The sequence below is a fragment of the Sebastes umbrosus genome, chromosome 13 (assembly GCF_015220745.1).
Source record: "Sebastes umbrosus isolate fSebUmb1 chromosome 13, fSebUmb1.pri, whole genome shotgun sequence".
NCBI classification, from domain to species: domain Eukaryota; kingdom Metazoa; phylum Chordata; class Actinopteri; order Perciformes; family Sebastidae; genus Sebastes; species Sebastes umbrosus.
In genome coordinates, this window is record NC_051281.1 from 4,315,197 (window position 1) to 4,459,375 (window position 144,179).

Below are 144,179 nucleotides of genomic sequence, written 5' to 3' on the forward strand. Positions count from 1 at the left end.
AGCTGGGGATGTTTGTTCAGCAGGTCTGCTGTAACGCTAGCTGCCCCAGATTTTAACCAAACCCTAAATCACTCTCACTGTACTCAGATCCCAGAGGAAACTCACTGGTTGAATGTTCCAAGTAGAACTTGACCTGGAAACGTAAATCAGAACTGGTTTTGGCTTCAGACCCAGTTATCTCTTTACAAGTCAGCTGACACTGAACAACTTGTTTACACAGTCTCAACTCAAATATGGACTGATATCATTTACCACAAATAACTTTCTAACTCCAAGATTAGAACCATTCAAATGTTGCAGGTTTCTGTTTTGTTGTGGGACATTTGTCCTGTAGTTTTAGTCATGGTGATGTCGTGGCTCGGCCTGTCCACCACCTTGTCCAAGATGGAAATATCTCCACAACTGTTGCATGGAATGCCATGAAATGTTGTACAGACTAGCGGGGCCAGCAGGAGAAACACTACTGTGCATATTCAGTGGGCCGCATAACCCGGAAGTAAACCCAGAAGCTAGAAACTTTTTGGGGGCGTATGCGCCATGGATGTATTAAGAGAACTGGATACAGCGTTGGAGGCGGGGCCCCGTTCATTCCTATGAGAGTTGCTCGGTGGCGCATGAAGCCTAAATGGCTCGACTTCCGCCTGGAAAAAGTACCCGGATCTTGGGGACATGGAAGTTGCGCAGTATAGTGTCCACTCGGTCACATGACTCGGTTACGGGGTCCCAACGTCATGCCGATGCCACGGCTTGCGCTACAGCCTCGTCTGGGTCTCATTCACATGAACGGAGGAAGAGAAATAACTCTGGATTCAGCTATTAGTGCATTTTACAAATTTAAAAACATATTTTTTTAAATAAGGGCGATTTAGGTGTTCATACTGGGAAGCTGATTCACCTAAAAAAAAATGATCCGCTGAGTTACAGACGTCTCTTTCCCAATGTAAGTCTATGGGAAAAAGTGTTTTTGGGCCAAATGGCATCACGTGACGGACACAGAAGTTGCAGTACCGCCGTTTGGCCACTACAAAAGTTGGGATCAACGACCAGCGCACTTCCTGGGCCTTGGTATGCGCCAGGCAAGCAATTCTCATTGGACTGAATGGGCGCCGTCTTGGGGTCCGGTATTCAATTCTCATTCCATGCAGTGGACTCTCAGTCTTGTTAATTAGAAGGCAAAAGTTAGAAATATTATGACATCATTCAAATTTAAATATGTCTTCTTTGGCCCTATTATATATTTAAAGAAGAAGAAAAAACATCCAAAGCTTATAGGTGTCTCATTGTTGCTCTAGACAGGCCTGTACTGTCAGATAATATTGTACATAGCTCGTGTAGATGATGATGGTTTTGGGTTCTACAAAGATGATTGGAACAGTTTTTCTTAAGACCCTGTTGAATGAAAATCTTGTATCTACAGTTTTGGGGATTTTCGTGCTTTCAAATAAATTGAAGGATTACATGCTTATGTGTTTTTTAAACCCCATAGGATCTTAAAATCCTCTAAAACCTGCTTGGATAAAGTCAGTCGTCAATGTTTTCACGTGGCAAATGCTCCACCAGGACAATAATCACACTTAGAAAACAAAAAGTAAAGTAAGGCCTCTTGTCTTTGAAGGAATGTCTCTATTTTAATGCCTCGTATATTGTATTACCATCTGCCTCCTCCATCACTTCAGGTTATATTTAGCTCATACAGAATTTGCCCATTTGGGTCACTGCTGTCTCTGACGCTGGAGTACTTTCCTGAAGGCTTTTTACTCTCAGGCTGCAGGTATCACACGAAGGTTAGTGGGTCTTCAAACTGCTCTTCCATTTACCTGATGGCTGCTGGCCAGAGCGTGACAGGAACACACTTTTTTTTATTAAGTGCATTATCCTGTCAAAGCTGGGAGCAGTAGTGAAAATGGCTCTGGAACCATTTCTGGTTTAACATTCGATTGGTATAGATGTTAAAAATGCAGCATATTTCACCAGTTTGAATAAATGTAGCCCAGGCCCAAAGTTTCAACCTGAGTTTCTTTCTTTTATCAGTTTAGTTTGGGTCTGTTTTATCAGGCAAAATCCAAATAAAAGTGTGTGTGGGTGATTTTATAAATGGGTCCTTTAACCGCAGGGCTACAGTGATTGCAAATAAACAAAGTAGCAGGTGTTTCAAGGCCACATTGACGTCATATCTTACTGGCCACTGATACTGTAATCACAGAAACTTTACTTCCCATTGCAAATATTTGGGTTAGTTTGCTTCACAATGTCACAGAGACGTTTTAATCCTTTTTGTAAAGACTCACACAAACAACTGAGCCACTAAATGCAGCTATCTGATATCCTGTTCGAGTGGAAGGAAACCCTCAAATAACTTATTATCTGACACGTCAGTTTCACTCTAATCATCTGTAGATAGTTTACCAGCAAGGTTCCCTCTTCTGACCGCATTGCCTGTATAATTACAGTCATATTGGATCATTCTGCAAGATACAGTTTTCACCCGTTGCCAAAGTGTAGTGCCAAAACAGGAAGTGGTGTAGTGTTGAGGAAATCAAGTAATAAAGTGTATGGAACATGATCTCATAGGAAGGCATATAAATAGCACAACATTTCCATATGTCATGATAACGCACTTTAGGCTTTTCACGTCATTTAATGCCATGGCTTTACCGGGAAACGTTAGCGGTTCTGTTTTGGCTACAAAACCACTTAGTTTTAGGTTTAGGAAAAGCATCATGTTTGAGCTTAAAGTAAGTATGTCAACTAAGTAAAATATGTATGTAAACACGTCACAAACGTAACTTCAAAAGAACTCAATAATACTTTGGGACACAAACAACAGTCTCCTGGTTGAAAGTCCTGTGTTTGTTGGACCCATCCACCTCCCCTCACACCCACCATAAGCAGTCTCTCTCACTTTTTATTCATACGTCACTAGCTCTGAGCGTAGCATATTTACGCAGATGTGTTTGCATTGCAGTCAGTACAGACTACATGACGTAAAAAGCACAATAAAGGCGTTGTTATTGCATGCCAAATGACTTACAAATTACTGTCATTCATACAGCATTTGGTGAGACCGTGTGAGATATTTTTTTTAAAAGTGTTTCAGTTGCTTCATCATAATTTTTTTTTCTTGAAAATGGAAAAAGGCAACCTTACATGTGAAGGCGGACGCATGTGTTTGCCCATGTAAATGATATTGCTTTATCTCTGCACCCCCACCGCCCCTCCCCCTTTTTTTGTTTTCTATTAACTTATTTGTTTATTTAATTTATTATAATTATTATTACTTTTTCTCTTTGTATTATTATTATTATTATTATTTTTTTATTCTATTCTTTTTTTATTTATTTATCTATTTTTAATTATATTTCAATTTTGAATGCTGATGGTTTCTCTAGTGTACTTATTGTGTTCGTCTCTAAGCTCAACTACTTAAAAATGTTATTAAAAAGTTTATAAACTATTGTAATTACGAACTGTAAATTGCATATACGGAAACAACCTCGAAAAAAAGGGGAAAAAATAAAAGTATTAAAAAAAAAAAAAAAATGGAAAAAGGCAACACCAATTTTTACCTAACACAAATAGAGACCTAGCAACTGCATTACGACTCATGACTTAAAATGTGAACTGAAATTTCATGTATTGAATTTCATACAATTTTATTCTATTTGTGTGAACAGCATCTCGAGCCTATGGGTTGGCGTTTCCCATGGCAACGATTGACTCACATTTGAGAGAAGGCGTTTCTGAGAGACCACCATCCCCACACAGTGTTAGCTATCAACGTTACCAATTAAAGTCGTAAAGTTCTGGCTAATGTTAGCGTACGTTTCTTCGCGTTTAGAGACAGCTGAGATCCCAGATGAAAAGTTGTAAAGGTGACCTTATAGGAGTGCGTCAGTCGTGGTCGGTATCATAGGTAAGAGAGAAACAGTAATTACGTAATTGGCATACTGCTGCATTTTTTTAATGTTAAATTAATTTTGAGTTACAGAAGCTAGTGGATCACTATAATCTCACCCCACTGACAGACTGGATTAACTAATAACTAATAAAACTAATAGGATTAAATAATTGACGCAATGATTTGATAAGAGAGACTTTTGTCTGCACAGACAAAACATTTCATCTAACTATCATCCCAAGTGTGTCAATGAAAATGAAAAACACTGCGTACTCGCTGAATAGTAAGCACATGTTGTTCTGTATAAATTGTAATCTGTGAGAGTGTTGAGTAGAAAAGATCAGTTTCAATAATCAGATCAGGGACGGATTAAAGCAGCAAAAGGCAGAAACGGGAACTCAAGGATTTGAGATTTCACCTCATTTAATCAGCGAGGGGCTTCCAAACAGTCTCCGTTTTAATCTTTTACGCACTCCCTGCATTTTAATACGAGCTCACAGTTGGGAGAGTAATGGGGCTTTTGACAGAATACATTCATGGCTTGGAGGGGATTCTTGTGAAATTTTCTCAATGATTCATGGAGAGCAGCTCATTCTATAATTTAGGGGTTTGAGGTTGTGAATGTGAACCGCCTGCTGTGAAACAAGAGGAGACTCATTTCTAACCATTCCTGACAGTACAGCAAGAGCAGTGTTAGTGTCTCTCAAAATCAACCACAAAAAAATATGTTGTTCAGCTGTTAAAGATATTTGAAAATGGTCATTAGCAAAAAAAGAAAGAATGTGAACCTCAAACCTAACTAAAGAAATAAAATGTTGACATGAATACTGTGGATTTTACGTTGCTAACCCTCACGATAAAACAGTATACTTCAAGTTTATTTTATGAAGTAAAGTTCAAGTATAAATTTCCCAAGTATGTGGTAAGTATACTAATATCAATGTACTAGTAGTATACTGCTTTAGTGTACTGCTTTAATACTTCTTGGGACTAAATTGGCCCACTTTTTAGTTTGAAAGTATAATTTTAAGTAAGTGTAAGAATAGTAAACTTTGAGTACACAACTAGTTTACATTTTAGTCTTATTTCGTACTGCAACTGTAGTATACAGATAGTATTGTACTGATAGTTTATTAGTTTTATACTGGTAGCCCACTTTTAAGTATACGCTCAGTAAACTACTAATTTTATAGTTTGTATACTGCAAGTATACTTGTATATACTTGAAGCCCACTTTATAGTTTATGAAAGTGCACTTTAAAGTATATTCGGAAAAATAGATTTCATAGTAGAAGTATACTAACTTGTACTTTTCTTAAAAAGATTAAGTACAAGTATAGGCCAAGTATACTTAGACTTTTCTGTATACTTAAGTATACTTTTATTAAGTATATCCCTCATAAATATATAAAAAGTAAACTTAAAATAAGAGAGTATACTTTCAGTTTAAAAGAAGTATACTAATAGCTTGGATACTTGAATAACTTGGATCACATCATACTTTTTTCCAGGCTCTTCTTGAGGGCATTCTCCATATTTTGACCCCTTGGCAGTTAGTTCCGCTATTTCCCATCCCTTTGACTGTCCAGCCCGTGAGGCTTTGGCAGCACGTCAATGACAAAGAGTCATGAGACGTGTTGCTGTCACGTCAACTCAGGGTGAAAAAGTTTTGCTGTTTTATTTCTGCTCTTTCACAGAGTCACTGTGACTACGTTTACATGCACACTAATATTCCACTATTATTTTGAATATGACAATATTCCTAATATGACATTTTAGATTATTATTCTGACATTTTACACACTAAACAATAAATCAGAAGTGAAATTAATAAAAGATTATTACAACCATTAAGGAACATAATTGTGTTATAATAAAGTAGATAAATAATAAATTGCCCCCGTCTTACTGTACATGTATTTAGTCGTCATCAATAATGCACTGACTGAATGAGATCACACCTCTCTGCGTCTCTCTCTGGAGGATGTGGAGGGTTTTATATTTCCTCCCCTCTGCTGACCAGATGATGTCACCAGCTCAAGGTCGGTTATTAGAATCAAAAACTGGACTGCAGTGGGTTTGTTTAGTTTTCTAATGCGGTTAGTAAGTGTGTAAATCTACTGATTTCATCAGAGATTTATAGACAAAACTGTCATATAAGTCCATTTTTGTAAAGAGAACCACACATAATGTATGTAAACCCATAAACACGTTTACAAAAAAAAGATCACAATCTTTAGTTGAACATGTGATTTCACAATTTGCTTTTTGTTAGGGAACATTTACAGCAAGCATCAACAGAATTAACACCTGGTAACAACAGTAGTATTTATTTTATGTTAACACAGCAATTTAAAAATGAGGGTCATGTAGTTTGAAAGCTGTAAAGCTACTTGTCCGTCTAACAACGCAAAGCAGCGGCAGAAGAATCTGTTTGAGTAATTTAATCGTCCTCTGAGAATTGGATTACCGGCGGTGTAAAAGTGAGCAGACACTTCACACTGAACGCAACAGCTGACATTCTCATTTCTCCATCCAATACGCTTTTAACAGGCACGTCAAATCACCATTTAAACTAATCCATATGTTCTCCTGCCAAAGGTCTGGGACTGTTTTACTGCCCGCAATATAATGCAGCTTGCTGCTGTTAGTGCTGCTCTCTGCACATAAAAACACCAGAGAGCAGATTCAAGTTCAGATAAAACGTCTTTCTGTTTTCAGAAATGAGTCGCAGCCGCAACTTGCGATATGAGTCAGTGTTTGAAAGGAATCATGCAACCGCTTCCTAAGTGACTTGAACAAACAAACAAACCTGAAGGCATTTTTGTGCAGTGACTTTTTCACAAATAATAGCCCTCAATAAATGAGTCAGATCATTAAATGCGCATTGCAAAACGTTGCTAACACATTGCAAATTGTTCAATTTAGGATCGTTTTAGGTAGAACATTCCACAGTGGTTCCTAATCCTTCAAGTAGGCTACCCCTTCATTGACACCGCTATTATTTCAGCTGTTTGCTTACTTTTAGCTAACAAGTTTAACCAGCGCCTCTATGTGCAATGGTCTCTCTTTTCATCCAGCCAACATGTAAAAAAATTGATTAGAAAACCTGTTTATGTCGTGCGTACAAAAAAAAAAAAAAAAAAAATCATCTCTCCTGGAGAAATCTACAGTAGCCGGGAAATTAGGTTTCCCTGATGCCCTACTACCCAGATATCTCATTTACAACACGCAGCACGAAAAGGCGTATGAATGCCACGATAATGCACAAGGCGTTTAGCGCGCAATAACTACGCCCGCTCTTGATTTCCGCATGTCATTTGTATGCCATGTATCCTGTATTGACTGCAATGTAAACACATCCACGGATAAATGCTACGGTAAGAGTTAGTGACGTAGTGTTTTAACCAGGAGGCAGGTGTTCGAGACCGGTGTTTTGTTTCGTAAATGACGTTAGTGACGTAATTGACAATTGATGATTGTCACGTTTTTTTGTGACATTTGTGGCGTGTTTTCTGTAGTTATGTTAAGTTGTTTCCGTACGTATTTTAAGTACTTATTTCAAGCCCAACCACAACGTTTTACCCAAACCTAAATAAGTGGTTTTGTTACCTAAACAAAACAACTGCGGACGTTACCGTAGTTTAGTTGCGTGGTGTACAAATGACATGTGAAAAACGGCGTACAAATGTTCTACGGAAAGGCTAAAACACGTACTCATGACACGTGAAATGTCTGTGTAATGTTGTATCATTACACGTCTTCCCATGAGACCGTCAGATTTGCGTCACATTTCTCCTATTTTGATTTCCAGCTTGTAGTTTCTGAGATAGTGGGATGGCTAATGTTGTCTTTTTTTGTGCAACTTTTTACTTTTCATTGAGGCCTTTGTAAGACCAAAACTAAGCCTGGCCTAAATCTTCAGACCACTTTAACTTTAACCAGTGCCTGAAGGACTCTATTCATACAGCTACACAATATAAGCCTGAGAAAGCAAAGAGCCATTTTACCTCTAAGGGGAAGCGGCATCGCTGCTGTTTGAAACAGCCGGATGACCATGAAACATGGACTCACTCAGCTGGACGAAACCAAAGGTTATAAAAACACAACTTTACATGGCGGCAGACTCTGGATGGAGCCGACCTCTTCATGACCTCTTTCATACATCATGTGCTTAAAGGGCCGAGGAGTTTTCCATCCACAGATTCACTTCTTTAACCTTGCTTTTATTCTCTTTTTAAATCTCTTCTCATTAATTAGCCAGGAAGGCTTAGCGTGTGATATCAGAGTCAGCGGGTTCAGAGACAGATCAGCTGCTCATGTTATTCAATTCCTAATGAGAGTCACTAAAGAGAGTCTGATATTAGACAAGGACACTTCCTCTAATGGCCTGAACAACATTAAAGTCCAATACATCAAAGAATCACACAGACATCAGCTGACCCACTTAAACGCCGTCATGTCCGTGTACTCTAGGTTTTACATAATCCTTCCACATTTATGTTAGCATTCTTTTCTTTACTTATTTATATCATATTTTGTTTTTGTATCTTACTATGTTTTGTGTACTTTATGTTTAGGTCTGTGTTTTACTTGGCTGCAAAACACTTTTGCCTTTGGAAACCCTCAGAGAGAGATAAATGATTGCTTTTTGAAAAAACATTTTTCCTTTTACAGACAAAATAATGAACTGAGGTACTAACAACATTATTATTTAGCTATTCTTAAATCTTTACCAGCAATGGAGTTTGTCCTGAATGTAGCGTGAGAGGAAAGCGAGTGAAATCATCAAAATCAAAAGAGTTCATCCTCTGGGGAGCAGGACATTTTACGGAAATACGTAAATGGGTGGATGGGTCCAACAAACACAGGACTTTTAACCAGGAGACCGGTGTTTGAGACCGTTGATTTTGTTCCGTAAGTTACGTTAGTGACGTTTGACGACATGATGATTGTCACATGTTTTTTAGCGACGTTTTTTGACGTGTTTTCCGTAGTTGTTACGTTGTCTCCATATGCACTTTACTTAGTTGCTGCACCCGCTACTGTAGTTCAGTTGCATGGCAAACAAATGACACGCAAAAAGGTTAAAATGCAAACTCATGACATGCAGAACGTTGTGTAAAAATGTGTAATGTCATGGTATTTATACACCTTCCCGTTAGACTGGGTTGTCCTGCCTCTTTGAGTTTTATATTTATTGTGTGAAATAGGAACTTTTGTCCTGAGATAGGTCAAAATAAAACCATGTTATAAGGATTTATCCTCTGGGGGACCGCGGAGATCGACAAATAATTCAAACGTTATGGATATGCAGCAGTATTTAATTGTTGACAAAGGGTGAATTTAGCAAAACGTCTTCCAAATTAAATGACGAAATACATTGTTTGTCGGGACATGGTGCCTTCCAAACATTTACAAAAGTGATTTAAATGATGTTTTTCTTATTTGCCACCTCATTTGGTCAAGGTCTGGTTACGTTTTGGCACCAAAAACTACTCATTTACGGTTAGATGATGGTTGGTAAGAAGCAAGAAGTCACATGCTTTCTCAACCCAACCTCCTCCCTACAAGACTCATTATTCTGTGGTTGTTAGAGGACCGTCAGGGTGTCGTAAACATTTGCTATAAGCATTTTGATTCATGAAAAATGCTGTTAATTTTCAGGTGAAATCTGTCTTAATTTTTTACCTGATGGCAGTGCTACACAAAAGGTCACGAGATGACCCCAAACAAATCACAAATATCCTCTGGGGACCATGAATACCACACCAGATTTCATGTTGGTCGGATGATAACTTACATCCAAAGGATGAGAGATTCTGAGTGATATGTTAAGACGACGGGAAACAAACAGCGCAGGTTTCCATTAAACAAACATGTTTTAGCATCATTCTGACAGAATCTGGCAACAAACACAAAACACGCCTCCAGTATAGACTCCAAACAGTTTGCCCTCTTGCCGTCCGTCTTTGTCTGGCGTGTGAATGCGGATGGGGGGGATGGCTGGCTGCCAAACAAGTGCTGTCCCTATAGGATTGGGGAGGGCAGTCGTGACATTCCCGTATATCCCTGAAACAGCCCGACAGCCACAGGCAGCTGGACGGGAACCAGCTGACCGGTTGCTATGTGAACGCCTTTCTTTGCTTTCATCCCAAAACAATTGATGGTGACCGACTCGGTGGCCCTTTAATCCACCTCTCCTCTCACAACGTGACCTCGGATCTTTGTTCAGGCTGTTTGAGCCGTAGCTGTCTGCTGCAGCTTGTGTTTCATTAGAGTCCTGTTAGCTGCTCTTTACTGCCACCAGACACTATGTCTTACTTATTATACCGTATATATATAGTGGGGCTTTCTGAAACTCTGGATAGTATGTTTGGTACATTAGATCAAGAAGCAACATATCGAAATAAATCAGCTCATATACACTAAAAACAACAACCTGTTCTCAAAGAACACGACATTTCACGGGCTTAACGTTGTGAAACAGCTTTCCGTGTGTCATTTAACGCTACATTGCTATCATGAAATGGTCGCGGTTTTGGTAGGTTAGGTTTAAGCAACAAAACAACTTAGTCAGGGTTATAAAAAACATCATGGTTAGGCTTGAAATAAGTATGTAAACATGTCACAAACGCCACTAACTTAACTTCAAAATAACTCAACAACACTTTGGGACACAAACACCGGTCTCCTGGTTGAGAGTCCTGTGTTTTGGGAGTCCTTCTCTGGCACAGCAGCTGACTCTTCTGCACACATGGCATGAAAATAATTTACTGATATGGTCCTTCAAGACTTTTTGATTTTTTTGTTGGACGTAATGGTTCAAATTGTGATAATACAAAGAGTAATTTCTGCTCTTGGGAAGAAGTGCATCACGTCACCTTGACTGTAGCCACTACACTAGAATCACTGCACGGCCTGTTGCTCAACCTGAGGCCTGTACTACAAAGCGAGTTCAACATACCCAGGGTATCTTCTTGTTATCTGGCTTAACTAACCCTAACAAACGAGATCCTGCTAATCACAGACATGGACAAGTCTGCTGACTTGCAGACAGACAGGCAGAGCGGCACATTTTACAAAGGAAGAGTAAACTATATTAGACAAATAGGAAGCACAGTTGAAGCTGCCAAATGTAGGAAGGACAGCTGGTAAAAGAAAAAATCCCGATGTGTGAATGCGTAAATTAACAGACTTATTAATTTAACGAAACACCCAAAAGTCAGATATAGTCGTCTAGATATAAATAGCTTTTAGTAATGAGATGAATGAATGGCTTACGCTTCATTATGCCCTTAAATATATACAGGACGTGTATGACTATTTCAACCTTCTCTCAGCTGCGCCTCCCCCCTCTCCGGTGTTGTGAAACAGACTCAAGAGCAAGTAAAACAATAAATCTAAAAACATAATTCAAAGCGGTAAACACCCACAGCATAAATCCAGCTGTCCTTCCTGCATTTGTCAGTTTAAACTGTGTTGTTTTTAGCCTGGATTATGACTGAAAGGTAAACAGTAGAATTAGCACAATGCTACAAGCTTAGTGTATGTACTTAATGTTATATTTATAGAGATGTAGCTCAAAGTGGTTTACAAAAGAAATAAAAATGCAACATACTCAAACAAGGGCAGATAGATGATAAATATAAAAGTGAAATTAAAAACAGAGTACTTAAAGAATAATTAAAAAAAGTGAGAATTAGTAATTACTAATGATTTGAATGACATGTTTAGAAATACTGATATCTGATTGGACGGTGTTTTGCAGGATGATGATGCAGCAAAAAGTTGATCCAGGGTCAATTTTTTTGCTGAAATACCTTTTTTTAACTTCTTTTTTCTCCTGTTATGTTTTATTTGTTTTCCCTGAAAGGGAAAGATGCCATAGAGGGGGCAGGGTGCAGGAAGCAGTGACGTTCATGGGTAATTTATATGGAAAAACATGTGAACCAGCAACACCAATTGTGTGTGAGAGAGAGAGATAGACCCTTCCTACATTGTTACGCATCCAAAAGCCGAAGACGCTGCCACCCCCTCACACTTTGAGGACTGAAAGCTGCTGTGTCCTCTTCCTCGTGCTAACACTCAGTTTAAGATAATGGCCATAAGCCAAGTGACCACACAGAAACCCGTCATGGAAATGCAGCGAGGAATAACCCCGTCCTCTCTCCGTGGACGCCCCTCCTCCTCTCACCAAGAGGTGATAATGACTTCTTGATATCATTCCCGAGGTGTGAAGCTCGGAATCACACGTTTCAACGGTTTAATGTGCTTTTCCCCTCTTTCACACGCCAGCTTCCTCTTTCCACATGCCGAACGTTACCATGGCAACGGCCTAAACTGTCAGCATAAAGACAAAGACTTGAATGAGATTAGGCAACCCACATCGGGATGGAAGCAGAAGACGCCAGCCCAGCGAGCACATGAAGATAAAATATGGATGTTTAGCTTCACATTTCCAAATGTAAAGTAACCGCTCTGCCTTGAATGACAATTTCCTGATCATCCTCGTCTGAGTCAAAACTCATGTAAACACTTGTGATGAGTGTCTTTGCCTCCATTTGCACCTCAGCAGGGTGGAAATATGTCTATTGTGAGCATCAGCTGCCTGGTATTACATCTTTAATGACTAGAAATCTTTTCCTATTTCATAATACTGTAGACGTTCTGTGATGCCTAAAAATATGGAAAACCTTGGTCATTTCTATCGGGCTCCCATAGAGAGCATCCTTACTGGTGGGGTGGTTTGGCAACCTGACTGAACAAGACCACAAACAACAGCTTCAAAAATCAGAGGAACATCTCTGCCACAGATTCAGGACTTTTACACCTCCCGCTACAGCAGGAAGGCCCTAAGTATTATGGAGCACACCAGACACCCAACACAGGAACTGTTCTCATTCTCTTCCCTGAGGAAAACACCTACAGAGCGTCAGAGCTCGGACCGGTCACCACAAAGACAGTTTTTACCCCCAGGCAGTTAGACTACAGAACAACAAGCACTTTAAATAACACACGAGCACTTTACCCACAATGATTCTATCTGTTTCTTCTTGTAGAATTTCTATTGTTGTTGCCTCTCATTTAATCTTATTTTTAAAGGTCCAATATTGTAAAAAGTGAGATTTTCATGTCTCTCATATTATAAAGCAGGTTTAAGTGATATATAAATACTGTGAAAGTATCAAAACACTCAATCCATGGAGAAATACACACAGCCCGTATTCAGAAACTGTGCGTTTGAAACAAGCCGTTGGGATTCCTGTCCAATTGTGATGTCACAAATATACAATATTTAGACCATTTCACAGTTTTAAACGTAAACATACTAAATGTGTCCCAGTATATTTCCTGTTGCAGTGTATGTAAATGACATCAGCTGACAGGAAGCAAACATGGACCCAAGCTGTTTCCTAGCAACACAAGTCCGTTGAAATGCGCTAAAACTTAGCTTTTCAGACAGAGCATGAATACAGGTATATTCAGACAGAAGGTATGCGAAAAATAATGTGTTTTTTGAACATTAAAGGATGTAAACGTGTTCTAATAGACACCCAATATACAAACATGAACCTGAAAATGAGCATGATATGTACCCTTTAAGTGATGAGAGGGCCAGGGCAGATGCATTTCATTGCATTTGAATGTACAACTGTACTTTTTATATGACAATAACTTGCTCAGAGGGATGAAGTAAATATGACGTGGTGAACTTTGGTACGTGGATTAGCACTGTTGACCAAGAGCAGACCTTTGAGGGAACAGGGACATACTTGCCAACCCTCCCGATTTTCCCGGGAGACTCCCATTTTTCATTGCCCTCTCCCGGTTTCCTCCCAGGGTCACGATTCTCCCGTATTTTTCCCAAATTATGAAAAATGTTCACACTTTTTTTTATTTTCACTATCACAAACTGTTTCTTCATGCATGGGAAGGCAGACTTCCTAAGAATAATAATAACTGACAAAAACAAGAGGGACTGCTAGCCGGCTCCTAATATAGTTTCTGTTTAGATCTGCTTTCCTACTCAGTACCTCTCTCTTCCTCTTCTTCCCACTCCTTTTTTTCAACTAGGTAGTGAGGCTGATTTTTGCGTGTTTGGAGGTACACTGCACATAAAGCACAAGATATTGTTCCTGAACTAAAACATACATAATCACTGAACAGGCATGTAAACCTGCAAACAGACTGCATCTTGTTGTTTACGGCTCTTCCAGTATAAAGTGAGGAGGACAATAATTGCTCAAAAAACGGGTTACGGTTTCTGACCAATCATTGTTAAACGAGCGTTCAGTCTAACCTTATAACCAAGTAGTTTCCATTTCCTAAAACGAACCAGACCTGAGTCATGTTTTGGAAGAGTCATTGTTGCTATAACCACGCTGTGTTTAAATAGCAGCTGAGTCAAGAATTTCCTCCAACGGGCCTTTATCAAAAAAAAACACAAGATTTTCCATCCACAGACAAAGTGACAAGACAACTCACAATCAGTGTGAGACCAAACAAAGCTGGAGTTGTCTCCACGTCTCAGCAGCTGATCAATGAGTCTCTGGCTGATATCATATAAACACAGCTCTTATGAAAGCTTTCGCCTCCGCTCGCGAGCTGCCCGGTCGTCTGCTGACAGACTCTCACTGAAATCACAGTTCGTCACACTGCTATCCACTTGTATAACTGCTTTTTGAAGTTCTTGAGTCCTGAAGGGAAAAATACATAAAGGCTTTCTAACACGGTTAGAAAGGTCATAAGGTCAGACAAGCATTTTATAAGTAGGATTCTGTAGAAAAAATACATAATTAATCGATATTTTATCGTTAACAAATCCCAGGAAAAGACCAAAACCAACATCTCTCCATATTAAATACAAAGTTATTAGGATACATCGCCATGAAAGTCTGCTCTGAATCTCATGGTGTTAACATTTCAGTCTGGATCAAAGTGGTAAACTGACCAAAACTCCCATCCATAGAGCAAAAAGAGAGAGCAGTCCTGTACAAAGAGCTCAGTCACTCATATATTTTGAATGACTTGTATGACCTTTTTCTTTTTCCAGTTTAGAAACATGCTACAAGGCCTGTCCTCCAGTTTCTAGTTATTGCCGTCATCACTATTATTATTCATAACAGAATAATGTAAAAATAGTCGCGTTTCCATTCAAATGTCAAGCAAATTTCAAGCGAAACTTGTGAAAAGTCAAATGCAAATTAGTTCAGTCAACTGAGCGAATAAACTCGGCTGTGTTGTTTCATCAGAAGTTGGCGCTACAGGCTACTCTTCACGCATGGCTGTGATCCACCTGTAAACAGAGTAAAAGAGGAAGTAGAGGTTGCAAACTGGAAATAAAGATGCCAGGTATTCGGTATTTACACAGCTAACAGTCGTATTTAGCATTATGAAAATTTGTTAGTTCGGGTGTTCGCGAATGTTAGTTGCCACAGTTCACAAGAGTGTTCCGCTGAGACAGACAAAGGTCTTGAATAAAGTTTATTTTCTCCTGATTTGTTTCTCTGAAAAATTACATTTTAACGTCTAATGTTTGCAAGATATGTGGCTTTTAAAAAATGGGTCTAATATTTACTTTGGTGACTATGGTGCGAAGGAATCGGTCATAATCTATGTTCAAGTTCACTTCTCTCATTGGAGGTAATAGACTCAGGACTTGCCTCTAGTCTCCTGAAGAGGCGGGGCAGTGGCGAAACCAACGTGACACAGATACAGGAAACTGACTCTCAGTGCGCCGTGTCCTTTCTGAACTGTCTCTGACGGAAATGAAACGCTTTGGCCGATTACAAGAGAAAAATGGAGAGAGGTCTTTGGGAATTTGTTTAAATTATCCTTTCATGTCAGCTAGTACTGACCATGTTTCATGCTGTCCGGAGACGAAGACCATATAAATATATATCCTGGAAGACACCGATAGTAGAAAAAGCTGGTCAGTCATGTAAGTTAAATGTTCGCTAAGTCAGAATTAATGTGGCAAAGGCGTTTCCATATTTAGCGCATCAACTCTTTTTCGACAAAGATAAAAAAACACCTCAAGCGAGCGTAAAAACTCTTTTCTGCAATTGAGGAAGTTTTATTGAAGATTGCCGTTTCCATACAGATTTTTCGATGTGATACTTCAAAATGTGCATAAAAATATGTGGATGGAAACACTAGTAGTAGCACTAGTGATGTGTTATATCCTCTAATATTATAAATGATGATTGCCTGCCGACAATCTCATTTACACAGACGAGAGTAAGACGTGTGAAACTATAATCATTTCCACAGCTGCGCCTGTTTTCAGTTTTCATTTTCTCAACTCCTTATTTCTTTCCTCGTGCAGACAACAAAATATGAAGCAAGTCTTCTTTCACCGTGAAAGAAGAGCAGAGTCAGTCTTTTCTAACAAAAGTGCCATCCCGCGTTGATTAAACATGTTTAATTTGTCTGCTTCAACTCTTTGTAACCCGGCATGAATTAAATGTGGTTTCATCACCAGATGAGATGTCGCTGCTCCGTTTGTTAACAAGCCTTTCTTCTGGTTTGCGGCCTTCATGTCGTTTAATGAAATTAAACTCAAAGCAGCCCCCGTTCGTTTGACTGTTAATAAATTCCAGCTCTGCTCGTCGCGTAAGAACACGAGAGGGGTTGTGATTAGACGAAACCGTAACCCAACCAGCTCTTCATGCTGCGTTTCATTAAGTCAATTACAAGTTGCTGACATTTCAGGGATTTCACGAGAGAGCATATCTTTTTGAGAAACACACGGAAAACCGTTCTGGAGCTTATTAGTGCAAATCATCAATTAGTCCAAAACACTTTGTAGTTAATGTTCAAACGCCCCGCAAGGAACACAGGAGTGCTTGTTTACTCTTCAGTCCTTAACGCTGAACTCACAATCTGCTGAAACATTTAACGGTTAATGTTCAACGACTCCTCCGGAGACTGAAACAGAAACACAAGTGGCTGCCGGTTAGCAGTAAAAGTCGGTTTGTGTTTACTCTGCCAGACTGAGCCCCAGTGGGCTTTGACCTTTGACCTCACCCCCCCCCACCATCCCCCATCAGCCAACAGGCTGCAGTCTTCCAGAGAACTCCTCAGTACAACAGTGAACTCCTGCTGGGTTTTTCTTCCACACAGTGACGCTTCTTTTTTTAACAGGCTGGTCGTCAGAGAGCTCGGATGGTTGTTAACAAATATTTTGTACAAGGAAAATGTTTTGAATGATTAAATTAAATTGATTATCAGCTGTTAGAGAAAATAGAGACGACGCTCCAAGGCACTTCTTAAAATGTAGTTAGCTGTGTTGATTTGTAAGCAGAGAAATGTCTTTGAAAGAACCCAAGATTTTATCCAATTTATACTGGGAATATTCTCTGTATATGTAAAATGTTATGCTCGTCTGTAGACACATTTCCTGCTGTGACCTCAAAAGACTCTCAGGGTTACCACTATTAATTGAAAGTAGTTGGCACTACACCGTCTCCATTTGCTATATAAATTAGTACCAAATTACATCATCTTTTCCAGGAACCTCTCTGTGAATTTACAGTAACATATCAGTTCCTTTCTAGGAAATTATAGAGAACTATGGGACCCATAAAATAACGTTAATAAAAAATTATTCATGGAAACGGAGAAGAGTTCCTGACGCAGTGAATCTAAATGTGACTTCTGCCTGGTGAAGGAGTTTTATTATCTGTGTGCGTGTCTCTGTCTGTCCGCAACTAATCTCGCAAAGTATATGACAGTTTTTTTCTGTTCCTTCTATTTGTGTAAAGGGAAATAAAATAGTGCTAGTAGTGAGAGGAAGTACTTCGATGTAACTCTACAAGCTGTATTGTGAATGCTGATTCTGATTCTGAGCTACCCATTCTCTTTGAGATGGTAACATTGAATTGAGAAGATTAGTATCGTAGGTCAGTTTGTCATGTTTTTCTGTATTTCATATAGATAATTTAGAAATAATTATGACAAATCATTTAAAATAACATGCTTTTGTAAGTCTGGGGGGGATCATGTGTTCAGTCGTGCGTCTGTCCGTCTGTCCATGTCTAATCTCGCATACTACTGTACCCATCAGCCTAATATTTTGGGTGCTCATTCATGACTGCATGCTCAAGGACCTCTCATGGCTGCGATGATTCACAATTTTGAAAAAATTGATTTCATTGACTGTTTTATTTCGTGACTGACTGCTGACTCCGCACTCCTCTTAACCGGCTGGTAGCGGCCGCAGGTGATCAACAACTGCTTCAGTAGCAAAAAGCATTTCGGGCAATCGGCCTGGCTAAAAACAAGCCTTACCTAGTCTGTTATAGGCCTCATTTTGACCTTTGTCATGACTCAAAAACTGACATCCATAGAAAAGTTTGGTCTCATTTTGAACCATTAAGCGAGATATGAAATGAATAAATCCCTGTTTGTGTTATCTTTGCCGCCATCTTGACTGTGAGGGAGCCGGGAGGGACAACTGAGTGAGATTCAAGTCTTTGTTTGTTTGGGAGGGGAGCGGGAGACACACCTAGTGGAGCTCTGCCCTCTTTTGAGTGAACTTTTCAGTATGTTTCACTATATTCGGACGCACAAGAAGATACAGAGGCAGATAATTCTTGCTTCCCCGTCTTGGCAAAAAGAGACCTCTAGAAGAAGCCTGTTGGTTGTCAATGATTATCGCAGGTTTACAAGTGTTTAATTTGTGGATGTGAACGCTGAGTCTGTGAGAGGATTGTGACAAGAACGTCTTTGTTAAGTGATTTTCCACATGTCAGGCGGTTACAGAATTTAAAACGTCACTGTCAGGTCCTCTAACCATCACATGTCACTGCAGGAAACAGAAGAGCCTCTGACACAGGAATACTTCACGTTTTAGTGTATATTTTAAGTAACAGATGAAGAAATAGCGGAGAGGAAATACAGAAAAAAGGCTTACAGCTACATTCTGATGTGAAATTACACAAGTTTACTCCAGCTGTGAACCATTGTGACAAGTCATTAGAGTTCAAGCAAACCAGAGATCTAAACAGGAAACCAACACAAAGACACTTAAACAAGAGCTTTAAAAAGCAGGTGAAAACATGATTTTGGATAGCAGCGCTCTAAAAGTCGCATTTCACTGCCAAAAAGGTTGTTGGTGTAAGATTTCAGAATAGATCGGGGTCACTGAAGTTCGTAGGTTTTGTCCAGGAGGGGAGAGCCATTACCTCCTGTTGTAAAGCCCACACCTGCAAAGGTAACGGATCAAAGTGTTTTAATAGCCGGGGCACAGGGCCAGGTGGGCCAAAAACAGGCCATAAACCCATTAGACTGAGAGAGGCCAATAATCACACTGGGTGGTTGTGTGTGTTTTCATGCACTTGAAGTGACCGGGTTACTGTCGGCTGTCTCTAGTATCCTTCTTCCTAAAACCTTTTCATCTTTAAGACGTCAGGTTTCAGGTTAGTAGGTTTTCTTGGTTGTAGGTGTAGTTGTTGTTTGGCTCGTTTGACATAAACTGGAAACCCAGTCTCCTAAAAAATGCCGTTCCAGTACAACTAAACTGCATTCTCAATCAAGATTCAAGAGAAAACGTCTTTTCTCCTGGATTACGGTCACGGTTTTAAACACTTGGTTAACGTTTTAAATTGAAACGAAACAAAAGAATAATGCAACAAAACTACTTTTTTAGGTTAAGGCAAAAAAACTACTAACTACTCATCATTGCATTTTGTATGAAAAGGTTGGGTGGGCATCTTTAACAGTAAGACGCATTGTTTTTTATTTATTTATAAAGCCCTTAATGGCAACTTGCCGTCATACATCACGTCCTTATTATATTGTCCCGATAGTCATTATACGACTCGTTCAAGTGATTGGCTGAAGCTTGAAGTCCCGCGTGCAAACACTAAACATGGATAATGTTCGTCTATTGATCAACCCGGTCTCACGGGAAGATGTATAAATATCACAACATTACAGAGACATTCCTTGTGTCATTAGTAGGCATTTTCGCCTTTTGTTTGCCTCGCAAACATCTGCAGTTAGGTTTAGACAAAAAAAACATTAACTTAAGTTCAGGCAATAAAACTACTTAAGTTAAGGGAAAACGTCATGGTTGGGCTTAAAACAATACGTCAAAACTACAGAATTAATGTCACAAACGTCAGGAAAAGACATGTGACAATCATCACGTGATAAAAGTCACTAACTTAACTTAAAAAACAAAACACCGGTCTTTCTCGCTTTTTATACTACATCTACTAACTCTTACCGTAACATTAGGCTCGTTCGAGATGAGCCAGGCATGCGCAGAAATCGATCACCAGCGATCGGCGTTAATCTCGAACAAGCCTATTTATACATGGATGCGTTTACATTGCAGTCAGTACAGGATACATGGCGTACAAATGACATGCGGAAATCAATAAAGGCGTACTTATTTCACGCTAAACGCTTGCGCATTTTCGTGGCATTTATACACCTCTTTGTGCGAACGGCTGCTACTGATAGACCCTGCATGACTGGAGCCCATCTGAATTCTTGATAAATAAATTCCTCAACAAACCTCCCTGTGTTCGGCTCTGAAGATGCACATAGCAGATCCCTTTCTTGACATTCCTGTAGGTAGACATGTGCAGGAACTAAGAAAAAAATCGAATCTGTGAAGCAGCAACTAGTTCTGTATTCTTTTCGTAAATCAGAGCAGTAGTGAGTTAGTGGCAGGCTTCAGAAAAACAGAACAAACACTCAGATAACAACAGATAATGTAGCTGTAGGATGACAGAAATAAGAAGAGAGGAGAGAGAAACACTGAGACGGTGAGTGGGAGGAGGCTCAGAGAGCAAACAAAAACTGGAGCAACAGAAAAGTCTGCTGCATTTCCATCTGAAAGACGTTTCTCCTCTGCCTGTCTGCTGGGCGCTGGCTGGGCAGGGAAGCTGGGAGATCCCTCCCTGCTGCTCCACTTTACCAAACCTTCATCTGCCCACTTTGACTCCCAGATAACCCCGACCCTCCTCTGCACGCTTCAACATCAAAGTCACCACATAAAAGCCGAGGTAACTTATTCATAATCCAACACAAAACTAATCTCCCATTCATCTTCTCCCGTCTCTGGAGGAGCAGTGAAAAGGATTAATAATGACTACCGAGTGGGAGCCACAGATCTGCGCATCAACAAACATCTGTTACATATGATGAATTATTTTGGACCAGAGTAAATCCTCAAAAAGAGATTTTTCCCCAAATTCAAACCCAACATGATTCACCAGCGTGTAGCACTGTATTCCATCACAGACGGACATGAGGGCTCTATCGGAAACTGTTTAGCATCATAATCCAAAGTGGGATCTGCGCTTCCTCTCCTGCAGTCTCCAGGTCAATTACAAAGAACCTGTTGAGGAACTCTGGAACATTTCCTGTATTTCAACCTCAGAAACCTGGTTCCTGTTTCAGTCTCTGGGCACCAAAAAGTCCCCTGTCCCAAGGATGGACTTTTTCCAATTGCCCAGGAACTGACTGGGTGCTGCTGACTGTAAGGAACTCCCATATCCCATATATGGGGCGGCTGTGGCTCAGAGGGTAGAAGGGGTCGTCCACCAATCGGAAGGTCGGCGGTTCGATCATGTCGATGTGTCCTTGAGCAAGACACTTAACCCCAAATTGCTCCCGAAGGCATAGCCATCGGTGTGTGAATGAGTATTTAGATTAGATCCTGATGGGCAAAGTTGGTACCTTGCATGGCAGCCTCTGCTATCAGTGTATGAATGTGTGTGTGAATGGGTGAATGAACATGTAGTGTAAAGCACTTTGAGTGGTCGGAAGACTAGAAAAGCTCTATATAAATGCAAGTCCATTTACCATATCAAGTCAAACAAAACATTGACTATGTTTACATGCAAAAATTATTATTCCCAATATGCAACACAGTCTCACGGCAGTTTGTGAAATAGTCACGAAATTTAATTTATTTAATTTGTGTACAAACACGCTCAGCATGACTTTCAACAACGTATTTTTTGTGTGTTTTCCTACAAATGTCCAGCAACATGTGACGCACGTGTCAATTTCTGCTCTAGTCTTTTCGAAATAAAACTACTTAGTTAGGTTTAGGAATAGATCGACTTGGTTAGGCTTAGGCAACAAAACTACTTAGTTGGGTTCAAGAAAACATGGCGGTTTGGGTTCAAATAACACCGGAAGTGGCGTAACTTAAGTATGGAAGTTACAGGACAAATAAATCAAAGTTGACTTCTGGTTTCACACGGGACATGAACACCAGTCTCCAGTGTGAAAGTCTGGTGGTTTTTGAGGATGGACTTTCCCAATGTGTGTTTTTTACTACGAATGTCCAGTAACATATGACGCACGTGTCAATTTCCGCTCCAGTCTTTTCTAAATAAAACTACTTAGTTGGGTTTAGGAATAGATCGACTTGGTTAGGCTTAAGCAACAAAACTAGGTTAGGAAAACTAGGTTTAGGAAAGGATCGTGGTTTGGGTTAAAATATCTCCAGAAGTGCTGTAACTTAAGTGCGTAAGTTACGTGTTAGTTACGTGTTTTTTCACCCTCCCATCCACCTCCTCGCTACGAGGCGTTCGCTGTTCTTTGTACTACCTGGTTCACAATCACATGGATTAAATATGAATTAATTAATGCTGACCATCACGAAAACATTTTTAAATTCATGTCTGTACACAAATCAATACATTAAATTTTGTGACTATTTCACGAACTGCTGTGCAACTGGGCTGGTTATTTAGGAGTCAGGGCTGGTGTAAAAGGGCTACTGGTCTTAAGTACTTTGACAAGTCGGATACAAATGTGAGCAGCTCTTCTGTACTGATTTTTACTCTACTACTAGATTTCTGAAGCTGCATTCGTCCAGTATCTGAATTCCCATTGAGCTGAAATGTATGATTGCAGTATGTAACACAGATTTAATCTTCTGTATCATTGTAGACATGTGAGTTAATACAGTGTGGTCTTTTAGACATTGTTCTGTGTTGGTTTATTCCCTCTGTGCTATGTTGTGTTCAGCAGCAGACTGAAGAATGTGTCGCCCTGCTGCTGCAGTTTAGTCTGAGAGCAGAAAACATGCCTCTATAAGGAGACGAGGCCTTCAGGGACACACAGGCTCCTCCAGCTACCGGCGCTACAAGTCCAGACCATTCATCTTGGCACCGGGACTCGTCTTCCCCCAGTACCACACACACACACATACACACACACTGAGGAAATGACATCCTTTCTTCTTGCTTCCTGCTTAGTAAAATGTGGATGAATTATGCATTTTAGTGGATGACAAAAGAGGCCTGTCAGACTGTGCATAATCAAACAGCAGCTCAGTGAGGCTGCCAGCGGTCATCCATCATCTGCAGCAAGAAAGAGCACATGCATGGTCACGTTTACTGACCACACTGCACTTGTTTTTAAGGGCTTTATTTTTATTTTTTTAAACACACAATGTATTCATGCTATTTATTTCCATATCTATATTTGTACACAATGAAGGGTCTTTAATATGTTTGAAAATGAATGATTGCATATTGACCAATGGACCTGGTTTGTTCTTAATCAGATTTTTCTCTCAACTAAAAACTCAAAAACTCAAAATTGACAAAGTCTCTTTGACTTTGTCAATGTTGCATTTGCATTTGTCTGGTTACCTGATTGACAAAGTCTATTTGACTTTGTCAATCAGGCAACCAGACAAGAATGCACCAACACCCAGACAACTCATGCCACAGGTAAGAGTCAAACAGAGCACAGCTGAAAGCTGAGGTTTAAATACACTGGGAAGAGCTAACAAGGTGCAGCTGGGCAGCCAGGTGAAGACAATCAGGTGATCAACTGAAGCAGAAACAGACGCTACAGGGACTAAAGGCCTAAATCAGGGAATAAAAGTCCCTTTAGCATGTTTTCAAAGTTCACCACAAAATATGTGCAGATTTACTTCAACCCCATGATTATTGAAACATTTTAAATGCTGGCGTGACTGAACTTTTAACTTGACTCTAAAATATATTTCGCAATTATCAAACTTTTTATTAAAGTTTTAAACCTAAAAATTACATTCCCTTAAAATAAAACTGCTTTGTAAATTACATTTCAAGGGAAACATTTTTTGTTGCAGATTACGTTCGTTTTTATCACAAATTTGTATTGAGAGTCTGCGGAAGTCCGTGTAGGGAGGAGTTTGGGGCGGTGTCAAACAAACATAACATTTATTTATTTGCAGTTATGTCCCTATCTTAACAACGTAAGTTGTTAGATGTTTTGTTGCCTAAACCTAATTAAGTAGTTTGGATGCAGTTTAAATTGAATTTACAACGTTAACCACGTGTTTAAAACTGTTTAAAATTGCGACCATAATCTGGAAGAAAATATGTTTCCTTTGAAATGTAATGGAGAATGCAGTTTAGTTGTACGAGAACATAACTTTGTAGGAGACAGGGTTGTTTAACACTTAGCAAAACTAGCCTGGTGTAAATGCAACCAAAAAGCATTCGAGATGGATGTTGTTAGATGTTAAAAGTGTCACCACATCAGTAAGCATAGTTTCTAGTCACCTAGAAATTCATTTTCTGTATCAGTCACAGTAGGTTTTGAACAGGAAACGAAATCGCTGACTGGATTATGTTCACTGTTGTTTTTGTGTGGTTAGGTTTAGGCCACATCAACACTTTAGATGAGGTAAGGGAAATATTGTGGTTTTGTTTCATTGTCAAAAAAATAAACACATCCTGTTTTGCGCTTAAAGTCACTGCTGACGTTTTTAATATTTAACGAAGATCACGATCTTTCCCGAACCTTGACCAAAGCTGTGAAAAATTATAGAAATGTTTAGTTGTGCTTTTGTTGCTCTGGGCAGTGAACATTTTGTTCAGTGTCAACATTTTGCAACTTGGCAGATACATTATCTAACAATGGTTCCTCATTATGTTGATAAAAAACGTAGTCAGGTGGCACTGTGTTCCTTTTGAAACGTATGCTGTTGCAGTTTAAAAATGTAATTTTCAGTACACAGGGTTGGTATGGGTGGGAGCAGCATCAGCGTGAGTACCCATGATGGCAAGCAAAACTTTTGTTTCTGCTTTTTTCTCCTACGTGAGCAGGCGGCATCCTCCGGGTCTGAAAAATGAAGCTAAACGCTGAAGTGCCTTAAACTTGCATTTTCTCTAACAGCCAGCAGGGGGCGACTCCTCTGGTTGCAAAAAGAAGTCTGATTGTATAGAAGTCTATGAGAAAATGAGCCTACTTCTCTCTTGATTTATTACCTCAGTAAACATTGTAAACATGAGTTTATGGTCTCAATCGCTAGTTTCAAGTCTTCTTCAATACAGCATGATGTTCATTTAGTAAATGATGGTCCCATTTAAAGTCAAATAGACCATAAAGCAGGGGATGCTTTAGGGCGGGGCTACCTTGTGATTGACAGGTCGTTACCACGGCGTTGTCCGGTCTGGCAGTAGTCCGTGTTTTCGTCTTACAACTTTAACCCTTTCACAGTGTGTTTTCACTTCATGAAAGTCAATTATAACATTTTGGTCGCCTAAAAATGTCTTATTCAGCGTTCGGTTGTACTTAGCTCCACCCTCTCGTGTCACTTCTGGTTCCGAAAAACCAAGACGGCCAAAATTAAGGCTTCAAAACGGTAGTCCACAAACCAATGGGTGACGTCACGGTGACTACGTCCACTTATTATACACAGTCGTATGTACGTGAGTCCTCCATGTGTTTGTGTTAATCGTGGATAGTTGTTAGTTCTTCTTCTGGCAGTTTGAGGTGATTACCACCACCCTCTGGGTTGAAGTCCGGCCAACGTTTGTTTATGTTTTCTGTGGAAGAGATAAATATAATGGCTGCCAAAATGAAACAGCAAGATGTACAGGCTGTGACCATAAAGACCATCTATTGAAGATGAATACGTTAGTGCAGATAAGGCTCTCTGGCTACCGTCTTGCATTCAGGCTGTTGCAGATAGCAGAGGGGATGAAGGGGATCTGGCACCGCTGCTGTTGTATATTGTGGAGAAAACAGTGACACATACCCACACATAGCAGTACATACAATGGGGAGGAGGCAGAACAACAAGAGCATGACCTATATATGCCAGGGACACCCGAACAATGCTCGGCTTATCAACCCTCTGAACACAAAATAACAGCTGCAGGAGCAAGAAAGAGCTGATCCACCAGGGACAGCAGCTCTCTGAGATAAACGTCCTACACAGTCACAGTCTCAGCACGTTAGTTAGAAACCAGAGATGTGAAGTAGCCGAGTCCTTGTACTCCGTTCAAAATCACTTTAGAGGCTTTGGTTTGTTTCTCATATATTCACATTTAGGAGACTTTTTACTACATCACAGAAGAATATTTGTATTTTTTTACTCCACTACATTTATCTGACAGCTGGTTACTTAGTATATCCATATTTTACAATCATCTTCTAGAGGTGGGCGATAGCACAAAATCTGTTTCTGATCTGATTAGTCAGGAGAAGACATCGATAGGCTAGTTCTGCATTAACTCTGAGTTAACTTTTCTGTTAATGCGTCAGTAGGCAGTATATTTTTGGCATCATTAGGCAACAATTCCATAATAACCTTTCAGCATATTGTAATTCAAATGTTCTGAGAGAAAACTAGACTTCTGCTCCTCCTCATGGCTCTGTTTACAGGCTTTAGAAAATCTAGCCCGTGACGGGAGACAATCACAGGTCATTTCAGAGAGAGAGCGTTCCTATTGGCTGTGCTCCGGGTCATGTGATCGGAACTTGGCGTTCCTTCAACAGATTTCACAATGGCGGCGTCACAAACTTTTCATTTTACAGCTAAACCGTGCACTACAAGATGATTCTAAAAACATTTCAGAAGAGAAATAGGCATTAACGTAACAGAATATTGATTCATATTTGATCAGCGCTGCCTAGTTTGACTGTTTGGTCGGAGTTCACGAGTGATTGACAGCCGGCTCTCATAGACGGCAGCTGGATAGCAGACCTCAGATCAGCTCTGACTGCTTGTTTTCCTCCGGTCTGTGAAATCTTGCAGATGCCGTTAGGAGCATCGGAGGACACCGGAGAACACAGAGGCACACAATTTTTTTTAGGTTACCTGTTTCATGTACTACTGTCATGATATAGCGACTGTTTTATAAAAATAACTTTTTTTAATCATATTTGCTCCAATCTTGCCTACTTCAGCTTTAATGACTTTATACATTACCAAAAGTTGAGTATTTCAAACATGTATGTTATAGACAAGATTTTATTGTTGTCTGTACTAACAAGGCACAGCAGCCCAGTCGCACTAAATGGCGTATGCATGCAGTAACAACGCCGTTCTTGCTTTAGGCTCAACCATGACGTTTTTCCTAAACCTAACTGCAGCTGTGTCAGTAGTTTTGTTGCGTGGCGTACAAATGACAGGCGAAAAGGGCGAAAATGCGTTCTCATGACACACGGAATGTCCTTGTGATGTCTCTGTGTTATTTATACGCCTTCCCATGAGATTGGGTTGTGCACAGAGAAGCAGAGATCATACTGACGCTGGCACTGATATCTAAAACAGGAAGTGGCACTTTTGGCATGGATCCGCCCACCCCAATCATCCTGAGATAAGATTATCAAATATGGCTAATGTCATCATTACTTTTTCCCATGTTTACAAACTTCCTTTCCATCTTTTCTTTTGGTTTTTTTCTCCATTTGTTACTAAGTTCAGTCTAAAAGCATGAAAGGTTTTCACCCAAGAGCAAAACTAAACTCTACTCTTCCTCACTCAGACACTTGAGTACTCTTTACTTCTGACACTTCACATTTACTTTTCTTATGATATTATTATCAGTGATTAAATTAATTTTGCCATAAAGCAGTCTGCATCAAAGTGATGAATGAACTGGATGTTACAAACTGAGGAAGTACAAGGTGCTATTTAATTCATAAACATCCTCGTCTAAGTGTTGTATCAAAAAAGATTTTCACGGTTTAATTTCCAGAAAATTCACAAAATCACAAAATGTCACTAATGAGATATTAAGTTACCTGTACCGAGATATATCTCACTGGTTCCAGCATGGGTTAACCTGGGCTAAAGTGGCTCAGACTAAGTAAAGTACACACATGTAGGTTTACAGACATTTATGTTTCCACAAACACTGGAGCCCCCAGGAGACAATAAAAAAAAAGTCTCAGAAAAAGAGCTGGCTGTTGGGGTTGAAAGCATTTACAGTGTCAGCTTATTATCTTTTAATTTCTGCCGTGATTGTAGAAGCACAAAGACGCACTGCTCTGTAATCAGCAGTTTGTTTTGCTCCAGCAGAGACGGCTCTGTTCCTGCTTTAAGTAGATAATTGGAGAGCTGAGGGAGACACCAACAAAGACCGCAGGAGGAGGAGGTGAAGAGGGAGGAGGAGGTGGTGGGAGTTCAGAAATGCAGTCTGCAACTTCTGCTGACTTGAAATCTTGAACGCTACAAGAACATTATGTTTGGTTTGCCCTTTGACTTGTCTTCTATCATGGTATGCACTCACTCAGGCTGTTCTCATACATTTCTCTTTGCTATACCTATGAAAAGGAATGCACTCTATTCGTATATAACCCACATAATCAATTTGTAATCGTGAGCCAGGACAGATAACATAGTATAACTACTGTTTGTGTCCCATGTGAAACCAGAAGTCAACTTTGACTCACTTTTTACGTATATTCCGTACTTAAGTTACGCCACTTCCGTAGTTATTTTAACCCAAACCATGATCCTTTCCTAAACCTAACCAAGTAGTTTTGTTGCCTAAACACTGCAGGGGCTTGCACAGGCGCACTGATCGCTCATGATCGCACATTTTTAAGATGACATACAAACCGTTGAATGACGTTGATTCAGTGGCTATTATCAATAGCTGCTGTAAGGAATCACCTGACCTAAACACATACTTCAACTAATATTCAAACTACTCAACCTACTCAATATAGTCCCACATGTGTAGAAAGTCATGAAATCATCACAAACATAATCCAAAGTGAGTCTTTTTGAGACTGTTAGAGTCCCAGCAGGTGATTTGTTAATTGTTAACAGGGAGAATGAACCCGGTTCATGCACTCTCTCACGAGGGGGAGGTGGCAGGTTAAGAAGGGGGATGCATTTTGATTATTTTGCTAACAAGGGGGATAGCATCCCCCCCTCAAGTCGCCTACTGCTGTTACCAGAAAAACAGCAGTTTTAGTCGTTTATTCAAATGTCTAAAATGACAGCCCGTTCTCATTCCCAGGACGTCAAATACCGACGCTTTGTCATTGCTGTCGCCGTTTGATAGCGCCGCACAAGGCATTCTTTAGCACCAGTGTGAGACGCACCGGGTTTTCCATTAACTACATTGTAAACTCATCCACGGCAACAGTAAACGCTCGGAGAAAGTGCTGTGGTGACTTAGTGTAAAGAGCAAAACAGACACACTCTGAGGTGGACGGGTCCAACAAAAACACAAGGCTTTCATCCAAGAGACCGCTGTTCATGTCCCGTACGTTAAGTTCATTTGTGTCCCATGTTCACAACGTTCTGTTTCATTTTCACTTTAAAAACGTTTTTTTCCTAAACCTAACTAAGTGGTTTTGTTGCCTAAACCTAAAGTGACGCCGAGGGCATGTCAAGTATGTGACGAGTTGGGATGAGAACGTGTTGGATGTTTACCTCATGTGGTCGTGCAAATAATGATTCTTGTCTGTCGGAAGCAAAGGCAGAGTAGCATTCTTAAACCGGGCACACACTGTTCGGATTAAGCCAGATTTGAACCCAAAATTGATCGCCCCTGGCTTAATTTAGATTTGGACTGAATTTCTGGTTGTCGTTGGACCTGCAGTTTGAGAGCTAGGGCCACGATGCTTCAGTAATCACCTGGACGATGAATAATCTGGTTCTCGGACGATCAGTTGGATTTCTGGCAGGTCAGAAGGTTTTTGTCTGCTGTCTTTCGGTCTGAGCGGTTCCACGGCCCGATTTCTCTCATTGCTGCTGTTATAAACTGTAGTGATCTTGAAGGGGGCATTGAAGACAACAACCAACACAGCCATCTTGGACGCCTCACAACACCCTGACAAAAAAACTAGTTAGTTTTTTGCTTACTTGACAAGTTGTGCAGCGTTGACCAATAGGAGCTCAGAGAGAGGAACGATGCCGTTGGTTATAAATTCACAGCTACTGTGATGAGTTGAGAAAAGTCAGGCCTGGTTTCTCTAGACGCTGGAACCATTCCTTCAACATAAACAAGGACAAGCTTCTCTGGAGGCAGAGTATATTTGGAGGCTGTAGGGTTTTATAGGCCAATCGTGTAGCTAACTGTAACTGCAGCACACACATATGGCCTTCCTACATTTTTCCTGCACGTTTCAAACTGACAAATGGGTCCAATGAAGAGATGCTCTGCTGCTACTATACCAGCATCACTTCATATTCAAATGCAAGAGAAGCATATTCATACAAGGTCACCGCATAGCTTTATAGTAACAATTATTGTTGAATTTTGCAGGACAAAATAATGAGTATTGTTTTGTTTTTTTGCTTAGAGAGATTTGTTAAATCCAGTATACAACCCATCAGATATGTGGTAGCCTTTACTTCACACAAAGCCTTCCAACAATTGAACCTCAGCTAAACCCTGCTGAGTAAACACAGACTGAGACTGAAGATAAATAATGATGACTAATGATTAACTAGAGCTGAAACCGAGCTGGAAATTAGGCACGTTTAAAAGGCAAAATGAGTAGGGTTTATCAAAAAATCAATATAGAGAGAGACTCAGAAATACAAAAATAATCCCTCTCAATCATCCCCATTATGTCCCACTAGAAGTGTGTGGTGGTACCCACAGACAGAATCACCCACACTATTTTATCCCAAATTGAACCACAGAATTTCCAAAGATGCCACATACGTGAGACTGAATTTGGGGGGAAATAATGCAGAAGATAGCTGTAATATTTGACGGCATGGTGCAGACATAGCCCTAGTAGATGATCCAGGATAGATGCTGTGAGAATGTAGAATGTGATAAACATGAGGGAGAAATCATGGGACTGAGACGTGAATGTTTGTGAGTCTCGTCAGGGTAAACACAGCTGTTAACACTGCAGACGACTGCAAGAGGGGGAAACCTGTTTCTTAAAATCATCGGGTTGGTTCTGCTATGCTGTTGCTATAGCAACGGGTAGTCCCGAGATGACAGGGCTCTCTCTTTTCTTCTTCTTTTTGTGGGGAAACCTCTCAGTTGTTTTGTTTTTTCTGAGCCTTTTGTCATTAAAGACACACGACGTTCCTCAATGTGAGCTTTTTTTTTATCTGAGGGTGTCCATGAAACAGTATAGCAATATCATTTTGTTTCTATGATTAATGGGAGGAGAGAGAAGAAAAACGAAGTTCTGTTACACAAACTTATAATCATTTTCTTGTGAAATATGGAATAATTTTACCTCTTTGGGCCTTAAAAAATGATTGAAATGAAAACATGTGAGAATTTCAGAGCAGAAATGTCTCAAATGATGACTCAAAGTGAGATGTGTAAGAGGTCACAAGCCAAAACATGTAGTGAATTACTCATTTAATAATTAACAATGTGTTAAACCTTAACCTCTTTTAGCGGACGAACCCGGTACCGTTTTTTTTGTTATCTCATTTACATTGTTATTGATCTTATTTGTTATTATCTAAGTTTTAAATTGATAATACAAATGTGTAATTCATGTGCAAACAAAACTTGACAAACAAATGACCCCTGAAGTCTGAGCAGAAACTCTTATTCAGCAGCTTTCTGACTGACCTCATGTTGTACGTCACACAGCAGCTGAACAAGCAAAGAGGGCATCTTGTCCAAAAATAATCTATACACATACTGGTGGAGAGTACTGGTCCCATTGGAGCACTGGGTTGCTGCTGTAAACACTGTTGTGAAGCAGAAAATTCAGCACCGCAATGCAGATCCATAAATTTCACAAACGAGCTCTGCTCGAAAATGTTCGCTTCCTGTGCAGAAATCTGTGATCGAGGCCTTTTTTTAACATCTTGAGCTTCAAACATCAGAGGGATTTTCTCTCATTTAACCTTCTGACCTCTGTGACCTTTGACCTTTTCTCTTTGACACACACCTGTGAGCATCTGGATAAAGGAATCAATTAACGGTTCACAGCTTTTTAATCATCACCAAGCTGTTTGTGTTATTCCATCCTCACTTCTTTGACCACATGTAAATGAAGAACAAGTCACCCCCAAAATCATGGATTTTTATATCTTTTAATATTCAAAAAATACTTCAATTTTGGCTTCTTTAGTACATAAACCACCTGGATCTGCTCCTCTTATTAATACAGTGTCTACTGTTTGTTAGGAAATGAAAAGTGCAAAGTAGTGGACACTCTGTCCTCAGTCCACCACGCAGAGGAAAGGCTACTTCAATGCTCCCAAAAGAAAACAGTCAGTGTGACATCCAGACTCAAACTACAGATGTCTGTTCTCAAATCATAATAATGATAAAAAAAAAAAAAGAGAGAGAGAGAGCCGGGGGCACAAGTGACCCGAGCCACGTGCAAAATCAAACACAGTAGACCTTCCTGTGGATGGAAATAATAAAAACCCAGAAGAGTCCTCAGTGAGCTACAGCAGAGGAGCTTCTTCTTCTTCTTCAGTCAAACTAAAAGTCCATGACAAAGCAGCAGATGAACGGGGCCAGCCCGTTGCTCTTCCTGCATGCTGAAGATCTGAAGAGTCATTTCAAGTTTATTTATTTGTCTTTTTTGGTTATTATGTATTTTATATATCCTGCAGCCTCCTGTGTGCAGAAGCAGCAGAGCTTCACAGCGTCGAACAGCTTTAATCCAAACTGAGGATTTAAAAAAAAAAAAAATTTGAAGGGACTGTTTGTAACTTTTTACACGTATAAATCTACCGGGTCGGTTTCCCATGCGCGCTCGCATATGCGCGCTCGCGTGTAGCCAGAGACTCTGCTCCTCTGCCTGCTTGCCTTCAGTCACACACAGTGCGCGTTCTCGCTGTCTCGCTATGCATGCGCGCACACTACACACTGCAGAAGAGTTAGTTTAGCTCTGAGAATATCTAGAGAATGTACAGTGGACGTTTGTGCAAAAATAACTGCTGCAGCTCCTCCAGACCAACAGAGGTTTTCCGTGTCTTGTGAAGTGACGGGGCTCCGCAGCGAGAAATGTTATCGTCTCCGACCGGGTCAGCTAACATTACTGCCAAGCAGGTGAGATATAGAGTTATATTGTGGTTTTAGCATGTCATGTGTCGCGTCACTGTTTTGAGCGATGCTCGTTCATGTCTATTTCATGCGAGCAAGCGCGAACCCGACGCTGACTTTCGTTGACTTAACGGCCACAGGTGTCGCTGTTAACAAGCATTTCTGGAAGTTACAAACAGTCCCTTTAAAAAAAAATCACTGCAAAGTAAAGGTGTTTAGGGCAACACTGGCAGAACCCGGATTCCTTACAGTTCATTAGACTAGAACACTGTCCAGCAGCTGTTACCGCTTCTTCTTCTGTTTTAGAGATTTCCTCCTCTTCAGGATCATCTCATACAGTTTGTCCATGCCCTCGTGGAGCCCCTCGCCTATTATAGCGCATGCAGGTTGGATGTGATAGGTGGTGGAGGGGGTGAGCTCGTGCAGAGCCAGCTGCTTCTCTATATCCGCCACTGGGAGAGACTTGGGCAGGTCCTGCTTGTTGGCGATGACCAGCAGCGGCGTGCCCTGGTTCTCTGCAAACTTGGTGACTTTGTGCAGCTCGGTCTTGGCCTCCTCCAGCCTGTCAACGTCCACAGAGTCCACAACATAGATGATCCCATCAGTGCACCGGCTGTAGGACTTCCACAGAGGCCTCAGCTTCTCCTGGCCTCCCACGTCCCAGAAATGACAGCTGATGCCCTTCGCGGTGCCATTGCTCAGCTTGATCTTCTCCGTGTTGAACCCAATCGTGGGCACAGTGTTGACAAACTCGTTGAATTTGAGTCTGTAAAGGACTGTAGTCTTTCCAGCAGAGTCCAAGCCCAGCATGACGATGTGGAGAGACTGGAAGGCAGAGATGTTGGAGAAGCTGTTGCCCATTTTGGCAAAAAATAATGTGTGTCTGCAGCTGCTGGAGGAGGGGGTTTATCCAGTTTTTGGAAATAAAACAGATCTAATGCTCAGATCCTGTTCTTATGAATCCCCTGTGGAGGGACCTTGGTGGTGCGCAGGCCCCGGTGCGCTCTGGATGACTGGTCGGCTCCGGTGCGCCTCGGCAGGACGCAGCGCGCCGTGCATTAGTATTCTCCTCACGCACTCGCATCCATTTGGCCACGAAGAAGCTCCGCAGTTAAAAACAGGCTCCTTCAGGACAGTGAGGACGGTGTCAGCTTCTGGGGAAGGACAACGATGATCAGATCCCCACCTTCTGTGTGTGTCCTCTGATTCTGTCCTCTCTGCAGGATCAAACAGTCCCTCTGGAAGATGCGCACAAACACATTCACCTCCTCAGGCGTGTGACTGCACCCTGCTCCTCCTGCTCCTGTTTCTGCTTCTGCTTCTGCTCCTGCGCCTCCTCCTGCTCCTACTGCTGCTCCTACTCCTGTCCAACCAGGAGAATATACCGTGCACCTCCTCTGCGTGCACCGGGTCGCTGCTGCTCTCCGGACGGTCTCTGCAGCTGCTCTGTCTCTCTCTGTTGTGAGGCTGGCTGACAAAACAAGACCGCAAAACAAGAGGAGGCGGCCCTGCTACGCTCCACCCCGCCGGGACATGTGCCAATGAGGCAGCACACAAGCTTGCTGTGGTGATCCGGTTCCTATACAGACACACAAACACTACTATATTTCAAACTTCACGTGCAACGTTTGGCTCATATAATACATATTGTGGACATGTTTGTCTTGAAAAAAAAAAAATAAAGGCCAAACTGCATCAGAAATAGTTGAAGCTTCAAAGTATATTCTCTGAGTTGGTTTGAATTTCTTTCTGTCACCAAATAATACAAAAAAAAGTATGAAAATGTAATAAAATATGAAGGAGTTAAAGCCTTATTTCTTATTCTAAAATACACTGTTGTTATTCTCTGCGTTCATGGTAACCTCCTGGGATCATTCATGGGCAACTGCGCCCTCTGTTGGTACAACTGGGCCACAACAGGAAGGATAATAACTGTTGACAAAGGCCACTTTAAAGATAAGTTTTAAAATTACAGTTTTTCTCGATTGTTTACACACATTTTCTGAAAGCATGCCTCATACTCTCAGAACTCTACACACAAATCAAAAAACACACACACAATGGGCCAAACCCCTCAATTCTCCTGCAAAATGAAAGTTTACATTCAAAACAATGTTATTTCTTCTCAAAATGGTATTTTGTTTTCAAATGACACACACAAACCATCATATGAATAGACATTTATAAGAACCAGTTGAACACTGATGTGCTCAATGTAAAACACTATGATGAATGGAAAACACTTCTTCTCCATTCATCATAATGACTTAGGCCTTTTTTTTGTTCAGTGTTACACTTACTACAGACAGTACATACATAAGTGTGTTGTAAAATATTTTAGAATATTGTTTTTATACTCAGAACACACAAATACACGGTAACAAATATATTTTATTTTCCCCACAAAAACAATGTACACAGTGTACATCCCAACCAACACAAAGTTGCACATACAGTGGTCTACATACAAAACAACAGAAGAATTTACTGTATACAGTTACAGTAAAAAAAATGAAAAAAAAAAACTATGCTGCATCCTCTCTTCTGTTTCGGTCTGGCCACAGCACCTCATCCACATCACAAGCAATGTTTTCCCTGGCCAAGCAGCGGGGGAAATATCGCTTAGCATGTCGAATCCAGCCATGAAAAGCATCAACTGATTGCTAATTGTAACACTGTGTGACAGGTGTTTGCCCATGTGATGAGTCAGTGTGCATAGTAGGGCAATTGACTTTAGAATTTTGAATGACAGTGTGTTCCTTTTGAAAACGAGATTTTCTTCATGAAAATTGTGCCAAATGCAAAGAATTGTGTGTAGTGTTTTGAAAAAAGTGTGTTTTAGAACTGCAATTTGAGTGTAAAGCAGGAATTGTGCTTGTAGTTTAGCAGAATTGGTTCAGGGGGTTGGTGCATGAGTTACATGTTGTGGTCATTGTGTGTCAAGTACCAGTATTTGTGTGTAAACAATTGAGAAAAACTGTAATACAAGGTGTTTTTGCTTGTAGTAAGTAAAAAAAAAAAATCTGCTAATAGGATTAGTGAAATTTGCTTGGTAAGATTTCTTGAAATAATAATATTTAGCCTGTCAAGATAAAAAAAAAAACATCTTGAAATTAGCTGGGAAAACTCATTTTGAGCTATATTTTACTATTGGGACGTATGTCATAATAAGCCTGTAATGCTACAAAAGTAGTTTTCACTAAAAAAAAAAAATCCTATATCTCACTGAAATGTTACTTGTTAGGCGATTGTGTCTTATATTAAATGTTATGAGATATTTTAACTAGTAATTAGACAAATATACCTGGGAAGATTTTGTGTTTTTGCAGTGAATCACAGTTTCTCTAGGTCGCTTTGGTACATTTCTCGAATCATCCTTAACATTTGCAAAACAGTGAGTGATGATTGACAATGCATAAGGCTATACTTTTCTGTAGGCCTATAGCATATACCAATTTCAACAGTACAAAGTTCCACATTACTGCATGTGGGAGATTGATTACTAGACATTGGACAGGATTCACATACATAAAATATGCGTGACAGATTATGACATCTGGTTCAACCATATTGCATGCAATGAACTAATGCCTAGATGTTTTGGTATACATTTTGATCAACATGACATATTGATATTTTAAAATGTGTAACTTATCCCCGCCTGCTGCTGCTGTTTTTGCACAATTGTACGTCTGTTGTTGTATGTTTTGTAACAGTGCAGAGTGTTTTGCTGACTGTATGTTTTAATGTTTTATGGTCCTGGGGATATTGTATGCTGTGTCATGTTTGTATTTGTCTTGTATATAGTGAAGCCAAAGACAAATTCCCATTAAGGTGGACAATAAAGTAAAAGTAAAAGTAAAGTATAGTAATTGATAATGTAGGAAACAGTAGACAATTGTACATAATCATTTCCATGAATGTGTCAAAGCATGATGTGCACAAGTGACGGTGTGGAGGTTTGAACAAGTAGTTGTGAGAATTCTGATCTGAGAAATGAACCAAAGCCACTGAAAAGAGAAAAATAAAACTGTAAAAGAAAAGTTGATGGAGGTTGACATTTAAAATGTGTGTTGAGATGCATGCTGGAAACAATGTTTAAAAGAAAAAAGTTAAGAATAATATAAATACACACCCCTTTATGTCTGTGGTCATATTTCTCACAACAAAAGAAATGAAAAAAAAAACATTAAAATATTTTTATTAGGCTATATCTAATTCAACCAAAGGACCAAGGTGAATAAAGAAGTTTTTGGTGATTTAAAATTAAACTCAGAGCAGTGATTGACGCTGTAAATGTCTTTATGGGATTTTCCAAACTACTTTAAAGCAGCACATGAACAGTGTGTCGTCACCAACACTGTATTCATGAACAGAAAACTTTAGCACCACCTGGTGAGCAACATGAGATCACATTAAGTTGTATATACAGTAGTATTTTAGAGGAGATCTACATATATTGAACGGCCCTGCACACAAACACAGCTGATGACTTTTCCTCTAGCGCCATCATGAGGTTGACATTTGTGGATTGGAGTGAACTATTGGATGAAATGTGTTCAGACGTTCATGTTCACCTCAGGATGAAGTTTAATAACTTTAGTATTTTGTGCTAAGTACATAGAAAACATTACAGCAGACAGAACTAAGACATCACTTTGGGATGTGAGAACTCAGGATAGACAAAGACATTTTAGACCAAAAGATTTAATCAATGTATTGCACAAAAAAAAAATAATCACAGTGTAAAAACACTCCATTAAATACTTACAGTATCAAAAGTGAATGTTCTCATTATGCAAAAGTCTGTTACTGTATACCTATAATACATACTTGAAATATTATCACAGATGCACCAACGTATTTAATGTTGTTACTTTTATGTAATGAAATTTAGCTCCACATTTACCAGCTGCAACATTAAAGTGATGAACACTTTAATACATCAATAAATATAATCCAGTAACATAATATATGTTATGTGATATTGTTCTGAAATGGGCCATTCTGCAAAATGAGTACTTTTACTTCTTGTACGTTAAGTATATTTTGATGCTAATACTTTTGTATTTTTAGTATTTTCACACTGTAGTATTGCTACTTTAACTTAAAAAGATCTGAGTACTTCTTCCACCAGTGTCAGCTGTTTCAATATAGCTTTATGGCTGCTGATGATGCAGAAGTAGAGGCTCTATATTGTATTTAAGGTATTCATTTCTGGCATGCTGTGTGCAAACATTTGTAAAATAAGAAAAGAAAAGTCCATAATTTTGGTATTGTATGTAAAGCGTGTTAAGTAACTGCATATTCTGTGAAAACAACATGAATTGTGTGAACAGTTTGGTCCACAACAGACAAATGTTGTGCTAAATGTGTTTAGAGTTTTGAAAATGTGACTTCAGATTGGACAAAAGGATGTTAGCGATTGTAAAAAAAAAAACTGTAAAATGATACAGTTTATGGCACCGGTCTGCTGTACTGCTTTCATCCACCAGATGGCAAACTGTGTTTTTTCTGCCACATTTCAGCTGTCAGATGTTTTTATTTAGTCCCAACAGTGAGCACTGAGCTGTGATGTGACAGGAATATGAGATAACGTGATATTTAATCTGGAGTTTCTGCACATTTCCTCCTAAACAAAAAGGGAAGTCAGTACAGACAGACAGCAGCAGGGAGATAGAACAGCTGTGTGATGAAGTGATAAAATGTAAATAAAGGAGGAGAGGAGAGGAGAGAGGTCTGGGCATGTTCATAATACACAAACATACACAGTTCAGGGAAGTAGCTGTTTCAACAAACAGTCGGTGTGCATGTGCACACACGTCCTCAATTTCTCCTTCATCACTATTCCAGAGAGGATACCTGCAGGAGCGCCACTCCACCCACCTCTTCTTCTCTCCAAATAAATGCACACACACACACACACACAAATAAATCTCTCCCTTCTCCACACACACATCCATTTTACTGTAGCCCTCCCCTGACTGCGTCCATTCCCTGGAGCCTGGTTCCTTTCCAGGGATGTCATTACCAGGGGTGTACTGGAGGATAAACATAAATAAACTCCATTTACCGTCATCCCAAAAGCTGAAATAGCTTTCAAGCTCGCTCTTTTTTGTATATTGTTGAATGTTGCTGTCTTCACAAGAGCACAGAGGAGCCATTAACCCCACCCACACACAGGAGGTGGAGGTAAAAACAAATAACCATCCTGTGCACTGAGGTTAGCAAAAACACTGACCATCTATATTACATAATAGTCTTATCTAGGTGAAGCTGAGGCTAAATTTGTGTCTGGTATTTTTCCTCCCATGAGCCCTTTTTCCATGATACTGGTTTGGCTGGGAACCACCACATTTTTTAAATATTTACTTTCTTTGTTTATTTTTTTAACCAGTACAACCCAGAGTCACTGACCAAAGACTTCACTTGGAAACATTTAGGATATTTCATGGCGTATCATTATATTTCTGCTAAAATAACAATGCGATCATTGACACAACAACATCGACACTCATTTCATTTACAATACGGGCAGAAAACTCCAGGAAAAGTGTAAAAAGAAACTTGTTTTGACATGGCAACACATTCTCATCCTAACTCGTCACATACTGATCCTTGACTCCGTGACTCCACCATGCCTTGATGGAGTCACGCCCCTTGGTTTTGTCACCGGCCCTTGGTGGCGTCACCGGCCCTTGGTGGCGTCACCGGCCCTTGGGGGCGTCAACGGCCCTTGGTGGCGTCACGGCCCTTGGTGGCGTCACGGCCCTTGGTGGCGTCACCGCCCCTTGGTGGAGTCACGGCCCTTGGTGGCGTCTTCGGCCCTTGTTGGCGTCACCGCCCCTTTGGTGGCGTAACCGCCCCTTACGTGGAGTCAGGCCCCTTGGTGGAGTCACGGCCCTTGGTGGCGTCTTCGGCCCTTGTTGGCGTCACCGCCCCTTTGGTGGCGTAACCGCCCCTTACGTGGAGTCAGGCCCCTTGGTGGAGTCACGGCCCTAGGTTATGTCACCGCCCCTTGGTGGAGACACAAAAACATTCTCACTGTAAGCTTGTTAACATGGTAATGGTTAGTGTAGATCATCAAACATGTTATCATGCTAATATTAGTGAGTTAATCATATGTATGTTAGCATGTTAATGTTTAACATAAAAAGGACAGTGGTTAGTAAAATTTGCAAGCTGCTAATTTGACCATTTTTGGTGGAAATTTTGGAGCAGAAATAACAGTAACTTCCCTAAAGGAGGTTGCTTATCTACAAAAAAATACTGGTTCAATTGGCTCCACTCACTGAGGTTTAATTCAACCAATGAGATTGTTTCTATCGTCACCGTGGCTCCACGGCTGAGGAACATTAGTAAATCTAAAACTGCCTGCAACCAAAGGGCCCACATGTAAACCAAATATTCAAATCATGATTTATTCACGTTATCAGGCATGTTTTCCAGAAGCATCTTCATGTGGGAGTTTTTCTCTAATCTGTTGATGGAGGTGGTTTGAATCTGTGTGGGCATGTTTATCTGGTGTGTCCTCGGCTTCAAAGTGGGTCACATCGGTACAAACATGCCATGAGTGGATGACTGTTTTCAAATGAATGATGTTCAGCTGCCTCATGGACCGGGGAACGCATCTGAACAAAGGGGGCGGGGGGCATCATTTCACGGCATGCGGAGGGGGTGGGGGGGCAAGTGCATTGAAACACATATAGACCTGTATTACTGATGATGAGTATTGAGTCACGTTACAGAACACTTTTTTAGTCTGACACCCAGGCGCCAGGATGAAGTGACTGAGGAGCTGTTAACATTGTGAGGGGGCAACTTGTTTCATAAAATAAAATGAATAGATAGTTGATTAAAAATAGCCTGAGAAAGGCTAAATAACAACAACAACAACAACATAAGGCTACTGTTTCAAAAGAATAGGCTACATGTATTAATCAGAGCACTCTCAAGAACGTAGCGCTAGCATCTTGCAAAATATTTTTTATTAACTTATGAAAGATTCTTTGTCAAAAAACACGTCTCTTTTTCATAGACTGTATAGAAGAAGTTGACGTAGTCACTGTGACGTCACCCATTGGTTTGTGGACTGCTGTTTTGAAGACTTCAGTTCGGCATTTCAGCCGTCGCAATCTTGTTTTTTTGCAACCAGAAGTGACACGAGAGGGTGGAGCTAAGCACAACCGAACGTTGAATGAGACATTTTTAGGCGACCAATTAACTTTCATGAAGTGAAAACACACAGTGAAAGGGTTAAAGTTGTTAGACGAAAACACGGACAACTCCCAGACCGGACAACGCCGTGGTAGCGACCTTTCAATCACAAGGTAGCCACGCCCTAAAGGATCCTCTGCTTTATGGTCTATTTGACTCTAAATGGGACCATAATTTACTAAATGAACATCATGCTGTATTGAAGAAGACTTGAAACTAGAGATTGAGACCATAAACTCATGTTTACAATGTTTACTGAGGTAATAAATCAAGAGAGAAGTAGGCTCATTTTCTCATAGACTTCTATACAATCAGACTTCTTTTTAGCAACCAGAGGAGTCGCCCCCTGCTGGCTGTTAGAGAGAATGTTTTATGTTTAAGATACTTCTGCATTGGCTTCTCTTTTCAGAGTTACTGCCTGCTTTTTTTGAAACCATGAAAAGCAAGCAGGCTAATAAGTGATGTGTTATGTCTGTCTATCGATTTCCTCCTCTTCGTTTCAGTACTACAGACAGCGCTGCACCTACACACTACAAACAGACTCCAAAAGTTACCCAGACCGCCGCCGCCCCCCTGGCTTCCACAGTCTATATCTATAATTGACACTGTGAAATTTAATTTTGTAAGTAAAAGTATAGCCAGGACGCTGATTGTTTAATGTTACATAACTTATGAATGAATAATGGTGGAAGATAAAATGAATATTGGTCTTACTCTCAAGGACGAAGAGAAAAAAATGAGTGTTCAGAGCAGTCTGGTCTCTCTGAGCTGTTTGCTAATGAAGACTGTGAAGTCTGATCTGCAGGATATCGCAATGCTGATATCACATCCAGACATTCCTAATGACTCTTAAGTGTTTTCTGAAGTTGGAAGCTTTTGACTCAAGTTTGACAGAAAGGCCACAGGAAATTGGACTGAAGCAGCCATGAAAGGTGACTGATGCAACAGAGGTCTTTGCCTGTGAAATCATGTCAAATGACTCGAGGGGCCTGTGGCTTTCAGGGCTGATCGCACACTTCAATCAGGAAGTCAGATTTCACTCAAAACTCCGCCGATGACAAATACCAGGAAATGTTGTCGTCCCTAACCTCCATGAACAGTAAATAGACTGCATTTATAGAGCGCCTTTCTAGTCTTCCGACAACTCAAAGCGCTTTACACAACAGGTCAACATTCACACACACATTCATACAAGGGGCCAAACAAATTTTGCTTCATATTTGTGAGTCCAGACATTTGGAATCAGCCAATGTTTGAATTTTGACCCAACAAGTTACAGAGACAACATTTAAACTCCCCACAGAAAGGACCAAAGGACCCCCAGAGGTTTTGGTTAAAGATTTTGCTTAAAAAATAATCATATTGTAGCTTTAACATGAAATATGGCTGCAGAGAAAATCCAAATTTTCCAATTTCTATCATATATTGCTGGTGATGAACACCTCAAAACCAGGACAGAACAAAAATGATTCTGCTTTGACGTATTGTGCAGTTTATTATTGCAGTTGTGAAGGCTCAAAGAAACAGGAGGATGTTTCTGCCTGGTGGTGAAGCCCTACATATTGTTTTCCGTTCTCAGCTGAATGGAAACGTCTCTGAACAGCCTGCAGGAGGTCGCTGATGGGAGCAGGTTGATTGCTGCTGCTGCAGCTGCTGGAGGTATACACCCCACATCTTTGTGTTATCCGACCTGATAGACCACTGAGCTCCGTCTTAATGGCTCCTTCAGCTGCACGCTTTTGGGAAGATAAAAGCATCGCTCTCAGCATCGTGTGTGCGCCTCCGACGGGCTGTGTTGAGGTATAATGGAAGCTGACAGGACTGGTTCACCTCCCTAAAGAAAGCATCTGGACTAGAAGCCCTTCAGATAAAAAGAGAGTGGTGTGGCAGAATCAAAGAGAGAAAAAGATGGCCTGAATTATACCTCCATGCCTCACGTCTCAACTCAAGTGCTTTTGATGAAAGTGGAGTGTTTCTGTATGTTTCTATGTGTGCAAAACATAAACAGGCTACCAGGCATAGAATATATAATGTAGTATATCATACCATGCTGGAGCAGAGATATACTGAGACTAAATCAAAGTCAGCAATTCCTATGACGTCATTTTTACTTTATTTATTTTTTTCTACATCTTTATTTGCACACACATAAAACTTCATAAAATCCAGATAATGAAAAAATAAGAAATGTGGCAGGAGAGGTCAAGATAACAAACAATAACAATAAGGGAGGAAACTAAGCTAACATAATTTAGAAAAACACAACAAAAAATAGAATAAGCAGACAGAACTAACGACCAAACCAATAAAAACAAATAAATACATGAAAAACAAACTGAACAGAAAAATATTTATATATATTTATTCTTTCTTTCGAGATTGATTGATTGAATCAAGTATTTTTTTATCCCTGAAGAGGCAGAATTATCACACAAATTAATATTAAGAACCACAAATGTCAACCTCAACCTCAAGTCAGTCTATTGACCAAAGTCAAAAGGATTCAACCTCTGGAAACCACAAATGTCTGTACAAAATTGTGAGCCAATTCACTAGAATTAATCCTCTGAATGTCTGTATGTGATGTGTGCTTCATACGGACTCTGAGAAGTGTGTTGTAGTATCACAGATCTCAGCAATTTAAATGTTGTTTTTAAACAATAGAGAAGCTAAAATGCGGAGTTTACCTTTGATTTATCTTTAACTAAATTATTTTAATTGCCAAACTAAACTGCCAGATAACTGTTAATGTGGCAAACAGGCGACAATGTCTAATTGTTTGAAAACAATCTTCAGCTCACATTTCAGTTGTTAGATGGATCCTGTGAAGGTTAAAACAACAGCAGAAGGTGAAGTCTATGTGCTGCTGTTTGGACAGAACACCATCTGTGACTTCTTCTGAACCCGTCCTACACACATCTGCCCACAGCTGCATCGCAGAGCGGGAATTCATCACCTCGGTGAGGAAAAATGGTTTTGGTGACGCATGCAGCTGGTTTTCAAACACAACAACAGCACCAACATCACAGAGTCGTATCACTGCAGCCAGAACGAGACCTAGTTGTCTCATTGCACCCAGTGAGCGGTCTCTCGCACACAGCAGTGAGCTCCGTTCATTAACACCTCCTGTTGGATGCAAATGAGAAACACTGATTGAAAAAAGAAATAATAGCTGCAGGTCATAGCGGTGTCTCTGAGAGTCTGGAGGCAATTAGGAACATCATGGGAACTCAGTAAAACGGTGAATTCATATTTATACTTTAACAAAGAAAACACCTCAAAACAAGAGGAAATAGGGCACTTATTGGGGACTATTTTCAGCGGCGGATTAATCCACATTTAGTGCTCTTGTCACCTTAGAACGAGCCGTCTATATCTACATACGGAGCGTGTCCTCTTAACGAAGCCGGCCGCCATGTTTCTACAGTAACCCAGAACGGACAAACCAAACACTGGCTCTAGAGAGGGACATTCACGTTTTTGTGGCATCGACCATAGTTCTCCTGCACGCTTGGCACAAGGGAGAAGTATCACTTGGTTGTAATCTGCAACCTCACCAGTAGATGCTGCAAAGTCCTACAGACTGCACCTTTAATCCACATTTGGTGGTTGATAAAAATCTGTGACAGGAGGACGGTATGTGTGTGTGAAATTGAGTCAAAATAAACTACAGTGTGTGTGTTCATGAAGTGTTAATGGAGGAACATGTCACCCAGTATAACCGTGTTCCTCATTGGTGTGTTTTTAATAGTTTTTGGACAACAACGGTGCTCTGTGGCAGAGAGGGAGAAGATATATCAGGCTTTGGATACACACACAAAAAGCTTGTTTTTGAGCTGTCAAGTCAAGGCTAAAGAAAACCAGTTGAAGGGTTAGATTGCCTGTAGGTGTGAATGTGAGTGTGGATGGTTGTCTATCTCTATAATTCTCTATATTCAGACCTGGCATTAACATGCATCGTGATGATCCGAACATGAGTGGACAGCTTTAAGTACGTCTGTTCATACCTGGCATTAGAATGCGTCTCCACATGCGTCTCCAGTGCCCACTTGTGATTCGATCTCACTGCTCCGCTCTATATGCAAATAAACACGGAGTAAACACACGGCTAATACAGCAGACGTTGTGATGTAATATTACATGAATGTCAGTAGTAATATCCTACATATTCGTGAATTCGGATACATTTTATTAACATCAAGGAGGGGAGGAGAGAGAGTAAGCGGGTCTGTGTCAGCTCCATGCAAAGCAGCGGAACAAAAACACCGACACATCTCCGACAGTATGATAATAATGCACTTTGCGTGCCTAGTCTGATAGTCTGTACATATGTAGTCTAAAAACAAGACATATTTTAATAAAATACAGTTGTACTGACAGGATCCAGTAGAGCACAGAGGCCGTTTCCATGCTGACAAGCGCTGGCGTCTGCCTGTCTATTCATGAGGAGCGCCGTGAGATGCCACAGATCTAAGCGGGAGATCAGTAGAGTAGGCGGTCCTTAATGCGGTCCAGGACACATTCACGTACACACTGCTAAGGTAATGTGGTCATATGAGGCCCAGACCACCTCTGAATGTGGTCTGAAAGATCTGATCTCAATGCGTCTTGAGTGCGTTCACATCTGTCAGAGATTTCTGCCAAAAGGATCACCAAAGTTTGAAGGCTTCATCCTCTGGGGACCATGAATGTCTGTACAAAATGTCATGACAATTCATCTAATAGTTGTTGGACAAAAGTGATGGATCAACCAACTGACCAACAACATCTCCTTCTACAAACAGAGTCCCCGTCACTGATATTTCACAGACTTGTGACCAGTTTTCTTTGGAGACTTGTAATTTGGGTGAACTGATCCTTTAAAAAAACGTATCTAGTAAAACTGGAGCGGTTGATGCAAAACAAAGTGACCAGAGGCCTTTGAGAGAGGAAATTGTGTTGTTGTTTCCCTTTGTTGCCCCTTAGCTCTCACATTATTCATCTGGTGGACGCTGCCATCACAGAGATGAACTCTAAACACATTCTCTGTTTGTTGTTGTTCTGACATTTGTCTTGATGTCTTTCAATCATTAGCTCTCTTTTCTTTCTCCCCTTACTGTCTCCTCTCACACACACAAAAGGTTGCTATGGAGATTTGCATGCTGTGCTCCGGAGGTTGCCATGGCACCAGTTTTTTTACCCGGAGCAGCAGCAGCAGCAGCAGCAGAGTGTTTTCGTTGGCGCGGTGGTCGCTCTGCCTCCTCCGGCAGCTCAAATTAATAAAACACTTTTGTTTGCGCCTGTTGAACGCGACGCCGGTTGTTTACCGACTCCTGAAATGGATCATAATGACGGAGATGGAGGGAGAGGAGGATGTGGGCGAGACAGAAAGTGAGAAAGAGGGTGTGTTGCCTTCAGAGATGATCTATGATCATGATCATTGAGAAACAACCCTGAAGTGGCTGCGAGTGCCACGCATAATGTTCAGCCTCGCTTCAGCTGCACGTTATTATTATTCAGTCACGCTGTTTTTACCATAAACCTTTACTATCAGTCTCTATCTTAGAGCTGTCCATGCATTAAACATGTAAAAACCTCCCTCTGTGTTTGGGTGTACATTAAGAGAGAGTCAAGGAAGCCTGCAGAGGAGACACATCAACAGATTAATCGTCTGAATCCAGCGAAATTTAGCACCCAGTGAGACATTACTTCATATTTTTAGATAAAAGCACGAAGAGACTTTCTCTCTGCTCGATGAAACTCTTAGATTTTGTGATATTTTATTCTGTTTTATTACTTAGTTCAGCCTCGCTGCTGTTCATACCGAAGGGAAATCTGATACTAAAAATACACTCAAGAATAAAACCAATTCCTATAACAGAGCAAATATGATTTCTAAATTCTAATGTTACACTACGATTGTGGGGAAATAATAAGTTTGATATAAGAAATGCAAGAATCAAGACTGATGGTGAAATGTTCAGTTGCTCTCTGGTGATAAAAGGCATAGTTTTCTTAAGCTGCTCTCCAGTGTAATGCTGATGAAATGTCCTTATCTCTGGCAAACCTATCCTCCTTGAAACCAAGTAGGTTTCAAACCGATGAGGTTTCCTAGGAGACAAACGGCTAACATCACCCACAGTCAGAGAGAGAGGTGGGGAGAGAATAAGGCCATCATCAGTGAGCTGGTATCTGTTAGACCCTTTGTCGCCAGTAAAAGGTGATATATTCTGTCCATCATCCTGGCACTCTGAAAGCTGTAAAGAGCTGTTTGGCTTCTTTCCAGTTTTACCTTGACAGCCTGTTCTCAGGAGAGAATCCTAAAAAAATCCAACAAAAGTCCGAACCCCTGGCCTCAGTCTGGGGACTCAGACTGCTGAACATGAAGCTAATCGATGCTCTGCATTCCCTCGAGCTCTGTGAAGCACTCCTCTGTCCAGACTTAGTACAGGGTGACTTTAAGGAAACACTGCCAATGCCATTTAACATTCTGAACACACACATCCAGCTAGAAGGAATATGTTATAATGATATGCACATAAATCTTCATTAATTGTTTGTTTTTTTGTGTTTTTTTTAGGGAGCAGAAGCAGCCGTAATTATGACTCGCATCCATCAGGAGCAAAGGTGGAAGAAGTGTGATTATATATAACAGTCAACGCTGGTTTCTTTTAACCATAACTACGATCAGCGTGGCGAAAATGGATGGCAATGTCAGGCCGTTCATCCACCGCTTAGGTCCAACTTAAATATCTCAACTGATGAATCAACATGTGGTCCAGACAATCATGTTCCCCTGAGGATGAATTGTAATGACCTTTGTGATCTTTTAAAAAGGGACTGTTTGTAACTTCTTACACGTATAAATCATTACGGGTCAGTGTCCACTGCGCGCTCGCGTGTGGCTACGCTTTTCAGACTCAGACTCCAACACAAACTACACAGAAACCGCAAAGTTATATCTAGTGAAGCCCGTCTTGCAAAACCGTGTTAACTCTTCCTGCTTCAGCCTCGTGGTAGGATCACACAGGGGAGACCGTAGCTTTGGTCTCCAGGGCCAGAGTCGATGCTGTACTGTAATCTAATGTGCATGCGTACACACTACACATTGCAGAAGAGTAACGTTATCCTCTCCGACCTAAACTCCGGTGTCTCCCCTGTTCCTTCTGACCGCGGTCGGGAGGCTGAAGCAGGAAAAGCCAACACTAGGATCAGCAGTGATTCATGGAGAGACCTTCGTCTGGTCAGCTAACATTACTGCCAAGCAGGTGAAATATAGAGTGATATTGTGCTTTTAGCTGACGTGTGTCGCCTCACTGTTTTGAGCGATGCTCGTTCATGTCTACGTAGAGCAAGCACAAGCATGAGCAACAGGACGCTGACTTTCAGTGTCGCTGTTAACAATCAATTTCTGATTCTTACATAGAGTCCCTTTAAATTAGTCCAATACTTTATTCCAATTGTCCTATAATTTATGACCAAAAGTGACATTCCCATCAGCCACAGCTGTACATGTGTTCTGTGCTGATTAACAAACGTTAACATGCTAAATTAAGATGGTTCAGCCTGTTAGCATCGTCATTGTGAGCATATGAGCAGAGCTACTAGCTTGGCTGTAGACCCTTAAAGCCATTTCACACCAGTGCGATGCGAAAAAGTGGTGCGGAATATGGAAAATTTGCATGCAAATTTTTCTGACTGACAACTATGCACACTGGGTCCGGTGCGAATTATCCGCATTGCCGTGTTCCATACGGTGCCCTTGTCCACTCCACACAACGGTGACTTCGTCCACTTCTTATATACAGTCTATGGTCCGAAGGCATGTGGTGGACAAGTAGAGAATGGAAATGAACGGGTTTTGGCGGGTTTGGGAGAATGTGGCCGGAGGGACAGAGAGGCAGAATGTGACGTGTACGTATATACAAGTGTACATATTTGTATACGCATCAGTGTGTTTGGTCTTTTTGTCTAAACTAAATTCTTTAAACTGAACTTTAACATATTTGTCTATTCCCCAAATCTGAAATGATTTAATAAAAACATGGTGACAAAAAAAAATGCATTATGAGTTCAAAGATATCACTAATATTACCTGAACATGTTGTGTTTGTCCGGCCATCAGTTACACCTGTGTGTCATGTAAACACGTTGCCGTCTGTGGCCTCCTGCCTCCATCCATCAACGTCTTTCCTTCTGCTCCTGTTTGTTAGCGTTCCTTATCTCCCCACAGACCCTCATACCTGAGTGTGTTCAGTGACCACAGACACACAAATGGTTAAGTGAGTGGGCTGTCACACACCCACACACACACACACACACACACACACACAGTAGAAACACAGAGGAGGGTTTGATTTGGGGAGAGGGCTGAGTACACAGAGAGAGACGGCCTCCCTGCCAGGTTTCGATCTCCCTCACCTTTCTCATCCGAGAGCTGCTCCGAGAACAAACACACTTCTGTTCACAAACTCCTGCTGCAGGATGCTGGATCCTATTCACCTGCTTTTATTCATGTGTATATACCTCAAATCAACCCCAAAAAAGAAAGAAAGGACTGCAGGAAAAGGCAGTTTATGAAATTCATATATCAGGTTACATGCACATTTATAAATATATATAAAAATAGCATCAAATGGCAAAACATGCCCACATTTTTGAAAGGAGCAAATTTATTTAAACTGATTTTCAGCTGGATTTGATGTTTCCAAGACATCAGAGAGTTTCAGTTTATGGCTTCAACTAGAGAGTCTGTTTACTCCTCTGGTGGGGAAGGCAGATCAAAATCTTCTTTGACTCATAGAAAGTGAAAGAAACATCAGAGCTGCAGACTTTCTCCAATAAAAACTCAGTGAAATGTCTGGACTGGAAATGGTGTCTCTAAAAAATATCTGGTTTTTCACCCTGAGATTTGCAATAGTGATTGTTTCTCCATCTCACCATCTTCCACCACTTAGATCAACCAAAGTTTGTTTGAGTTTCAAATTCCCAGATTGTATTTTTGTTTGCAAGAGAAAACATCATGCGGCCATTAAGGTCGGAAAAGGTTCACCCTCTGAGGAGCAGCAATGAACTCAGTAATTATAAGTATTCATCCTCTGGGAAGTTCATGGGGATTGCATCAGTAGTTAAGATATTTTGAGGTTTTTGGCCAACTGATGGTAAAACACTATCTAACACTACTAATATCACAGTCCATCATGTGCAATATTACTTCCTTTTTTCTGTTTTTTAGCTTACTTTACTTTTTTTATTTTATTTATCTTATTTACTCATTTTACTAAATGTATCTTACTTTATTGTTATTATATTAGGCACCGGTGCTAGAAATAGTACTTTTTATTTTATACACTTGTATTTTATATACTTGAACTTGTCGTAATTTTGAGCATCTCTGGCACAAGAATTTCCTTCTGGATTAATAAAGTTCTATCTTATCTTAAAAATACTGGACAGTTGTTACAGCCGGTAACAAGAGAAGGACCAGACGCAGACAAAAGCTTTGCAGAACGGGATCAGTTCAGTCATTCAATGGGGAAGTTGCAAAAACGTACGAGTCACAAGGCCAGGAAGGCAGTCCAAAACAAGCAAACAAATCCACAAAGGGGCAGAGGTTCAGACCCAGCAGGTCACAAGTTTCAGATTGCAGGTTTTAAGGTAACAGGTGACAGACAGATTACAGACACTAGGAAAAGAAAAGGCATGAGGCACATGGCAACGATTTGGCAACAAGAAACGATGGATTGGGGCCGGTATGTGTAATGAGTGGCAGCCCTGTCTGCGAGAAATTACGTTACCATGTAATGAAGCCGCATTGTGAATTCAATTTTGAGGGAAATTTATCTTGTCGCAAGATTATATTTGTTTTTGACGCATCATAAATACGTTTGTAATGACAGTCTGCGGAAGCACTGGACTTTTATTCCTGTCCCGTGTGACACTAAAAGTCAGCGTTCAATTATTTAAATTTATGTCCTTAGCTTAATAACTTAGCGTAAAGACTCATTGAGATTAAAAATGTCTTTTCCAAGAGTGTCCTGGCCACGATAGGCAGCAGCACAGTTACAGACATAAAACAAACATAACAATCTACAATAAAGACAAAGAGCAAATTACAGAATCATAAGGTATCGTAAAAAAACATTCAGCAGCATTCAAAACATCTACAGCCAGATGTGTTTGCTTCCAAGTCTTTTAGAAGCACTTTAAATACATTCAGTGAGACCAGCTCTGCAAGATCCAGGTCATTTGTCATTCATGTAACTGTGGGAGGAAGAGGGAGCTGCATACTTGAATGCCCTTCTTCCCACTCAGTTGTGTCCCTTGTGAAACTAAATCAACATTCACTCATTTAAATTTACGTCCGTAGCTTAAATAACATACCAAATGTAGTCATTTTAAGCCAGATCATGATGGTTTTTTTACAAACCAAATCAAGTAGTTTTGTTGCATTTGTTTTGTTTCAGTTTACAACGTTAACCACATGCTTAAAACCATTTAAAACTGCAAACCTCGACACATAATTGAGAGTGCAGTTCAGCTGTAGGAGACAGGGTTGAGTGGCTGATGAGGGAATGAGGTGCAGCTGCGGAGAAGCTCAGGTGAGGGGAATGAGGTTGATTGCAGGGCAGATGGGACGTGGCAGGATCTGGACTGACAATTCTTTGTCACTACAAGCGAACCGTCTCACATTACACATCGTAATTGTATAAAAAATTGATATGTGCAGCTTTAACTGAACCAATTAATCTCTAGAAAACACTCCCGTCGTCATTAATAACTCATTTGAGGCAGATGGATGAACGTGCACAGATGAAGTGACAGGAGGAGTCTGTGTTACAGCCCAACATACAGAAATGTGTAATTAGCTATAAGGATAATGTTTTGATCCTTATAAAATGACAGACGGGCATCTTTTATATCATGTTTGTTAGTTTCAGATGACATGAGGATATTGCCCAAAAACCTATTAAACCTCCAAAAAAAAGAAAAGCGTCTCCGAGTGTCTCGAGCTGAGTGGTTCATCCAGACGTTGACCTTTTCTTGGAGCTGCTGATAGCTGCCACAGTGAAATGACAGCACAATGATAAAAAATGACTCAAATTACACTGAGCTCCTCTTCAGCTGGCAGAGCCGTCAAAGCTTTTGCCAGTCTCAGATGTAGTTAAACTGACATTTGGCCCGCTGCTGTCGACAGAAGGAGCCGTCGCTCTTCATGGAAAAAACTAAATGCCACAATCATCGTGTCAGAAAACGGCCGGGTTTCTTTCATTCATCACTCTGTTTACGTTCAACCGGGAAGAAAATCAGAGAAAAGTTCAGACGAAATGCAAATTGGTGTTTTTTACTGGTTTGGTCTCCTGAGTTGAAATGAAGGAACCCTTAATGCTGAATGGTGTGGAAGAGCTTGACTGGTCTGTACAGAACCCCGACCTCAACCTCATCCAACACCTTTGGGATGAACTGGAACTCTCACTGTGAGCTGGACCTGATCGCCCAACATCAGTGTTCGGAGCTCAAGTTGCTAATCAGACTGTAAACAATGTCCGGCGCACGGAAAAGGAAGTGTCAGTGTCAGTGTGCTGACTTGACTATGACTTGCCCCCAAACTGCATGTGATTATCAGAAAGTGGGAATGTCTGTAAAGGGGAGACTCGTGGGTACACATAGAACACGTTTACATTCACATATCTTGACGTCAGAGGTCAAGGGACCCCTTTGAAAATGGCAATGACAGTTTTTCCTCGCTAAAATTTAGCGTACGTTTGGAGCATTATTTAGCCTCCTTCTCGACAAGCTAGTATCACATGGTTGGTACCAATGGATTCCTTAGGTTTTCTAGTTTTCCTAGATTCATTTCACTCTAGCCTTAAAACTGAGTCCACTACAACCTAAACACTGCAAGTTGCATTAATGCGTTAAAGAAATTAGTGGCATTAAAATGAATTTGCGTTAACTTTGACAGCCCTAGTACTTATAAATCTTTCTTCATTGGTTGAAATCATGATTTCAGCAAATATCACATTTCGAACTGTTAAATCACAGTTCACCCTCTCTTTGAACTTGAGGAATATTGAATGGGTATCATTTGGACTCTTGAATCAACCTTGAAACTGCTTGGCCCAGGACTTTGAATACAGAATTCATGAACATTCCCCATGTTCCACTCCAGCATTTAGGTGCAAAAATCTCCTTTACCGCCTCCCATAATGTGACTGGTGAGGAGTAAAAAATGAAAAAGAAGATAAGAATCATGGGTTTCTGGTTTGAGGAAGATGAAAAGCTACTCGTGTGCTTCTGCATGGCCTCTCTGCCTTTCAGGGGAACTTTGATTTCCTGCTTCATGCTCGGCCACCACAAAGGGGGACAAATTTAGAAACAGCATTATGGAAATGGAAATCTATCATTCAGTGAGCGGGAGCCAGAAACATCAAGACTTTACCCTTTTATATAAAAAAAATAATGTGCAACCATTGTGATTTAGTACAAAGAAACTGGGAGATTATTGATTTCCAATTTTTCCACAGTGAGACCTGCAGGTATTTATGAAGCTTAAACAATAATCCACTCGTTTTTGATACAGCATCATTTCCAAGTAGCATATTTAAGATATATATTTTTAAACTAAAGCCTTAAGCCAAATGAGCGTAATGATAAATCTGAGGGAAGTAGCACCCTGGACATGTTGGACAAGACAATGAAAAGTCAACTTGTTGAATGAGCCGCCCCCGAGTCCCCTCTTTGTACAGATTAGCCCTGGATTTTGAAGCCGAGTACAGAGCCGTGTGCTGTTCTGTGAGCCCTGTCACCCTGGGGGAGCTCATTACCAGCACTCCAGGATGGGATTTGAAGCATGTCAGCCCATACTCTGCTGTATTTAATTCCACTCCTTTTGGCTCCTTTTTTTCTCCTCCATTAATCTGTGTATTTAATTAAAGTCTGCTTGCTTTAACGGCACACAGAGAGAGCGAGAGGCAGGAAAAGGACAGAGAGGAATGGGGAGAGTAAATGAGCCTCAAAGTTCAATTTTATGTAGAAAATCCTCCCAATTATCTGAGTGAAGGAGCAGGTCTTCCCCTTTGACTTAGACACTGTATCTGGTGTCAGAGTAGTCACAGGACCAAATATCTTCATCTTCTTCATCCTGTCAAGACACTAATAAGATGTTCAGCATTTTTTAGCCGAGCTCTAGGGATGGTGATGTAACCAATGTATGATAAAATCTCCAGACTTTCACCCAGAAACCAGAAGTCAACGTTGGTTTATTTGTCAAGTAACTTCCGTACTTCAGTAACACCACTTCTGCAGTTATTTTATCCCAAATGCCAATCTTTTCCTAAACCAAAACAAGACGTTTCCTGTGAAGACAGAAGCTTATTTAGACTGTATGCATGTAACGAGCAGAAACTGACACGTGTTGCTGGACATTCGTAGGAAAACCATAGACTGTATATAAGAAGTGGACGTAGTAACCATGACGTCATCCATTAGTTTGTGGACTGCCGCTTTGAAGCCTCCGGTTTGTCATTTTGGCGTTGCCATCTTGCTTTCTTTGCAACCAGAGGTGACACGAGAGGGTGGAGCTCAGTACAACAGAAAGCTGAATATGACATTTTTAGGCAACCAGACAAAAATGTGGACTCAACTCCCAGACCGGACAACGCCGTGGTAGCAACCTGTCAATCACAAGGTAGCCACCCTGCTTTATGGTCTATTTGATTCTAAATGGGACCATAATTTACCAAATGAACATCACGAACGTCACAGTGAACTTTGATCACCAAAATGGAATCAGTTCATCCTCGAGTCCAAGTGGATGTTTGTGCCAAATTTGAAGACATTCCCTCCAGGTGTTCCTGAGATATCGCGTTCACAAGAATGGTATGTACGGACAGACAGACGGAGCTGTCGCCGTGGCGGAGGCATAAGAATCTTTTTCATCCATTCAAGGTGTTACTTTCTGTGTGTAATGACCATGAGGATGCTGGTGTGCCTGTACACTTTTATTCTTCTAACAAGAGCATGATTATTTCTACCTCCAGGAGAGCTCTGCTGCTGGCAAATACAACCACCAGTCAAGCTCCAATTAAAACATTTTTGAGGCTGCAGCAGATCTCAGATCTCTTAAACATAAGATGACGAGGGCAGACTTCTCTTTTTCACTTATCTTCCTCCTTCAGTCTTCCTCGCCTCTCTGTTTCGACCTTGCTCTGTCTGCACTCGGAGAGTCGGCCGGCCCGTCTTCTTCCTTCCTGCACCATCCCGTTTACCTTCCATGCACATTTTCTCAGATAGTGTAGTTTGGGGTGTTTTCCACAAACAGAACGCTGATAAGACACAAAACACGGCAGCCTGTCGCTCCTGTCTCAGATAAGGAAACCTCCTGACAGTGATGTTCTGGTGGATGTGTGCTTTTACAGGGAAAACTATCACAACAAGACTGCAGCCAGAAAACAGGTACAATCTAACAAATGGTGTGTACAAATATTTACATTTTATTTAGTCTTTTTCCACAAAAGTATGCAGTCACAAAAAAAAGGTTTTCAAACTCACCACATTATACAGTATGCAGCACTGAGACAAAACCTAACCAGAAGCTTTGACAGACAGTGTCATCACAACAGTGGTCTCAACATTGGAGCTGGATTCGTTTTTGGCAAGCTTTGGTAAGAAGTACTTCCATGGGACGACAGAGATACAGGCAAGAGACAGCAAAGTGAAATGAGTGACTGTTATATGGAGGGTAAGGCTGAAAATCTTTAATCGATTAATCCAAAAAATAATCAATAGATCAATTGTTGACAAAACAAATCTCAACTCAAAGTCTACTTACTCACTTGTTCTGGAGCTTTCCATCTTTCCACATGGTCTTCATGAGCAGATTGAGCACCTCTAGGAGTTCTCATCCATGTTGATTTAAGGCCCCGACACACTAAGCCGACGGACAGTTTGGGGCCGTCGGCGAATGTGTGTCGGCCTAGTTTTTGCAGTGTGTCCTGCACCGTCGGCTCTAGTCTGCCCGTGTCGGAGGTTTTTCGGCCGATTCAGCGTGTTGAATCGGCGGCGGAGCTCGTCGGTGAGAGAAATCACTCTAATTGGTTGTTCAGCTTAAACGAATCAATGCACGAGAAGAGAAACGATCTTCATCTCATCTGATCGTTCCAAAACACGGATATTTTCACAACGACATGAACATCTGGAATGAAGCTAAGTAGTGAGTGAGGGTGGTGTGAAAATGGTCGGCAAACGCCGCTTTGTTTCATGTACGTATCATAGCAACGGCTTGTTCATCCGCCGTCCTCGGTCTTCCTGTTTCCCTTTTTGAACGACGACTACAGACTACCGTCACACCTGCCGGTGTGGAGAGTTATTTCCTCTCACGCAGGCGCAGAACGTATGCGCTAACTGGCCGTCGCCTGTAGTCTTCGCAGTGTGTTCGAATGCAACTTGTCGGCCAAGACAAAGGTTGACGTGAGGCGGCGCAACGGGCGGCCTTCGTCGCCGCTAATTCTTTGATGTCGGCTTGGTGCGTCTGGGCATTTAAACTCAGAATCACGGAGAGAGACGGTGAACATCTACAGTAGCTCCATGACAACTGAGCAAACTGCCGATGAAGACCGTGAGATACGGTCAAAAGCACCAGGAGAAGTGAGTGAGTGGACCTTGAGTTGAGGTTGTTTTGTCAACGGCTGTTTCACAAGGTCAAGGATGAACTGTTGAGCTCTCTACCACAATAGTTTAGTCAGAAAAAAAGTGAGTCCTAATGAACATCTGAGAAGCTGGAACCAGAGAATTAATCAGAGAATCAATTTAGACTATTTCATCTGTTGTTGATTATTTGACTACATGTTTTGGCACTGGTGGAGAGCTTGATTCTTGGTGTGCAAGATTAATAAATTATTCCGTGTTCTTCGGTGCCAGGTCTTAAAAAAAATACAGACTGACAGCCGACTATTTGGATCTCTGAAATGAGCGGGACCACAGCGAGAGAGAACCTGAAGAAGAGAAGGAAAAAGTGACTTTTCTCTTTGACGTACAAATAAATAGAACAGGTTTGACACATGTGACAAGGCTACGGTAACAAGGATACGATATCTAAAAGTGTCTTTTCTTGAAAAAAAGTGTCTTTCTTGGCGTTCAATCCACAGTTCTTAACCAAAGTGTTGCTTTAAAAAAATGCTGTGCCATAATAAGAGTACAAAAATACATAACTATGCAAGACAGGAACTATTAAAAGAGTCTTTGTGAATACTGCGAGCTCCGTACAACGCTGTGCTGTTTGGCCGGTGGCCGCGGAGACGTGTGGGTGGGTGGGTGGGTCCGACGGCGTTCCCCTGGGCACGAGGAGCTGAAGGCAGCGCCGCAGGAAACAGAACAACATACGACAGCAGTAGTGGCATTCAGAGTGAGCACATAGCTGATATGCAGCATTTCAAACTGTGTAACTTTTAAAATGCTCCAGAAGAGCGAGGTGAGCTGGTGAGGGAGGGTAGGGGGAGGACACCGGCAGGATTAACAGAGAAGAGTTCAGATGGCGTAGTCGTCCTGAGCGGCGGGACTGAAGGCGGAGCTCCGCAGGGCGTCCAGGCAGTTGACCAGGATGAGCGTGCCAGTCAGGTGCTTCCAGCGTTTGGTGATGGGGCTCTTCATCTTGTCTAAGCCCATGTGCAGCTCCTGGATCACGTCTCTGTAGCTGTCGCCGATCTGAGCGGCCCACGTGACCAGGAAGTCGTACGCCGGCTTCCACATGGCCTGCAGACAGACAGAACAAACATCCCATAATCCTAATCTGCTGATACACTGACAGCTGACAGAGCTGATGTATGCTGTCCTTCCCATGTCTGCTATATTTGTGAATGTTAGTGAGATGTGTATATCATTTCCCAGTTATGACTTAAGACAAATTGTCCATTAAAATCCTATTTTAAAAAAAGCACGCTGTTCGTTCAGACAGAGCACTGAGGTGGTGCTGGTGTTAGCCGATCGGCATAAGCTGCTTCATTCGTGCTTCACTTCAGTCACAGCTGTGCGGCTGAATGGCTGATCACATTCATGCAGGTATGCAGCACGAGCCCGAATATAAACGGTCACTCTTCACTGTTACTCTGCTGACCTGCTGTTTCCCTCCACCGCCCAAACCTCCGTATGTGCTTCATTGTTGGTATTGTTCATGTGCGTATTGTTCACTAAATCTAACTGTACAACCATTTAATATGAACTCCTTCCTGGACCAAAGTGTCTCTGACTGAAATAAATATTTTGGAGTACTACCTCTGAAGACACAAATATTAGAAAAGGCAAACTATCAGCTAATAGGGGTCAGTTTCATTATAATAAATCTCAGAATAAGTGAGTTAGAAGCGACCAATCAGTTTGTCAAAACAGTCCAAACCTTACCAGATGGTGGTGATGATGGGCAATATATCAATATTATATTATCTTGATATGAGACTAGATATCGTCTGAGATTTTGGATATTGAAATAAGTGTCCTTTCCTGGTTTTAAAGGCTGCATTACACTAAAATGATGTACTTTTCTGAACTGACCAGACTGTTCTAGCTGTTATATTATTTGCCTTTATGCACTTAGTCATTATATCCACATTACTTATGATCATTTATCAAAAATCTCATTGTGAAAGCACCAATAGAGGAACCTAAATTATTGTTGGAGTATCGATATTGAAGAATTTGATAAAAGATATTGTGATATTTAAAAGCCCTACCATCCATCTTGAATAAATGGTTTGTTCATTCATGAGCTTGAATAAACGAACCATTTCCACAATCAAAAAGACGACAGTGTTATGTCCTGTAAGATGGACGTACCTCACTGTCCACCACCCCGTTCTTGTCGCGATGCGGCGCCTCGTAAGCGTCCATCTGCTGGCGCGAAACCTTGACGAGCCTCTCAGCCAGCTCCCTCCAGCGCCCGGCCACCTCCACGGCCGTGGTCAGCAGGACAAAGTCCATGACCAGTCTGGCCACGAGACCCTGACAGTCCATCTTCAACAGAGCCTGCAGAGAGAGGACACACGAGAGGACTTTAGACTGAGCTGAGGTGAATAAATAAAAAGAGAAAAGTACAGCGTGAAATAGTGGAAGTGGATTCTGGAGACATGTGGGAGCCTGAGTTATGAAGAAAAATCAGATATGAGCTCTGACGGGGAATCAGTGGAGGACAACATTGAATTGTTAACAAGGAGTCGAGTGAAGATGGAAACAGAGCGGTGAAGTTTGAATAAAGCCAAACACTACATAGAGACTAATAAATGTACATCCACAGGTTTCATTCCACTGACTTGATCCTCTGTTATTTTCCACAGCCTGCCTCCCCAATCCCCCTGCAAATCTCAGCTTTGTGCATTTTTCAGATGCTTTCTGGTGGAAACAGAAATAAGAGCCTCATGTTGCTTCAACAGCAGCACTCAGGATTTATGTCACATCTGAACTGAGGTGGAGGAAAACGCCTGGTAACTAATACTGAAACGGACAATGATACACAACAGGGCACAACAAGATTAAAGTCTAAAGCCCCCTTTTCAGCATCTCCTAAATGCAACACACTGAGGATTTAGCTGTAGATTGTCCTGAGGGTGGCGTTGGAGAAACCTCAGGTTCGGTAATGAACAATAATCGTCGAGCTTTCTTTGCTCTGCAGCTCAACAACATCTCCATATCCATCCTCACAGTCCCGCTGCTACTGAGGCAAAAGAAAATGAGGAAGCCGATGTGGCTCCTGTTTGTGTGACTCTAACTTGTCTGGACAGGAGCCCGGCTCCTCCCGTCAGCCTCTGTAACCTCCCTGTCTCCCTCAGCTCTGCCCAGACCACCGCTGCTGCTGCTGCTGGTTGTGTTAGTGGGAACAGAAAACACTGTGGAGACTCAAGTCTGTTCCTACAACCAGCAGCACGTCACAGGGGATTTGCAAATACAAATGTCACATATGCAAATACAAAGTGCATTAGCACAGATGGAAACACATTCATGCACCACATTTGCAAACACAGGCCCCTCTGGTGTGAATCTCTGGTATAAACTAATATTGATCCGTTTTTATTCATTCATTCATTTTTTTGAGTATTTCTTTCTCTTAGTACTCTCCATTCTCTCTCCTCTCACTCACTGAAGGTCCTTTCAGACACAAAGCGTCAACGGCACCACTGCGCTCTGAAACCCGTTAATTCCAATGGCTTGCTTTGCGCCACGATGGCTTTTCGCTACGTCGAGCAAAGCCCAACTTTGGGCGTTGCACGGTGTCGCGAGCATAGACTGCTCTCTTCCGCCAGGAACCGACATTCGGTGTAGCTGTTTTGTCGTCCGAGTGGAAACAGTAGAGCTTATACACACTGTAGAGAGCCAGAAACAAGTTGAGATAAAGAAAAAGGAAAGAAAGTGTGAAAATTTGCCATAAATCAGGAGAAATACGGGAGAATTGTGACCCCGGGAGGAAACCGGGAGAGGGTAATGAAAACGTCTCCTGGGAACATCAGGAGGGTTGGCAAGTATGATACAAATAATACAACTACTATAAAATACTTAAAAGCAGGGTAGGCGATTTTGAGAAACTAGCAACAGTACACTAGACTTTTAAACATGATCCAGCAGAAGAACCCAGCCCAGTGTTGCTAACTCTCTTCCAATGAAAGTAGCTCGCAGCACAAGATCCACAAGTCACTAAATCTAGCGAGAAAGTCGCCAAGTCGGCAACACTGACACTCACAGCTGTCAAACTAGCAGCTTGTGGAAGACTCCGGTGATGCACAATGAGTGCACGCAGGAAGCTCATCCAGTCATTACATCTGGGCCGAATGAAATGATCGGACGGGCTTATTACAGTCCTGCAACAGCCACAGATACTCTTTCTTTTTGTCAGAGCATTTGATTTATTGATTGCTTTCGGGATGTGAAGAGAATTTCAACTAATATAACAAAAAATGTTTCTAAATTATTTACTCTCTTTTCTAACTTTCTAAAAATGTCCACACTTTCCACATGTCCTCACTCTCCAGGTCTAAAACTCAAATTGGTCATCGCCAAGACAGAAGTACACGGACACAGAAACACCCACAGATGGCCTGACCCACTGGGGCCCAGACTCAACAGAGCGAAGGTGAATTTAAAGCTCCAGTTTGGGCTTCAGCTCCATGTGCAGGAATGTGTGGAACGACAGGATATGAAGTGGGGGAAGAGGAGGATGGAGGGGGGGAGGGCGTGAGGAATGCAGATGCAATGCTCCAGCAGCCTCTCTCGCTCTGAGACGAGACCACAGGATGAGATAGCAGCGACCAATCAGACGCTGCCCACTGTCCTCCAGGAACGCCGAGCTGCCACCACATCACGTTAATCAAATTAAGTTCGAGACAAATTGTTTTTTTATTTTGACTCTAAGTGACCGACTGCGCCGGCGTATCACGGTGTTTGTTTGTTTTCTGGGTCTTTGTGGATGTCGAGGGGAAGATAAACCCTTTGGCAAGCACCTGTTTCCTCGCCGGACAACAACGACAGGAAATCCCTGCCAAAATAAAGGTCCTGTCTTACTACAGGTTTAAGTGTGTCTCCTTGGTAACAATATCCTGTTTAGTTTATTCAGCTAAAGTCAAACAAACATGTTGATACAGAATAAACATCAAGATTGTGTCTGTCGTCCAGAGTTACAACTTTTTACAAATATAAAGTAGGGCTGTCAATCAATTAAAATATTTAATCGCATGATTGTCCATAGCGTTTAATTTGCAATTAATCACATTTTTTTTATCTGATCAAAATGAACCTTAAAGGGAGATTTGTCACGTATTTAATACTCTTATCAACATGGGAGTGGACAAATATGCTGCTTTGTGCAAATGTATGTATATATTTATTATTGGAAATCAATTAACACACAAACAATGACAGATATTGTCTCACAGGTTTCTGCATTTAGCATAAAAAATATGCTCAAATCATAACAGGCAACAACAGCTGTCAGTGTGTCAGTGTGCTGACTTGACTATGACTTGCCCCAAACTGCATGTGATTATCATAAAGTGGGTCTTCAGTGGGTTTTCATTCACATATCTGGAGGTCAGAGGTCAAAAGACCCCTTTGAAAATGGCCATGACAGTTTTTCCTCGCCAAAAATACAGTTAATAAAGGGGCGAGTAACTGGAGATGAAGAGTCAGTAAAAAAAAGTTTTCTGTTTCTAACGATTCACTCGTGACTCCCACATCACTCCTCTCACTTTCTTGCCAAGAGTTAGATGAGAAGATAAATAACACTCTCATCTCTGCACGTCCGTGCCGTAAATATGAAACTGGAGCCAGGAGACGGTTCATTTAGCTTAGCAAGCAGAGTAAGATCTGGTGAATCTGAAGCTACTTACTAGTTTCCTCCACCACCTATTTTCATTTGTCTGAAAGGTTTTAATTGTGGAAATGAAGTGAGCCTAAACAGCAAGGTGTAGCGTGTCCTGTCCAAGCCTGCTGCCCAAACACTGTTGGTTGGAAAGTGTCCTCTTAAGAGTTGATGTGATTTCTCCAGTTCTCCGAGGCCGGAGTCGGACTCTTTACTTACTGACGGTATAAAAGCATCAAACCTCTCCATTATAAAAAAGACGGACGGTGCATTGAGGAGTCAATTGATCAATAATTCCTCCAACATCACTCCCTGGTGCCTTTTTCTTGTTCTGAGCAGCCTATTAATTCTGTCCAGATCCCATTTGGTCTGGTCTAAATGGTGCTAAACATGAAGGATTCTGGGAGGTTTTACATGAGCTTATGGACGTTGTGAGGAGATCTCAGGTGATGGTCCACATTAACTCCAAAACTCTCCTTTATCACAAACATTTCCATGACAATAAGACACGTTTATAAAGCTCCAGTGTATCCGGTGTCTATAAATCCACGTAGAAATCACAAGAAAAAGACGTCTTTTGTTATTGCAGATTTTGCATCATAAACATCAAATTAAGACTTTTTCTTCAGTATCAAAAGTAATCCAAGTGATTATTGTCTGTTTCCACGGCTACAATTGAACAGAAACTGCTGGCAGCTAATGTAACGTGACTTTTCATGGTGCAGATTCACCAAAATGTTAATAAAAGACTATAAACATGGGGCTCAGGTGTCCATACTATAGACTGTATATAAGAAGTGGACATAGTCACTGCGACGTCACCCATAATTTGTGGACTGCCGTTTTGAAACTCGCCATCTTGTTTTTTTGCAACCAGAAGTGACACGAGAGGGTGGAGCTAAGTACAACCGAATGCTGAATAAGACATTTTTAGGCGACCAAAATGTTACAATTAACTTTCATGAACTGAAAACACACTGTGAAAGGGTTAAAGTTGTAAGACGAAAACACGGACAACTCCCAGACCAGACAACGCCGTGGCAGCAACCTGTCAATCACAAGGTAGCCCCACCCTAAAGCATCCCCTGCTTTATGGTCTATTTGACTCTAAATGGAACCATAACTTACCAAATGAACATCATGCTGTATTGAAGAAGACTTGAAACTAGTGATTGAGACCATAAAGTCATGTTTACAATGTTTACTGAGGTAATAAATCAAGTGAGAAGTAGGCTCATTTTCTCATAGACTTCTATACAATCAGACTTCTATACAACCAGAGGAGTCGCCCCCTGCTGGCTGTTAGAAAGAATGCAGGTTTAAGGCACTTCAGCATTGGCTTCACTTTTCAGACCCAGAGGTTGCGGGAAATGCAAAGCATGATGGGAATTGAAGTGCCAAAAGTCTAAACATATTGATCCAAAAGCAAAATGAAAAAAAACAAAGAGGAATGACAGCCAAGTGAACAAAAGGGCTAAAACCCAAGATGGAATATTAACGAGATAATCTTTCATGTCATGGTACTGATTAGTAGATGGGGTTTTCTATGGACCTTGAGATTATATCAAACGAATATTTCCAAGGTCAAGAATGAACTACGACCCTCAGGGCAAGAGACGGTGATGAACACAACTTTTAGGAAAGCACAGTGTGTTTCCTCTTTCTGTAAATGTAATGAAGTTCAGTTCACTGGAAGAAGTTTTGTGAAGCTGCACTTTGGTCTTTTCCTGGCACATCTTACTGGTCGGAAACATTCTGGCTGCTGTAAATCCTTGATGGCGCGTTGTAAAGTATTTATCGCTGAGCGTCGTGCCCTGCGATTCCCCAGCCTGATTTTAAACTAATAAGTGCACTGCAGTAGACGGAGCCGGGCGCACCGTCGTTACAGCAATTCACACAGCTCCTTTGCACCGCAACAATGCACAGAGACAGTGGAGGAATTAAACGCTGTGCTGTGTTTTTCTTAAATGTCAGCTGGTCTATGTGGACGGGTTTTTAGGACCCTGTGTGTGTGTGTGTGTGTGTGTGTGTGTGTGTGTGTGTGTGCTTTAGTTAAATGCCACAGAGTTTGTTTCACAAGCTCAGCAATCAGCGCTGTGAAGCCCTGCAGCCTCCCCCCTGCGCATAAATCATCTGCTTGTCAAAACGAGAAGAAAATTCCTGCAGACATATTTTCAGAGATAACGTTGACGTGGAAACGAAGCGGGCGCTTCAATCATGTCTGTTGCTGCACACCAAAACACACACACCCACACAGTCCCTCCCTCCCTGCTCTCACATTTGAAGAAAAGGGCAAAACTAAAACCCCCCTCGCTATAACCAACCGTGAGCTTTTTTTGATAAATGACTTGTTTCTTCCATCATCCTGTTTCTGTTTTTCCTCTCAGCTACAAAACTGGCACTCATCTCTCCACTTCAATCTCCTCTTTATTATTTTTCTATCCCATCTTCATTTTCCATCTGACTTCCTCCACCTTTCCCATTTACAGCCTCTACACTCCATCTTAGCCGCACTGAGCTGCGGCTTTGCAATTTCATTCCTTTTTACAGTTTTGCCTCAAACCTGCTTTCTCTTGTCTCTTCACCTTTTTGAGAGCAAACCTCAACCTCAGAACCAAAACCTGCTAATGCCGGGAGAGATTAAAAGACTGTGGGTGCTGTTTTTGGCATTTTACCCAACACGTGAACTCCCTTCATTCTTCATAAACTGGCTCCGAAATAACTTCCACATTCCCAAACAAGACCAAAATCTCCAGGGAGTGAGTGATCTGTTGTTCAGTCAATTATTCCAAAAGCAGCAGCTTGCCACACCCAGTCAGTGAGGGAGGAGGAACAGAAGGAGGATGGTGGAAAAACTCAAATCTAAGATTTGTGTACGAGAATGGCGAAGCAGAGAGCTAATCACACACAATGGGCCTGGTTGGCGCTCCAGTTTTCAGAGTCCTCCTCCAGAAATAGGATGTTGTTATTATTCCCAGGCTCTACCTGCCACACTGCAAATAATTCAGGAGGGTCAGACGCTCGGCTGCAGAGGCGAGAGAGAGATTTGAAATGAAAATCCCACTTTAGCACCGAGATAAGCTACAACAAAAGGTTCCACCTCTCACGCTTCAAGATGTTATTGAATGCAGTCGGTTCACTGTATATCTGCAACAAGAGGAGGAAGAGCAGGATGGAGGAGAAGGAGGGTTTTCCCTCTCTTTCTTCTCTAACAGAAGCATTGGAGGAAGTCAAACAGAAGTAGCAGGAAAGAGGCTCACATTCAGTTTTTTTCTCATTATGAGACAGAAAGTATTAAAGGGACTCTATGTGAGAATCAGAAATTGCTTGTTAACAGCGACACCTGTGGCGGTTAAGTCAACGAAAGTCAGCGTACTCTTGATCACGCTCAGGCTTGTGCTCGCTCTACATAGACATGTCAGTGAGGTGACACACGTCAGCTAAAACCACAATATCACTCTATATGTCACCTGCTTGGCAGTAATGTTAGCTGACCAGACGAAGGTCTCTCCATGAATCGATGCTGATACTGTGTTTTCCTGCTTCAGCTTCCCGACCGTGGTCAGAAGGAACAGGGGAGACACCGCAGCCCCAGTCGGAGACGATAACGTTACTCGTTCCGAAGCCCCGTCACTTCACTCAGCAGCAGGAAACGACACGGGAAACCTCTGTTGGTCTGGAGGAGCTGCAGCATCTATTTCTGCACAAACTTCCCATGTATATTCACTAGAAACTAACTCTTCTGCAGTGTGTAGTGTGCGAACATGCATGTGAGATGTAGAGCGAGAGAGCCTGTGAGAACGAGCGCGGTGTGTGAGTGAAGGTGAGCAGGCAGCGGAGCAAACACAGCATCGACTCCAGCTACGGTCTCCTCTGTGTCTTCTGACCGCGGTCGGGAGGATGAAGCAGGAAGAGTTAACACTGTTTTGCAAGACGGGCTTCACTAGATATAACGCGGTTTTGGTGCTTCCGTGTAGTTTGTGTTGGAACAGCGTAGCCACACGCGAGGGTGCATGGGACACTGACCCGCAATGATTTATACGTGTAAGAAGTAAAAAACAGTCCCTTTAAATAAGTGAAAACTGTGCACATTGTTTTCAGTGTCTGGTCCATTAAGAACAATGAAAACACAAAGAAAATACACAATAAACCAGAGAAAAAGATCTATTAATCAATAAACGTATCAGTGTCGTTACTGCTGCTGTTGATAAATGCATGCAAACACTAATGCCAGTTTTCAGTCACAGTGACTGAGTCAGTCGGTCCACCACTCGGACACATTGGCACGGAATTTGGGTCAGACATTCACGTTCCTCTCATCAAACAGCTGTCGAGACATTTCAATAAAAACACAAATGTCAACCTCGTCACGAGAAGGAAACGTTTGAGGATCCTCAGGGTCAGTAAGATTCATCCTCAGGGACCATGAAATACTGCACAAAATGTCATGACAATCCATCTAAGACATGGATATGGAATGAGGGATTGTATTTGCTAAAGAATATTTTGAAAAGTTGGTTTTAATATCGTATGTCAAATATTTATGCACATTTGTTTTTATCTTATTCATTTCTGTAAATGATGAAAATGATGTCTCACTCACTCATTTAATCAATCAATCAGTCCATAGTAGAGAAAGACAAAAGAACAAAAAGGTAAAGTTCTGTTGTTTGTCAGAAAAACATTAAATATATCTTCGCTTTTTAATGATAACTGTAAAACTGTCATGACTCACGATGTGCAGGCCGACAGACAGAGACAGGGACGGGTTATTAAGGTAACAGAATCACAAAAACAAGAGTGCTTCTGAAAATGGGCCGGTGTACAGTTTGTACTACTGGGCTGATTGGGGGAAATGGGAAGCAGGTGAGTGAGTGGGCGGGGAAAGTCAGGTGACCGGGACTGGAGAGACTGGAGGGGACGGGGTTACAATGGTTGGAGAGAGAAAGGTGGCTGAAGAGATGGACTGGAGAAATTACTTTTTTCCCCACTGCCCATTAAATTGTGTATTTGTTGCTGACATGGTAAATCAGTGCTGACTAGAGAATGAGTTGTGAGGGGAAATGTCAGGAGCAGAGTTACATTTTACTGTAAAACCTGAACGTGCCTTAACGTCAGGTGGAGGGAGAGGTTACAGCAGGACACGAGTAGAAAGACAAAGAGAGAGAGAGAGAGGGAAAGGGATGGGGTGGAGGACTTTTTGATTTGCATTTTTAATTTCTGTGTAAATCCCCAAAGATATCTGCAGCAGCTTGAAAGAAAGACAATATTCCTACTAAGCTGTTTACATGGCTACTGAAAATGAATATTCCTCTAATATTCCCATTCACATGCAGCCGTGCATACTCCGATTAACGTGGTGGCCTTGTTGGACAGTGCGAACACAGCCTCCCTCTTTCATTCCTTCAATGAAAAGCTCTTGAAAAGGTCAGTGTTGTGATATTTACGCATATCCAAAAACCTGTTGATATCCAAGTCTTTCATAATGTTTAGACGTAGGTGTGTTTCTACTTCCGACCAGAAACGTGGGCTTTTTCACCAGCATCATGTGTCAACTGCCCTGAAATCACCTCTCTGACTTGCAGCTCCCTTAGTCTGGACGATTCTTGTTTTATTTGGCACAAAATCTTTAAAGCAGCACTAAGTGAAGTCCGAAGAGACGTTTAACTGTCATGTTGATCATGTCACATTTTGTCTAAATATAGCAGCAATCTTTTGTCTATTATATTAAATTATTTCATCTGTATTTAAACCTGCATTGTTGGCCACTTGTTTTCAGCAAGCTATGAACACAACATTGACATATCATCATCATCTTCTAAGTTGATATGTTGAACAGCTGCTTATTTCCACATCCAGCAGTTACAGAGCAACATTATCATTCATCAGTTGTGTTCAATATTCACTCTCTTTCCACTCTGTTTTTTGTCTCCATCATCTCCTGAGGGAAATATCTGTCTCTTTAGCTGCTAAATGCTCCACTATGTTCCCCAGCTAGTCTCCAACTGTGCCTGTCTGGTATTGTATCGTACAGTGGAATATTACAGCTTTTTTTTTCTCTGAAGATGATGCTATGAGAGCAGTGAGAGTGTCAAAGTCAAACTTATGTATAGCCATAATTTAAAAACCAAAACAACAAGTTAAGACACTAAAATGCTCCCCAGAGTTGAAGGGGGCTCTGCAGAAATGGGTGATAATTTTCTGTGCGTTCGACAGCTTTCACATTACACAGAGTCATTTCATCCATTAGAAATATTTCTTACAGCCGCAGTCATTAATCAGGGAAGATAAATGCAACATCCCTTCTTCAAAAGTGTCCTGACGGCGATAATAATGTGTGGCTGACAACATAAAACAACTAACACGACATATGCCACAAAATCTAAATTAGACACAAATGCCACAATGAAGACATGGATAGAATTTCTAATACAGTCATGTAGAAGATTTCATCCTGTGTCAACCTAAATGACTCCAAATCAACCAAAGCTGTCTGAAACTATAAAAATAACTCTAAATGAATAACTCAATGAGACTGAAGCTGCAATTATGCTTCTGCGGAAAGTAAACTTCTTTGTGAACATATGCAGAGAACAGTGTTATGGGTAACTATAGGTCGCAGAGGCTCACAGTGAACCCAAATCTAAACAATGTGTAGTGCGGAAATGCACACCAAGCGAGCTGATTGGTTGATCCAACATCCTGTTGGGAAGTTTCAGCGAAGTATTGCCAAAGTAAATAATCGTCTAGCAGAGCATAAGAAATTAAATTCCTTTTTAAAGTTACTACAAGGACCTTTTAACTGGTTATGAAACAGTCTCAATTTAATTCTGATGCCTCTTATGTCCTACATAATTAAATTAAACCATCAGCCTGTCATCATGACCGATTTCCCTCGACATCAGACAAAATGATTCACGGCACGCAGGTTCACCAGAAACTCCTTCAGCTCAGACTCCAGCGAGATCCGGCTTCGCTGCCACCTTCAACCTGCAGCCGGAGCTCCGGCGGGAGCTGGAGAGCTCCATGCCCGGCAGCAGCAGCAGCTCCTCCTACGGCCGGGAGCAGAGCTTCACCTCGCTGCCCCTCTGGTCCCAGCCGGTCCCCACTGATCCAGATGGGACTGGCCAAAGACAAAGTGGTGGTCGGGAGGATCTTTCATGTGATCCAGGACGACCTGTACACCAACTTCGGCAGGAAGTTTCACTGCATGTGCCGGCGGACGGAGAGGAGCTGCAGCAGGGTGCAAAAGCGGCTGCAGGACTTCGAGCTAACCGCCTGCTTCCTGGGGGCCAACACTGACACCACGCAGTTGGAGGCCCAGGCCGTATTGCTGGACCCACTGGAGGGAAATGAGGAACGGGAGAACCAGAACCAGGACTGAGAGGAGCAGGCTGTCAGACCCTGCTGCAGTAAAATGAGAGGTTTTCTAAAGGGAGTGTGGCTGCTGCAGATCTTTACGTCACAGCCGGTGGTCCTCATGGAAACACTTCTGCTTTTGTCCACAGGAGCCGCCAAACTCATCACAAAATGAAAGTTCCTTGTAGTAACTTTAAGACACTTTAATAGTGTCTCACATTCACAGATGTCATAGTTTGTTTATACTGTCACTGTATCCTGATTTCTTCTATCTTGTCTTTGCATCGCGGTTTGCGAAACATGACACTGCTTCAAAGTGGACATGCACTTTACACGCCCGATCCGTACGAGTATCAAAGAAAAACACACGAGAACGTGTCTAGACACTTTTAAGTGCAGCCTGGAGAAGAAGCATAAGATCAAACTGCAGAAGGTTTCATGCAGGAGAATCTGCTCTGTGTTCTCACTTTGTGGCAGACATTCAGCACGGATGTTTGAATGTGGAAAACCACGGGACTACTGCTTGAGTGAAATGTACCTGAATTATTAATCACTCATTAATGTTAATGAGTATTAATCAATCAAATGAATTGGGTAACATGGCCATGTGTAGTGCAGCCGTACGCTGACATTAAGCAGTAATCATTATCTGTTATCTGTCAGTGGGACAGTTAACAGTGAATGGTCGTAAGTGGAGAGGGGGGTCTGGGTCAAGGAGGATTATGGGAAGTGCTACGGACTGCAGGCGCCTGCAGGTCCAAAACTGGAGCTTCTGTTTAGTTTCTGAACAATGAGGCAGGAAACATCTGCAGGCCTGAGATCCAACAGACACAACCTGGATCCTTTCCATCACCCGCTGACAACAACAACAACAACACAACCTCCTCACAAGACTTCCATCAGAAGGATCTGCCTCATATATGATCTGCCTCATATATGATGCTAGCTTCATGCACACAGATATCATCACCTGGGAACATTCAGAATGAGTAAAGAAAATCAATTCTGCTTCAGTCCGTGTTATGAATTTTTCTGTACTTGCGTCAGCCTCAAGATTTATTACAACTCAAGTTCAGTGTCAAACAAGGTTAGAAGCGACTCATGCATAAGCTCCTCTGGGAAACACAAAGATCAGTGTCTGAGGTCACAAAATACTACATAATATTAACATTTTATCACACCTTAAAGGTCGAACCAGCATCTAAAGCATACAAAATCTGCAGCATTATCAAATCACACTAATGGCCAAGATCAGTGGATATGCTTGTGGGGGTGAAGTACATATTTTCACTTCAGGTTCAACTTTGATTAGATTTGACCTGAGAATACACACAATCGACTAATAACAAGCTGTCTTGACAGAGCTTTTTAACCCTATGTCCAAGTATAAACTACTCCTCAACAAGGAATAGTTTACTGACAATTATGTTGATGTCTTTTAATAAACAATGTGAACTTTTTGTTTTGTTTTGCAACCGTTTGCTGCGCTAGAAACAACTGTTTGCGGCTTGTGTCTCTTTCTCTCTCTCGTTGACTGCAGAAAGAAACCGCGTCTGTCGCTCCATTTTAGTACTCTAGACAGCGGCGTATCTACAAACACACACAGACACACAACAAACAGCACAGCCCATTATTCTGAAACAACAGCTAAGCGATAGAAACATGTATCCCGGCCAACCGTTTTGTTGTTTTTACTATTTTTCTATCGATAATTAAAGCTGTAAAGTTTATCAGCTGTAACTGTCTTATGAGAGCAGTGCAGAGCAGTGCAGAGCAGTGCAGAGCAGCGGCTGTGAGCTAGCCAGTGGGGCGCGCTCACATGCACTAAAAGCATGCGCAGCCGGTCCGGCGATGTAAACAAAGCACAGAGAAGCTCAGGTTACAACACACACAGAGGGAGAGAGACTTCATTCTCTGCTCAGGTAGACATTACTCCTCTATATCTTTACATAGCAAATAGTGGTTTGATGTTATATTAATGCTCTGGATATCGTAGAGAACCTTTAAACAGAAAAAAAGATGAGAAAAAGATCACAAGACAATAAGCAAGACTTCACCAATCACATTCGATTATGTACATTCTTAGTCGGGGAAGCCCCTAACATATAGAGAGATAAGAGTCCAATCTTCCAAAACCCTAAAAATGTGTCACTTAAAGAAAGATAACTCAAAAGCAGGTCTAGCTTTTGTGGCACAGTACTTTGAAATTTTGAACAAGGTGTAAATCTACAATAATAAGAACAGAAAAGTACGACCATGCAGTGATATAAATTACAGGGAGCACTCTACTCAGATTTCTTTTTCTTTTTTTCTTTTTTAATAACAACTAGGAGAGGCATAGAGCCATCGGACAGTTGGCACGGTGACACGTGATGATAAATCTCAACCTGTGCTGCTGAGATTCACACCGAGACCTCGGGGCGTGTTATTGCTTGCTGCTAGCGACATATCTGTTGGTGCATGCTATTCCTGTGAACTAGTAATTATCATTTGCCAGCATAAGTAATAATCGCCTAAAGAGTTTGTGAGTCTTATCCAAATGTCACATCCAAAGCTGCAAAAACACACAGTTCACCTCACATTTCTATAACATATTCAACAAGCTGATATCTTTGGTTTGGGCATTGTGATATTCTGTATATCTTTTATGCTATGACACAAATACACAGGAGAAGGAAAACACGGAACAGATGGAAAAGAAAAATGTATATGTGTAATACTGTATGTGAGTATATGTACTGCTGATGACCCCTTTCTCCACCAACAATCAAAGCAGACCACAATGGATTCAGACATTTTGAGCACAAAGAAAGCGACCACAGTGCTTTTCATTTGGTTCTCTTTCTTCCAAAAATAGACGTCCGTCCATGTCAAATGACACACCAGCAAATCATACGAGTTTCTCTTCTGTGACATAGAACAAAATTTGCAAGAGGAAGAAAAAAGATGAGAATTTCATCTGACAGCTCGGCTTTACTCTGAGGCCCACACACACACACACACAACAAAATCCACTTTTTCAGAGGACGAAAAAAAACAAACATCAGATGTTTGCACATGGAACAAACAGCATATTTGTGTCGGTTAAACAAAGAGATTTCAAATTTTGCTGGATTGCTGCGTGCTTCGTCCCCCCCAACAGTACCCAGTAGTTTACGTGTAAATCCTGACAGAAGAAACAGAAAAACAGGCCTATATTCAGACATGAATTGTACAGAACTCCCTCAAAGGCCACATTTTCAGTCACCACCTTTTATTATGTTCTTTTCCATACTGCAGTTTCTCCGTCTATAAACGGTTCTAACTAGTGTTTACAACCCTGCGTAAATTACAGTGTTTCTGCTTCGTGTTACTTCAGCTGTAGTACGTCCGTGACCTCTGACAGAGACTCTCAGCGGGATAATATGCTGACGGAGAAACTAACAACAGTGCAGCAGGGAACCTGAACACCACTCTCTGAAAACACGCACACACATAAAACAGAAAATGAAAATGTAAAGGTTTATGTAGCATTAGGCCATAAGTATAAGTCAGACTGGCTATGATGAGGGCGTTCAGTGTGTTTAGACATCTCAGGATGATAATCGCTACCCGGACTGCCTGAGGCGACGTTGAAAATCCACATTTCCGTGACAGAAGATGCACAACCGAGTGCCTGAGAGAGTTGGTTTGCACACTTAACAGCTAACACAGCTCAGCACTTTATCCACTTTGAAGAAAAGCTGAATATACTGGAATAAAAAAAAAACAGCATGAACAAGCGTCTTCATCTGCTGCGGACACATCTGTTCTTTTATTATTAAAAAGGCAAATCCCAACTACTAATGTCTGACTTGGCTTAAAAATATTGTAATTAAAGCAGAACACTTTAGCAGGACAGCTGAGCTGAAATATTCATAACAATTGTGCGATAAAAGCAACACATTTGGTAACAGATGTAGGTTTATATATTATGAAAAGATATAGATATCGGGGCGCTGCCAATTTTGCCTCTGAGGGAAGAAAGGGAAGGAAGCCATTTTTATGCTTCAATATTCCTAAATCTTGCAAAAAAATGGATTTTATGAGTCTTGATGATTTCCAAGGTGTGTTCAAGCTGATTAGATCAGATGTCAGATGATCACAGACATATTTCCTCTTTATTTTTTAAGGTTACTTTTTAAAAGCCTTTAACCTTTAACAAAAAATAAATAAAAGAAGCATGGTCATTTCAGGTCAAACTTCACCCCCTACCTTCATGATAGAATGACAACCAATAAAGAAAGGCAAGATCTTCAGCTTTCCATCGGTGTATTTCCCTTTTCATTAGCAGTAAAATTGGCAGAGCCTTGAAAAATGGTTTCCATGGCCCTCAGGGGCCAAATTTGCAGCGCCCTGATATCTATATCTTTTCAGAACATATAAACCTACATCTGTGCCAAATGTGTTGCTTTTATCGCAAAATGCACAGTGGTTATGCTTAATTGCCCCGTTACTTTCTGGATAAAAAAACACTCATTGCTGTACAAGATGAAGAGTTGTAGTCCCATTTCTATAATGACTTTATACTGTAAATACAAGAGTAAAGGTCCGTCTCATTGAGCTGTTTCACGGCGTTGTTTTCCCCCCTGAGGGGTTTGATTCATATGTACATAAAGATAGAAAATTAAAGTAGCCGGGAGCAATCAATTAGATTTATAAGATCAGCATACTGTACACACACCGCACACCGACTCTGTCCTCATGCGGTCGTCTGTTGCTTGAGTTAGAAAGTACTCTTTTGGCCTCCACAGCTCCTCGGGTCCCGATTAGACCTCGATGCCTACACAGCAGTTATCGACTGCACTCCTAGCAGAATTAACAGACTGGACCACGGCCTAAAGCCAAAAGCCTAGAGCAGCTGAGGGCAGATAACAGGAGGAGAGAAGAAGAATTGTGGTCTGAGAGAAAGAAATCTCCTACCAGGAGGATACACGTGACCGATTAATTTGATGCATGAAGGACAAAAGACCCAACTGAGACTCGAAATTTAAAACAGGAAAGGACGATTTGCATATTCTCAAATCAATGACTCGGAGAAAGTGCTTAGTCACAGCGACAGGGGAGGATGCCAAGGTTGTAACTTACTGTCAGGAGTTCTTTCTGGAAGGACTTTCGCTCTTTGCTCTCTGCATTGTTGCAGTCCTCCTTCAGCTTCTCCAGCACTGATGCCACCCTCTCGGGCTCGCTGTCCAGCTCCGCGCGGCAGAAATGGGTCAGCGGCAGGTTGACGTATCCGAGGGCGTCCGCGAACGCCCGCCAGTTGCCGATGTTCTCCATCAGTATAGTTCTTACGGAGGCGTAGATGTACGTGAGGAATTTGCAGGGCTTCAGTATCTGCTCGAGTAACGATGAAGTCGCGAGGTCGGGCCCGCTGAAGTAAATGGGCTTAACTTTGCCAACCACCAGCACATTCTTTGCATGAACAAATCCCATTTTGCCCTGATAATATCCAATGTACCACTCCTTTGTCCACAGCTGACCCTTCAGCTTGATCCTCTCCTCGCTCAACAGAGCTACAAAGTCTCCTTTTTTATACTCCAGCAAGTACATGTTTTTCGTTTGCCGGATGACAGTTTTGATTAATTTTCCAAACTTCAGGTTATTTATTCTCCTGTCCTGAAAAACAGGGTACTTTGTGGCGATGGCGAGGGGAGACAAGACTATCTTGCCCACTTCCTTCTTCTTCAGGAAACGCCGCTGCACTGATGTCTTTGGGCCTGCTTTGGGTGGAGGTGTCGGTGTCTGGACACAAAACTGAGCCAGTATACAATCTTGGTCGTCTTTGACCTGGATCCTTAAGGTGAAATCGGAAACATCTTCCCCGTTGCGCGAGGCAATGATGTAGACGAGCCGGCTGACTTTGCCTAGTTTAACCTGGAAGCCCCGCACCACTCTGGCCTGGTCGCCAGCCTTTACCTCGTAGTTGGCCATGTTGGAGTAAACTCCGACGCGGAGGTCCTGGGGTTTGGACAGGACAAACTGGTGCTTACCCCAGAGCTGCAGCACCACTGATGGAGCAGCCTGTGCCTGTTTGCCCACCTCACTCACCAATAGCGACTTTGGAGCACAGTCATGACCAAACATAGCCACGACTGTCTTGAAGGACGGGTGAATATGTTTGGGACCATATACTCCTAAGGTGATCTTTTTAACCACATGCTCCCAAACTGTGGAGTCTGGAGAGAGGGACTGGGACTGAGCCACAACACACACATACATGCACGGTTCCAGGTTATCCAGGCACACCTGGACTGTGTCCCCGTACATGTACGCCTGAGGAATGGGAGTGTAAGGTCCCTCTTTACAATCACTCCTGACACACAAGACTTCTGTCGTCTCCCTGCTCTCCATTTTCACCACGACGGACACTTTCATGTCCAGGGTGACGGTGGTTTTGGTCTCCATGTTGCTGAGTTTGATCTCCACCACGGGGCTGACGGTGGTGCAGCGGTCGTTGTTCAGCTCCAGCGGGGGGTCGAGCAGAGCTTTGATCGAGATCTGCTGGGTGTCCCCCGGGGCCACGTGGCCTTCGGGGATGTGGATGCTGATGTTGGTGTCCGGAAGCTGGACGGCCCCTCCTGAGCTGTCTAGCCGACAGACGATGTTGGTCTCCACCGGCTGCGTTTGACCCCAGCCCGGGTTCTGACCCAGCGAGTCCAAATCGTGGCACGACCTGGCTAGCTTGCGGTGGGTGAGCCACGCTGTCCGGAAGTCCTCCCTGCTCTGGAACTGCTCTGGCGCCGGTGCTTTCAGACCTCCGAAGAAACTAGAGGAGGCCTGAGGGGGGTCGGACTGAGCCTGCAGGATGGACAGCTCAGACAGACTGTAGGACCGTTTGCTTCTAAAAAAGGGGTTGTCCCTGCGCAACGTTTGCCCCATTGGGGGACTAAGAGGGTTAAAAACGCCACTGCCAAAACCATTGATGGCGGTGCTGCTGGTGGAGTTGGGCACTGATGGAGCGAGCGTATCAAACAGAAGGAGGTCAACTGATTTCTCGTTACTGTTCTGATCAAGTGAGCTCTGAGGACCCCTGCTTAGGAAGGGGTTTGTAGAGGTATGGGTTGTTGCAAAAGGATTTCCATTTTGGAAGGTGGTTGGTTTCAGAATCACCCCCGACCACTCTCCTAGAAGGTCCATTTCTTTGGCTGCCTCTTCATTACAGTCGCCAACCGTGTCGATCATCCCGCTGTCGCTGAAGGACGAGTCCCTGTAGTTGATGGGCTCCACATAAGCTGCAGGGATGTAACCCATCTCCGTGTTGTTGTGGGCGTACCACCACTCTGCCCCTGTCGAGTCCAGAACGTAGAGGCGGTCCCCTTTAGAGAACTTGAGGGTGGTGAAGCTGGATGGGCAGTAGTCCTTGATGGCAACGACTTCCCTGGCAGCACCGAAGGAGGCAGTTGCGTCCAGTCGTAAGGCACTGGGAGAAGGCACTGGAAAGAAACAAAACAATGTCAGGTAGAGGTGGATGATATGGCCCAAACATCAGAGTTTTATATGAGTAGCAAAGTGTGGGATTATAGCATCTTTCACGTTTTTCTGATGGTAAAACTTAGGGGGGAGTCTATGAGTTGCTTTAAGCCAATTCATTTCAGTGTCCCTGGATCAGATCCATGAGGTGAGGGGGCGTATCGGCATGCACTGCTGTCTAACCACACTGTCTTATTTTTAATACTGCCACAGGGAAGTGCCCAGTCAGAACTTTTCAAATCCTAGACATGGGGGTTTAATAGATATTTATTTCTTGCACAAACACTAAAAGAACAAAAACATGATTGATTTCAAAGGCCTGCTTGTGCAAAACAGTTAATAAGAATAACAAAACCACATGCATCTTTTAAAATATCCAGGCTATCCCACGCAGCTACGGACTGTCACTACCAGATGCTTCAACTAAGTAGAGCACAGACATCCGCTTAATCAGTTTCAGCTCAGACGGGGGAGAAAACTGAAAGTCTGTTCACTAATTCATCTGCTCCTGCTGCTTGTGTTTCTCGAAGGGAACGGACTGAACAAAGAAGAACTTACTTACTGTTCAGTTTCACCTCTCTAATGGCTCAATATCTCATCAACCAACACAAACAAAGAGGACAGATGTGTGCAGAGTATTTTCTCGGTCTGTCCCTGTCAGCCATCTACAGTCATAACAGTCTATCTAACTACTTTGACTGACATTTTGTTCACATTGTAGTAACTTGATTCCCATGTTTTAGACATTTACACGCAAATAAATGAACCAAATTTATTCGATGTATCCTCAAATTCGAATGTTATTAAAACTACAGACTCTTCCTGTTAAAGGTCCAGTTTGTAGGATTTAGTGGCATATAGTGGCGAGGTTGCAGATAGCAACCAACTGAGTACTCCCCCGCTCATACCTCCTGTTCTATTTCTGCTAATAGATCCCCCTAAATCCTACACACTGCATCTTTAATTGCATTTTTTTCAGTTTGAGCAGCTGACCTTTGACGTCATTGAGACTGGCTTCTGACACTCCATCACTGAGATCGATGAGCGTCCCCTCGGACTTGCAGCGTGGGAGAGAGGTGTTGTTGGTGGTGGTGGCTCTGATTCGATGGGCGGCCATGTTCGGACCCTTCACTGTGCACCAGCCGGTGTGTTCACGCTACTCTAATGTATTAATTAATGTTGCTTGTGGCCAAGTCGGATGTCAACAGCCTCCCATGATCTCTGAAAGACACAGAACAGATTGGATTATATAACATGTTTAATAAAACAAATTAGTGTTTCTTTGCTTGTTGTTTATTACTTCAGACGACAGCGTTCTGCGTAAAACATCCAGAACTCTCCGTCCTCTCCTCTTTTGAAATCTGTCTTGTTGATGATGATCATGCTCGTCACGCTGTAACTGAGATATTCAACCCACTTTTAATGTTGTTTTGGGGTTTTCTGCTTATGAGCTTTCAGCGCGCTACAAATCAGCATAAACTGAGCAATAAACGGCAGTATAAAGTGGATGTGCATAAATATGAGAAGTTCTTCGATATAACTTTGATCCTCCAGCCTCCTCTAAGTAGTTTGAATCTCCTTGTACAGATTCAGACCAACAGGCGAGTTAAAAAGAATCAATATAAACAGAATAACAAATTCATTCTTGCAGAGTTTCGGCTGACTGACTCTATAAATGTCTGATTAATGTTCAAATATCAGATTATTTATTCATGGCAATTTAGCCCTTATATGATTTGTATGATCTTTAACACACTGATAAGTGAAAATAAATATTTCAAAATCTTCATTTAATATTTAGGGCTGCCTCCTCTTAGTCGATTAGCCGACTAATCCGTTGTTTTGGTCTCGGTCGACTAAGATTTCTTTCGTCAATTAGTTGTTTTGTTATGCTTTATTCATGCTGAATGACTTATTTCAAAGAAACTTAGGATTTAAAGTGGTGCTTCTGTGTGATACTTTGTGGAGAAAGTCAATTTCACAGATCTGTCAATTAAATGAACGAATGGATTAGTCGACTAAAAATTTCTTTGGTCGAGGACAGCCCTAATTCATTTCATTATTCAATCTGAAAGTAGTTATCCAACATAATAGGAAAAACAGACTGCCAGATATGAAAATGTATCTGCATGTCTTGGTGAAATATGTGGTTCTAGAGGCTTGGTTACATAGGGACTCCTCCCAGGGTTAGTTGATGCTGTTTACTCCCTCCTGGCATTTTGTCAACAGGATTGTTCACCATTTGTCACAAACGGATAAAAATAAATTCACACAGTTTTTTCGAAAGACACATTTTGTTCCAGTGATTCCTTGTCTCTTAACTGTCTGCAAAGCATTCCTCCGTTGTTGAGCAGTTTATACTTAGACAGAAGAGATTAAGGAGGCTTTCACGTCAGGGAACAGGGCCCGGATCCGAGTACGTTTGACATCAAAGTCCAGTTTGATTTATCAGTGTGAGCGCTCCGTACCGTACTCGGGGCACGGTTCGTCGGACCGTACTGGAGTCCACTTGGAAAGGTGGTTTGGAGCCGCTCAGCTGCTCAGCGAGCAGAAAGAGAGAGAGAGAGAGAGAGAGCAGGGGCTAAATAGAGTGTAGAGGCTGCATATTTTCACATCAAACTCTGTGAAATAAGAGTTCATTTCGACCAAACCAGAGTTTTTGGAATTGGATTTTTGTTTCTGTAGAGTTTGAATGAAGTGTTTTACGATGCTCCGCCACTAGAACAGCTGATCTCTCTGATGACGCAAGTGTACTCGGATACCAAACAACTTTAGGGGGAGTGGACAGAGGGGGGCAATAAATCGTACCGTGGACCAAATATGAAAACGCCCTACATGAAAGTCAATGCTGCAACTCAACAGTGCAAATTCACAAAGTAAAACTCGATGCAAAACAAATCTCACATATTTGCTTTGTCTCTGTTTTAAACGCTGGTGTGAAGATGTTTGGTGCTCGACATACAATTGTAATAAAATGTGCAATGTCCTGCAGTAACCCTGCTCTTCTCTTAGGCTTTCCCGTCACCCTAGAATCATTCTGGTTGCTGTTTTCAGTTCACTGCATATATGTAGCATATTCTGGAGATTGTAGAGAAAATTAAACCCTGAAGGGGATTGAAGAGGGGGAAGATAAACACTGACTTCATACCTCAGCCAGTTGTGTTGTGTCATTCCTAACAGTTACACTGTCTGTTCTTCCAGTCCCTCCCAGTTTAGCTTGAACTGCTACTGTTACATTGCATTATAATAACATATTCAAACCACTGTTAACTATGTAAACACAAAAACAGAAATAAAAAATAGAGGGCTGAAAAAGTGCAAACAGCAGATGTGGGTCAGTGGAACACGGCGGTTTGAGAGACATCAGGCTTTTAACTTCAATCCATAATTCATAAGAGTGTCAGCTCGGGGACGACACGCTACAGAGAGAGGAAGACGCTGAAGATAGTTTACTACTGACACACTTCTACAGCACGAGACTATAAGCTGGAACCGTTCTGCCAATAAAGGCAACAACTGCTCCACCCAATTAAGAGGATTTTATATTTTTATGTTACACAATATCTTGGTGTTAATATTTTTGTCCATTTTGTAAAACCTGCAGTGAAACCAGCGTCACCAATGTTACATATTTCATAGGGCTGTCAATCTACTCAAATATTTGATTGCGATTAGTCGCAAATGAAACACAAATTTTTTTATCTGCTCAAAATGTACCTTAAAGGGAGATTTGTCACGTATTCAATCCTCTTATCAACATGGGAGTGGGAGCAAATATGCTGATTTATGCAAATGTATGTATATATTTATTATTGGAAATCAATTAACAACACAAAACAATGACAGATATTGTCCAGAAACCCTCACAGGTACTGCATTTAGCATAAAAAAAAACATAAAGAACACATTTTCATCCACATATCTTGAGGTCAAAGGTCAGGGGAACTCTTTGAAAATGGCCACACCAGTTTTTCCTCGCCAAAATCTAGAGTAAGTTTGGAGCGTTCTTTAGCCTCCTTCCCGACAAGCTGGTACAGTATGACATTGTTGGTCGCATTATCGCATTAACTTTGACAACCCTAATATTTCATTTCAAAATGTTATTAGAGGATAACAAGCACTCTCACTGGGTCAAAATATCTGCTGTGATAAAGACCTGTTCGCCTCACACTCGAAGGCAAACAGGCCTTTATCACAGCAGACATTTCGACTCATCATATTAGGAAGAGCACAGGTGTTAACGGTGTTGATCTCATTAACAATGGCTCTGTTCTATTCAAATATAAAACACCAGGACCTGAAGCAGCTGAAGGGAATCCAATTATCATTAATTCTATTATTTACACCTGTGTTTTTCATACTGTGACGTGTTAAAATGTCTCATATGAAAGAGTCCTATTGTATTCTGATGATCTTATCATGTTATCTTTTCACAAAGTTCAATTGTCTGAATGTATAAATCTAAGCACAATGTGATAAATATGCTCCTCTGAGGATGTTAATGTTTGTCTGTTGCCATGAAATCTGTCTCTCTTGAGGAGAACACAGTTACAATGAGAGATTCAGAGTCACCAGTTCAGGACGAATATTCCCTTCTTCCCTTCTTTATTCCCATTTCAGTTAGTTTAGTAGTGAGGTGATTTTGAAACAGGTTTTTAGAAGATTATATCCATGCTGTTATCTTGTTATCTCTGTGTACAATGACGCAGCTAAAAGACAACGATTCAACAGACAAAATGAGGTTTGACTCAACTGGTGATCTGAAAATCGATTTTCTCTTTAACTCAAGTAATTACGGTACGCAACTGCCACCGCTTCCCCAAGCTCCCGTAGTTCCTTGCAACCGCGACGCAAGAGTTTTTCTACAGCATCCGACGTCGAGAAAAAAACACTATACGCAACGGCAGCGAGGTTTGTTACTCCGACACAACCTGCCACGAGAAAAAAGAAAAGTTTCTTCTAGCAGCTGTATCTCTGACTGAGATCTTTTTCTCTTACTGACTGATTGAGTGAAGGATGAGAGATGACTGACGCTCATAAAGAGAAGGAGGTCCTTTCCTCTCTCTCAGCCCTCTCTAGTGTTTTAAAGGCTGTGTCTAGAAATCTGATCTGAGATCTGCAAAAACTTGCAAAAACTCTCGCGAGATTCGCTGCCCGATGACCTATCTTAACCTTAACTGTTCGAGGTCAATGCCTAACGTTAAGCATCACACCACCGTTTGTTTTTAGGAAAAAAAAATCTATTAAAATCTTAAATTGGATGTGGTGTGAAAAATACTGAGATTTTATTTTCAGGCCACATCACCAGCCCTAGGGGCAGCCGTAGAATATATTCGCTATATGATGGAAAAATATTCTTAAATAAATGACATAAACTCATGTTCACGCTCGCTGAACCAGTTTGCTCCAACATCTAAATTTTCTGCAGCTGCGTGAGACAGAAAGAAGCCATCAGGCTGCTGCTCTGCTTTGCGTTCTGCTTTTAACAGTTTAGTTTTCTGCAGCAAAACAAGAAGTCAGCATGTAACAACTTCCCACAGCATTGTGTTGGCAGTTAGGAATTCAGAGGAATTGTTCTGTATTGCTTTTAAAACCGTTAACAGGCCGTCCGCTGATGCTGAATTATTATTTTGATATACAAAACCTGCATGGTCAGCTACGTTACAGTACCTGACACTAATAAACCGCGCAGCTGCATCCCAGCCTGCTGTATCAGCCGACAACATGTATTATATTAGAGCTTGAGCGTTATTAGACTGGACAAAACAAGCTCCAGGTCATACCAATAAATCTGTATTAATGTACAGTAGATATGTGAGAAAGATGGGGAAGAACTTCCAGTGGAGAAAACTACAAGAGAAAATGTTTGAGGCTTTATTTAACACATGTAAAGCCGTAAGTTTACTGAGTGTGCCTATTGTTTAGGGAGTAGAATACTAATTAAATTGATCATGAGATTGGATTTCGTGATCTGGACTGCTTACTTGCTAACCAATTTCATGGGGGAAACACTGCTATCAGGATTAATATTCCAACACCAGTAGGGCTCTTACACAAACCGTGAAGTTTAAGAGCGCACTGCCCCAAAATATGAGTAAACTAGGGCTAACACATAAATACATTATTAATTAATTTAACAAAAATGTTGTCTTTAAAATGTCATAAAAAAAGTGAAACATGTCCGTCACCAGTTCCCAACATGACTACAAATTACTTGTTTTGTTTTGCAAAACTGCACTAATATTCAGTTAATTATCTAAAACAAAGAAAAGCAGCGACTCTTCACATTGCACGAGCTGGAACCAGAGAAAATGTTGTTTTTTTGCTTAATAAATTACTATTATACTTTTACGATTAATCAATTAGTTTTATGTCAATCAATCAACCGATCATTTCAGCAACAAGTACACCATCACTCGCATTTTGATTGCTGGAAAGTGACTGTGGTAAAAGTGGAATAATCCACTCTGACACATGCATTAATGAAAAATAACACACTCTATGGAGGCCGGTTATTTCTCAATAACAGCACATCTTGATGTAGATTATTGATTATAAGATATATTATAGATTTTAAGTCTTTTATACTGGTTTCCAGTCGGTATTTTTTGTATGCAAGGAACAAGGAAGGCCTCTCCGGTCCTCTGCACAAGCCGGGCGACAGCCTCAACACGTGTCACTTCTGGTTGCAAAAAAACAAGATGGCGAAGACCAAAATGCTGAACTCGAGGCTTCAAAACAGCAGTCCACAAACCAACGGGTGAGGTCACGGTGACTACATCCACTTCTTATATACAGTCTATTGGTGCCTTCAAATGAAACTCGTGAGCTCGTGTTTACAACATGGGAAGTCGTGTACACAATATGCTTGGCGTTCAAGTGGTTAAGTCATGAGAACACCGCTGCTAAGCAACGGCAATATTAACGTTACTGTCGGCGTCTAGAAGCCACAGAGGCTAACAATTTAGCGAGTTAGCAAGCGGGTAACATAATGCAGGAAATGCAAATGTATAATGACAGAGGAGAAAGACGAGGCCGTTGGGAATATCAACATTTTCCTCAGACATATTATAAAATTACGAAGAAAAACAATATACGGCTAAAATTACAATATATGAACTTATTATGCACCGAAAACATTACTTCCATAACTTACACCATTTCTGTCAACATGAAAAAACACGTCACAAGTGATCCCAATTTCTGTGAACTCGGAAATTTCAGAACAAACACGACCCAATTTGAAGGCACGACACGATCCCTTTAGTTGTTCCAAAGTGCAGAACAAAAACATTTGGTGCTGCGGATTTTAACTTTTATGCTCTGAGCCGTTGGAGTGACTCAACGTTGACAGCTTTATTCATAAATTTAAAACCTACCACTTTACCCTGGCTTTCCTTAAATGTTTTATGACTCTTATTTCATGTTTTATTGTTTTTTGTTTTTATTGTTTTTCATCAGTTGTACTGTTTTCAATGTCATTCTTATTCACATTTGAATCTCCTGCATTTTACTTTTTCCTGTGCAGTAGTCACACAGTTATTTCTACTGTCCTAATATTTAGTCACTTGTAAAGCACTTTGAACAGCACTAGCCCGTATAAAAGGTACTAATGGTTTGATCCAGCAGTGTATTCAGCTATCTGCAGCTTTGATCCAAATATATCAGCATCACGTTCAATCATCCACGTTAGTCAGACTCTGAGGGAAGTTCTGTCACTCTGGACGGTTAATTCCACACTAATGTTAGCGCGCTCTGCTTCCTCGACAGCATGACGTCTGGATCTCATCTCTTTGAAGTGGGGGGGAGGTGTGTGTGAGAGGTAGGGAGTGAGGTCGGGTCAGATGTAAACTCTGGGTGGTCTGCAGCAGCAGCAGCTATATAAACCTCGCCCTGACCACACAGCACTGTTTAACTCCCACCACAGAACAATGGTGGGTGGGGACTGTTGGCATGTAAATCTGAGACGGCACAACAACAAAAAACTCTGTCATGCAAATCACCACATGTTGCCTGGTAATAAGGCGCTTGGAGAGGCCATAATGAGGCTCAGCCAGCTTCTCTACTAACGGCGTGTCAAAACCTCTCCCCCTGGACCCCTCTAATAACATTTCTGCAGAGTTCCACTGCTCGGCCTTCCACACAGACTTTCATTATGTGGGGTATTAACAGCTAACACTGTTTCATGTGTCCCATCAGGGGGATTGAGTCGAGATGGAAAGTCCTTGGCTCTAATGCCGGTACTTTCCTCAGAACCTCGACGACACAGAAACAAGATCTAATTGTTTATATTCTATTGTTGGTGTTTGAGTCTTTGAGGATGTGCGGGTGGAACCTCATTGGGAGGCACTAAAAAGTCAGAAGCAATCAGTATTTGATCTGTTATATAAGATTTTATGTGTAGACCTGGAGCCTGATCATGGACACAGTTCAAATGGACCGGACTCTCTGAACTGGACTCTCTAAAAGGATGCACAATACATCTAGAATATTTCTATGTGATGGAATGGTGCAGCCGTAAAAAACTTCTTAGGTTTCAATGCTGTCAAACTAACGCGATAACACGATAATAACACGATAATAACGCAATAATAACGCAATAACGCAAATTTGTTTTAATGCCACTAATTTCTTTAACGCATTAACGCAACTTGCTATTTTTAGGTTGGTGCGGGCTCAGTTGTAAAGCTAGAGTGAAGATACTGGCATCAAATGAAACTAGAAAACCTAAGAAATGGGTTGCCAACCATGGAGGCTAAATAACGCTACAAACTTACGCAAAATTTTGGCGTGGAAAAAACTGGCATGGTCATTTTCAAAGGGGTCCCTTGACCTCTGACCTCCAGATCAGTGAATGTAAATGGGTTCTATGGGTACCCACGAGTCTCCCCTTTACAGACATGCCCACTTTATGATAATCACATGCAGTTTGGGTCAAGTCATAGTCAAGTCAGCACACTGACACACTGACAGCTGTTGTTGTCTGTTGGGCTGCAGTTTGCCATGTTATGATTTGAGCATATTGTTTTATGCTAAATGCAGTACCTGTGAGGGTTTCTGGACAATATTAGTCATTGTTTTGTGTTGTTAATTGATTTCCAATAATAAATATATACATATATTTGCATAGAGAAGCATATTTGTCCACTCCCATGTTGGTAAGAGGATTAAATACTTGACACATCTCCCAAAGATGAGAAAAATGTGTCATTATTTTGCAATTAATCGCGATCAAATGTTTTAACCGATTGACAGCCCTAGTTTCAATTTTGTATGCGATGTAAACAACATATGGCTTCAACGATACTAAGAAAATCAGTCCAGGTTTCAGTACAGGCAGATATTTTTTGTCAACTCTTCATATTTCCATGACCATATCTGTTATTTATGGTCCAAAGAATGACTCGTTTAACCCTAGCTCTTTAACTACTGTTTGCAATCTGACTTTAAAAGCACCAAATGCATCTTTACGGTTGGATAAAGAAGCAGTAAAAGGCTAAATTATTTACATAGAACATTTAACAGGCTCCAGATCGTCCAGTAAACTGTGGTGCAGTGGTCTGCTCTGCAGGCTGCGGGAGGATAATTTGGTCATATATCTTTTGTTTGTTGCCCTTCTCTGCAGAGAAGTTTAACGGTACAGATCCACTGTCAGTCCCGTTGAAGCTCTGACGCCTCAGGCTGCCTGCTGGTCTGTCCTTCAAACTGTCTGCAGCAGGAGGAGGAAGAGGAGGAGGGAGGCTCTGCTGTGTTCGCTGCTGCTGCAGACCGATAGGACTCTCCCAAACGCAAACCAAAGCTATGAATATAAAATTATTATCACGTCTGCCCTTCCCCGACCTCTGCTCTCATTTCCTGTCTGGGCAGCGAGGTGGTCACTGCCGGGCAGTGGGGAGCGGCGGCGCGCTGACCCTGCTGAGGCACCGATTTCAACACTTGAATTCACTGCAGCGGCCGTGAGAGAGCAGCTCCGTCTCAGCCTCTCCTTCACGGTCCCCACAGAGGAAGTGCTCTATGAAGCTGTCCACCATCCCACTCCTTTTAATTCAGCAGTTCACTTCCTGTGGGCTGGATGTCCCCCAGGAAAAGCCTACTGCCAAGTGGTTTTTATTACAGATTTGTAGGGAAAACACATAGCGTCTTTGATCAGCTGATAGGGCTCAGCAGATGCTCACCTTCTTCTGAGAAAACAGATCAGAGGTTTATAAATTATGGGTCCTCCCTCTGGTCCCTGGCTATGAAATGTATCTTTAGTTTTTATGCTTTAAAGATGTCGGAAGAGCTGTTAACAGACCTGGAGATGATTAAAACCTATAAATACCAAACACAACAACTTGTTTTCACATGCACCAGCCTAAATGTTTTTAGTCCTAACAGTCAGAAAGAAGCACAACCGAGTAAATACTGAAGCTGTGTTCACACTACGAGGGACAAAGCAACAGGCTACAAGTCATTTTCAATGAAAGCCGGTGATGTGAAGCTACAAACTGACACCCGACACTTGTCACTGCGTGACGGGCGTAACGCGCTGCAAATCAAAGTTGAGCTGGTCTCAACAAGGCTTGCTGTGGTAGTCGGTGTTATACAGCGGTCAGGCGCACACCGTTTACATAACATGCCCAGTGTATCAGTAACACCTGTGTTGTCACAAGTTTATTATCCAGTGGGAAAATTTCCTCACCGTGACAACCTTAGTCACATCCAATGACGCGTCAACCAATCATGTGTTTTTTATTCACCTTGTTCCGTTCCATCTAAAATAATGCCAGTTCCCAGTGCTATTTAACGACATAACTACGTCAAAGAGCACTTCAGCAAAACTTCAACGACAATGTAGCTGGACACGCTTGGCTGTTTTATTGCTTTTGTCCTCCATATAGCGCAAACGTAGCATAATAAGGAACCCCTGAACTCCTTCAAGAGCATGGACATGCTCCAGGACCAAAACAGAAACTGACATCCATCAGGTTCCTGTTTCGATGACTTCTGGATCACGGATTGTGACTTTAAATAGAAAGCTTACTCATCATGTTCCGTTCCTGCTGTTGCTTACATTAATCAGACAATATACTCAGTGTGTATCTGTATAGGAGAGACGACTGCAGAGGAAGAGCATTAATGAGGCCCGAGCTATAAAACTGGCCACTGTACAAGGTCAAAGACACAACAACGTTCACCCCGCAGCAATAAAAGCATCGCGATGCCCAAACGACTGGCTCCATATCACCCCTCCGTTCGGGCCGAGTCTCCGCTGTGAGTTTAAGGACGACTGCTCCTGAGCAGGAAGTGGCCGAGGAGGAAATGCCTTTGTGATGAGAGGCGGCCACATCTTTGCTCTCTCTCTCTCTCCCTGCCTGCTACATTTCCTTCAAAGCACCGCCTTCATTGTTCTCATCTGCTCACTCACAGTCCAGAAGGATGCTTAAGACTCAACGACAGAAGAGATATCAGATTTCATGTTGTACGCACACTGGTAGGACATCATCTCCACACAGGAAGTGATGAAACTTAAAGAATAAAATAAAAACTGCCTTCTAAGCATGACCTGATACTCCAGTCTGAATGCTGCTGAAGCCGTTCAGGTCAAACTGTAAGTGAGTTGTCATTTTAGTTCTGCATGCAGCTTGCAACACAGAGCACAGATTATTATTGTAAACAGTCTATGTAACTTTTTAAAGAGGAAATAAATAAAAAGTGAAATTCATGAACAATAAGACCCACGCTTGCTCATTTCAATACAATGGTGCTGCTACAGCTCTTCTTGTTCTGGTATGACCTGTATCTTATGGTACAGTAGTTCAATGACTTTATGTCCCTTGGACTTGTGCACTGCAAACCATCTGTTCATTGTGACCCCCGCTCTCTATCACAGTGAATAGAAGAGCGTTCACACAGCAACTGCACAGAATAGTCTCACCTTCAGTAACGAAACAAGGCAGATCTTCCCACCGCTGCTCGTGTCACGAGGTGAATAAAAGGCTGTTACACTGTCGGGATTACGATTAAAGCATGATATAGTCTGATCATGAATGATACACCAGTTTAGTTTTGTGGTGGGGTTATCAACGGGTGACATTTGACAATGAACTATAAGTCAAAAAAATATTTTATTTACCTAATTTGTGAGAGCAGAGAGATCTTGTCGCTCCCACAACCAGTATTACTGTAGCTGCTCTGTTTCAACAATGTTGGGAATCCAGTAACTTAAATCAAGTAAGGGGTCGTGTGACGAGGAACAACCAATCACAGTAGGCAGGTATCTTTTCTTTCTTCCCTAAAATATCAGTTTCAGAAGTTAATAATTTTAGTGCAGGGCTATCCAGAGCTTTACGATCTGTCCCACAGAATATTTTACTAGTTTCACTCTTTTCCGTCCGAGTACGTCACAACATCCGGTTGAAACTTCAACCAAACTGACTGCTAAAGCTAAAGCTACTAACGCTACTGTGGGGGATTTACGGTGCTGGAAATCCATTTATCTTTGTTTTGACTTTGTTTAGTTTAGTCAGTGAAACTTACCGCTAAATTACCGCAACTTCATCATCATAGCCATCGCAGCATGCAGGTTTTGGTTGATTAGTAACGGCAGTCACGACAGGAGCGCAAACTCCCAAGCACCTTGGATAAAAGGATGAAAGCGGCACAACTGACGTTTTCCACAAGTTAGACCTATAAAAAAAAAAATATCTGCTAGATGCTAGGCTAATTTCTGCAGTGTAAAATGCCATAGGCGTAAACTAATAGTGACTAGCGGCCCCTGCACAGCGACGGGACTCAAGTGGTTGAGTATAAAATGTAAAAAAAACAAGGCTACACGCTAAGTATTCTGGTGAGAGACTCTGAGTAAACAACAGAACTGTTTGTTTCCAAGAAAACTCCACAGGGCATCTTTAACCAGCACTTTACATAATACTCTGACAGCAACAATAACACAAACCACAGCAGCAGAATATTTCTATAGACACACCTAATATCATACAACTAGTGTCGATCAGGACAGCAGAGGGAGGCACGACTTAGCTGAACCATGGGTCACAAAACTGTTATTTTCTAAAAATGCATGTAATTAACTTTTAATAATTAAACATAGCAGATAAAAAAAAGGCTTAAGGTGACCTGCTGCAACATTCAGAGATTAATATCTGTTTGTTTTCTGTTAATCTGTTTAAGATTTACAAATGAAAACAAGCAAACTCTCATTATCTCATTGTTTTCCAACCACATACGGACCGAACAGAAGTTCACTGCCTCGCATTTGGAAACATGCAGAGTCGTCTGGTTCCATCCCCAGCGAGGGAGGATTTATCAGCTGACGTGTGTTGGCTCGCAGACCTTGAATTAGCTTGTGAATTCATCAGATAATGAGAGAAGCCCAGATGCCGTGTTCTCAGGCAAGCCGCTCAGTGAGAGTCTCATACTGAGTCAACACTGCTGAGGCCGCCTTAAGTGTTGGGAAACAAAGCTCCAGTATCTCCTGTCCTGGAGCCAGGCGGAGCCATGCTGCAGAGTACACATGTGTGCTCACTGCTGAAATTTCCCACTGAATCATCGAAGAAACAAAAAGTCACTGCTACAGCTTGTGTACTAGAACTAGAACTTATGCTACTACAGAACCAATAGTAAAACAAGACTCAGTCAAAAGCGAGTATATGTCTGTGAATTTGTGGCTAAATTGTTCCACAAATAGTCAGTTGTCATGTCTATAATGTTAAAGCCAGCGCTACATGTCCACCAGGTCCGGCGAGGACACTAAGGGGACGTGCTGCTCCACTCGCCTAGTTTGACATCATGGTTCAAGTTTCGTGAGCCGGACGCGTCACGCTGGACGAGCTATTTTGCATAAAGTTGAGATTTTTCAACTTTATGCAAATACAGACTTCCTCCAACTCGCCACAACACTCCCACCACGCAATGGGCGGCTGCTTCTCCTCTGCTTCCCATAGGAAATGAATGGAAAGCGTTGAGACGCCCTCCGTCACCGGATCTGGTGGAAATGTGCCGATAGAGGAGGGCACTGGCGCAGGTGAGTGGAACCACCGACACGACCCCCTGAAAACGTAAAGAAAGAACTGTTCCCCGCATTTTCATTTTGAAAGAGCAAAGGCTAGTGAAGAAACTCAAACACTCTGTTGAGCAACACGACCTCATCTCCACCATGGAGCCTAGAGAGAGGACCCAGCAATGGGTGCTACTATAGAACCAATTTTATAACAAACGACGGGATGGATGTTTACTGACATTTAAAACAAGCTGTCGGCTTCTCAAAGAGTCTAAAAAGAGAGAGCTTAAGTAAAGGAGCGAGAGCGGCAATCAAGACAACAAAGCGAGGGAACGACGGCAACAAATCAAAAATGTGCTATTTCTTCTCACTGCAGTTACTTTCTAAAGAATAAATACATCACCTCAAGGTGCTCTGGAAGTTTCAGTCTACTTTTAAGCTATTTAAACTATTCATTCAGACATCAGTTACATGCAACAGTAAATACAACAGGATGACTGCATTATTGTTGTTTACTCAACTGCGACTCAAATGCCGTCATCTTTAATCCATCACCCGTCTACAGGTCGTGAGATGTGGTGGAAATGGAAACAGCCATAAGAAATGGGACTTTCAGCCCCTCAGTTTCTGTAGCTCAATAGTTCCTGGAAATTTCTGTAATATGAATAAAAAAACAAACCCTGCTAACCCTGTAGTGATCCGCCAGCTTCAGAGAGTGGACGAATCATATCCCAGCTGAGCTCGTCTTTAGAAACAGTCTGCAGCCAGAACTCCTGATGTCCTGAGGTCCATACAGCCGGAGGACCAACTGTCTGATCTGAGATAAACCCACTAAGAATTTCAAATGCCTTTTGTTTTTTATTTGTAAGACTCACTGTTTGTTGACTACGCACACTCTCCTCAGAGTCCTTTGCTGCTGACCAGAGGCAATAAACTGCATGTTTGGGCTGCAAACACCTCTGGCTCTGTCAGTCAGAGGGAACATTTGCTTAAATACATATTTACACATTTTTATGCTAGATATCATGCAGTTTTGTCTTCTTCTTCTGCAAACAGAAATGTATTGTATATGTGATTCTGTCAGTGCTGCAGCGGCTGCAGCCATCGTTCATTCCTTTACTCGACAATATAAACATACCAAGGTGGAATGGCTGCAGGGATAAAGTGGGGAGGAATGTGAGGAATGCCGAGCTCCAAATGAAATCATGCATTATTCAAGTGAAGGACGAGCAGAAAAGGAAAAACGTGTCATTCTTTTGACGACAAAGAGGAGGTTAGAGATCATGTTAAACTGTCATTGTGAGCTTTTATTTGGAAATTCATTGGGCTGCTCTGGTTGTTGCCAGTCTTGTCACGATCCTGACAACAATGGCATTACACTAACACCCCTGTCCCACTGCCCCATCACCCATCCCACACACACACACACACTCCCTTTGCTTTCTTCAACATGACTATAGTCTACACTCAGCAGTCATGCTAGCAGACACACCAGACAACAGAACTAATGGATGAGTGATACTCTGCTGTTCTTTAAGAGTAAAGTGACGTTAGTCCTGAAGGAGGCACCAGTCAGAGTAGCCTGGTCCCAGACCTCTGAATCACCACCCACAGCTCCGATTTGTTCAGTGATTAAAATACGACAATGAAAAAATAGTGCTGTTTGTGCCGTTAAGAGAAGCGATTTATAAGTGCAACTCCGAGGTAAGACAGAAACACACTTACTGTACATACACACACCAGTGGGCAACATCTGTTAAGATCTGAAAAGTGAAGCCAAAGTGGAGGTGCCTTAAACTTGCATTCTTTCTAACAGTCAGCAGGGGGCGACTCCTCTGGTTGCAAAAAGAAGTCTGATTGTATAGAAGTCTATGAGAAAATGAGCCTACTTCTAACTTGATTTATTACCTCAGTAAACATTGTCAACATGAGTTTATGGTCTGAATTGCTAGTTACCTCCACCAAGGCGTTGGTTTGTTGGTTTGTCCGTTTGTCCGTTTAGAGGATAACTCCAAAAGTCCGCGATGGATTTGAATGAAATTTTTTGGAGGGTTGGGGTGTGGCACAATGAACAATCCACTAGATTTTGGTGGCGAGTGCACTTCTAGTTTCAAGTCTTCTTCAATACAGCGCAATGTTCATTCAGTAAATTATGGTCCAATTTAGAGTCAGATAGACTATAAAGCAGGGGATGCTTTAGGGCGTGGCTACCTTGTGATTGACAGGTCGCTACCACGGCGTTGTCCGATCTGTGTTTTCGTCCTACAACTTTAACCCTTTCACAGTTTGTTTTCAGTTCATGAAAGTTAATCATAATCTTTTTTGGTCGCCTGAAAACGTCTAATTCAGTGTTCGGTTGTACTTAGCTCCACCCTCTTGTGTCACTTCTCAAACTCGAGGCTTCAAAACGTCAGCTCACAAATCAATGGGTGATGTCACGGTGACTACGTCGACTTCTTATATACAGTCTATCCATTCAAATTTCCATCTGCAATAAAGTTGTTCTTAAGACTACAACTGCAGTTTTGACCCGTTAAGACCGCTTCTCCTTCTCCATGCACCTTGCAAATATGTGAAGTTGTGCCAGAAACCTCAAACTACTACTCTGGACCAAACCAACAGACTGACTGGCATACAGCTCAGCTAGCAGAGAAACATTCACATTGTCATCAGTGCTCCTCGTCACGGAGCAATCAGTTCAAAAACAGATGCAAAACAAAAGTGATAAGGCAGCAGTGAACTCATTCTGAGCTCTAGCTCATGCCGAGCGTGAAGGAAGGGGGCGGTGAGGAAAGACCGAGCACCAGGATGACTCACGCCTGGTATAAATGGCTGGCTTCAGTCCCTGACAAGTAAAGCTGACAAGGGTGGCCCTGGGCTGAGGTCGGGACGAGGGGGGTGGTGGTGGGGGGGGGGTACCAGCTGCCCGTCTGATGCCAACTACAGCCGTGCCCTCCGTGTCGTAACTTGTGCCGTAATCAGCTGGAACTGAGCTTCAGCGACACCAGAAGACGCACGTTCACCCCTAGAGGGGAGGAGGCGCTTATCTGGAATCACATGCATTCATTGAAACAATGGAGTCTATTCAGGACAAGCTGTAACCCAACATCGGGTCCTCAACGATTCAGGGGATGAAGTAGGTTTTGCTCAGAAAAACGTCTAGAAACTATTTTCCACAAACAGATTAATGAGCTGAAGTCAAACTTCTCAAAGACCTGCAGTTACAGTTACAACATTATCATCATTACTGTGAATCAAATCTACATTGCAATCAACCATGATGGTATTTAGGGAGTGTTTATAGAGTGGTTATTAGACATGTCTGAAAGGACTGAGAAAGAGAGCAATCTGCTAAAGGGAAAACTAGATATGATCTCCGAGTGTGAAGCAACAGATGTGTGACGGACTGTCACAATATCAGATTTTCACTACACGATTATCGTGGCCAAAACAACTATTGATAACGATATTATTGATGTATCTATAGAAAATGTAATAATATCAGTCAAATTAATCTTTAACGTTATTTATTGTGCGCTTTGTCTCTTTTTTGGTAAATGAATCAGACTCAAAATACGAGGGAGGTGGAGAGAGAGCCTGTCACCATCATATATGTATTATTAACATGATATCAGTGTTTCATTTTTAAATATCAACGGTATTGCCAATACCGGTATATCATGACACCCTAGTAGGAACCAATGGGCCAGGTGCTGACAGCGACAGACAGGAAGTCAGAAAGTATTGAGAGACGGTGTTGTGTTGTTGGTGTTACACCTCTTCCTAACATGCAGTGACTGAGCGAACTCTGCCGAATTGAGCGCAAAAAACTATCCAGATATACTACGAGTGATATCACTATCTATTACGCAGAGAGAGAGATATTGATTGACTGTCAGCGTCGATTTTGATCGGTGAAAATAGGTTGGAGGGGCCCGAAACTTTGCATAAATATACAGCCAGGGTGACATCTTCATTGGGAAAAACTGAAACAATCTGATGTTTGCTCGCTCGTTCGTATCGCGCCCAATTAGGAAGAGATGTTATGTCTTTTCATGGGAAAAATATAGAATAACACACCCTTATCCTTTCAGTTGAACCTGTTTCTTAAAGGAATAGTTATTTGCTTTCTTGCCTCGAGTCAGTTGAGAAGATTAATACTGCTCTCATATCTGTTCTTTAAATATGAAGCTGGAGCCTTCTGAGGAAGACTGTGAGATGTGACTGAAAGCTTTGGGGGAAAAAGACAGAAGAGCTAGTCTGTGGATACTGTAGGACTCGTCTAATGTATACCACAGCTAGAACATAATAGGAGGCAGCAGCATTTAATCAATCTAGGCCATCACAAAGCCTATTTAGTCTGTGGAGCCATTAATTATTTCAAGCTACATGATTAAATGTATATATGAAACCCCGCATATGTAATCATTGCTCGTGTAATTGTTTTTTAATTAAAATATAAATGAATCATTAGATATAACAAGCATGAAAACGCCTACATTAAGGTTTTTCTCTTATTTTATATCCACCATTCCTCCTCTCGGCGTTCCTCAGCACTCAGTGTTTGTGTTCAGTCGTACTTTGGCTTCTTGTGTATGGACATGTAGACTAGAATGAGTCACGGTCAAACTGTCTAGTGCAGCGCTCTGGAAACATATTTCACCGACTGCTGCTGCTGGAGCAGCGTGAGACACTGAGACATGTATCATTCAAAATGAAGATTACATTAAGAGTCAATAACAGTCTGTGGTTATGAGTAAAATCAAATCTACGAGGAACTGACTACTGTTGTTTATCATGCTGGGAAATCACCCAGTTTATCTGCCGTGTTGTTTGTGCCGCAGCAGAAGGTTTCACATCCTCTTTACACATCCAACTAACTTGGATAAACTTTAAGGATAATATTAGTTTGGACTACTACAAATCACATTCACTTTTACTTTTACTTTTTTGTATTTTTGGAAATGTGCATTCCTTCAGACGACCATCGGTTTCCATTTAATTCAGTATAATATAAAAATATGAATGACAGACATCACAGACACTGTTAAAGTTATATACCATCGTTATGTGGCGTAGCTCAAAGCAAACTTTTCTAAACAAACTTCAAAGAATATTACTTTATTTTACAAACTATGTGCATGTTAGTGCATGTGAGTCAAATGCTGCGTCTCAATTCGCGTACTTCCGTAGTTACACTACGCTATTTTGAGTGCATAAGTGCGTTCACACTAAGTAGTACGGCAAAATGCAGTGGACTCTAAGTACCCGGATGTTTGTTCTCAAAACGGTCAAAACGTTGAGTGTAGAACGCTGGACACTCTTCAAGCTCAACGGTCGCCATCTTTGCTACGTAGCGGAAGAGAAGGGGTCACCATCCTATTTCAAACTTGTGAAAATGCCGGTCAAGGAAGCTGCAGCGGTTGCGATTGAAATGGCAAACCCTGTCGAAATTCCTGAACAATGCAAGTAGTGTGCACAGTGTACTACATGGAAGTGTGCAAACGGAAGTATCCGATTTGAAACACAGCACCGGTGTGTGTGTGCCCCACTGGCTAACAGCTGCCGCTCCGCACTGTGCTCATCCAGTGGTTGCCGCTGATAACGCTGTCCCGACAAACAGCGTCGTCGCCTAAGCGTAGCGCCCACCCTCCGGTCCTCTCGCCCAGGTAAACACTGTTCGTGCTGTTAGCACCGTTAGCTGCCTGTTCAGTCGCCATGTTGAGAGCCGTTTGGAGGAAACCCTTCCTTTAATTTGTAGTTCTGTACATCATTCCAAAGTACAAATTAAGTCGCTAAATGAAAAGTCAGGAGGATCACCAATGTTATTACAGTTCATCCTGAGGAGAGGAACCAAATTTCATGACAATCGATCTAATATTTATTTCAGTCCGGACCAAAGTGGTGGAGCGACCGAGACTACCAGCATCTAGCACGGCTACAAATATGAATTCAGTATTTGGTCAAAGGGCAGAAAGACTCAAACAAAGCAGGAACTCTCAGCAATGGAAATGATGGTCAAAACTATGACATGAGTCAAGATTATTAAAAAAAATAACCCTCACAGTTTTCCTTTAAACGGAGCCTGAAGATAGGAGCAGACCCAGCATGTTGCTGTGAGATATTGACTAAACCACTTAACGCGGTATGTGTGGAGAGCAGCGGGTCGGCTTAGAGAATAAAAAGAACAAATCAAGACTCGACCTCAGCATGTTAACAGCTTTTCTGTCCACTACTGCGAAGAAACACCCGGCAGAAAGAAGAATTAGAAAAGATGAGAAACAAATATTCTCATTTTCAACTTCACAATTATGACAACATAAATCCAAATTATGATTTAAGATGATGCTTCATGGTACCAGTTTACCAGGAATAGTTTGACAAGTTGGAAGATACACTTATTCACTTTCAGTCAAAGATTAACATCACTCTCATATCTGTCCGTTCCATATGAAGCTGCAGCCAGCAGCTGGTTAGCTTAGCTTAGCATAAAGACTGGAAACAGGGGGAAACAGCTAGCCTGGCTCTGTCCAAAGGTAACAAAAACCCGCCTCCCAGCACCTATAAATGTTGCATCTCATTAGTTTAATGCGTACAAAAACAATTAGCCATTTTACAGGCGGTTACGTGTGGGAGTGGGACTATTTCTTGGCCGAGGAGCTGGAGTCTTGTTGTCGTAGTGAGGTTGCCAGGCAACCAGCGACTCCAGAAAGTCACTGCTCTCGGCAAAGAAGTAGTCCCCAAAATACTTCCTTTACACCTAACCATGGGTTAAAACAATTATAAACACACTAAATCATTATTATAAGTCATTAAGTGGAGCCTGACGGATATATCAGCAGTCCGTTATTATGTTTTCTTTTCTTCATTTTTAATAATTTTCTTACTATAAATGCATCAAAACTGTATGTATATTTAAATTTTTTCTATTTAATCTACTTTAAACATTTTTATTTTCATCTTCATTGAATTTTTTATATTATTCTGATGCATCTCTTTGCCTCATGTAAAGTACCTTGAGTTAGCTATTTAAGGTATAACACAAATAAACATGCCTCACCTTAAATTAAATATTTTCTTCAATACTTCTCATATTATTGTTGTGTTTTTTTTTATAGTTTTGCAATGCAATGTTATTTTTCATCTTTGACGGTTAAATTTAGCCTATTGCTCTACTGTAATAAAATATAAAACCTCAGTAGATGTTGTTGTCACAGCTCTTTAATAACCCAAGCTGAGGGACACTTGACAAAAATATATATTTTTTTATTCTTTTGTTGACATATGAGAACCTAAAATCAACTTTTTATCATTTTAATTTATTATACATTAATCTACAGACTATTTCTGTGATTAAATTAATCCATAAAATATCAGAAAACTGTGAAAAATGCCCAGAAAAGTTTCCCAGAGTCCAGGGTGATGTCTTCAAATGTCCAAAAACTCAAATATATTTCATATAATATCATACAAATCTAATAAAAGCAGCACATATTCACATTTGAGGAGCTGAAACCAGATATTTTCTGTAATTTTGCATTCAAAAAACTATCAAAAATGTTGCCAATTAATTTCTGTTAATTAACTAACCAATTATTTATCATCTCAGCTCTAATTTCCATCCCTCCTCCTCCTCTTCTTCTTCTATGTATTTATTTTTGACTGCTGCCTCCCATGCACAGTTGAGACTGACATGGGTGTTGCAGTCTGAAACCTCTGTGATCCGGGTTTCATGCAAAAACATGAAGCCAATGAGATGATAAACATGATGAAGTCAAAAAAATCCTCAGTTTTAATGGTTTTAGCTGGTTAATGCCACCATGGCAACTAGTGTCACCCACAGTGCACCGTGTGCAGCATGTCTGCAGCATTAACCAGCTTATAACGCAGCTATACAGATGATTATCTCACATCTATTACAGCTGTGCAATTTAGCCTTTAGTTTTTTCCCTTTAAACTTGAAACAATGTATTTAAAAAACACTTTTGATGACATTAATGTAGCAAACAGTCGCTACTGTAGTTTTAACATCCAGTTACAAAGAGAGGCTTAAAAAACGGTCCAAGAAACGACGAGAGGGGAAAAAAAGAAGACATGGAGATTAATAAAAGTCTGGAAACATTCAGCACTTTAGAAGACAGTCGGGAAATCCAAAAGCTGAGCAGTTTATAGTCGATTAATTGTTGTTTTCTCACCTAAATATGCACATAAATCTGCTCTACTTTAGCTTTAGTGAAAAGTTGCAGCTCGTTCTTGATGAAATCCTCCAGCTGGAGAAGCTCAAACATGTTTATTCTCACACCGAGAACTCTCAGGAACACACACAGAAGAAGAATAAAGATGAGGAGATAATGTGAGCTTACCTGGCAGAGGAGAAGTCTGGTTTTAGTCCATGAAAAACAAAAAGCGAGGCTCAGTTTTCCTCGTCGAGCTCTCCCGGTGGTGGTGGTGAAGGTGGCGGAGCTGGATGTGTGTGAGAGCGGATCCACCAAGGTCTCTCTCTCCTCCTCTCCTGGAGGAAAGCAGCAGAGCTCCGGCTGATGTCACCGGGACAGGGAGGGGCCTCAGCGAGGACACATCTCCAGGAGGACATGATGTCACTGGTTCAAACTGCTCAGATTTAGAGTTTATAAACAGTAGCATTTGTTTTATTATAAGGGAGTGGTGTTAAAGGATTTGTGGAGAAAAAGACCCTCAAACAAGGAAACAGCTCCCCCCAAAAAACTACAACAAGAAGCCTGCACAATAATAATACTTTGTGTTTAAACTTAAAGGTCCCGTATTGTGCTAATTTTCAGGTTCCTACTTGTATTTTGTGTTTCTACTAGAACATGTTTACATGCTGTAATGTTAAAAAAAAAAGTTTATTTTCCTCATACTGTCTGCCTGAATATACCTGTATTCACCCTCTGTCTGAAACGCTCCGTTTTAGTGCATTTCAACGGAATTGCATTGCTAGGCAACAGTTTGGGTTCATGTTCACTTCCTGTCAGCTGATGTTATTCGTATACACTGAAACAGGAGATAAACTGGGACACATTTAGTATGTTTACATTTAAAACCGTGTAATGGTCTAAATATTGTATATTTGTGACATCACAAATGGACAGAAATCCTAACGGCTTGTTTCAAACGCACAATTTCGAAATACGGGCTGTGTGTATTTCTCCGTATATTGAGCGTTTTGATAGTTTAACAGTATTTATATCGCACTTAAACCTGCTTTATAATATAACAGACATGAAAATCTCACTTTTTACAATATGGGACCTTTAAATGTTTTTCATGCTCTGCTTGGAGTATGAACTCATGATTTTGTATGTCTTATTATTTTTTTTGTGTTTGTCACATCTGTATCTTCTAATTATTTTGTTGTTGTTTTATTTAATGTTTTGTCTAAATTGTGCTTATATTATTAAAACAGTGAAGATACTGGTATAATGAATCCATTGGTACCAACCATGTCATACTAGCTTCTCGCAAAGGAATATTAAATAACGCTCCAAACTTACACTAAATTTTGGCGAGGAAAAACTGGCATGGCCATTTTCAAAGGGGTCCCTTGACCTCTGACCTCAAGATATGTGAATGAAAATGGGTTCTATGGGTACCCACAAGTCTCCCCTTTACAGAGCCCACTTTATGATAATAAATGTTTTTGTTTGTGAATTGGGTAACATTGGGATACCTGCGATTATATATGTAGGTAAGCAGGTATAGGACCAGCATGCATCTGGGTACGCCTATGGGTTTTTACCAGAGCAAGAGAGGCAGCGATAGCATTACTTCTTTGTTCTTTCATTTGCTTGTTTGTTTGTGGAGACATAAATCAATAAGAATAGTGTCAATAGTTTCAATAAGAAACACAAAATGAATAATGCATGAATACTGGATTCTCTCACCTTTGTATACCACATACCCATGTGGCCCCTTTGATTTTTCTAACAAAGGACTAATACACATTGGACTAAACTAGCTAACTGTATATGAAGTAGTTAAAAGTAGCTCCACCTGGATCAGCTGCAACAGTAAACTGCTGCTCTAACATTGATGCATCATTATTAGTATTAGTATTAACTATCTAATATATAATAATAAATCAGCCACATGGCCAAGTTTGCTGCAGAAGGAGTAATTTTACTTTTGATACTTTCAATACATTTATTGATAATACTTCTGTACTTTTTCTTAAATGGGATTTTGAATGTAGGACTTAAACTTGTAATGGAGTATTTTTACATTAATGTATTGGTACTTTTACTTAAGTAAAGGATCTGAATACTTCCACCACTTGCTGCACAGTTTATGTAGGCCTATATAACAATATATAATCACTAATATGATTATAACAATTATAATATCAGAGGCCATCAGTGGTAGAAAGTAATAGTACTCAAGTCCACTTAAGTACAACTTTGAGGCTTTACTTGAGGACTTTCATTTTATGTTAATATTTTTCTCCTTTAAATTTAGAGGGGACAGTTGTACTTTTTACTTCACTACATATTTACGTAATTATCATTTTGCAGATTATGATTTTACATAAAATATAATAAAACTGACATGCTGATATACAAATTCATAAGCTAGAAACTACATACATAGATCACAAACAACAGGTTTTCACCAGAGAATATATTTGTCTAATAAAAAAAACACAGCAGCTCTTTCATGTTTTATGCAAAACCACCACCTGTGTAGCCCCATTATCCCGGAGGAGTGACGGGTCATGGAAATGTCACCGTCTATGATTGTTATTAGGAATACAATGAGCAACAGTAGACCTCTCATGTCCACCAATAAACTGAAAATATTGTAAAAATTGAATTTCACAGAAGTCGGGCATTAAAAAATAAGCTGATATGAGTGGAGACGTGAGAACGACTGAGAGTAAAGTGTCTGACAGAATAATTTATGAGCCGCAGTGGAAAGTTCAGAAACAGAAGATCACACTTTGATTGAATCTCCACAGAGACGAAACATCAGAAATAAGATTTCTTCATCCCTCCGTGATGGTAGAGATATTTCTAATAGTCTCTTATAGCCTGTTGGAATAGAAACATTTTTCTCTTTTGCTGAATTATTTTTAAACTGTCTATCACTGAGATGTAGCACGTCACATGTGTTTACACTGTTTGTCATCACAAGCAAATAACTATTAATAAATAGTCACTGCTGTTTGTCCACAGATATAATTTACTTTGAGCTCCACCGAGGAGGTTATGTTTTCGGTTTGGTTTGTCAGCAGCATTACGGAAAAACTACTGGCTTGATTTTCATGAAACTTGGTGGCAAGGTGTAGCATGGACCAAGGAAGAACGTATTCAATTTTGGAAGCAAATCCAAATCACAGGGCGGATATACACATTATTTTTCACCTATGGAAACGGCCTTGGTGAAGGTTCGCGCTCTCCGAGTGCCCTTCTAGTTACTGTTGTGGCAACACGTTCCCATCCCAACTCGTCATATACTGACACTTTGTCAGACCCCTCGGCATCACTCTTTTCTGTCGCAGTAAACACTTGCTTAATGTTGTGATGTAAACAAAAACGCATGCTTAGCTTCAGGCAATAAAACCACTTACTGTAGTTCGGTTAAGGAAAAAAACAACATGGTTGGGCTTAAAACTACTACGTTTGACGCGGATGGGTTTCCATTGTAGTTAATGGAAAGCTCGCTGCGTCTCAGATAGATACCGACGCTTAAAGATTGGGTCAACGATGTTGGAAAACTAGGATAATTTGAAAGTAGCATCACCTCAGGAGCTCCGTCTAAACCCCCCCTCCCCTCGGGGCTCCTTCCAAGGCAACACCCCCACACACACATGCACGAGCACCGCCGCATTGTAACTACTTCACAGACGCAGAGCGGAGAGAGGACCTCAACTCAACAACGCTACTTCATGACAAGTAACCGCGGCAGTGCTACTGCAGGGCTGAGTTTTCTCTTCCATTCTCCAGTAAATGTGCGGCGGCGGCGCGCTTTGAGTTCAGGCCGGTGCACGCCAAGGGTAGAGTACAAGCAGGAAGGCATCTGATTCGTTCTTTCCAAGCGGACAGCGAGGCAGTGATTGGTAGACGTTTTTACAGGATTACAGCAGCTACAGATGACGGCTCTTTTCCGGTCCTTTTTCAGAGCTCATCAGTAATGGATCGCTGTCGGGATGTAAAGACCATTTCAACCAATATAACAAATAGTGTATACTGGATAACATCGTCAACCCTGCCTTTAAGGCAGTCTTTAGCATTGGTATCTAACGCCGACAGCCGTGACAAAGCGTCAGAATTTGACAGCTTAGAAATGAGAACGGGCTGGTTGGGATTATTTTCAGATATAACTGATCAAAAAGCCCCATGAGTAGCCCCCTATAGTTTATTACATCTCACAATACAAATATGTTGCACCACAAATACATACTGTAAGTCATCCCCCTCATCTGTTGGTATAGCTCCATTCTGTGTCTTTGTGCTAAAATATACAGCTTTTACAACAACAGACAGAACACATCTTTCCTTTAGATTTCGGGATTCACAACAACTCAAAAAAACTCCACCTTTTTATATAAATTAGTTTATTGCAGGAGTGCAGGAGTAAACATAAATTTACACTTGCATTACATAAGTTGTTCACACTTATATCATTCCTACAATGTTTATATATTTTATAGTGAAAAATTAAAATTGATAGTAAATTAGAAAAAATAGAGAAATAAAGAAAATAATAACTGGAATAAAAGCACGATAAAGATTAAAGGACAAAACAAAAACTCCAGTCACAATGAGTATACTTGGATTTTGAATGCAGCATTCGACTGTCTTTTAAAACACACCAAGTTTAATTTAGAAATGAGTATACCAGAGCCCTGTACCACGAGGTCATTAAAATCAAAAGGGCTGAACAGGAATGTGCTCCATGAACCTGCCTGTTAGATTATGAGATTAAGTACCTTGTGGGAAAACTAGAGGGGAAGCTCATGGACGGCCAAAATGGAAATGGTTCGTCCTCTGGGGAGCAGAAATGTGTTCGGTAAATTTCGTGATAATCTGCCCAGGGCTCTTGTGTGTGAATGGCCTGATTGTGGCACTGGAGTAAAGATCAGGGAGGCACCAAAACGATTAGGATTCATCTTCTGGTGACAATGCTCATCCTCAGAAAATTCAATGGAAATCCAGCCCATCATTTTGCAGAACCAATGTGTTGAACCGACATCACCATCCTCGCCACTGGTGGAACAACAACACTGAGCTCAATGGTCCATGCTAGCGACTTTGTGAAGCTGTACTTTTGAGCTTAATGCTACCACAAGCATGCTAACACCACTGAAGCTGGTTAGTTAAGTAACCCCTTGATGCTCTGTGTTGCGTTAGGTGGAGGAATGATGGATGGGAGGTCTACGTCTATTCTGCCATTTAATGTCTGGCTAGGAACCAAATATATAATCAATCCAATAGTGGTTGAGATATTTCAGTCTGGACTAAAGTGATGGACAAGTCAACGTTGCCCTCTCTCGATCAACGCCGTTAGCTAAACGGCTAAAAAACAAAAGAAAAACAGTAGAATCAGAATGATTGATTTGTTTATGTATCGTCATCATCAAGCCCTTCAATCAGTGTGATGGATGACGAGGTGGAGACGTAGGGAGTGATCGACTCCGAGGCTCCTGTCTGCAATAAATCAGAGTGTTTCCAACCTGACAGACAGACAAGCTGCCACATCACATCCATACAACTAGATTACATTACAGACAGCTAATATACTGTACACTGTATAATAACTCAGAACACCTAACTGATTGTTTTATGTTCCTTAAAAGTGAGCAATCTTCCATCTCCACAAACCCAGAAACAAAAAAAACACATGTATTCACAGTAAACAGCCTGAACAAAAAAATCTCTTCATTTATATTCAGCTGAAGACATCAGCCTTGATAAAATACACTGGCTTTTCTGTATTTATAAAAAAAAGATGTGTGATGTAATATAAAGGCTTGAAGGCAGATTGAAGACAGGTTGCAAATACGTGTGGTTTCATAATACATGTCTGCAAATAGAACAAATGGAGCCGTCATTGCAGAATATTCCAGCACATATTATAGATCCGGTGAAAATCCGTCTTCGGACAAAATACACTGATGGCTTCTGGGTAGACTTTGTTTAATTCACAACATTAAGCTTGTGTTTACTGCAAGAGAAGGAGTCTCGCCGAGGGGTCTGACAAAGCGCCAGTATGTGACGAGTTGGGATGAGAACGTGTTGCGTGTTCATGTCGAAGTGTTGTTGAGTTATTTTCAAGTCACATTAGTGACATTTGTGATGTGTTTTCCGTACTTATGTTACGTTGTTAACGTACATATTTTACTTAGTTTACATACTTATTTTAAGGAAAACCATGATGTTTTTTTCTAAACCTAACTAAGTGGTTTTGTTGCCTAAACCTAACCGTTAAATGACACGCAAAAAGCCCAAAATGCGTTATCATGATACGTGGAATGTCCTTAAAATGTCGTGCTATTTATACGCCTTCCCATGAGATCAGGTTGGTATACCATAATACACTATAACCTGTTCTGAAAAGTACACATTTATTAACCATACAAAATGAAGATTTCTCTTCACTATTCCAGGGATGTTCATGCAAAATGTCAAAATTGTGGCGCACTGATCAGACTGGTCTGTTGTTCGGAGGTTCCCATCCTCCTATCAACACCAACTGAATAGCTCTGGAATGAACTGTGTTACAATTTCAATCTTTCCAGAACCCCAAAAAGCCACAATAACAATCTGAAACAGGATTTGTACTATTGTGTGTACATATGGAGACACAATATCCCTCACGTAAACGACATGAAGCTGTGTCTACAGGATAATTCCGGTGTTATCTTTAAAATAAAATGAGCTGGATGCGAAACGTGCAGAGTCAGAGAGTACATTGTGTAATCCACAGTGTCTGATGGCACAAACACACTGTCTATTATGAGCAAATGAAACCATAGTTTAGCCCAGTTAAGCATAATAAAACATGACTCAGCTCCCAGTCTGCAGGAGATGTCAGTTCCAGCTGTTCCTCTGAAAGAAATGCTGGAAGTAGTGAAACAAAGGAGGGAACACCAACCTCTGAGCAGCTATTGACACTTTGTTTTCCTCAACTTCCCACCACTGTTAAATCCTTCTCCATTTCCTCAGGAGAAGCTGACTTCTCTCCACCTTTTCTAAAGGTGTCACCAGTACAGAGCGTTCAAAGTGTTTTCTTATATCATCAGTTCATATTAACTGTGAGGTTTATTTAGCCAGGAACTAATGTTTGCGGTGATGGATGGGTGTGGAAGTGTTTGCTTTGAAAACTTGGCATCCCACATTCACATCCTGGCTCATTATACACAATGTTGACAGTTTATAATGTTACCATGACTACCATCTTTCACTTAACGCAAATGAAATGGGCTCAGCTGCTCTAAAGATTAAGTACTATACCAGCGTGTCCGTGAGCTTTAGCTTTTTAACGACACACATATTCACCGACTGTGTTCAAAGGCTGTCTACAGTTTGACGTTTTTAGATGTATTTTCCTACAGTTCCAGGCAGCTGCTGGTTTCCACTCATTTATGTATGAAAATCTGTTAGCAGACAACTAAATCTCGTGTAATTCATCTTCAAGGCTGCATTCTTTTTGGCTGTGTTATTACGGATAACACAGAGCAGTTTAAAGGAGACCTATTATGCTTTTGTGCTTTTTCCCTTTCCTTTAGTGGAAGGTCTGCAAAGTTACAAAGCCCAAAGTCCACGCCAAAAGTTACTCTCCCCCAACAGAAACACTGCTCCTGAACCGCCTGAAATGCATGGATTGAAGTCCTGCCTTTTCTTCTGTAACACGGTGATGTCATCAAGTAACACATTTGCATAACGGCTAGTTTGACACGCCCTCAAACAAAGCAGCGGAGTCCAAAGAGTTTGATTCACAACAGTGGGCCAGCCGACCACAACATTCAGTGCCATTTTTTAACCATGTGAATAACACAGATAAAAACTGCTTTGATACTCTGATGAAACCTATTAATCTAATTTCATATGAACATATTTTGTAGACCACACAGCTGGTATCTGGGTGTGGCAGGATGATTTTCCCGGTAACACAGTAGTGTAAAATGTCCTTACACAGTAACATACATGGAGGTATTCTGGGACAGAGCCCCTCAGGGACATGGAGGAAGAATGAAAGGACCTACTTCAGCACTCTGTGAAAACTTTTGTGTAATAACTCAGGAACATTTCTGCATTGTGCTCCTGAAATATGTTGCTTGTGTTCCCCCTGCAGCAACAACTTCCATCCCCAGAATATAATCGACATCTCCACAAATGTTAACAACACAAAAAGGTAAATTTCGAAGGACAAAAGCTGCACAAATTAGACATCAACCTTAAACCTATATGTTATCTTTACAATATCATTTAATCTGTAGGCATATCTTGAAACTATTTTAAAAACTTGACATTTTTTTTTCATTTTTTAAAGCTTGCACATTTTATTTGCTTCGCTTTTTTCGCTTTGCTTTTTATTCCCTTCCAGGGCTGTGAGGCTTTCAAACTTTTATCAATACCTGTCAAGGGAAATGATTTTGCCTCTGGCTCATTGAGTTTCCAGGGTTCTAAGAATGTAAATAAAGTACAACAATAAATGGAGCTACTCCCATTAAGTTGAATTTATTGCATGAAAGATAAGAAAATTACCATAGAATTTAATTTGTGATTATCCATTAGTCCCCTGCTAACAGCAGCAAACTCAATAATCAATCTGCTGAAGCACCTAATCAGAAAACAATCCCACGTCGTCGCAGATAATACTGAGATAGTCCTGATAAATAGAAATGATTCTTTTCCTCATTTAAATAAATAAGAACCTCATTAGAATTTCAGGAGAGTAATTATACAAGCACACGGGTTCAGAATCAAAAGGCGAAGTACCACAGCTGCAGGACAGACGGAGTAAATATTCTGCCGGATCAAAGTGAGGAAAGACTTCGACAGTAACCCCGTGGTTGGGACGCTGTGTAAAAACTTTAATTGACGCGGGACTCCGCTGGCGAACTTCTCCTCAGTGAGTGTCAGCATGAAAGGAAATCTGCTGAAAACAACTTTAAATATTTAACAAGCAATCAGTCACACTGTTGTTGGAAAGAGGAAAAGTAAACACACTTTGAGCTTCCTGATCGCTCACAGCTCGCTGAGCAGCAGGCAAACACACAAACATGTTATCGGGAATATTTGGTTTCAAATCAACGCTAATAGCTTGAATTAAGCTCAATTAAAGACTCAGTCACAGGTTTAACACAGCTTTCTCACAGACCACATTCTGACTTGTCAAACACAGTCAAACAGTAACACCTGTGACAAGTCCAACTGCTGCAGGAAATGTCCGTACGGTAGCTGAGAAGTGTTGAACGAATGCAAAAGCCACAACACAAATACAACAATTTCATTGGCAACATTAATATTTCAGAACCCTTTACATCCTCTGTTTAATGCATTTCAAAAACTCCCTTCGGGATGACGATACAGGGTAACCACCTCAATGAGAAACATCTTTAAGAGATCTTATTTATTCTGTCCTCTGTCATCTTACTAGTCTATGAGAAATGAGCCTACTTCTCACTTGATTTATTACCTCAGTAAACATTGTAAACATGAGTTTATGATCTCAATCGCTAGTTTCAAGTCTTCTTCAAAACAGCATGAGTAAATTTGGTAAATTTAGTAAATTATGGTCCCATTTAGAGTCAAATAGACCATAAAGCAGGGGATGCTTTAGGGCATGGCTACCTTGTGATTGACAGGTCGCTACCACGGCGTTGTCCGGTCTGGGAGTTGTTCGTGTTTCTTACAACTTTAACCCTTTCACAGTGTGTTTTCAGTTCATGAAAGTTAATTATAACCTATTTGGTCGCCTAAAAATGTCTTATTCCGTGTTCAGCTCCACCTTCTCGTGTCACTTCTGATTGCAAATGACCAATATGGCGACGAACAAAATGCTGAACTCTAGGTTTCAAAACGTCAGTCCACAAACCAACGGGTGACGTCGCGGCGACTACGTCCACTTCTTATATACAGTCTATGGTCTGCTGTGAGGAAAGGTCTCAGCTGCAGCAATTTAAAAAGACAGAATCTTCCAGAGTTTGAAGGGTTTCCTTTTTAGTCATCACAGACCTCGAGTCCCGCTCCAGATCATCTTTGCTGTTTTCGTACTCTCTGGTAAACCATGTTGTACAAAATGATGAGATGAGCGCTTCCACCATGTTGGATTGTCTCTAAAAGGTCAGCGTGCACGAGACGTCGTCTCTATTGTCAGAGCTCATCACTCAGGCGTAAAATTACAACCTCACATTATTATGATAATTATGATTACACGGTTTTTCAAAGGTCCGGCCGTGTTGCTGTCTCAGTAGAGCTTAGTTGTAATGCATGGAGTGATGTTGGCATTAACTGAAGCTTTTTAAAAAATGCTTTCAGCAGTAGGCTACTGTAACATATCAAAAATACCAATTATGAACGCACATGCAGCTGCCAAGTGGTTGTGAAAGTCAGAGATAAGGACGAGGGCGAGGGGCTTAATATTTTAAAAACACTGATAATGGTTCTGAAAGATGGTGAAATCATCCGGACTCAAAGGCAAATAACCTTCAGTTGAAGTTAGGGAGGGATACAGACGCAAAAAACATGTTCATTTTTCCCATCTAGGGAGTTAAGCCTCCAAAAATATCAATTTAAAGTTGAACACTGAGCTCAAGACACTGATATCTCTCTGTGTTATTGCTTAACACACATTGTGCCTAAAGCGAGGACCACCCGTACCACCAGATTTGTTCTCAAGTAACCCCGTCTCCTACAAAATCACATTCCCATTTAACTAAACAGCATTCTCAATTATGTTTCAGGAGAAACATATTTTCTCCCGGATTACGGACGCAGTTTTGAACAGTTTTAAACCAACACAGTCTCACAGCAGTTCATGAAATAGTCACGAAATGTAATCTATTTGATTCGTGTACATAAACACAAATTTCCCTTTTTTTCGTGACACTCAGCACGACTTTCAACAGCGGATTTTTCGTGCTTTTTCCTACGAATGTCCAGAAACACGTGACGCACTTGTCAATTTCCGCTCCAGTCTTTTCAAAATAAAACAACTTAGTTAGGCTTAAGAATAGATTGACATAGTTAGGTTTAGGGAACAAAACTACTTAGTTATATACTTCCCGGTTCACAATTACATAGAGTACATAAGAATTGATTTTGTGCTGACCATCACGAAAAAAATGTGAAATTCGTGTTTATGTACACGAATCAAAACATTACATTTCGAGACTATTTCATGAACTGCTGTGGGACTAGACTGTTTTAAACACATGGTTAACGTTGTAAATTGAAACAAAACAAAATCAAAAATTCTGCAAAACTACTTGGGTTAGGTTTAGTAGACTACGTTTGTTACATTATTAAATTACAGACGTGAATTCAAATAAGTGAATGTTGACTTTTAGTTTCGAACGGGACACGAACAAGTCCTGTGTTTGTTTGATCCATCCCCTACCCTGACCTCCATCCCTATGTGGACTTCCGTGGACTACCATTACAAACGTATTTGTGATACGTTGTATCAAATTTAGTTTTGTTGTATGGGAACATCATTTTTAGGAGACAAGTACCAGTGATTTAAGGTGATTATGATGATTTTAAAGTGATTTTCTCATACCTAACTAAGGACATTTTTCAGTGGTCCAGACTTTAAGCCCTTTTCACAACAGCCTATATGACATGTCATTTCAGGGGGGACACAGGTGTAATTAATAACATTAATTATGGTCCCGTTTCATTTAGGTGGGCCAGGGCCCTGGTATTGTGGATGCTGGCTCACTGGAATGGCTGTGACACACTAAATATGACAGGGCCATAATTAACGTCATTAATTACACCTGTGTTTACCCTGAAATTACATGTCTAAATGGCTGCTGTACTGTTGTATGAGTCATGTAATCTCTCTCTCTCTCTCTCTCTATGAGGGAAACAAAGAATCATAATTTAATTTGGAGTTTAAATATGATACAGAGATCAATTAAAATTAAATATATAACTAAAAGAGACTTTATGCAAAATAAATAAGTCTGTTCACCTGATCATTATCATCTTGGCTTGCCTATTTACAGAGACATTTTTTTTTTAAATTTAATTTTTATTTGCATATTTTAGCACAACTTCTGTATTTCAGATGTTCTCTCACTCATACATCTGCTTCAGTGGATCATTTCCTGTTGCGCCAACACATCACCCGCTGTTGGCTTTAATATTATCCCGTCTGATTTCTCAATGACTGTCACGTCCACTTGACCCCATTTCATATTGGTCACGGACCACTTCTGCTTCAGCAAGACGGCATTTAGCATCTAATTTGGTGACACAATGCAGTGCTGCTGTAACGACATGTTGTTTACAGCTGCACTATTAGTATTCTCTAACACTTCTGTCACTGCTACATTTGTTTGCTGATTTATGACAGCAGGACTTGAAGCTCCACAGTGTCAAATTCTTCTTTTTTTACTCTTTTGGTGTCATTTTTTTGTGAAAGAAACGGACCAGAACCTGCAGTTTTAGTTTGCGTGGATTATGCAGATAACGAACAACACACCTCCACATGAGCAGGTGGCATTCAGCAGGTTGAAACGAGCACTTTACGACTGACAGCTTTGTGCAGTTAAGAGAGTTCGGTGAGTCTGACTTGAAACACTCGTACTTTGTTCAAGGGCACTTCAGCAATTACAATAGAAGCTGCTCTCCTGAGGCTGCAGTACAATTATTTACAATCCCCTCTCTCTCTCTCTCTCTCTCTCTCTCTCTCTCTCTCTCTTTCTCACCCTCTCCTCTTTGATATCTTCCAGTTGTCTTTGTTTTGTTCTTTTTTTCATATTCTCACTTGTTTGCAGCTCATACATACACCATGAACTCACCTCTGCTGTGGCTGATCAAGCATGCTGCTTCACTCCTCAACCAAGTGATTGATATTCTCTTCTCATCATCAGACAGACAAAAAAAAAAAACCTGCTGCTTACAACCAAACATCCACCTGAAAGAGCAGCAACCATTTCTCTCGCTTGTCATGCATTTTGAATCAACATCTTTCAGCAGTGGCAGCACATTAAAAAGCTCCTCACAGGAAGCAGTATTCTATTCTGTATTTGTTGAGAACACAGCAACACAACATCCAGTTCACCCCCTTTGTTTGCTTTTCCCCTTTCAGGAGCTTTGAGGTAAAAACAAAAAATCATCTATGCTGTCTGACAGAATTATACATCAGCTTGTTCTTCTTCACTGACTCAATGTTCATCAAATATAAATATTCTGGATGTCTTGTGCATCATTTTAGATGCATTCCCCCAAAACTCAGCCTGACACATTTGGTATTTTTAGAAACTTTCGGATCACTAGAATTTGAGTTGAACAATGTTTGCCAGCAGGCAGCATGCAATAATATAATATGCGGTACTACATTCGAACTTATTTTCTTATTTAAAGGGTGTGTTTTGAAGTGGGGTCGTTTGAGGTACTTATCCACAGTCAGTGTATTACCTACAGTCAGTGTATTACCTACAGTAAATGACGGTTGCCGTGCCCCCGGTTTGGAGAAGCAGACAGGACAGTCCAGTCCCACGGCAGTTTGTGAAATAGTCACAAAATGTAATGTATTGATTCATGTACATAGACACAGGTTTCTTTTCTCGTGATGGTCAGCATGTAATCAATTCATGTGTAATCCACATAATATATATACTGTATATATAATATATATTATAGAGAGCAGTGAACACCGCACATGGAGGTCGGGGTGTGTGTGTCTTTTCCTCAAGCTAACTAAGTTGTTGCCTAAGCCTAACTGAGTCGATCTTTTCCGAAACCTAACTAAGTAGTTTAATTTTTAAAAGACTGGAGTGGTTAATTGATAAGTGCGTGACGTGTTGCTGGACATTCGTAGGAAAACGCATGAAGAATACGCTGTTGAAAGTCGTGCAGAGCGTCACAAAAAAAAGGGAAATTCGTGTCTACGTACACAAATCAAACAGATTAAATTTCGTGACTATTTCACAAACTGCTGTGGGACTATGTTGGACAGGAGTACCAACTCAGGAGCAAAGCAATACAGTGCTGTGGACGGCCACCTAAAAAAATTGCTATCCCTTTAAATGTACGCTATATTTAAATATATTTTCACCGCTTTATCTTCTCCTTTCCGACAAGGAACTGAAGTGAAAGTGAAACTTATCTTCGCTCTCTCCACAGCCAGCAGGCTCAGATGACAACAACAGTATAGATACGTTTCAAGGTGGGCCTTTCTTTAGGTGGCTGAAATACGTTTTTCTGGCGTCCCCGTCCGCAGCAGTACATTGCTTTGCTCCGGTGTCGGCACTCCTGTCTGCTTCTCCAAACTGGGGGCACGCCGACCGTCATCTACTGTAGGTAATACACTGACTGTGGATAAGTAGCTCATATAACTCCACTTCAAAACACCCAAACTATCCCTTTTACATGAGGCATTTTTACCAATTATTTCTTTTGCCTCCATCCACTGCTATTTTGGGAAGAAATTACATTTTCAGATCTTAAAGCTTCAGTACGAGAATGGGGAATGTGTGAAATGATGAAATCTTGAAACAAAAATCTCATTCATGGTTGGCAGGTGTGAAAGCAGTGGACCGAGAGACATGCATATCTCACCTTCATTATCAAAACAACGCGTCTGTTTCATGATTTCCTCAGCAGACGTTCAAAGGGAAACAAACAGATGAGCTGTGGGAAGGATGGAGTACACTCTCTGGGGAGCTGAGCTCATTACATTCACGCAGTCCAACTTACTGCACAGGCTTATCAAATCAACACGAGATAGGAACTAAATTACAAATTCAATCAGCTTTGCTTATGACTCTGTTTCTCTCCATCTCATGTGGGACTTCTGCACGTAACAGAAAGATAATAAATATTTGATGAGGAGATTAATGTGAAAATCCAGAGTATTCTTGGGGGGTCAGAGGATGAAACAGATGAGTTAGAAATGTCACAGGGACTGTCCTCTGTCATGAAGACGTTCTGTCGTCTGTCCCCCATCAGAAATGCATTTCAGCAAGGCCTGCACTGTATAATCTCAATCTGCTTTGAAATGAAGTGCTTCTTCGTATCTTCTGCATCCATCACATCCTCATTACAGTCCACTACTCCCAAAGAAGCACTTCATTTTCTCCTCATAAGCCAAGGTGAATGGCGACATGACACGCGTCTGGGAGCTCAGGCCGCGACGCATTAAAATTCAGCTCACAGGTGAAGCCAAACAACGGCGGAAAGTCCCCCGAGGGAGCCGGAGTTCAGGTGTTCTCACGGCTGAAAGAGACAACTTCTTCTCTTCACTCCGAACAGAATAGAACAGACATGCTCGGAGACATCATTCTCACACACAGTCACACACACATGCACACTCATTGGCATGCATGCATATATCCATTTCTGGGCACACTGGTGCATGCATGCTGGCATTCTCATAAACACATTCAGTCACTGACAAACATGCCATCATTTTCTCACGGGAATCTATCTTATGTAACAATACAATATTCATTTTTTTTTTCAAATGACAACTAAAGCTCAGCAGCTACTCTGCAACTTCAATACGTTCTCATACCAACTCGTCACATACTGCCCCTTGGTGTCACGCCCCTTGGTGCCACGCTGTTTTTGGCATCAAAACCAATATAGTTAGGTTTAGGAAAGAACTACATGGTTGAGCTTAAAACTACTACGTTTGTAAAGTTCAAATGACACTGAAAGTTGTGAACACGGAACACGGACGAACAGCTGATCGGAAAGTGAAACTTAAATTTAACACACGGGACACGAACGGCAGTCTCCTGGATGAAAGCCCTGTGTTTGTTGAACCCATCCACCTCCCCTCCCGCCCGCCTGAGCCTACTTCTCACTTGATTTATTACCTCAGTAAACATTGTAAACATTAGTTTATGGTCTCAATCGCTAGTTTCAAGTCTTCTTCAATGCAGCATGATGTTCATTTAGTAAATTATGGTCCCATTTAGAGTCAAATAGACCATAAAGCAGGGGATGCTTTAGGGCGTGGCGACCTTGTGATTGACAGGTCTCTACCACGGCGTTGCCCGGTGTGGGAGTTGTCCGCGTTTTCTTCTTAGAGCTTTAACCCTTTCACAGTGTTTTCAGTTCATGAAAGTTAATAATAACCCTTTTGGTTGCCTAAAAATGTATTATTCAGTGTTCGGTTGTACTTAGCTCCACCATCTTGTGTCACTTCTGGTTGCAAAAAAACAAGATGGCGATGACCAAAATGCTAAACGCAAGGCTTCAAAACGACAGTCCACAAACCAATGGGTGACGTCCCGGTGACTACATCCACTTTTTATATACAGTTTATGGCTTTAACCAAGCCCACAGGAAGAGCGCCGGGCTTTGATACAAATTTTCGACAGCGCCGGGGTTAAAGTAAACGCTACTGCTCCTGCTCTGTGGGCATCAATGAATGTGGAAAATCGCCGGAAGATCCGGGTGTATTTTATACTTACTAATACTAAACTTTCATTGCTTCATGCGCCACTGAGCAACTTTCATAGAAATGTATGGGACCCCGCCTCCGACACTGTATCCGGTTCTCTTAATACATCCATGGTTTTAACTAATTACTAGCATAACAGCAAGCTTCATACTGTTGAAATGGCACTTCAGAAAACTGCTTATCCAGGCGTGTTCTCAGAGCCTCCTGCTGTGTACAACTTGCATCATTTCTGTATTTGCAGTGAATATCTGTATGCTGTGTGTTGTCAGGATGATGAAGAGTCCTCTTGTTTTGCTTGTTTACGTTGCAGAGTGTTGAGCTCTCTCGGCCACAAACAAGACGTTTAATCACCAAAGATGTGTACAAACTTGGGAAACTTGTCCCACCAGATAACCTTTATCCCCAACCACATCATTTCTGGCAGTGATGGAGGACAGATTCCCCAGAAAGTTGAAGAAATGTCACTGAATGACCCCCGTGCGCACTGACTTACATGCTCGGAGAAGCATATTCCTTTTCCATCAATCAATGACAGTAAAGCCAGTCTCCATTTGAGGTTCAGGTCAGGTTAAAACTGTGATATGCTGCTCTACTGTGTGGTGTTTATTGCCTGTTTATGATATTGTCTTTATAGTTTGCAGTGTTGCTTTTATGTTTCCTTCTTGAACCAGGTCTCTTTTTAAAAAGATCATTTATCCAGGTGAATAAAGGATAAAGATGAGTTTGGTTTCGACAAGTTTTTCATACGAATGGTGACAAAAACAAGAATTTTTACCCTGATGGGTGTAATTTCTCTTCTCGAACACCAACAGAGATTAAGTTTTGGTGATGGAAACAAGCTCAGTTAATAACATTTCCCAAACTAAATGACTGTATTCACAATCCAATTATTATGATCCCCAGTGTGGCGAGACCCCGTCCTCCCTCTCGGTTTGATGGCATTTGTCACGCCATCAACCTGAATAAAGAGCAGACACACTGAGTGTCAACAATGAGACAGACGCTTCATTCACATCTGAGCAGACAGACAAATGAGCGGCGGGCGGGCCAGCCCTTTGATGATCATCTGAAGGCCACTGGTCGTATCGGTCATCAGTTGTTTTCTACACTGGCAGGTATTTTATAAGTTTCCTCCAGCGCCAAATGAGTTCACTCTCTCATTTCAGAATCAGCGCCCTGCAGCAGCGCAGTAATAACGGAGGTTAACAAATGGAGCAGAGAACCGGTGGCTTCATTTCAAGGGTGGAACAGTTGGTTTATGACTGTGAGGGATCGGATTATTGTTTGGAGGGAGAGAGAGAGAGAGGGCAGAAACACCAAACACCTCTCAGTGTAATGCAGTCCAATACGACAACACCTCTGATTATGTTTTGACCTGATGGTGGCGCTACAGGGAATGTCACAGGATCACCAAAGTTAATACAATTCATGCTGAGGGGAAAATGAATGTCTGAACCAAATTTCAAGGCAATCCATCCAAAGACATTTCACTGAGAATCAGAAAATGTAACCTAATGGTGGCGCTAGAGGTAGAGTCAGAGGATAATCAAAGATATAAGGCGTCATCCTCTGGGGACCATGAATGTTTGTAAAAAAAAAATCATAGCAATAGTTGCTCAGACATTCAAGTATGGACCATTATGCCATCCATAAAACATTTACTAGGCTATATAATTTCATATTATAGATTTTAGTCATACATACCGATCACACAGAAGGCTGATCAAAAAATTAAAAAAAAAAATAATAATATGTAATAATAATAATAATAATTACTAAAGCAAGTGCAATAATGTACAGCAAATATATGGATTTTCTTTATCCGGTCAAATGCTGGTAAATGTCCAAGATCAAAAAAGAAAACTTAACGTATCCGAAGGTGGCCAGTCGCTCAGACGTTCATGAAGAGAATATCAAACAGCGCTGCAGGTACATCTTGTTGCACTACCACCTTGAGATTCTGAAGATCACAAGCGCTGCCTTTGTGGTCCGGCTACTTCACAGCGTCCGTCTGAATAAAGGGGTTCCCGGTTGACAAAAGGCTTTTCTAACTTTGCTCCTCTGCTCAAACCATTCACAGAGTGGAGAAGGAAATGTCCTTTCAGAGGAAAGATGTTTGCTCACTGGAGCTGAACGAGCCGCAACAACCTCCTTTTTTTTCTCAACATGACTGTTCAGGCGTTACATGAGTCGATATTCAGCCTGCTGGTTGGATGTGGCTTTGGGGCCGTTTCTCTTTGATCGTACGTTATAAATCTGACACTCTTTGAGAGCTTTTTTTTGTTTTCCATCTTGGTGGCAAAGAAAGAGTAATTTAAAGTTTAGTACAGCTTTCTAGTCTGTTGACCTGTTGGCCTTTCATTTCAGAGGGAATGTTCTCCCGCTCAGATGTCAGCGGTGCCTCCTCAAACTGTCGGCTTTCAACTCGATCAAACAGTTACAACCGGACAGGTGACCTCCCGTGTTAGCTGCTGGAAGCCAGGAAACAGATGAAAAGCACTAAAGTGCTTAAAGATTTCTGCATTTAGTTCGGGACCCTGGTATTTGTCATTCCGCTAGCATTAATGTTATTCATTACACCAGGTGCTGTGAGTCAAAAGTTCATTCCTTTTCTAAGAGATTACGTGACTCACAGTTGGATCACTTCTTCAGCTTGGATGAAACTCTAAATCATCAGTACAAAAGATTAAGAACTGAGTCACAAAATACCTGGTTCTTTGATTAAAATGTCGAAGGTACAAGGTTGTGTTCATAAAAATGTCAGAGAAACCAGCAGGAGTATGCTAGATTTTGAAATTGATCCAAATGAAAACACCCAGCCTAGTGTTGCCAATATTTAGTCCGTTTTAACCAAACTCCGGTGCAGTTCGTTTGGGCGGTTGTGAACACAGTAATCGTACTCTGGTGTGAACCAAAACAACCGGTCCGAGACCGCTTGCGAGAGGTGATCGCGGACCGTTTCCAAGTGAACCAAAATGCAGGCTGCCAGCGTGGCTATTTGTTGAGATGGACAAATACATGAGAGGATGGACCTGGACTTCTGCAGAAGTCAAATGTTTGCTTGACATCTGGGCTGAAGAGAACATACAGAATATGCTAAATAAAGTCAACAAAAATAGTGACGTTTATAAAGTCATTCAAGATAAACTGGAGAGAAGGGATTTGTGCCAAGTCACAGTGAAAACACTTCAACAGCAATATGTCAAAGTCTGTGATTCTCTGCATAGAAGTGGCAGCTCTCAAGATGAAAAAATTTGCTCCTTCGTACACTGTGAAACCGAACCAGACTAAAGATTAAAACTAAACAAAACTATCAATTTCACTCTGATTTAGACTAGCCAAACAGACTATGGCTTGTGAAAGCGCCCCTAAATCTAGTGAGAAAGTCGCCAAGTCGGCAGCACTGACTGCCCGTCTCTTCAGGCTTCCCTCCAAAGCCACTCCCCCAAAAATTCAAAGCTACTCCCCCAAAATTATCATTAAAAACGTAAACATATAATAATAAAGGTAAACAACGAACACGGCTATTGTTAGTACTCACAGCTGCCGCTTTGATTTACACCTCTGAACGGCTTCTTCTCCGTGGTAACGGAAGATGTAGAAACTGTTGAATCTACAACTCTCAAACAGTTTCAACAAAAGCTGAACATTACTACCTTCATGAAGGAGGATTTATTGCAGAAGTGTTGTGTTAGACTGCATTAGTTTTAGCTAGCTGTACCTAATAAAGTGGCAACTGAATGTATGCTTTTTCTTTTTAAGCCGTATCTCTATTCCGCTGCAATAACCTACACACTGGGATCAATAAAATCAATCAACATGTCAGATGCATACAGTAAATAGAAGAAACAAAACGTGATCTGAGGCTCAGCCCTCGATGCCACTTTGAATTAATTAAGTTGGCAAAGGTGAAGCCTTCTCCAGCTGCTGACACAGTCCTGCGTCTGCTGGCAAACCCTGTCAATCACAATTATAGTCTTAATTATAATGAGTTTGGCCAGATTTCATGCTGTCACACGTTCGTTTGACCCTTTGAACTCAGAAAGTGAAACTCGATTAGTCACGGGCGTTGGTTTGGAACGTTCTGCTGAGTCAGGTGGACGTTGAAAGGAGTGACACCCTCATCCTTTCATGAAATAAATCATGTTTAATCCTATAAAAGGGCTAATTATGAGCCTCAGTGTCTCACACTGATTGATACAGGTGTCAGGTGAAAGCCATGATCAGTTTAAGCCACTGTAAGGAGAACATCAAGGTTCGTATAATCATATACGCCACAGAGATATCACAGAATCATAAAAGGAAACATAAAACCTAGAATTAAAGCCACTTTGTGTAGAGATTGAACATTTCCAACACTGATCCCCTCAGGGGGCAATATAAAACAAACAAACTGTGACAGACGGCTACTTTCTCGGTTACCGTCTCAATTTTCAACGAATAAAAACTTCTGCAGTTAGAATGATTTGAAAGACGCTACACTCCGTAATTATCACATTTTATGTTGATACGGTGGAGCCGAACAACATTAACATTAATTTAGAGTGGTGTCGGCGTCCAATATTCACTCTCTTTTCAGCTCCTGAGAGAAATATCTGGCTCTTTAGCTGGTAAATGCTCCACTACGTTCACCGACTGAGCAGGTAGTGTAGTTTTACAGCTTTTTTATTAAAAACAGCTGCCTGCTGTGTCTGAAAATGCCGCTAATGAGAGCAGTGAGAGTGAACCGAGACATTAAAGTTGCCATAAAACCAAACAGTGAGCTGGAGGAGCTGAGTCAGGAGATCATTCTCACTTTCACATACAAGTAGTCATGTGAATCATTGTTAATGTGTGCAGCTTTAAAGTTTATGTTAAGCATTTTGGAGTCTCCGAGTCCAAGCTGATGACATCACTATGACATCATCAGGGGTATTATGCTGCAATCCATTGTACTGAAGAAAATAAAACTGACCACCGATACGGACGGACGTCTCTTTGCCAATGTAAGTCTATGGGAAAAGTCTTTTTCACGGACACGGAAGTTGTAATTCCACTGAAAATTTGCCTCAAAGCCCGGCGCTCTGCTGTGGTAATTGATGTAGGTCCTCTGTAAATGCTTGTGAAGACTTGCCATACAAACACCACTTTGCTGCGGGTGTCCATGTTTTTCTGAGCAGATGCATTGGTACGCATTTAGAATGAAAGTCGGTAATACCGACTCAGAATTATCGACTTCCGACTCGCAATGGACTGCGGCAATATATTAGACTTGATAAACTCCCATGAAGCCACAGAAGACATTTTACAACTGTTTTCCCAATTGTAGATAGTGCTTTGCATGAAGAGCAAAGTGATCTTCATGCGGTAAAATCAGTGGATTGCTCCTTTAAAAATTATCTCTTCCTAGGTGCATAAAATATAAGCACAGAGATTCTGGCCAAAGATCTTCGTTGCATGTTCTCCCCACATTTCCTGTCCGTCTTCATTGTCTGAGTCAAATAAAGAAATTTCCAAATATTGTTGATGAAATATGCTAATATTGCTCCTCAATAATGGTTGCTGTACATCTTATTAATATGGAATACCTTTAGGATTCCTTGTAACAACTGATTCACAGGTCTGGACTGAAAATAAAGGTCAGCGTTGAGTGTTTTCTTTGTCCTTTCTTGTGTTTCTGCTGCTGCTGTTAATCAGGAGCTGATTGACCGGGACTGAAGACACCTGTAGTGGTTCTAAACTGGACTAATCAGTGGATCAACAGCAGCAGTTGATGAGACAAACTGCTTCGGATTGTTTAATTCGGTGACGACAGAATCACTGTATAATGAGATCATAAGCTGCTTTCAACTGGTAGTTAACAGCAGACAACAATAAGTTATTACTTTTGTGTATTTCCAATGTTTGTCAACAAGCATATATTTACAATACTGATCAGTTGAGACACACCAAAGACTGATTTTGCACCCATATCTCACACTCTTTCATGTGAAGTATACGTGTATATATTTTCATGGTTAGAAATGACTGAAAGTTAAATAACTAGACAAGACAAAATACTCATGTTTTTACTTCAACATGTTATTCTGTATCTGTTGGTGTCTGTTGCTCTCTGGTGGTGTGTATTAACAGTGCAGCCACTGAAAGAGGAAGTACTCTCCCCCATTATTCACACTGCCCCCTAACATTTACTGAAATGCAGTGCATCAGCTTGGAAGGTTGATTTGAGCGAGATGGTTGGTAGGGTTATGACCCCTAACATTTCTGGACAGGTCCAAGTTCTGAAATATTGAATGCAAAGTTGCCGACTGTGGTGGAGACACTCCCAATTGATCCGTTGGCGTATGTTTTGACCACCAGGTTGGATGCTAAACTGGTAGTTACTGTGCAATGACAATAAAGTTATACCTGATCTAATGTTTGGGAGAGAGTGCTGATATAAAGTACAACAGCTCTGGGATTTTTAACGTATCACTCTGCTTTAATAACCGTTTATTACATTAACAGTCTTTATCTATCTTAGACTGTAAAAAACTTTTCAGATGAACATATTTCCTTCAAGCGCTGTTTTGAGAAATTGAGGCAATTACGATTTAGCGAAGGGTTAGATTTATAAAAGAAATTCAAATGTGATTGGTTACGCTCGCTTCAAAAACCTTATGGTACGTGTCCACAGTCGCGAGGGATCGCCTCACTTCCCAGCATTTCCACTAGACACAAGGAGCAAGGTTGGACTTATGCCTTCCCTCGTGGGCTGTCTGCTCCCAGCTTTCAAACCGGAACCAACATGGCGGCTCAGTTTGGAAACTTTCTTCTCTTATTTCATTAAAATAGTTCACCGAAATGTGTTTCTGAAAACATTTTATGCGAGAAATAAGCCATGCAGGTGCTCAATCTGTCTTTATTTTGGATCGACAACACTTAGTTTAAAAGTTAGGCATTATGCAAATGAGTTACTTGGTGACATCACCACGTTACGGAAGAAAAGGCAGGACTTCAATCAAGGTGTTTAAGGCATGTCTAGAGCAGTGTTTCTGTGGGGGCTGGACTTCGGGCTTTGTAACTTTGCAGACCTTTAACAAGCACAAAAAACTATATAACACACTAAAGGAAATGGGAAAAGCACAAAAGCATAATAGGTCCTCTTTAAAGTTCACTGATATGACGTTTCTCCGCTCTCCCACCTGGCTGCCGCTCACCGCCGATCCCAACACAATGAGGTTAGAGATTGTCGTGTAAAGAGGATCTTTGACCTGTAGTTCAAATATGATCTGCAACACCACGTGCAAGAAATAAGACTTAAATAAAACAATATCACATGCTTCAATAAAGTCTTGAATAAAATGATAACAGGAGGGGACTGGACTTCTGAATGTTTAATACAATAATACAGAAAACAGCTGTACAGTATACAGTGCACACACACACTCACACGCACACTCAAATTCTCAAACACACACTCACACACACACACAGAGCCAAAGAGCACACGATGACTATAGCACACATTGCATTAACGAACACAGTGCTCAGAGGATCTAAACAGTTTTTCACTGTCAGCCATGTTGGCTCCATCCTTCAGCTCATTGGCCGTTGCTATAGAAACCGGTGTTTTTTCTTGTCACCGTGGTGATATTACGGACGGCACTGTACTTTACTGGCAGTCAGGAGAAGTGACAGTAACGCTGTTTTACTACAGAAGCAACAGGAGCTGTTTGATCTCTGAGCTTCTGTCCATTTAAAGGAACATTCTGGTATTTTCTCACGACCGCACTTCCTGTTTCCATCGGGAGTGCTCGTGTCCACAGTTTTCTACAAAGACGGTGGATAGTACAATGTTATGCTAGCCTATGGGTATATTGGCCAAATGTACAACAAGATGAACCATGTAAATAAAAAAACCTTTAAAGCGGTCACGTGTGTCTTTGATTTTCCATTTAATGGTTAGAAATCCACACTGATTCTGCTGCTGCTGCTGCTCCGCTTTCTGTGGGTTCAAACGTCTGGCCACGCCCCAATCAGTGATGTCACAGCAGGTACAGGTTAGTTTACATTTAATAGACAAACATTTGGTCTGCTTACATGTTATTAGACAGGAGTCGAACAAATACATCTCTTAAAGTCACAGTAAAACGGCAGTGAGAGCATTTTTAGCTCCCATGACGTGACAAATTTTCGATTAAAATGGAATATGTTGGCAGGGAATAGTTACGTAAAGGATTCAAATCCTTCAGATTTTATTTAATCTCGCTGTGTGTCTGTGCGATACAGAGCGGCAGAGAACTGCTGGACTCCACCTCCTTCACCCATGTTGTTAGAGGAGCATACCGGAGTAACGAATTCAACCTTAATCACATTCTTTGGATTTCAGTTTGCAAAGCTACTATGACCCACAAGCTGACTGTCAAGTGTGGTTGTATGATGGGTGGGGTTAGCTAGTCGCCCCAAATCCTATTTGATTGGATAAATGCCCCCAAGTTCAAGAAGAGAAAAGAGTTGTTTTGATACAAAAAAAAAAATAGGCTACTCTCAGATTAGAACTTGGGAAATGTACTTTTTGTTTCACTGTGTCTTTAAAAGGGTATCGTGATTTACTAGCGCTAGCATGAGTGTGAATAGTCACTACATCACCAAGCTTCTAGCATCACTTTTTTTTCACAAGGACGCAATGATGGACTTTGCTGAGCCACTTTCTGAAAGGGATGGCCTCAGACTGTATATAAAGATGGACGACATGACAGCTCCCCAAAAGTGAAGTCAAGACATCTGGATCGCCCCCTGGTGGCTGGCTGCAGTATAGGTCATAAATCCCGCCTCCTCCATGGTAGCGGATGGTACATGCGCCAAAATAAAAGTCAAAGTACACATCAAGTCATTTTTTCCCAAAGATGGTTTCTGTCATTTTAGGTAGTTCTTATCACGCTGATTTATGTTCAAGTGTTCAGTTTTCCGATAAGTTTGGTTTTAATTAGTTATTCGATGCTATAAAAAAGGGAGTGAGACGTCATGATTGGCAGTTGTGAGTCTCTGCCGTATCCAGGATATATTGGCTTCACTTCTGTACATTGGGAGGAACTGGAGACGCGTCGTCCATCTTTATATACAGTCTATGGTTGTCCTAAACACACACACACACACACACACATTTGGTACATATCGCTAGCTAGCTAATAGCCAGAGCTAGCACTGTACATTGGCGATTTGCATATGGAATGCAAAAACACTCCAGCAGTTGAATTCATGCAAATATAACAAGGAAAAAAAATTCAACAATCTTACAATGTACACCTTTATTTGTGGTCATCATGCTCCTTTTGGTCACATGGTTATGAACACCACCTGGACATGTTTTTTTTTTTTTTTTTCAGTGCAACTTAACGGTCATGAAGCTGAGTGCAGTTTGTTTGTTTTTTTGCCACACTGAAACATTTTCGACATCAGTTTGCACCAACTAGGGTGAATTTGTGTGAGCTGACATCTTTTGATTGACTTCCTCGCAACACATGTTTAGGATTGTACAGCGAAAAAGTGCCAGTTTTACCCTATCCCGTACTTCCATACAACATTATCACCAACCAATCAAGTAACAACAAGACTAAGAGTCTACAGCCATGCTAGCGGCTCTGTGAGGCTACTTTGGCACAGCAGTGCTTTGAGCTAAATGCTAACGTCAGCAGGCTAACATGTTCACAATAGTAAAGCTAACATGCTGATGTGTACCAGGTATAATGTTTACCATGTTCACCATCTTAGTTTAGTGTGTTAGCAATAGGGCTGGGTATCGGTACTCGATACCTTTAAGGTATCAACCAAAATAAACCAGTACCAAATAGTATCGAAACTTTTCCAGTCAAACAATATCAATCCTTTTTGTGCCTAGATTTAGAAAAAAATTGGTATTTGTCAGAGAGTGTGAGCGGAGTGGAGCACGAGCGAGCAGGGAGCGTGAGCGGTAGGATTTTAGATGGTGCGCAGAATGGATTTTTTAATCCCTCTCCAATTTCGCTCCAGTACCGCTCACACCATGAATTTGAATCAAGCCCAAGCGAGTGCGACCCAGGACTTGTGTATTGCGCACAGCGGCTGCGTAGGATTGTTTTCAGACTTCAGTCCAAAAGACAAAATTTATTGAAAAAAGATAGATGTAATTATTTCCACAATTCACAATCAATCCTTTATCTAACGATATATTCTGCTTCAATCCATATTTGTTGGCGTTTAGCCTTTCAAAAACAACATTTTCACTGCAGCCCAAAACTGTGTTCCCACTCACAGCACACAAAGGATGCACCTCTATTAAAGGGGCGGTCTAGCATTAATCAAATCAAACTGATAATTATATTCAACAAAGAAATTTGTTGAATATAATTATCAGTTTGAAAAAAAAAAGACTGGCTCATTAAATCCGATAAATCATTTTATTCAAATTGAGAATTTGAGACTCGAGGATTTCTTTTAGGGTGCTGTCATCATAAAATATGACAACAATCCGAAATCCTCAATAGAAACTTTGAATGTAAAAACTTTAAGGGTACTGGTATTGGTATTGGTATTGGTATTGGTGTTTGTATTTGTATTGGTATTGGTACTGGCATCGTAAGTTTTTAAACGATACCCAGCCCTAGTTAGCATGTTAACATTTTGTGAACTAGCACTAAGCACAAAATACAGCTGAAGCTGATGGGGATATATCATTAGTTTTGCAGGTATTTGGTCATATGTGATGATGGACATAAAGTTAATACAGTTCATAGTTGTTGAGACATTTCACTCAAAACCACATAAACCAACCTCTTGGTGGCGCTAGAGGAAAAGTCAGACGATCACCAAAGTCAATACAATACATCCTCTGGGAACCATGAATGTCTGTACACAATTTCACGGCAATCCATCCGATAGCTGTTGAGATATTTCAGTCTGGACCTAAAGCCATGTGGTTAACAACAACTCAGCTCTGACATCATAAATACTGTGTAGGGGCGTGGCCAGAAGGACAACATGCTTGATAATTTGAACCCAGAACAGAGCAGAAGTCACTCTTCTTCTACATATTATAAGAGGCGTATAACAACACACCTGTCGCTGCGCTCACCTCCATTCACAAAACCTCCGCTTCTTAACAGCTCCATGTCTCATTCCTCCAGATAATAAATATTTAACCTTATGAACAGCCACTGTATACGCTCTTTGGTTTTCACCTGTCAGTCTTTATTTATAAATTTTGATATTTTCACCGACATTGTTCCTCTGAGCCTCTAATAAAATCATAAAACACTTTCACCACAGTGAATGGATCGTGAAGCTGCTAAGAAGCTGTTATCTGATGAGTCACTTTGAATGTGGTATTTTCATGGTCAGTTGTAAACATGAGGTCTAGCGGCCCTTTGGGGGGGCCACCTAGGGGCCAATGAGCCAGCTGCTGCGTTTAAACAGAAGAGTCTGAACCCTCAATGTCACTGCACCGTTCCACCTGTTGCCATGGTGATCTGCCACAGTCCGATACAGCTCCGCCATGGAGCGCCATCAGGCGTTTTCAGGCACTTCATCACCGACCTCCTCCTTCTCTTCCCCTGGCCCCGCCCCTGCAACGGTTACCACAGCAACAGGTCAGCTGATTGAGAGTTACAGGTTAGGAAAATGTTTGCGTGTGTGATGTCACGTATCGTTCGTACCGTTCCAGGTCAGGTGAACAGGTGACTTGTTGTCTTGTGTTCCATCAGGAGGGGGGCCCTCTGAGTTCTGTGATTGGTCAGAGGTGGGTCCATCGGGGACACTGTGACTGGGGGAGGCGTGTGATTGGACGTCTGAGTTGACATTAGACTCCACTTCCTCTTTTTCCTTTTGTTCCTTATTAGCCAGCTCTGTGCACAACACAAGAACATTTAAATTACAGGAAATTATATAAAGAATCTTCCATATCTATAAGAGGGAACATGCAATATAATGTGCAAAGTATTTGAAATTACAGAAAATAACTAACAACAGTCAAGTGTTTGAACCAATGTTAGAGAGTTTGTACATACAGTAGGTACAGTGGTTTGTTTTTAAAGACAAATCTTGCTTTTTATTGTTTCCTTAAGAAAAATGACTACAACAACCTAAACCATGACAAATAAAGGAATATGTAATAACAGATGGTAACTTCAGTAAACTGAAAAACAATATATTCAAAAACAAGGGAACGGAAACAAAATAATAATAAAATAATAATAATAATTATTATTATTATTATTATTATTATAATAATAAATTTAAAAAAAATAATAAATTAAAATGTATTTTAAAAATAAATAAATAAATAAAAATTTATTTTAAAAAATAAGTAAATAAATAAGAAATAAAAAAAATAATGAATAAAATAAATACACACCCCAGATTCCCAGCACCTACTTATGTCCCTGTGGTCTGTACAGTGGTATTTTGAGCTTTGATCGTCAGCATACTAAAATGCTCACAACGATGTCCAACACGTTCACCACCGCAGTTTAGCATGCTAATATACTGTATGCTAATTAGCAATAAACACAAAGTGCAGCTGAAGCTAATGTCATTAGTTTTGCAGCTATTTATTGTAGGTTATATGTGAAGATGGCACAAGGAATCACTAAAGTCATTAGTCAATCCTTTAAGGACCTTGATTATCACAGCAATCCATCAAATAGCTGTTGAGATATTTCTGTCGGGACCAAAGTGGTGGACCGACCGACATTTGACGAAGTTTAACGGTGAAGGAATCATGTTTACTTGTAATCGTCCTGCACTATTTAACACTCCACTGAAGCCGGGAAGTCACCTTCTGTGTCAACCCTAATTAGACTAACGACTGTCAGGAGAGACGGTCATTAAAGGAGACACCCAGGTGAGAGCAATGTTCCCTATTAAGACGTGTGATGAAACAGAGCCAAACCATTTTCAATCCCAGCGTCTGAACCAGGAGATTCAGATAATAAAATTTGAGAAGTTGGGAAACATAGACGTAATTTATGACATTTTCAAAGGCTGGTGGCAAAACCAACATAAACACTGAGCTAACATAAATTCATGATTTTGAGTTTCCTGTACCTTTTAATCCACTGTCACGTCCTTGTACTTTTTTTATATATAATTTTATTACAGGGATGATGTATTTTTGGAGAAAATAAGTCCTGTGGCAAACACACGTTTATAATACTTACACGTTTTTGTACAGCAAGATAATCTCCACAAATGAACCCCACTTTAATGATTTTTTAAGCGTAAATGCAATCGCCAGAAGTAAAAAGCTAACGTTAGGCTATGAACAAAGTACACAACGGTCACATGAGCGCGGGTATACACAACGAGGCTGTAAAGGCAGACGAGTCGGCGTGATGACGTTTAGTAGTTTCATTTAGCCACTTGTCAGCAACCGCCTTTTTAAGACGCGTAAAGGCTAAAATTCATGAGTGCGATGTTTACTGACATATTTTATGTCGTAGAAACATTAAAATCTCTTCAGCTTGTGTTGACCACAGACCTTATTTGAGGCATCTAACTAAAAACCCATTGACCTCCAGACGAGGGAACCAGAAGTGCTTAAATGCTAACTCATTTCTGGGGTTTTAGGAACTCATTCCTGCAGCACTCTGTTACTTGACGCTTTGAAAAAATATTGTCCTTGTTACATTCATGCCAATAAAGCATATATAAATTTAAACTGAGTGTGTGTACCGTGCACAGACAGCTCTTTCCATCTGTCCTTGTTGCTGCCAATGACACCGGATAGGTGGACTTTCAGAGCCGGCAGGTCGATGGCTGTTAGGGAGAAGTCTATCGGTCCATCATTACTGTTCCCATGGCGATTACTGCTGTGTCTCTGCACCGACTCCACGGTAACTGTGCCACTTCCTGTTAGACTGGAACAGAGCAGAGTTAAGGACCAGGGTCCATAGGTCAGAAACAATGGAGCCCCACAGAAGTGTTATAGTCACATGTTCCATATTTTATCCAATCGTATGAGACAATCGAACAACTAGGAAGTCCATGTAAACTGGTGATTCAAACTGCTCCTTTAGGCCCCCTTATAAGTGATCTGTAGTTACTCACGTTAGCTCACTAGGCTGGTCTCACACAGCTATACCTACGAAAAGTAATACACTGTAATTTGTATATATATCTCAGTCACGTAGGTTCGTGTCCAGTATGAAACCAGAAGTTAACGTTGATTTATTTGTCACGTAACTTGTGTACTTAAGTAACGCCACTTCCGGAGTTATTTTAAGCCAAACCACGATCTTTTCCTAAACCTAAGTTGTTTTATTGTCTAAACCTAACTAAGTAGTTATATTGTCTAAACTTAACTAAGTAGTTATATTGTCTAAACTTTACTAAGTAGTTTTGTTGCCTAATCCTAACCAAGTCTATCTTTTCCTAAACCGTTTAATTGCCTAATCCTAAGGAGACACGTGTTGCTGGACATTTGTAGGAAAACAAAGGTAAAAGGAGGAATAACTTTTTCGTAAAGTATCATGCGAACTGTTGCTTGAGAATATGTTGTTGCTCACACATATCTTAAACAGTTCCACACAGAGAGGTTTGCAGATTTTACATTTTGGGAAAAAAAGAGCACTGCTGTCACATTAGTACTTGGTATCAGCTAATTTCCTGAGTTAGGGGAGAGAACATTGGATCGTTTTTCTAACACTGTTGCTCGTCTTTTGGACTGATGATTCAATGAGAGTCTTGTGTCCATCCAAGCCTAGACAGGGAAACCAGTTCCAGTTAACAAGCGATTTTCAATACCCAATCTTATGTCTGGAAGTGGATTTCTTTTGTTTTGTGTAATAGTCGTAGTAGTAGTAGTAGTACCTGGACCTCTCTTTGCCCTTCTTGTCCTCTTCTATCAGAGGACCAATCACTTTCTCTGTCGTGTCGATCAGAACGCTGAAAGTTGGCTCCACGATGAAGTCTATGAAACCTGCAGCCAGAGACAGAGAGACAGGATGAGAGAAGAGGAAAGATGAAAGGTCAGAGGATGGAGGAGTAGAAGGACAGTATGAGATCAGTTCTTCAAACCACCAGCAGGTGTCGCTGTTGACCCAAAGTTAATATACACAGACTGTTTCCTGTCAGGAGTATGGTATGAGTATCTGTCAGTTATTATTACACGGCTGTGTTGAATACTCGATTCTGATTGGTTAATCACGGCGTTCTGCAGCCTGTTATTTCTTTATAGCACACCGTTGCTATGTATAACAGGCCGTTGCTATGTATGACAGGCCGTTGCTATGGGTGCAGTTCTGATGTCGGACTCTGGAGAACCGTTTTTGTGTCAAAATCTTGATTTCTTAACTAAGTAGCCGTGTAATAAGCGGGATAATGTACAGCGAGCGGGTCATTGTTGTGAAAGAATCCCCGACCCGGCTCGCTGTACATTATCCCTAACATAATACTCCTCACCTGCCGGTGGTCCTAATGTATTATAGGTTGATGGTTGATCTTACCTATCTGTGATTGGGCGATCATGGTGGCTTTGCGGTCACAGAGAGGAGAAAAAGGAAGGCCGAGTTCCACCTCTTTATCTCCCTGGGAGAGACACAGTCACCAAGGCAACATGAACATGGGTATTTATCACATCCACTTGAGCATGATAAACACAGCAGAGCAGACAGAAAGAGGGGAAAAAGCAACCTGAATACACAACAGATTACCTTTCTAGACCTGTGAGAGACATACATTCTACACTGATGGGATTAGTTTGACAGATAGCAAACATATCGTTGTGTTAAATCATTAACATGTATTAGAGATAGTCCCATTTAGAGGGCAAGTGTTTAGGATTTGGTGGCGTCTCATCATCGGGGCGAGATGAAATGCCTCCTCGAGCTTCTCAAATAAACATGATTTTTATTAAATGTGTCATTTCAGGTCAACGTCATTGAACTAACCCAGACTTATTCTTTATCATTAACAGTCCCGACTGCCATCACCATCTCAGACAAACAACAATAGTTAACGGAGCCCAAAGTGACACCTTCACAATGCTTGTTTTGTCCAACCAATAGTCCAAAATTATCACAAAATAAATTTAAATAATTAAAAGGAAAAAGAAGCAAATCATCACATTTTAGAAGCGGGAACTAATGTTTGTCATTTTTGCTTGAAAAGGAAATGAAACAATTAGCGAAATAATAATTTTCAATTGACTAATCAATTAATCAACTAATCGTTTCAGCTGTACTTGTACAGTATAAACTTTTGGGTAGTTTCATATAAAAAAACATCATATTTTATAAGCTCTTCATAGGTTTTGTATACAAAAATCTTAATTTTATGAAATAATTGTAACAATTGTAATTAAGTAAGTAGTAACTAAAGCTGTCAGATGGAGTAAAAAGTGCAATAGTGTGTGTACCTGTCTGAAGAACTCCTCCATCAGACTGTGAGTCCAGCGGTAGTGCAGCGGCCAGGCTTTGGCTGGATGACTGATGTCTGCCGCGTGAAGCATCAGAGACAAAACCTTCACTTTGTCTAGACTGGAGAGAGAGAGAGAGAGAACAACAAACAATTAAAAATCATTCAATAATGTAAGAAGAGTCTTCTATTTACCCTTAAAAACTTTAGCGAGAAACATTTTAGTGAATCTGATACTGCCTGGAAAGGGAGAAAAACTGCTGTTCCGTATGTCACGTGAGCACTGTTGTTGTGTCTTTCATTCTGTATTTTTGATCATAGTGTGCAGAGTACGGTCCCCCAGACAGCCACTACTGCTGCAACAACACAAGCAGAACCAGCGTGTCAACAGGCTGATGACAGCGTCTTCCCCAAGATCTCATCCAAGCGTGAGCTGAGAAGCGTGACAGCCGCCGTCCCTTCTACACCTCCACACCTCCACACCTCCACTCCACCAAACAAACAGAGAAGGGATCCTGGACTCTGGTCAGACTCAGTACTATTCCTGTGAAGGCCCCTACGGAGACGCACAGACCGATCTGGTTCAGCAGCCTGCAGGACCTTATGTTGGCCAATTCACCAAACTCCCACTGATGAGCTCCATCAGATGGACCAGCCACACGCAGTCTGCCAGGATGAGCTGATCAAGTCTTTGATCACACTGCTAAAGCATATCATATTGCATTTTTATAATCATCTACCTTGAAAGGTATTTGGGTAGGATGAAATTATGATTTCTTCCGCAAACATTGAATGAGTCCAGTCCAGGCATGACGGGAGGATGGTCGGAGAAGATTAAAAGAGCAACTGACTCCAGAAATTACTGCATCATTTTCATGTTATAATGACATATTTTCTCAATATTATTATTAGACACCAAATAATCCCCTTTTTACAAGAAACCTTTCTTGTTATACCAACATATTATTTTATCTTGTCACATATATATCTTGTTTTATTACACAACTTTGTTTAATATCTTTATAACAGACCGTTGCTATGTATAACAGACCGTTGCTATGTATAACAGGCCGTTGCTATGGGCGCAGTTCTGATGTCGGACTCTGGCGGACCGTTTTTTGTGACAAATGAGTGCTTTCTAAAGTAAGTAGCCGTGTAATAAGCGAGATAATGCACAGCGAGCGAGTCATTGTTGTGAAATAAACCCCATGCTGCATCACCCTGTCGGGGTTTATTTCATAACAATGACCGGCTCGCTGTGCATTATCTCTTACATAAAGGACATTCCTGTTATTACACAAAATCAATGTATCTTTTTAAAACAATATTTTTTTCTCATGTGTCATATGATATTTGAATAATAGATATTGTGGTTGTTCTGCTTTTCAATCCGGGTTGTGTAAGTTTGTTTGTAGATGTTACTTTTTGTGTGATGAAAATTAAATATCATAAAAAAAGAAGAAAAAGTTAATTGTTATATTGATTGTAACATGAAAAATATCTTGTTATAACCTGAGAGATATCTTTAAAAAGAGAAATTAACTTTTCTACAATACTTTTTAAATCATAAAAATGTCCAATGATCATAAAAAGTAGATTATAACCAGCTCTATTATGCCGTACAGTAGCTAAAACAAAACCCAGATACATGAAGATTAGACGTCAGAGGTCATGGCTGCAGCACTGACCACGGTGTCTGTGACAGGGAGTTCCTCATGGTCTTGATCTGCTGGAAGTGACAGGACATGTCTGTGGACATCACCATCTCTATCACCAGAGCCCTCAGCTCCCTGCCAGGAATCAATACACATAATCACTGATCAATCACCGGTATCACAACTATTAACTCATCGGTGGTGTGTGATCTCTCTGTGTGTGTGCACCTCCAGTCGTCCTTGTTCAGGTTGATCAGGATGTTCATGTCCTCCTCTGCCATCAGCCTGTAGGCGGCGCTGACGTGATGGTTCTCCAGCACCGACCTGTCGTTGTACAGAATGGCCGTCTCCGACCTGACAGACAGATACGACATCCAATCAGACGCTGACGTCTGCTACAAACGCCTCGACAACATGTTAACGTTCTTTCTTATTCTCCTGGTTAATGGGTAACTTAACCCTATTTTCCCATGTGTTTGTGTCTAAGTGACTAATGGGGACAACATTTTTTTAATTGTTCCAGTATTGAGAGAGAGTGCTATAAACGAGCAGCGAGGGCAAGTGAGCAGCGGCAATGTAACGTTAAATTCACTAAAAGTGCTTGTTTTTGCCTCTGACAGGCTCAGATTGTTATTCTAAGTGTCTGACAACATTATAGAAAGGACCCTACGGAGAAATAACACCTTTTCCTTACCTTTCTCTTGATCCAGTCTGTTTGTTATTGTGTTCAAGTCCCGCTCAAGGAGAAGTCTCGTTGTGATATCTGAATATCTGTACACTCTGGCTCAAATAAATACGGGCGGCCATCGATTCAAAGACCTCATCCACGTTGTGGAAATCATCTAAATATTCAGCTGTGACATTGAAAATCTTTAGATAACACTAAGCTACGCCTTCTGCACTCCAACACAACAAACACTTGCTGTGTTTCCACCATGGATGTATTCCACTATTCCACCGTTGTCCAGCAGCACGTCAGCTCGCCAGGTTTCACAACGAGATTTCTCCTTGAGCGAGACTCTTTCCATAAAGTCAGACACTTATAATAACAATCAGAGCCTGTCATGGCAAAAACGAGCACTTTTAGTGGACGTAAATGACGGTGTCAGCTTGCCCCAATAGGATTACATTGCAGCCTGTGAGCAGCCTGTGAGCAGCTGCCGTCTACAGCGTTCTCCCTCAATACTGGACCAATTTCAGAAATTGTTGTCGATATTAGTCATTAGGCACAAAAGACATGGGACAAAAGGGTCCAGGTTGAATCTTTATAGAATATGGAATAAGTTGATTACTTGTCCAAATTACCTGGTGTGGATGTGGAAGTTGTTGGTGGTTCCTGTGTGTTCGAAGTCGTGAATCGCTGCAGCAAAAACCATCGCGAGAATCTCCAGCTCGCTGAGCCAGTGCTGCACACACACACACACACACACACACGCACACACACACACACACACATTGTTGGCCAAGTGGGATAACTCACTGTGCATAGAGACCATGTACAGACAGTGAGACACCGTTAAGTGACAAAGTGTGTGTGTGTTACCATCAGTCCAGTGTGTAGCATCAGGAAGTGGGCAGTCTGAGTGACATCAGCGGCGTGGATCAGGTTGTGGTAGGGGTTCTTGTGTTTGCTGTAGCCGTTCTCCAGAGCTTCAACAAACTGCACCAGAGCCTGCACCGGGATCTGGACACAGTACCACAGGTAGGACAGGGAGTACTGGAACTATGAGTTCTATACTGTGTCTATGTGGATACTTAATCATCCTGAATAACAAAGATATCTAGTAGCTTGGCTACATCATCTCCAATTCTTTGTTCTTTGGTGGATGCATTGCGCTTGTACTGTTTGTCCAGTAAGAGAGAGCTACTTGTTATGGTTTTAGGCATGGGCGGATTATGAGACAATGAGCCCCTGGGCACAGGGCACACCTCTCCTACATGGGAGCAAGACACACAGACTTTGGGATGCTTTTGCCTCATTTTGTTGATGTTATGCGTCTCTTTGTAGTTGTCATGCATCTTTTCGTGATTATGAGTATATCTTCGTGGTAATTTTTGTCTTTTTTTGGTTGTCTTGTGTCTCTTTGTGGTCTTTTTGTGTCTTTTTTTGGTCGTTCTGTGTCTCTGAGGTCATTTTGTGCCTCTTTGGAAACATTTTGTCTTTTGTGGTTGTTTTGTGTCTCTATGTAGTAACTTTGTGTCTCTTTGATGTAATTTAGTGTCTCTTTGTAGTCATTTTGTGTCCCTTTGACAGTTTTGACATCTTCAGGGGCATTAAAAAGAGTAAATTGCAGCTTCAGCCCTGACTCACCTTGAACCTTTTCATGAAGAGATCTGCCCACCCTGTACACCTAGCACCCCCCAACCCTGACATGAGGCTCCACCCACACCCACAGGCGTTAACGATAAGAAGCTGTGTGTACCCTGAACCTGTTGATGAGGTCATAGCGGGTCATCAGTTCGTAGACCAGGAACTTGAGGGCGTGGTCTGAGGTGGCCTCGTGGAAGGAAAACACATCAAACGACCAGTGATCCACTTCCTGGAAAACAACCAATAAGATTCAGGCTGGACATTAAACAAACATCTAATATGGGACAGTACAATGCACATACGGCAGCTTCAGTGTAATGTAGGATATCTGCCAGTAGAGAGCAGCGTGATTATAACGTTTGCTCACGCTGGGAGGAGGTGAAACAGCTTATCCAATTAAAGGAATCATTATGATAATTCATTAGGTCATAATTACGTTTGGGGATTATCATCATTTGTTGAGATTATGATTTATACGACGTTGTTTTCCAAAAGTTCTATTTCTATTGTTTCCGTTTGTGTTTTGCATCATGAGAGAAGAATAAATAAGAAATGGCAGCAGGTTAATTATTGTTTAATTTAATTTTTTTCTTAGTTTGTACAGGAAGCCCTGAGGGGAAAACATATGTCATTAAACACACACACACACACACCACCTCTTCCTTCCTTCCTTCCTTCCTACCTTCCTTCCATTCCTGTTCCTCTGACCTTTCCTTCTCTGCCTCCTCCTTTCCTTTCATTACTCCTTCTTTTTGCCTATGCTTTCCAGTCCTCCACTATCTCCTCATTTCGACATTAGACTTCTCATTTCCTTTTCTACATCCTTCTTCCCTTTTTATCTTCCTCTTCTTTTCCTTCCATAACTCCTACTTTCCTTCTTTACCTCCTATGTTCCTTTCCTACCTCGTCATTTGTTCCTTATACCTCCTACTTTCATTCCCTTCTTCCTTCTTTCCAACCTCTCCACCTCTTCATTTTCCTCTCTACCTCTCGCTGAGATGAAGGCAGAATCATTAAGGATTTGAGCCATCCGAACAATGGCCCTTTTGAACTGCTGTGGTCAGTGAAGCGTTACCGCCGAGTGGCTAAAGAGAAGCTATACTTCCCTCAGGCCATCCGAATCCTGAACAAAGACACTGCCACGGCTCCTGACAGGCTACACCTCTGATGTTATGTCAATTACCCCTCACCGTTCCCTGTGTAGTTGCTGCAGCAGTCTGCAGTAAAAATGCCTTGCACATAATCTGGAACTGTCACAGATTCCACTTCCCTCAGAGTGAATAGATTCAAGCGAGCGGGCCCGTAACAGTGGGGGAAACAGAACAACGTCTGAGGTAGCAAACATCCAAAGACATACCGACGTACCATAGTGTTGTTAGCTAAGAAAGATCTTAGCTCTGTCACGACCGTCTATAGCTACACGTGCTGCTTAAAGTTGCAGATTGATTGACGGGTGGATGTCATGATATTGTTGGTCGGTACTAGCTTACGTAAGCATGCAAAATATTTTGTTTTACAGGGAGTAAAAATGATTGGATTTTGATATAAAAATACGAAGAAAGTGTTTGTTTTTTTGTAATTGTTTTTGGCATTTATTGTTAAATAGGAGCACAATATGACCAGGGATCTGATGTGATCATTTTTCATTTCAGCTTGACTGGAGAGGGGAACAAAGCATTTCACTGCTGCACAATATCCACCTTATTCTCGGAGGCGTTACTGTAGAAATGATTATGGGCGTAACTTCTGGAGAGGTAGCAGCAAGTAGCAGTAAGCTAGTTAGTCCAATAGGTTAACCATAGTGGCTAACCGCCACTTTTGAAAAGTAATTCACTTTCAATTTAACAAATCTCGTTTTATTTTTAACAGATATTTAACTTAACGTTAAATTTGCATTTTCTAAAAATGTCCTTGCGGAGCTCTGGTACTTTTTGCGTTGTTTGCGGCTGTACTAACAACCAGATAAAGCTATATTTGTGGCTTCAACAACAGTGTGTTGAGCATGCACCCAAAACAAAAAGGGATTGTTCTCGTGATCGACGGTTTCCATCGCCGACCTACAGACGAGGAATCCAGAAGAATGTGGCTGAGAAACCAAAACTTGAAGAGACCATAAACCCTTTAAGTTATGTGTGCTCATTTCATTTTGTCGACAAGAAGCCAACGGAGGAAAACTCGTATCCGACTTTGTGGTTGGGCTACGAAAGACCAGCGGAGAAGAGACGTCGGGTCCTTAAAAGGACTGACAGCAGAGCCAGGAGAACATCAGGTATGATTTCATGTGTAGGGAGGACACAGCGTTGTAGCGTCTGTTAAATGACGGCCAGTTACTTTTCCTATTTTCTGTACAGTTTACCCGTTTGAGGTGTAATAGATGGTGTTCCCACATGTTTTACTATATTTTTCAATCGCTCTAGGAGAGACGATTAGTACTGTTACCATGGAAAATGCCGCTTCAAGTTCAGTAACACGACGCGCCGGAAGTTGCACCCATAATTCACGCAAGGCATAATGGGGGCTAGGAATAAGGTGGATAGAAATATGTTGAGTATGTGACAAATAAAACTTTCCTTTTCTTCTCTATTTTATTTCCCTTTCCTTTTCTTTCTTCAGCATTTCTTTATCTACCTCCTCACTTTCCTTCCATACCTTATTCCTTTTTTATTCTTCCCTCGCTACCACTTCCCCACCTCCTCTTTACTCTTCTTTCTTTACCTCTTCCTTTTCATTTCCACCATTCATTCCCAACCTCTTCCTCAGCTCTTTAACTTTTCTCTCATTCTTTATTTTATTTTTTTCCTGTCCGCCTCCTCCTTTCCTTTCAAGTTTCTGGAGAAAACAAAACTGTCCTCCGGAGTAGGAGCTGACTGAATGAAAAAAAAACATGATATATATTTTTTTTAAAATAAACACTAAAATGATGCCACTTCCTGCAGATGGGACTGCAGTAAGAAAACAGTTTATACCTTCAAAGCTGTCAAAGCCGTGGGAGGGTAGGTCAGACCAGCCATGTTGGATGTCCGTCTGTACATCCTAAAGTCACACACACACACACACACAGATAAAAATATCATGCACAAATCTCACACTTAGATACAGACAGTCGCCTGCATATAAACACTCCTCCCGCAGACCTCCAGTCGCCCTCCTCCACAGTTTGTGACCAGGATGGATTGTTGGTCGTCATGGTAACCGTGTTCTAAACACACACGGTGAGCGCTGCCTCGGTGCAGCAGATATTTTTTGATTTCATGCGTCATTAAGCTGCAGCAGATGAACTGATACCGTTCTATCACTGCGAGTCATTTACACCCTAATGACATTGGACCTCATAGTTTCCCTATATGATCTCCATCTCCACGCTAACGACATTACACTTCATGTTCGACCTCGTAATCACATCTGCGGTGAATGTCGGGGCCGGATGCTTTCTGATGTTTATTTTGAAGAAGGTGATGATTGTTTTCTGTTCCGTCTTCAGGTGCTCCAGATTTCTGCTGAGGACAAAAATAACTCTCTGAATATTTCAAAGTGTTGCTCTTTTGTTTGACTTTGAGGAGTCACAGTCTTTCCTTTGTTACTAATATGATACATTACACGGCCTCGGGCATTAATCTGCTGCTCTAACAGCCTCCACTCTTCTGGTTTCGGTCTTTCCACCAGATGTTTAACCTACTGCAGGGATTTGCTCCCATTCAAGGGCATAAGTGAGGTCTAATACTGATGTGGGGAGATCAGGTCTGCCTCACAGTCGGTGTTCCAGTTCATACTAAAGGTGTTAGATGGGGTTGAGGTCTGGGCTCTGAGCAGGCCAGTCGAGATCTCCTTCACCAAACTTCCAGTTTCTGCCATTTCTTTAAGGAGCTGGCTTTGTTGTGCATGGGCACATTGTCATGTTGAAACATGAAAGGGACAAACACTATGGCTGGGTATCGGTGCTCGATGCCTTTAAGATCGACCAAAATAACTCAGTACCAAGTAGTATAGAAACTTCTCCAGTCAAACCATTCCTGCAATCCATCCTTTTTGTGCCCAGATCTAGAAAAAAATGACTGTCAAAGCATGTAAGTGGAGTGGAGCGCGACCAAGTGAGTGGGGAGCATGAGCGGAAGGATTTTGGATGGAGCGCAGAGCGGATTTTTAAAAAGTTGAAGCGTTGCCTTATCTCCCACCTCAATTTCGCTTCAGTACAGCTCACACCATGAGTTCAAAGCATGCTTGAGCGAGCCCGATGGATCTGGTTATTGCGCACAGCAGCTGCGTACGAAATATGCTGCTTCAATCCATATTTGTTGGTGTTTAGCCTTTCAAAAACAAACATTTTCACTGCGGTCAACAAACTGTATTACAAAGGACGCACCTGTATTAACGGGGCGGTCTAGCATCAATCAAACAAAACTAGTTATTTTCGCTAAAGAAAGTTCATTTAATAAAAAAACACTGGCTCATTTAATGCGATGAATCATTTTATTCAAATTGAGAGATATGTTCAAGGATTTTTTTTTAGGTCGATGTCAGATATGAGACATTCAAAGCTTCATCTGAAAACCTCAATAGAAGCTTTGAATGTAAAAAAAAATGACATTCGGTAGCCTACAGCCCTAATTATAATACAACTCAGTTGTTTAATTTTTGGAGCGAGCGGTGAGCGATTTCAGTTGAGCGGCCTGGAGCAGCTTTGAGCTGGGGAGCGGAGGGAACCAACAGCTCCTTGAGCGAGCCAGTGAGACACACAAAGTACATTAAGATTTCCCTTCACTGGAACTGAAGTTCCCATACAAGGAAAAACAGACCCAGACTAAAAGTTCACAAAAATATGTGGGCAGGAGTGTCCATATTCTTTTGGCCAGATAGTGTTTCTTCCCAGCAGAAATACTAAAAACAGAAAACTGTAGGGCAGATACTCTTTGAAGAGGTTTTAGTTTTTGGCGAGTTTAAGTTTGCATGAAGTCACAATAGCCACATTTCACCTAGGCTACATAACTTATATATAAACCTATATACATGTTGATGTTGTAACTTGTTCGTAAATCTACTGAGACGTATTTTAATATTTTCATACCTTTAAATATTTAATTGACATGGCCATAAATAATTAAATTTTTACCTTTCTACAAATATCCCAGCTTGCACTGCATGGACGATGCTCCTGAATCTCGGCTTCTCCTCGGGACGTCGCTTGGCCACACCCATCTTCCGGGTGAAGGTACATGCCAGCCAGTCACGTACTTCGCTGGGCACCGACTCCGCCTGCAAGTCGCTGAGCTCGTCCTCGGTGTCCAACAGACGCCTGCGGGACAGAAAGAAACAGCTGTCAGTCACAGCTGGGACAATCAGTGACGAGGATTTATTTAGCTACACATCCATTCATCTCTCTATCAGTCCTACTTGGTCTCATCAGTGTAAACACTGTCCAGCATGGCCGCAGCGAGCTCCAGGTTCCTGCGGAGCTCCTGCAGGTCCACGACACCCCGGTCCATCTGCTCCAGGACCCCCTTCAGCCTGACAACACAAACACACACAGGTCACACAGAGTGCACTGCTCAGTTATTGGAATAAACATCAGAGGACGGATCAGTAGAAGTAAACAACAGAAAATCATCCAAACATTATAATCCCTCATCAGTTACAGGGGCACAAAATGCCTCTGCTATTAGTGATTTGATTTGATTTGATTTGATTTGTTGGAGATTTGTGTCATTTGGTCCAGGTGGAGATGAATTTGTTGGCTGGTATTAATTTTTCTCTACATCATCCCTCCAGTAGGCTTCATTTAAACTTGGCATATGTACAGTGAGTCCCAGATGTAAGACAACCGCACTCAAAACAAAAACAAAAACACTAAACACAAAGCCTTGGAACAGATACTTCCTCAACAGTATGTTGTGTGGCTCGCTTTATGTGTTTAGATAAAGACAGTAGTTTTTTTGGAAAACAATGTAATATCACTGCTTATTTAATATGTATGTTTTTTAGCAGCCTTTAGCAATGACCATTTCCCATAAGCTCTACACATGCACGGGCTGAACGTCACAATGATTATTCATTAAAGAATGTTTGAGTGTTGAGTGTTGGAGAGTTTTACAGATAAGGACAAAACCAGCGTATAAGTACCTGCACTGCCACGCTTGTAGTTTTTCATGGGAGCTGTAGTTTTCTTTCTGTGCTCAAAGTAATTGTTGTTTAACTTTGTTAAGATCACAAAGGTTTCATTTTTCCAAAGCAACTGCTGCAGGATGGATTTGTCTTAGAAGATGGAAAGTGAAATGCTGCTATACTATGAAAGGCTGGCTGGGTTGGAGAGCTACTGTGGCTGTAAAAGTTCACTGTTGGACCGTGTCCTTATGCTGCGTTTCAGACAATTGGAACGCCACTCAAAGTCGGAGTTCATACTTGTAAACTCGGGGCAAATCCATCTACTCCCACTTCACGAAGAAGCAGTTGTCTGATGTCACACAAAGACTGTACTATCATAGTAAACCTGTAAATTAAGGTCAAAATATGTTGCCAATTTTATTAGGTAGCTGGTTACGGTAAACGGTCGCTGGAAGCTATCTTCTCTGCACAAAACTTAGTCAGGAAAATGTTAAAAATGCCCAAAAAAAGATGGAGGCTGCACTGCCAAGAGTTAAATTGTGTGTTCACTTGCCAAAGAAACATCCGTTACGTTTTGTTTAAGTTTGGCGTTGTGCATCTGGAACGCTTGCATTAGAAACAGGAATGAGTATGGCTCCATTATCTGCAGCAAAATAGCGCAACAACCAGTCAACTATTTAAATGAGAGCTATTCAATTCGTGCTGTTTTTCAATCTCATCAAGCTGGAGAAATAATTATGTCCCAGCTGTTGTCTTCATCTTATCTTCATGTCACGCTGAGCTGTCTGAGCTCACTGTTGCCAGATTTCAGTCAGAGAAAAACACAGACCTGAACTCGCCCACCCAAAACTACTTTTTACCTGCCCACTTAAACAAAATATAGCCCAGTACTGGCAACACTGTCTGAGCTGCTGTTTTGGGCTCAGAGTGCTGATGTAACAACCATTCTAGTATTATATTTCTGGAAACTCAAAGGGTTCCTCCATGTCTGAGCGTCTATAGCTGAAATCTGAGTGGACACACCATAAAAGGTCAGTGACAAAAGGCCGGGGTTAAAGTTCACATCATGTGAACTTCAAGTGCAGCAGCGAGCTTTAACATCTGTGACAGGGCTGTTTTTTTGTGCTGAATTCACCTGCACTGCACTGTTGTGTACAGTACTGTACTGTCCTCCATCGCGATGCATAGATTTTCTCCTTAACACACCTGAACAAGAGCAGTAGTAGTGTGCAGAAATCCTCTCTGCAGACTTCATACACCTGCTAACTGACAGGAGGAAATACTGCTCTTCATACTTTGCACCCACACAGCTGCTGTCCTGTTCACACCACAGAACCAGAACATGAAAATCTGTTTCCTCCAGATGGACACATGACACCCTGCCTCCTGTCAATCAGCCGACTCCCACCAGTAAGCAATGGGAGTCTCCTCCAGGAAATAAACATGTCGCCTTACAGACCTGACTAATAATGACTTTATAGCCTAATCGCTGTTTTTGTCAGCCGGGACAGAAGTTCATCTCAGTTTGAAACCAAACTACTTTTGTATTTATAAAGTTAGTTTTTTCAGAACTTTCAGAAATATTGAGATGCTGAGGGGGCGTGAGGCGTCAATCTGTACCCCGAAGAGCGCTCGTATATTCATCTATTACCTATACCATACAGTCCT

At 41.3% G+C, this 144,179-nt stretch overlaps 3 protein-coding genes and 1 long non-coding RNA gene across 4 annotated transcripts in view; all 4 read right to left on the bottom strand.

The window, feature by feature from the left end:
* Positions 1–33,187: 33,187 nt before the first annotated feature.
* On the bottom strand, positions 33,188–34,629 carry LOC119500939 (ADP-ribosylation factor-like protein 4C). Its single transcript, XM_037790995.1, has one exon. The coding sequence runs from the start codon at positions 33,970–33,972 to the stop codon at positions 33,394–33,396; it is 579 nt and encodes a 192-aa protein (XP_037646923.1). The 5' UTR covers positions 33,973–34,629; the 3' UTR covers positions 33,188–33,393.
* An 8,213-nt stretch (positions 34,630–42,842) lies between these two features.
* Positions 42,843–49,865, bottom strand: LOC119500565. The gene is made up of 3 exons (XR_005209640.1): positions 49,729–49,865; positions 49,403–49,550; positions 42,843–43,189 (listed from the first exon to the last, which is right to left on the bottom strand). It is a non-coding gene; the product is annotated as an uncharacterized LOC119500565 (long non-coding RNA).
* A 6,643-nt stretch (positions 49,866–56,508) lies between these two features.
* Positions 56,509–100,028, bottom strand: LOC119500575 (SH3 domain-binding protein 4). The gene is made up of 5 exons (XM_037790377.1): positions 99,857–100,028; positions 78,488–78,715; positions 75,110–77,457; positions 59,137–59,325; positions 56,509–58,059 (listed from the first exon to the last, which is right to left on the bottom strand). Exons 2-5 carry the CDS (start codon positions 78,609–78,611, stop codon positions 57,835–57,837), a joined length of 2,886 nt encoding a protein of 961 aa, XP_037646305.1. The 5' UTR covers positions 78,612–78,715; positions 99,857–100,028; the 3' UTR covers positions 56,509–57,834.
* A 25,325-nt stretch (positions 100,029–125,353) lies between these two features.
* Positions 125,354–144,179, bottom strand: part of LOC119500639 (calcium/calmodulin-dependent 3',5'-cyclic nucleotide phosphodiesterase 1A-like) — a 31,473-nt gene continuing 12,647 nt past the window's right edge. Inside the window, exons 3-16 of the mRNA XM_037790474.1 lie at positions 141,804–141,917; positions 141,523–141,705; positions 139,382–139,448; positions 136,528–136,644; positions 135,648–135,788; positions 135,410–135,510; positions 134,333–134,458; positions 134,138–134,239; positions 132,451–132,571; positions 131,540–131,621; positions 130,905–131,013; positions 129,768–129,952; positions 127,751–127,939; positions 125,354–127,660 (exon numbers count right to left, since the gene is read on the bottom strand). Coding sequence (XP_037646402.1) covers positions 127,602–127,660; positions 127,751–127,939; positions 129,768–129,952; positions 130,905–131,013; positions 131,540–131,621; positions 132,451–132,571; positions 134,138–134,239; positions 134,333–134,458; positions 135,410–135,510; positions 135,648–135,788; positions 136,528–136,644; positions 139,382–139,448; positions 141,523–141,705; positions 141,804–141,917 — 1,696 coding nt within the window. The 3' untranslated portion in view covers positions 125,354–127,601. The remainder of the gene's footprint in view (positions 127,661–127,750; positions 127,940–129,767; positions 129,953–130,904; positions 131,014–131,539; positions 131,622–132,450; positions 132,572–134,137; positions 134,240–134,332; positions 134,459–135,409; positions 135,511–135,647; positions 135,789–136,527; positions 136,645–139,381; positions 139,449–141,522; positions 141,706–141,803; positions 141,918–144,179) is intronic.

Excerpts from the sequence above, each read along its gene's own strand:
- LOC119500575 (XM_037790377.1), bottom strand. The coding sequence starts at position 78,611 with ATGGCCGCCCATCGAATCAGAGCCACCACCACCAACAACACCTCTCTC. Across the intron at positions 77,458-78,487 it reads CAGTCTCAATGACGTCAAAG|TGCCTTCTCCCAGTGCCTTA; the intron begins GTCAGCTGCTCA and ends GTTTCTTTCCAG. Across the intron at positions 58,060-59,136 it reads ACGGGGTGGTGGACAGTGAG|GCCATGTGGAAGCCGGCGTA; the intron begins GTACGTCCATCT and ends GTCTGTCTGCAG.
- LOC119500939 (XM_037790995.1), bottom strand. The coding sequence starts at position 33,972 with ATGGGCAACAGCTTCTCCAACATCTCTGCCTTCCAGTCTCTCCACATC.